General features: G+C 39.3%; 2 protein-coding genes across 6 annotated transcripts; both read left to right on the top strand.

The window, feature by feature from the left end:
* The first annotated feature begins 20,333 nt into the window (after positions 1-20,333).
* Positions 20,334-85,869, top strand: LOC134529106 (calcium uptake protein 1 homolog, mitochondrial). Of its 3 annotated transcripts, none has more exons than XM_063362841.1 (12): positions 20,334-20,471; positions 22,214-22,481; positions 25,494-25,656; positions 43,059-43,224; positions 50,472-50,509; positions 52,051-52,165; positions 58,153-58,313; positions 60,776-60,892; positions 62,888-63,012; positions 69,046-69,173; positions 73,391-73,480; positions 85,601-85,869. In XM_063362841.1, the coding sequence occupies exons 2-12, from the start codon at positions 22,222-22,224 to the stop codon at positions 85,753-85,755; spliced, it is 1,518 nt and encodes a 505-aa protein (XP_063218911.1). In that variant the 5' UTR covers positions 20,334-20,471; positions 22,214-22,221; the 3' UTR covers positions 85,756-85,869. The 3 variants fall into 3 exon arrangements, with proteins under 3 accessions (XP_063218911.1, XP_063218913.1, XP_063218912.1); XM_063362843.1 differs by having other exon boundaries at positions 20,334-20,485; XM_063362842.1 differs by lacking the exon at positions 43,059-43,224 and adding an exon at positions 35,667-35,826 and having other exon boundaries at positions 20,350-20,471.
* A 13,584-nt stretch (positions 85,870-99,453) lies between these two features.
* Positions 99,454-139,815, top strand: LOC134529105 (ankyrin-3). Of its 3 annotated transcripts, none has more exons than XM_063362838.1 (8): positions 99,454-101,859; positions 109,929-110,155; positions 110,830-110,990; positions 116,534-116,729; positions 121,022-121,242; positions 125,868-126,135; positions 132,834-133,073; positions 134,812-139,815. In XM_063362838.1, the coding sequence occupies exons 2-8, from the start codon at positions 109,979-109,981 to the stop codon at positions 135,568-135,570; spliced, it is 2,022 nt and encodes a 673-aa protein (XP_063218908.1). In that variant the 5' UTR covers positions 99,454-101,859; positions 109,929-109,978; the 3' UTR covers positions 135,571-139,815. The 3 variants fall into 3 exon arrangements, with proteins under 3 accessions (XP_063218908.1, XP_063218909.1, XP_063218907.1); XM_063362839.1 differs by lacking the exon at positions 99,454-101,859 and adding an exon at positions 101,866-102,066; XM_063362837.1 differs by lacking the exon at positions 99,454-101,859 and adding an exon at positions 102,084-102,689.
* The last annotated feature ends 2,154 nt before the right edge of the window (positions 139,816-141,969 follow it).

Genomic DNA, 141,969 nt, shown 5'->3' with positions numbered 1-141,969 from the left:
CTTGTAATTTCCGTTAACCATGAACTGTCGTCACATCTTGGAACCCATAGTTCTCTTAAACCTTTCGACAAATGAGGCTTTGCCATTACTAAATGTAGAGTAGTGTTTGATGCCATATTTCTTCATCAAAGCATTGAAGGTTGCAATGTAGAATTCTTTCCCGAGATCTGTTTGCAGGTGTGATGGTACACATCTATCACATAAAATATTGTCCATGGCCTTGGCTACTTCAGTTGCAGCCTTTGATTTTACAGGTCTAGCCCAAGCGAACTTGCTATAAACATCGATTACTGTCAACATGTACTTGAAACCTTTATTCAATCTGGAATATGGTATCATCTCAACAAGGTTACCCTGGAATAAATTATCAATTCCATGAACTATGACTTTACGACGAAGGTATTTTCGTCTAGCAGGAACCTGAAGTTCGTGAGCGATTCCGGTTTGAATCATTGTACGTAGCCAGCTTCCCTCAGTTTTTTCGAGTATGGAGACTATTTCGTTGATGTGCGAATAGTTTCCTACGCTAAGCGAAGCATGTAGAATTGTAAGGCGATCAACTAATTCATTAAGGTCGTCCTAATATACATAGTCAAATATCTGACCACTTTCTAGCTTTTTTAAACCTTCGCCATGTATTGTTAGTTCACTGAAGAGATTAGCGAGAATGTCGATTTTTTCATGATCTACGTCTTTATATACACCACTACCTGGATCGTTATCGCGAAAATTTGCATTGGTTAGCTTTAGCAGTTTTTTGTACTCTTGTAAGTCTTTGTGAGAATATCCTTTAGGCTCCCTGAAAAACAGCAATTCGTACAGACCCGGAGTCCCGCGTGTTTTGAACGCTTCTACGCGCACGATATTTCCTGGTAGAAAGTCTATTTCTTTAGCACCGAGGAACCACTTATTATGTTTTCTGTACACTCCGTAGGTCGTGTCATTATTCCGGCTCGTAAACGATATCAGGTATGGTCGGACCATTGCATTAACTTGATGTCCCTTTTTCGGTATTTTTTTCTTGTGCATGGACTCTGTACTTGTTAAGTCCTCTTCTTCTCGATCCGGTTCATACTTTCTCTTCTTTACAGTTGGCATTTCATCTTCAACTTCTGTCTTCACAATGATGGCTGGTTCTTCCTTGTTTTTAAGTTCGTCGAGGCGACTAGTGATTGGTTTAAATATCTCCTCATTTTCAATCTCACGTGCAAGTCTGGTTCGTCTAGCAAGTAAATATTTTTCACGAACAGACTGTATAGCTCGATGAAGGTCACTGGCCAGGTCCGACATTGTACTGGCTGAAAACTTATTGCAAGACCTCCTTTTATACTTTTTTATTCGTTCGCAGAAACTTCTTTCTTGTGTTTAGCCAAATCTGAATTTGTTGACAAGTGAGATAGTGATGCTTTCAGACTACTTTGAAAAGTTCTCAGATCGTCACGTCTTTGTGCATTCGATACTTCGATCATGTCGCGAATGCGAGAATCCGAGGCTTCCACACGCTGGTCGATGGCAACGAGATACTCAAGTAATTCCTTTTTCACACTGTCTACTTTTTGAGCCAGTAGCGAAATGTATTTGCGGATAACATCGTCATGAGACTTGAGAGCAGTACGTAAGTCTCGTCTGCTACGACCGAATTTCGAAATGCTATGACTCATGTTTGGCGATAAACTGATCGAAACCTCGTCTGTACCTGCCCTTATATAGAGGCCAGTCTTTGACTATAACTAGACATCCGTGTTCTTCTTTCCAACACAAGGAGCACATGTCTTTGAATTCCTGGAATGTCATGTCGGTGTTTACGTGATCATCATAAGCGTGGCGTAAATTAAGTTCGTCCATGCGAAAAAGTACTATGACATTCGCGTTGTCTCGTAGGAGATGTTTTGGAATACGACTGTACGTCTGACACAGGTAAACGCAGTCTACCTTGGCAAGTCTGCCCATGGAAAAGTACTCTTGTATTATGCCTTGTTTCTCGCACATTACATTGTCGAAAACAAACACGAAATTGGCTTTTGCTTCGCTTGGAGGTACAGCATCGGTATTATCGCTGAACGGAAAATACTCCAGACCATCCACCGAGCGTAGAACAGTTGCTAGGCGCTGGTACTTTGGCTGTTGCAACGACTTGGAATACAAGTAAACGTTCTCGAAACGAAGACCGTTTGGTTCCTCCCGTAAGCTCAGTAAAACACACGTCTTGCCACAGTTTGACGGACCCGCTATTATGCAACGTACGGCAGAAGGCAACAGTAAGCCATGTCGTGATTCACGCGCACTAAATACATTGTCTTGCATAATGCGTACGGGCAAACACATGTCTTGCTTGACGACCTGCATTGTACTAAAGTAATTGTATAAAATCAAACACATTTATACTTTCTGGTCAGTTGTGCATAATGACTCGAAGAGGTAAGAACAAAAAACACATCGGTTCAGGACTCGTGAACTCGCTGATAAACAGTCTACCATTCGAGCTACACATTCCCGGCTACAGATTCTGCGGCCCCGGCACTAAACTAGCGAAAAGGTTAGCTCGCGGTGACGTGGGTATTAATTCTCTCGACGAAAAGTGCAAGCAGCACGATATCGCATATTTATTAAGCAAGGATCTGGAATCCAGGCACAGAGCAGATCAGATATTGGCACAGGAAGCCGAGAAAATAAGCAAATCGTCGAACGTGGGACTCGGAGAGAAAATCGCAGCGTGGGGCGTATCTAAGATCATGAAGGCAAAGACGAAATTAGGACTGGGTGCTCGTCGAGCCAGCTCCATCAAGTCAAAGACTAACTCACGCAAGACCAAACGCAAGACTGGTGCAGGCGTGCAAAAAGCCAAGCAAAAATTACAGGCTCTCGACAAGAAGATTATAGGAGGATTTCTTCCTTTGCTTTTGCCAGCATTGGGTGCTCTCGGTGGCCTCATCGGTCCAACGAGCGGTATATTGCGGGCAGTCAACACTTCGAAGAACGAGTACAAGCAGTTAAAAGAAGCACAGCGACACAATGCCAGCATGGAAGCCATTGCCATAGGTAAAAAAAAAAACGGCGCAGGACTGTAATTGCAACCTCACAAGACAGGTCGTGGCATGAAAAAGAAACGTGTAAAGAGAAAATCCTAAGTTCCCTACCGAAACGACCGCTCACCAACGTAGATTTAATAAAGTACGCACGCAAACTTAAAATACCAAATTTCCGCGGTGTGTTTATGCGAGACACTTTGCCCAGCAAGCCAAACGCACGTGAGTGCGCCATAATTAATTTAGACACGTCGTCGGGTCGCGGCACGCACTGGGTGGCGTACATAAAGTCTGGAAAAAAAGCTACTTACTATGACAGTTTCGGTAATTTGAGACCTCCGCCCGAACTGCGACAGTATCTGGGCCGGTCCACTACGATGTTTTACAATTACGAAACAGAACAGACGCCTAATCAAACAAACTGCGGAAACTTGTGTCTCCGCTTTCTAACAAACAAAAATTAGCTGACAGATAAAAATTGCTACTTAAAGGTTGTGCAGTGACGATAATTTATTAGTCATGTCGATAACACTTACCTTGACAGGTCACGCATCTGAGCTGCGGGCGGTTCATTTCCCGCCTCTGGATTTAGACGGAGAATGGTGTATCGGTTCGTAGATTTTCAAACGTATAATGCCATACCGAATATCGACGAAGAATATTGCAAGATCTGCTTCCTGAAAAGCGATGGGACCGCTCATGAAATACGGTTACCTGTTGGCTCTTATGAAATTGACGACATTGCAAATTACATCAGGGATATGTTACCACAGGATGTAGACTTTCAACTGCGTGGAAATCCAAACACTCAAAAAAGCATTCTAACATGCAGTGAAAATGTCGACTTTACGAAACCTGGCACCATAGGTACGATGCTCGAATTCGAATCAAAGGTTTATGATACGGGAAGAACGTACGAATCTACGCACGCAGTAAACATTTTGCCTGTGAATGTCATAAGAATAAACTGTAATTTGGCAAGTGGAACGTATCTCAACGGAAGACTAAGCAACATGCTGCACGAGTTTTCGCCGATGGTCCCGCCAGGATATAAACTGGTCGAAGTACCGCAAAGTATCATTTACATTCCAGTCGTCGTGAAGTGCGCACACGAAGTCGTCGTCCGAATCGTTGACGAGCGAGGGCGATTGGTGAATTTTCAAGACGAAAAAATTACATTATATCTGCACTTAAAGCGATGGGAATAAAGTTTGTGACACCAAAGAGTTAAAAAATAAATCGCATTGGCATGAATAATATCAGTTCTCTACCAGACATCGGTGCATTAACACCTGACAGCATAAAGTATCTTCTTAGTATTGGACAAGTGCCGAATAAATATGGAAGACGAAATCCTCAACGTGGAAGATCCGGTCATTTTTGATGACAGCATTACGAAAATGGAATTGCACGAGTACCAGCCTTTCCTGCTCGGACCGTACGCACTGCCTTCAGAAGTACGCATTGCTGTACAGCACCAAGATATCTGTGCTTTAACTTCACAGTCATTTCTACATATAAAAGGCACGCTGACAAAAGCGGATGGTACGCATCCGTGCAACGACATCAATATCCTGCAATGGTATTCTTCACGTAATCGAGCACATTACATATGTACTCAATGGCATTGAGTTAGACCAGACGAGAGATGTAGGCATAACATCTGCTATGAAAAATTACCTTTCGCTCACGCTAAATGAACTGTCTGCTGCAAAGATGGCTGGTTGGGCTATCGAAGATGAATATAAGCTTCCGGTTTATGCCGAAGGAAAGTTCGAAGTTTGTGTTCCACTGTCCATGCTTCTTGGATTCGCTGAGGACTACAAGCATATAATCATTAATTCTAAACAAGAGCTCGTACTGCTTCTAGCCAACACACACGTTAATGGAATTGTCGCCGCTGCAGAAAACTCTTAAGATGTCTCGCTAACACTATAGTCTATCGAGTGGATGCTGCCTCACATCCAAGTGAGCACGGTTGAACGAGTCAAGATGTTAGAGAACATAGAAAATGGCAAGAAAATTCGATGTGCCATTCCGATCTTGGAGCCTGGAAACTTATCCTGGCTTGCCTCATAGTCAACGTATAATTGGATAGTAAAGTCTGTCGTCGCTCCGCTCGCCCTCCCTCGTCGCTCGACGCCCGGTTGCTCAGTTGTACTAGGTAGAGTGTGGTTCGGCCAGTGTGGCCCGGGAGGGACAAGCTAAGATGTAGAATTAATATCCACCAGTCCGCGACGAACACGCGATTTATTTTTACAAGGCCCTTTACATGGGGCTGTCCCCACACCGCCTGTGACAGTCTGGTTGGCGCGCGGCGACGCGAAGGTTTATCCCCTGACTGAATACTCGACGTGACGCTCTGGCTAACCTGCACCGTACTAAGTCCGGCAGTTCAGAGGCACCTGGAAAGGTGACGCGACACTAACACACTATGCCAAGAGCTACTGTATGAAAGCCTAATGTCCTGCGAGATATTATATGCACTATAGAAGCTACTACTCTCCGCCACATAAAAGAGCAAGCTATAATTAGGAAGCTGATGCCTAGCTGCCCCTATGCCTGCGTCGCGATGCACTTACTCCTCGTTGGCTTACAGCTCAGCGACCATCTCGAGGTGCGACTCTCTCGTGACACGACTGCTCCTCGCGCCTGCCTGGTAACGAATGACTGATGCCCACTGATCGTCTCGAGGCACCACTCCTCAATGACCGTCTCCAGGCACGACTCCTCACTGACTGTCTCGAGGCAGGACTCCTCACTCGCCGTCTCGAGGCACGACTCCTCAGCGACGCGACCGCTCCTCATGCCGGCCTGATCTCAACTACTTCCCCTCCGCGCTGTGGGCAGCCCGCGGCGGCTCATACCTTCCCCTCTCTCGCGTCCCGCGCCCCCCTGACGTGTCGCAGGCGGGTGGGACGTCGTCGCCCGGTGAACATGATAGGAAAACATAAGCACTTCAAATAATATAATAATATATTTACAATAAAAGAATGTTAATGAATATTTACAATAATTAGTCTTGCTGTAACACAGCAATCAGTCCTTATGTATTTACCAATGATTACCTTGGCGCGCGCGAATCTCTCATACCCCCTCCCCCCCTGCCCTAGCCGCACTGCACTATACGGCGCAACCACGACACAGGCAGGAGAAGGCGTTGGCGTGGCATAACGGGCTGTGAGAGCTGGGTCGACACTTGGGTCGACGTCAAGTCTAGCTTTGCTACGGAAAAACCAAGATACATCATCGTCGGACTTCAAACCGGGAGACAGCTCAATGCAGGAGTAATTCGCTCCATATTCGATAACCGTCAAATACGTAATGTAAAAATATTTTAAACAGCGAAAGTTATCCGTACGTCGACATGAACATGGACTTTGAAAATGGAAGATTTATTCTCGCATATCAAATGTATGCCAAGTTTCAGCAAGCTTACTATGGGCGTAGACAGTCACCGATACTGAGTTCCGACAGTTTCAATAACAAGGCTCCGTTAATGGTGTTTGACATTTCCAAACAGGATAATCGAATAAATTCAAACATCGTCGACTGTAGGATCGAGATATCGACTAGCGGAAATATTCCACCAAACACCTATGCTTTTCGTCTGATACTTCATGGTCGGCTTGCATCGTACAATTGTAGAGACAAACGTGTGAAACTTTTGACATAAATAATTATTCGTTTGCGATATTAATTTAGTTACGACCGAGCATTGCTAGCGACAAGATGTACTGCAACCTGCAAGGTTTCCAGAGCCAAAATAGATTCGTGCTCAAGGAAATTAGCATCACCTCCGGAATGTTTGTGTAAATACTACCATGGCCTGGAGTGGGACGAAGGTAAAATTCCATACCACCAAGTGAAAAACACTATTGAAGATTTATTATTTCAAAACGAAATAATTTACATTTCAGAAGAAATGGCTGAGCAAGTTGTGTGATGCGCCAGTTTAAATCGTAGACCTACAGATCAACTATGGCTGTCCTTCCCTGCGCATGCTTAGTGCAATTTATGATGTGCAGCCACGTGACAATTTTGAACGAGTATGTGACTGTACAAACTCACAGCTACTGCAGAAATGGCACACACAGTGTTAGTAGGAGCCTGCATATATAAAAGGCGAGCATCCATTTGTGCCTTCAGTTGTCGTTTGACCTGCAAGAAGATGTTTACATTTCGTCCTGCTAATGTGTATGTGAGCATAAGACCTAGCTTCAGCAATGGCGCGTACAGCTACTGGGATGCCGGGTATCTACATACATATACGGAAACATGTGATGGAGGAGCTCAGCATTGGAGGTTTGCGCACTTTCCTGTGTCCTACGAACTGACTCAGCAGCTATTAGATTGTTGCGAACCTGGAAACTGTGCCGTATATCACATGAGACCACACACAATCCTTCCTGCTAGCATCGCTGAGGTAGTCGCCTCGTCTGCACGTGCAACACCAAACATGGGTGTGTTGCAACCTTTTGCGACCTGTGATGCTTCTACGCAGACATCCAAACGACATGCGTCTTGTCGTTGAAGTTCAGGCAGTGAATCTGTTCCAACTAGCACTGATGCAAAGCCCAGGCGCAGACGTGGTCACGGACGCCATCGACCATGTCTCGCCGGAGTTGTCGACGGCGCAGAAGATGGCCAGCTGGAAACCTGTGTACATGATCCCGTGACCTGCGAACCAATTGGAACCGGAGTCGACGAGCCAGTTGGAACCGGAGTCGACGAGCCAGTTGGAACCGGAGTCGACGAGCCAGTTGGAACCGGAGTCGACGAGCCAGTTGGAACCAGAGTCGATGAACCAGTTGGAACCGGAGTCGACGAAGCAGTTCGTGCAGCATTAAAGACTTTGCTTGCGAAAATGCTTAATTCCTTAACCTAATATGCATTTGTGTAATTTTTATAAATAAATGTGTAAAACTTGAACTTGTGTGTTTTTATTTCTATAATTTTAAGGTACCTAATAAAAAATTAATTTTAAATACAGTCGTTATCTTGAATCATGTAGTATACCAGTAGATCGCGGGTATATAAACGAGGTTCAGATGACTGGACCCTCAGTTCACCTCTGGCCGCTGCGCAGTACGGACCAGCTCTCTTCAGTTAGTTTCGCGAGTTTAGTTACTGTTCCAAAATCAACCTGGATGGATGATCTACTATCAACATCGTGGACCCGGGTGGCACCAATGTCGACAAATGCGATGACAGCGACAGGGGAGAGCTCAATGGCTGCGGTGTCGACAGCTGCGGAGATCCCGATACCAACTGCAGAGGAGACATCGAAATGTGCTGTTCCATCATCAGCTGAAGTTCCGCCAGCAACATTGAATACTTCAATGAATGAAGAGTGTTCATCGCGTCAGTGCAAATACTGTGGTGCATCATTCACTAGAACTTCAAATCCTCGCAGACATGAAAGAAGCAGTTCTAATAATGCTCAAAGAATACTATTTCAGATCAACAAGTGTAATAAACCAATTTCACTTGCCGTCAACCGCGGTCTCGTGTTCGAGTCCGGGCGCGAGTTCTAGCGGGGTGGCTGGTCTGGTTAACGTTTTATGTTCCGGGAGGGAAGCCAGGCTAGCTCGGTGTCTAACCAATGAGGGTTCGTGGTTCGTTGCCCCAGCGTGGTCCGCTAGAACCGTCGGCGGTCTTGCCTGGGAATTTACGTTAAAGAAGAATGCGTGGGATTGCCGTAGTAGCGACGTGCCTTTATTCAAGGGATTGACGTCACACCATACAATTACTGAGCACAGACATGCCCCTGAGGGCTACTTGTCCGTTGCGGGGTGCAGGCCGGTACATGTTCAATGTTTCGTGGCACTGGTTTCTCGGGTAATAGTATGCAGGCCAAGTACACTTGATGCAAGAGAGGCGCGCACAGATGACGTGGCGCAAAGTTACATTAACAAAGTACACTTAATGAAAATTCGGCGCGCACAAATGACGTGGCGCAAAGTTACGTTAACAAAGTACACTTAATGAAAATTAGGCGCGCACAAATGACGTGGCGCAAAGTTACGTTAACAAAGTACACTTAATGAAAATTAGGCGCGCACAAATGACGTGGCGCAAAGTTACGTTAACAAAGTACACTTAATGAAAATTAGGCGCGCACAAATGATGTGGCGCAAAGTTATGTTAACAAAGTACACTTAATGAAAATTAGGTGCGCACAAATGACGTGGCACACAGAGTTTGTGGGTGACTGGAGTCGGCCAGTCCCGTAAGCGATTGTTTCTACGCGGGTGCCGTGCCCACTGGGGTGGTACACGCACCGCCACTAAACTTGGCGAAGTTTTCCTTGCGGGTTTGTGGTCAGCGCGAAGGCGCGTGGCCTTAAGAAAAGTTCTGTGGTTTGCGGGAGACGGCCCGTGCGGTATGCTGAAGAGCGACCCTGCGCACCAGGTGTGATGCGGGGCGTCTTTACGTTTACGCGGTCGGATTAGGTCCTGAACCGTAAAAAACGGACCGGGCACGCACGGAGAGGTGAATAGAAAAAGGTTTGGTTTATGCTAAATGACTATATTTACCGGACGTTACTTGCGATGAAGACAATGGATGTGTTCTCTCCGTGGGACGTAGGTCCGTCCCGGTCCGCGAGTCGAGCTGAACTGCGGAACTGGCATGGCGTCCGGTGGCGCGTCGGCCCCTGCCGCGCCAAGCTTGACCTCATTACGTTAAAAACTAAATGACTGCGTCTGGAAGAGACTTTAAGGTCGCAAAATTCGTAATTAATTGTTTGAGAGGGAATGGGTGTGGTTCGTCTCTAGTCCACTCGGATTTAGTGTGCTTTATAATAATAATGTCTGGTTTGGCCGTTCGGCTCGGTGGCTCGCTCGACTCGGGTGGGCCACGGCCAGGGGTGCGTTCCGTTAGCGGGAGAGTATACTGGCGGGTGCAGGTCGGGCTTAGGGATGGTCGTCGGTCGGACGACGTCACACTTCTCGATAACTTACATAATCATTATAAAAAATGCTCCGAGAAAGTTAAGTGCAAGCATAATGAACATGGTTGTTGTTTTGACTAATGTGTTGTACCAGCCAATGAGAGTATATAACTGAAGCCCAGACTGTGAGAACTGCCCTTTCAGCCAAACATAGTGCCTTGCGATAGGCAATACACAGCGCAAATTTACCGCAAATTGCGCGAAAAATTGCGCCAGCCCACTGTTTCTGAGCCACTATTAACTCAGGCACAGGAAATCAAGCGAGCGATTAGGAAAATGAAGCCGCGAAAAGCACCTGGGAATGACGGCATACAAGCTATCGTTCTCAAACAGCTCCCAGATGAAGCCCTGGAATATTTAGCTGAATGCATTAATGCAATGCTCAGGCTCAGTATTTTCCCCTCCCAGTGGAAGGAAGCTAATGTAATAGTTTTCCACAAACCAGGCAAAGATAAAAAAACTGCCCCAAAAGTACAGACCAATAAGCCTGCTTAGTACTGTGTCAAAAATAGCCGAAAGCATAATATTGCATCGACTAAATTGCCACATACACGAAAATAACTTGCTGCCAAATGAGCAATTCGGCTTTCGCGGTGCTCATTCGACCGTTCACCAGCTAGTGCGTCTCACTGAAGAGATTACTAGTGCATTTAACGTGCAAGACTATGTTGTCGGGACGTTCCTAGACGTAGAGAAAGCCTTTGACAGAGTGTTTCATGCAGGGCTTCTCTATAAATTATACCAAGCTGATTTCCCTGACTGCTATGTCAAGCTAATCACGTCATACCTAGCAGGCAGAACCTTCAGAGTATCAACTGAAGGAGCCACATCAGACCTAAAACAGATCAGAGCAGGAGTGCCACAGGGCAGCATCCTAGGCCCTGTTCTATTCAATGTATACGTGCGTGACATGCCACGCCCCGCACATAGACTCGTCAAGTTAGGCTGCTATGCGGACGATACTGTCCTATATAGCAGATCACATAACCTACAGCTGGCCACGACTAGGCTGCAAGTTGCGCTCAGTGAAATAGAACAGTGGTGCACAACGTGGCGCATTAAAGTGAACACAACGAAGTCAGAAGCTATTGTGTTCACTCGTAAACACCTCCCGCCAATAGACCGCAGGCCGCAACTGAGTCTGTTCAACGAACACATCCCGCATAAAGATGTGGTTAAATACTTAGGTGTACACATGGACAGGAAATTAACATGGCGCCATCACATAGACACTAAGCGAGCACAGGCTCAGACTAGACTGTGCTCCTTGTATCCAGTTATGAGTAGACGATGTGGCAGCAGAGTCAAAACCGGCCTACTGCTCTACAAAGCCCTCATACGACCAATAATCACGTATGCAGCCCCGGTATGGGCCACTGCAGCAAAGACACACCTAATAAAATTACAGCGAATTCAGAATAGATGCATTCGAATCGCCACAGACGCCCCAGTGTACTGCCCTGTCGAAGCATTGCATCGTGAAACCAGATCGGAAACTTTGCAAGACTTTTACATCCACACAACTCAGACTTTATACGATAAATGCGTAAATAGTCTGAATCCACATATTACTTCTCTAGGAAACTATGATCCGGACGTATATCAGAAGTATAAACGACCGAAATCACTCCTGGCGCACCGGCCGCCGCCGCCGTAGTGCCGCGTGATTGGCTGAGAGGACTGTCAACCAATCACAGCGCGCGGCGCGCGACCCCACTCCAACAAAACTAGTTCGCCTCCCGCGCGGAGCTCAGTCGCCCGCCAGCCCTGGGCGCGTGCACACGCGCTAGACCCACGCCAGTCAGCAATATAATAGTTACGGACTGGCGGAAACAAATCTGCCTGTGTTCCCTCACAAAGACAGGCAGTGTGCGCCCATTTTGTACCACAAAATGACACGCGCACCACACGCATGTATGCTGGCAGCTCATTTAGTTTAAGTTATATTCTTTTAAACCTAATTATAATTATTTAATTTAAGGCCCTCCCTCCCCCCCCCCCCCAGCGGCCCTAATATTTTCACACAACCGTAGCCACTATTGCGTAGATGCTGAGGCTAGGGCCTCGCAATGAAGGACTGGATAATTTCCCTAACCGACTTCGGTCAACCTGAGGCTATATCCACTCCTGAGTGTAGGTCTGATGCACCAGCTCGTGACAGTATACTATACACACTCCGCAGCCAACGAATGCGTAGATGCTGAGGCTAGGGCCTCGCAATGAGGGACTGGATAATTTCTCTAATCGACTTCTGTCAACCTGAGGCTATATCCACTCCTTAGTGTAGGCCCGATGCACCAGCTCGTGACAGTTTATTATACACACTCCGTAGCCTACGAATGCGTAGATGCTGAGGCTGGAGCCTCGCGATGAAGGACTGGATAATTTCCCTAACCGACTTCGGTCAATCTAAGGCTATATCCACTCCTGAGTGCTGGCTCAATGCATCAGCTCGCGAAAAAGCACGATTAAATTAAGCTACCGAATGAACATAATCTTTAATGTTTATTTTATGTTAATTTAATGTTACTTTACATTAGTTTAAATTCAACAGCGCACACGAATTTTTTCCCCTTCTTAACTTAGTCTAGGCTGGCTGGCAGCCTGGTGGGAAACGACTAAAGTCGCCCCCGAAACAACCAGTGCCACCAAACTAAATGCGGACGAAATGTCCAAGCTCCCGCCCATTTGCTTAGTATAGTCTTTCTACTCTGTCCAACTCTTCTTCCAGAACCATCCTTCTATTTCCTGTAACCAACCTGCTTGTAATTAATGCATGAAATTTTGCATCCCGCATGTCAGTGCCCAGGGTTTTCCCTGTGTCTATGCAGGTTTTACCTGGGCCCAACTTATCTAGTTTTAACTTAGAATAGTCAGTGAGGGGAGTTAGTCATGGCTAAAACGTTGCCATGGCTAGCCAATCCCCTCCTAGCACATGATGCATGCTTCCTCTCCTGCATGGTTCATAACCTGCATGCTTAGAGCGTATAGGCTTCGGCCTGAGACGCACTTAGAGTCTTCCCTACCCAGACCCCTCCCAAATACACTTAGTAATTAGTTAGGTTAGGAAAAAAAAAAAAAACGAGAACTTCAGTTCACCTCTGGTCGCGGTGCCGTCCAGATCGGATAGTTAGACTTGCATAACATAACAGACCAGTATCTTGCTATTATTGAGAACTCAATGGCATCATTACCATTATTAACATAGACCTGGATGGTAGGTCTACCATCAACAGTGCAGAGCCCGATGACAACATCGTCAACAGCTACACCTACCTACTCTCTCAGCACAGCAGAAGATTTCGACGCGCGCAACATTTTCCGCAGAGCAGACCTCGAAGGCTTCAGAAGTTAACATTTCAGCGAAGTTACAATGGTTGCCAACAGTGCCAGTGACATTGATAAAGGAAGCAGCATCCCACGGTGTACCGTCACCCAACTGTACGTACTGTGACAAAATCAAAAACTTGAAATAATGTGATTATGTAATACACAAATGTAATAATAACACCGAGCATATTAAATATCAATGCAACAGGTGTTGTAGCCAGTTTATACACAATGGAAGATTAAAACGACACATGTGGTTTTGCAAAGGATGGGTAGTACAATCATCAGAATCAAGCTGTATCTTCTGTGGCAAAACATTAGCAAATATTCCAAGTGCACTATCCTTTTAATGAAATCGATAATTCCTCTCTATGTGAAAAATGTGGTGTACCAATGAATCGATCATATAAACTAAAAAGTCATTTAAAGATATATCAAGGACTTACTTCGTACTCTACAAAGAATGTTTAAATCGAGAATTGCTCAAGACTTTAGTAAATTGACTGTGTTTTTTTGTACTTGTAGTAGTGTAGAATTTATATAATAAAATTTATGTTTGTAAAGGAACTTGTGGTGTTTTGTTTCTCAAACCTATCACTTTTGTGGTATGTTAAATTAAATTACTTCATTTTTTGCATTGCCCAACCATCGATTTAATCACTTAATTAATGAGTGATTTTTTCGATGAATATTAGAATTTTTTCCAAATGTATGGGTCAACAAATACAAATTTCCAAGATGGTGGTCATAACAGCTTACTGAATTCTGGTAGTAGAGGATTTTAAGTCTCTTTAAGAATTTTGAACATGATTTATAGAAATTAATATTTTTTACATAAAATTAAACATTATTGCATCGATCAAATATCGATACAATAACAGGAACTGATCGAATCAATTTGTAAATTGATTGTAAATTTTTTTGGTGAATTTTGGAATTTTCCCCGAATTTCTAGCTTAATAATTACACAATTCCAAGATGGGGCCCAAATGACAAGATGGCAGGTGTCACAGTAATAATAAATTATTAATGCACTCTAACAGGTAAGAATTAAACTAACATGGCATCAGTGCACTCTAGCAGACGAAAACAATATGGTGGCCTCCAGCAGACGAAGACATGATGGCGGATGTGATGTCATACTAGCTGGTGGCATATATACCTTGGTATTAGTGGTGGGAAGTTAGTCTGCCGATGGTTACCGTGGAGGAAGGATCTGTCGACGAATTTTTTTATTTTGGCTCTTACGGGGTTCGAACTGAGGACTTCAAGGCATAAGTGCGTTTTTAAATATTATTTTATTATATTTTAATAAATAATTTTTTTATTATATTTTTAAAAAAAATTCCAAATTTCTAAAATAAAAATTAGTTTTTTCAAGATGGTGGGCATAACGAAAAGTGAAACATTCTAGATTCCAGTATGGCAGATGTAGGTAATGTAAAATGTAACGATGACATCATAGTCATTCAAGTTGGCGGGCATAACAAGACATGATTTTTTTTAGCATTTTGATGTTGGACGTAACAATATGAGCAACTGTGTTTTTTAGATTTTTTTATTAAAAATTAATTAATTAATTTTTTTAGTTAAGATATTTTTATTAAAATCGGTTAATAATTAAAGATTTGTATGATGGCAGACATGACATCATACTAGCTGACAATATATATACCTTAACATAAGTGGTGGGAGGTCAGTCTGCCATTGGCTTCCGTGGGGGAAGGTCCTGTCGCCATCTTTTATTTTGAACCTCACCGGTTTCGAACCGAGGACTCCGAGCTTCATGACGTAAGTGTACATTTTTTATAATGTTTTTAAATATTTTTTTATTAAATTTTATTATTCAATTCAATTGATTAATTTTTTTATGAATTTTAAAAATTTTCCCGATTTTCTAACATACAAATTCGGGTTTTCAAGATGGCGGCCATAACGGAAAGTTCAATGTTGACATCATCATTAAAAATGGCGGAAAACAAAATGGCAGAATGTTCGAAAAACAAAATGGTGGCGATGACATTATCCAATATGGCAGATTCAAGATGGCCACCAAGGTCAAGGTAAAAGGTCAAGGTCATCCAAGATGGCTGCTATGACATCAGAATCCAAGATGGTGGTCGGAACCATGGCACCATACCCTGAAGCCTATGCCAGTAGCCCCCAAAACATACTAATGTGTTGGTGCCTGGAAACTGCAATATCACCAATAACCCTGAAAACTTGTCATCAAAATATTTTGATTTATAAATCACTCAGCTCTTCCATTTCTGGTTTCAAACAGAGCAGGAACATATTGAGTCCCTGCAGCTGTTCACCTGTTTTGCCTAAATTCCTCTTGGACAACAAACATTTTGGATGTGTTTAGTCACTTGTTTTGATAGAGAGTTCGGTCAGTAGTGTTGGAGATATTGTGGGTGTTTGCTGTGTGATGGGTAATAAGTTGTATTGAACCTTGGATCCGGGGTCGCAGTTGCATTGCAAACTTCAGTTTAACGAAACCACGAGGTTTATTTATTTCAGAAGTGCTTATTACTTACTTATTTTAAAAACAACATGAATTAGATTTTAATTTAAAATTCGTAGGAGAGATGAAGAAATTTGAAGTACTTTACAACTACAGATTTCCAGGAGATTCAAGAAAATAAATTATGGAGAAAGTGTGGCAAGAGGTGGCTGCCCAATTAAATATGTCAGGTGAGCATATATTTATCAGGTTAGTAAATGTTTATGTTTAGGCCTATCGATAAAGTTGCCGTCGTCCGGGGTCTCGGGCTCAAGTCCCGGTGTGGCTCCTAGTGGGAAAAGGCGGTTCTTGATCTGTGTTGTCCGGGTGGGCGCCAGACTAGCTCGTTTCTAGTCGTGAATTTGGGGTCGTGGATGTATGTGCCCCTGCGTGGCCCACTAGGGCCGGCGGCGGTGTTGCGTGAGATGATTTTAAATAAGAGACGTGGAGTTGAGGTGGCGGTGTCGTACCTTTTATTCAGAGGAGCGAGTCGTACACAATACAACACTCTACAGAGGTCCCCGGGGGGTTTTTTGTTGTTATTCGGTGGCGCCGTATTGTTTGTGTTCCGCGTTACGTGGCCTCGGATGCTGTTATGTCTCAGACGTCTCACTGGGTACGCAGGTAACGTAATTTCGTAACACTGAATTAAGTTACGTGGCACTCGTTACTCGGGTAACGTAAGTTTGCAGTACAAAATACGGGATACAAAAATACACTGAATTAAGGGGGCGGGCGATTGGAGACGGCCAATCCCGTATGCAAATGTTTCGGCGCGGGTGTTGTGCCCACTGTGGTGAAACACGCACCGCAATTAAGTTTGTCCAAGTTCCCTTGCGGGTTTGTGGTCAGCGCCGTGCGCGTGACCTTAAATAAAGTTCTGTACGTTGCGGGAGACGGCCCGTGCCGTATGCTGAAGAGCAGCCCCGTTGACCAAGTGTGGTGCGGGGTGTCCTTAAGTTGATGCGGCCGGATTAGGTCCTGGACCGAAAAAAGGGACCGGGTACTCACGGAGAGGTTAATTAATAAAAGGGGTTTGGTTAATTAGTGACTATATTTACCGGACGTTACTTTCAATGTAGACAAAGGATCAGTGGCGTAGCCAGGATTTGCGTATGGGGGGTGTTAAGAAGCATGCCCCCCCCCCCCCCCCGTATTAAAGCGGGGGTCCGGGGGTCCTCCCCCGGGAAAATTTGGATTTTAAGGTGTAAAATAGTGTTTTTTTTTAACAGTTTTCGGTACTTAAATTTAAATATTGTAATGGTAAAATTTTTATTAATTTTAATATGAAATTTGTTTGAGTGATGAATAAGAAATTAATTAAAGATTTGGTGCTAAGGGGGGGGTTCGAACCCCTAAAACCCCCCCCTGGCTACGCCCCTGCAAAGGATGTTGCCTCTCCGTGGGACGTAGGTCCGCCCCGGTCCATGAGCTGCGCTGAACTGCCGAACTGGCATGGCGTCCGAGGGAGGCTCGGCCTCTCTCGCGCCAGGCGTGACCTCATTACGCTAGACTCCAAACGGGTGTGTCTGGAAGAGATTTTATTGTCGCTAAAATCCTAATTTAATGTTTCAGGAGGAATGGGTATGGTTCTTCTCTTGTCTACTCAGGTTTCCGCGGTTTTGCCTTTAATTGCTGTTCGGCTCGCCTGACTCGGGTGGGCCATGGCCAGGGGTGTGTTCCGTTAGCGGGAGCGTATACTGGCGGGTGCAGGTCGGGCTCTGGGGTGGTCGTCGGCCAGACGACGTCAAAGTTACAAATATTGAATTGACTGATTGAACTATCAAAATGTTTAGGCACTTCCAAATTAGCTAGAGGAGTGAAATGTGCCACACTTATAAATTATTAACAAACCATTGCCAACAGCAGGGGTCTCATGCTCGATTCCCGCGGCGAGTCTAAGGGGCTGGTTGTGGATTATGGTTTGATTTTCCGGTATGGTGCCAGGCTAACTCGTGCGTCTAACCATTTGTGTGGGTCGATCGGCCCCAGCGTGCTTCCCTAGACTCGGTGGCTTGGATTTAATAATGTAATCTAGCTGCTAATGAAACATGATGGCACTCCCTATTCAGCATGGATGGCTGGTGCCTAACTATGCAACAGAAACTCTCAATTGCACCCGTGAACGTGGGTTACATGTATTTATTGACGAACATAGATAGTACACGGCACTAGACTTGATTATTTCTTTGGACAGAAATGGATAAACGAGAATTACACGACACTATAATGACATGTCTCGGCAACAGCATCCAGTGCTGGGGTGGCTTAAGGTGGGGTGTGACTTCCTCAGTCGGCCGTTCACCATGCAGAGAGGAGCTGCGGCTGGTCCTCTTGCTGGGCAGGGATAAAGGAAGAGGGAGGGGAAGGCCATAGAGCAAATTCCTCAATAGACTTCTCCAGGAGGAAAAGCTGTTCCAGGGGAAGAGGGATGCTAGAACGAAACCCCGAAGACAACTCCAGAGAGAGGAGAGAGGAGAGAGGAGAGAGGAGAGAGGAGAGAGGAGAGAGGAGAGAGGAGAGAGGAGAGAGGAGAGAGGAGAGAGGAGAGATATTTATGCCAGATTGAAGTTCCCCACTGCATTTCCCCTGATTCCTCTAGGGGTAAGGATTCCTGACTGGAACAGGACAAGCCAAGTTTATATACAAGTCGGTTACATGATCATTACTGTCAATATTTACAGATTTAGCCTTTGCAGCATGTTCTATTAGATGTCACTGACTGTCCCGATCATATGCTAATTTCTGACTCTCGGGATGCTCCCAACATGAGCGGAAGCCCGCTCCTTCCCTGAGTAATGATACAATGAATCCCACTTATTTTCATTCTGCAGCAGGCACCATCTATTGGCGTCGGGTGCATCACCATCTTACAGGATAACTAGCTTAGGCATAGAGATTAGGTAAAAAATACCCTGTGGTGTCGGGGAAGCCATGTTTGTTTCAGGGATGAGCATGTAGCACTCGCACAAGGGTGCCGAGGCCAAATGCAGGACACGACAATACTCTTGATTGTGTTACTAATATCTCTCCCTAGGGCAGTTCGTCGTAGGGGAGGTTTAGTGGTCACTTGGAGTCGGCCACGTGTATATATTAAAGATAACAGGCGGTAAGCCTAATTCGCTTGTGCGAATTATTCACATTAAATTAATCTCGAGAGGATGTGCTTGAGGCCGGTAGACGTTTCCTCGGCTGCGTTAACTAAAGCTCTGTCTCCTGGAGCCGGCCAGGTCCGGATAATGGCTGTCCTTAAGGCGGCCCTGTGGCCTGTGGCCTTAAGACAGAAAATTACATCGACCGGGTTAATCCCTGCACCGTAAAAACCGACCCGGGGTCTCGTGGGGAGTTGACATTAAAGAAGGTTTGAGACATGACTATAATTACCAGTGTGAAGAATCAGAGAATTGCAAGTTTAAGGCTCCCCACGGAACGAACACTTTTGCCCTGGGCTGCGAGCTGATCAGAACTGCCAGAGGGATCTTTCGTGCTGTGTTCAGGGGGGGGGGGGGGCATGAAACAGTTCCGCCACGCGCCAAGTCACGATTCAAGAAAGTGATTACCGTTATTCGTTTTAATATTTGACAACTTACTCACTAAATGTACATTGACCCTTGTGTGATTAATTATTCAGGTGATAATTGTTAAAGTTTTAATTGTTAACATTGAAACTTTATTATTTGAAAAAAATGAGTCAAAAGAAAGACTCGCAATTAAATGTTAAAAACCACTGGTTCTGTTTATGTTTGTGGTTTGTTCTGGATGTTGCTTCAGCACTTTACCTTACACTTAATTTAAGCCCTTGGGCCATGATGAAACATAAGGACGTTCGTTAATTAGTGTGCCCTGAGGGGGCTTACACTCGTGTGCTACGACACACTTTTCGAATTAATTGTTTTACAAGTGCGTTCAACGATTAATTGATGGTTGTTCATGCTAGGTGGAGTTCTGTGGCAAAATTATAACACTGGGAGTACTTGCGTCACAGCTCCGCGCTTGACCTGGGTTGGGTTTGCTAGGGGTGTTTTCCACCAGCGGGAGCCAATACTGGCGGGCCTAGATCGGGCTCGGATGGCCTCCGGCGGTACGACGTCAGTACTTGTAATGTTTAACTCTCTTTCGGTGGTCGGCTTCGTCTATTTTTGAAGTGAGGGGGCCTCCTTGTTTTGACCTCAAATAACATGTGGCAAAAATTACTCACACCTTCTCCCTATCTTTTTAAGTACTTGGAATAAACTAATATTAACTTTCGACCAAAATTTTTAAATTTAGACAAAAGATAACCAGGTTTCGCAATCTTTATACAACGTTTGTACTGCTTCTGTATTTTTGCCTTAAAAAAGGAATATTTGCAGTTATAATATTATTATTAATATAATTTTATAATTCCTTTAAATAATGTTTCTTTATTTCCCTATGGATTATTAGTGTAATTTTCCAAATTGCCCTGAAATTTGCGCTTTAAATAACTCTTACTTGGAGCGTTAATCTCAGTGGTTTCAAACATTTCTACAGGTTGTTCGATTTTGAGCTTGATAGTGTTATCCGTGATCACCACAATTTAAAAATAGTAAATTAAGTTCAGGAATTTAAAATATATAACCAAATATTATATAACCCGTTGCAATTTCCAATGGAAAATACTTATTAGATTTGTGTAAGTTTCGTGTGGTAAGAAAAGTGTTAATTTTTATGGAGTATGTTTTTATCTAAAAAAAATATTTGAAATTCTGAAAAATTCTATTTTTGGGTTCATCTCATATTTGATTATTTTTTAATACTGCATTGCGATATTTTTGGTAGTTGAATCAGAATATATTAGTTCGTACGCTTACGTTTGGGCTCCTGCCCCCTCTACCTTATTCTTCCAATTCCTGAAGGCGCCTGAAATCCTTCCCCCCCGCTTACATCTAATATACTCCCCTCAAGCTTATTCCATTCGCGTCCCGTCATTACCAGAAATACCTGCGGTAATTCTCTCGCGTGGCGGTTTTTCCTTAAATTAAATAATAAAATTTGGAATATCCCTTTTTCGAACACTAATGACATTCCTCTATTTAACTTGTAAACACTGTTTCTTAGTTCATACTAGTTTCTGAGAAATAATCGTGTAGGTCACATTAAATAGCCTATGCAGTGAAGCGACTATTGTAATTATGTGCTTCATTTGCTTTGTCGATCCTGTGGTTTTCCATACGTAAATACGTATATTTTTGATTAGAATATTGTAACTCAGTTTAACGTAAATAAAAACTTTAAAAAAAAATTATGTGAGTCCCTACTGTGCATCCAAACCCAAGTGTTAACCTTTGATGGATTTTTTTACCAGTATGGAGGTGCGAAGTGCCGACTTCTTACGTACGATAGCATGTAATCTGTATTATAAAAGGAATTGTCATTGCGTGTATCAAACATTCTGGAAAATCAAGTCCTAAACTAGGCACTTAACCACTGAGCTAAACAGTCCCAATTTTACTGTGCGGAAAATATTAGGTTATCGAACTTGTCCTAATTCCAAGATTATAACATTTTTTTTTAAATATGAGGATTTTTGTTTTTGTAACTATTAAAGTTTATAAAATGTATTCCAGAATAGTTTTGCTATCACAAGATTTTTTTTTTGCATACCAATACATTTAATATGTTTACTGAAGTTCACGAAGTGAATCAATACAGGTTAGTGCCGCTACACGGTTAGCTGTCTTGACAACTTTGGCATGTGGGTGTATCAGAAACATGCATGCGTTTAAAATTTCATTGTGTGAAACTTCTGTCCATAGTGTGCGCGCACTTCATTCCATTTCCATTTTGCTTACAACAATTTCACCCTCAAGGAGCCTAAAGAAGTAGAACTTCGGTCATTCCATGTCAAGTGGTCTAAATTTGAGAAAAAAAAATTTGTGACCATCTTCAATCTTGATGAAATTTGGGGTAAGTCAATACCATTACTTAGGAGGATCTTAAACAAAATTTCAGTTTGATTGGCAGTATAGTCTGGGTCCTAGAGGCTCCTGCACAAAGATGGTCGTCGTAACACCAGCGCGCGCCTGAATAAAATGGCAAGTTTGAAATGCTATTATGGCACAACTACAGCAGTTAGCATCCTGAAAATTGGTAACCTAGGAGAACTTCTTGTGCTCTACACAATGGTAAGAGTATCACCTATTCAAAAGGCTTACCTTTATTGCTAGCACCTCCCAAAGTTGGCATAAATATTCATTACCTTAAATTTACAATTCAAGCAGAATAAATGTGTATTTTTTAAGTCTTGTCATTTTTTCTGGGTTTTTAATGACACACAGAGCTGGAACTTATTTATTTAGTGGGTTTATGTCGGCTGTATCCTCTTTGTGATGGTGTTTGTTGTTAGGTGGTATGTATATTTTTTTTTAATTTCAGGAGGCCCCATGTTGTGGAATATACCAAGTGCCAGGATCATCAGCACTCTTTTGAGAGTGGGGAGTTTCCACAGCTATGGACGTGCAATCCCAAGTCAGTATGCTGTAGCAAGCAGTTTCCACACAGATGCAGACAGTTCAAACTTCTGTGCATACACTTCCAAGAAATACCACCACCACAAAAGCCCTAAAAATGCACAATTTTTATCAAAATCATGGTACTGCATCATGGTGATAGGCTTGCTGGGAGTAATATTTAACTGGAAAAGGTAAGAAATAACTGTTTAATTTGAAGCTGTAATTCATTTTGTCATTTTACAGCTGAAAAACTTCTTGTTAACAGGGTCCTTTCCCTAGTACGAACAAGCTAAACCACACAGAGCATGCTTGCATTGCAGTTTCCTACGTCACCCTTCCCTTAGGTGAAAGGCAACAGGTGTTGCCAGACTGCACAGCTACAGTAAGGAGTATCTATTTAGGTAAATATGTAGTTGGGTGGTATTTGCGAAAAAAATGTTAAAAATTCTTAAAATACTTTTATTCTATGCTCTTTAACTTCCTCTTTTCATTAAAAGTGGCGGAGGTAAGAAATTCCAAATACTTTAGGAGATATTGAATTTTTAAATTTCATCATATGTAGTTGAGCGGTATTTGCGGAAAAATAGTGTTAAAAATCCAAAAATACCTTTAGTAGATGCTCTTCAACTTCCTCTTTTCATTAAAAGCGGCGGAGATAAGAAATTCCAAATACTTTAGGAGATATCGAATTTTTAAATTTCATCACAATTATACCAGTGCATTCATGTGGCATTCTGCATTGTTTCTTGTTTACGAGTATCTATTTTTTTATTGGATAATGATGTCACGTGATTGATCGTGATAGGCTAGAATTCAAATGAACCAATACGTGATTATTTAGTTCATTTATTGTTTAAAAAACCGTCTCCAACTTAGGCGAGTTTTTAACGTTTCTAATTTTAAAGTCTTATTTTTTATTGTTGCGCAAGTAATAAGTAAAAAAAAATTTACGTGAGTTGTTACTGTTCATCGTTTGTCCCGGTTTGTTAGGTCAGGTCAGTTACATTATAAATACTTTAAAACTAAAGAACCATTGAAATAATTTCATATTATTTTTAATGTACGCTTAGTTTCAAAGTATTTATAATGTAAATGACCTGACCTAATCGACCATTTTCATTAATTAGGCATTCACAAACACACGGCAAAATAAAAAAATGGTGGCGGTCGAATGATAAACACAGGTCTTGTATGCAAAATAAGAACGGTGATATCTCCTAAAGTATTTGGAATTTCTTATCTCCACCGCTTTGAATGAAAAGAGGAAGTTTAAGAGCAGCTAATAAATGTATTTTCGGACTTTTAAAATTTTTTTTTGCAAATATCGCTCAACCGCATATGATGAAATTTAAAAATTTGATATCTCCTAAAGTATTTGGAATTTCTTACCTCCGCCGCTTTTAATGAAAAGAGGAAGTTGAAGAGCGTCTAATAAAGGTATTTTCGGATTTTTAACATTTTTTTTCGCAATTACCGCTCAACTACATATTTACCTCTATTTATAATGCGCACCTACATGTGAACACTGTCGTTCCTTGTCGTCGTACAAATGAGCTCATTCTTCTCACCTATCCATTGTCACACTCCGGTATAATCCTCTTGAAATAAAGCAAGTAGAACCTGCCATAAACCCAGTTAAGTATTAAGCTTTCCTGAAAGGTAAAGTGGTTGGTTATGTAAAAAAAAAAGTTTCCTTAAACCTTCTCTTGCATTTGGTTTAATTCTTGTAATTTTAATGAAATGCATTCTATCATATGAGCTTAAACAGTAAAATTATTTTAACTGCACATGTAGGAATATTTTTATTTGCAATGATATTAATATATGCTACAAATGTTTATATGTAGCCAGTAATTGGCTAGGAATGTTATGGTTATTAAATATACTTGTTGGATAAATGTGTACTAATACTGTTATCTTTTAATTCAGTAGTAGGACAGTAATGTCCTTGTCTAATGATAAAGCAATCTGTATAGCAGCTAATTTAAGACCATGTTTTTTACGAGGAGTTGGGTATGATCACGGCCCAATCATCCCGATCACTGTTGGAAATGAAGGGGGCCGAGGTGTCAGATCATTCTAAACACTAGTTGGCTTCACATTTCACAAAATGTTTAAAAAATATATGTATAATATGTATACTGTTGAAGCATTAGACAAACATTGAAAATTATTTGAACAATTCTGTTGTTGTCGTTCGCTTCAGCAATGCTGCTTCCTTTCTTATTACTTTACAGATTTTTCGCAGTATCAACTTGTTTGTTAAGTGTGTGTCCTTGTGTTTCAAACAATGCAGCTGATTTTCTATCCATTTTAGGATAGATATATGGGAAATGCACTTTTTTGAACTAATGGATCAGTTTCATCTTTACTTTCATCCACTTCCTATTTCATTTCCTCACATTTTACAATCTCATAACGGGGTTCTCCCACAGTCAGCTGTAATTGCTTCACTGTCAGTATTTTCGCAACCTGCTGAGATTTTCAAAATCATTGAGACGTTTGTTGGAGAAAATTCTTCGAAACCAACATACTATTTGACCTCAATATCTGGAAAGATTTTTTTCCCTCGATTTGCTAAGCATTGTTGGCTTTATCATATTCCATACCTTAGACACTTCATAAATAGCATTCCGTACTGTCAGCTTCTTGCAGAAAGTGGACATACAATATATGTGAAATGTCAGTAATTTTGAGGATTCAAACACAGTCGCTCAATTATAATATCTATGTTAAGTAAAAAAAAATTAAGTTTTGTTTTGGAAAATCACTATGATAACTGAACGTTAAGTATTTTTAAGTAGTCGTAAAATAGCCTACCATAGCAAATACCACACGCTAGACCCAATGAACGTTTAGGAGTCAGATTTTTAGCCTAAGTGGTAGACATGAAAAGGCATTATAATCAACATTTAGGTGTGAGATCATAAGTAATGAGAGTTGAAAAAATAAACATGTTATTGAAAATATGAATGATCTCATTGATTTGTGCATCTGGCAGAGGTTATGTTGTTTTGCCATATGATGAACTTAAGGTATGTCCCAGAAACTCTATCTAGTTTCTATTTATTCCTTTGCAACATTAAAAAAAATTTTTAAATACAAGAATTACTTTCATTTATTCAAGACACTCTTCCTTTAATTTGGATTATCTAGTATCAGTTCTAATATTATTCTTTAGATTACCTTTATTATGTTTGCAGAACCAGCAATAGCTTGCTTCCATTGGTAAGTGCTACTTCTTATCTAGTGGAAAGTGATGAAGCCGATGAGAATGAGTCAATCAAGAATGACGATGTGGCCGAATTGGATGATAAAAAAGCAGCAAAACGTAAAAAAGAAAATGTTGGATTTCGCGAAAGAAAAGTAAGTTACATGTAGTTGTGTATAGTTTTACTGTACAACATTGTAACCTGATAAAAGTGCGTATGGCTTTATAGTATATTTAAATGTATTGAATTTCTGCTGAGCATAACTTTAAGTTGTTTATTTATTGAATAAAATATATACCTCGCACCTCAGGTTTCAGAGGTAGCCATAACATATACCATCTGTGGGGGAAAATTTGTAACTTCATTCGAGGTAGTGATTCTATAGGCTACTGAAAATGCCAAAATTGCCCATAAAAATGATTGAATGCAGCTGGGGTTACCTTGACCTAGGTACAGGCACTACCGTATTTTCTTAAAAAAAAAAAAGCCAAGATAAATGTGACATAATAAACAGAAGCTGATTTAAAATACCACCTTGATTCCAATACAGAAAATGTCCATTAACATTTTACAACCATTTATTGTGCCACTGCAAAATAATTCCACCATAAAAATACTTTGTATATTTGTTGAACTCATCCAAAGAAAGTAATATATATTGACCAATATTATTCAATTCATAAGTCTGAATGTATTTCACTGCAATACAATACTAAATTTCGTATATTTACTCATTTTATCTGAACTGACATTTATAATAAATTGCAGTTATTCCTAGTTGAAGCATAAGCCAAGAATTATAGTTTATAGAATACAAATTGTAAACTGTAAAAGTCAGAAAGAAGTAATTGCAACCTTAAAAGTACGTTAGAAATTTGGTATTACTCTATTAATTACCAACAATCTCTTTCCAACTTGCGTTGTATTTTGATAGCGCATTGACAATGTATGTGCCTCCGAATCAGCGGAGGTTCTTTTAGATTGGGTTAAAATCCAGTCACCGAAAAAAACTTTTTTATTAATTTGAATATTATACTACACAAATTTTATTTAAACAAAAATGATTTGTTAATGTTTTTTCTGTACCTAATTGCTGTAATAACTTGTAATACATAGCTAAGAAAGTTAAGTATAATACACTAGAACCTCGATAATCCGAGCTGGATGGCACCGGGGCCAACTCGGATTATCAGAACCTCAGATTATTGGAAATACGAATAAAAACACGCAAAATCAATTTCTAATACATATGTCGATGTTTTAATAAAAAGAAAATACAAACATATTGAAAGGCAGAATAGATATATATATATATAATTATTGTTTTTTAAAATAATCTATTATTGTTTTTTGTTTTTTTAATGCTCCTCGCTTCTCAGCTGCTCGTGTGCTCCACTTCTTAAAAAACATTACGTCATTTGGCGTGACGTCATCTTGCTGCTCCATGTATTCGAGTGCCTTTTCTAAGCGTAGAAACCCATCTGCATGGCTAATTTTTTTGTTGGTTTCTTCTTCCTCTTGTTCGTCTTTTTCGGTGTCCTCATCCCGGTTGTTGACCATTTCAATAATTTTCTCATCCGTCAATTCTTCAATTTCATCACTGTCTAACCACTTCTTAACCTCTTCAGCACTGGATTCAATTTCGCAGCCAGGGATTGCTACCATTAAATTCAATAGAGTCATATTATCACAGTCATCTTCAACTGTTTCTTCTTCTTCACTTTGTGAAACTCTCGGTTTTATAAGTTTTGACCAGGATTTCTGTATAGTTTCCTGTTTAATTTCTGACCACGCATCAACTAACCAATAGATAACGTCTTTTATATTAACTGTTTTTAGCATATCTACTAATGAAATTTCTTCTTCTTGCAAAATATATGTCAGAAGCATGCGTCTGTACTTTTTCTTTATTGTCGCAATGACGCCTTGGTCCATAGGTTGAATGAGGCTAGTCACATTTGGGGGCAGGAAAACAGTTTTAATTTCATCACTTGAAAGCTCTTCTACGTTTGGCTGGGATGGAGCGTTGTCAATAACCAACAGTGCTTTTCTCGGTAATTGTCGTTCTTTTAAAAAAGTTTCTACTGAAGGAACAAATTCCTCGAAGAACCAATTTTTAAAAATGGTCGTATTCATCCACGAGTTCTTTTGATTTTTGTATGCGACGGGTAGTGCGTTCATATTTACATTTTTAAAAGCTCTAGGTTTTTTTGACTTTCCTATCACCAAGGGACGAAGCTTGTGTGTCCCAGAGGCATTGGAACATGGCAGAACAGTAATTCGTTCCTTGCTCTTTTTATTCCCAGGAGCGGAAATTTCGTCTTTGGATGCTAGACTCTTGTCAGGTAGCATTTTAAAATTTAACCCAGTCTCGTCACAGTTATATAATTGATCATGTGTGTAGCCCCCTTCTTCAATCATGCTTTGAAATTTTTGAACGTAGTTTTCAGCACCAGCAGCATCAGCTGAAAGCTTTTCTCCTGTGATATGCAATTGCCGCACACCGTATCTTCTTTTCCATTTATCCAGCCATCCTTTACTGGCATTAAATTGCTTTCACCTTCTTGTAATTTATTACGAAAATACTGCGCTTTTTCTTGTAATATAGGCCCAGAAAGAGGGACACCTTTTTGCCGCTGTGCTAAAAACCATGAAAACAAAGCTTCACTTGTTTTTTCGTACTCACTTTTTTTCATACGAGATCTGGATGTTGTAGCCTGAGAAAGATTTTTTTGAGTTTGCCATAACTCCAATTTCTGTCTGTTGCGCCTCCAGTCACCCACAGTAACAGCACTCACTCCTGAATCATGCGCAATTGTTTTTAGCGGCTCACCTTTATCAACCCGTGTCAGCGCTTCTAATTTATCACTTAATGATATTTCGGTATGTTTTCTTTTACTCATACTGGTTCGTAATAGAACTGGGACGTAACTACATAGATGTGCTCACGGCGAAGAACTTATGGGAACTAAAAATTGCCCTCTGGAGGGAACGCAGGGAAATGACGAGGGGGCGGAGGATCTAGGCCGACGGAGAAAAGGGGTTTCCCCCAATGTTCTAAAAATAGATTCTTGCGACTTCTGACAGGGGTGGGCCGCTACCTGCTATGTACAGTCACTTACCCAACTCACCTCATCGGGCCTTCCTCCTCAACGTAGCCCTGGCCGTCCCTACGTGTATGTGTGTTTGCAAAATTTGTATTTTTTTCTTTCTCATAACCCCCCCAAACTGACTCGGATTATTGGGAACTCGGATTATCGGAGCTCGGATTATCGGAGCTCGGATTATCGAGACCCTAGTGTATAACACACCTACGTTTGTTAGTAAGTAAGTTTCCATATATTATTCAAGGATAAACAAATTATTTATTGGTACTGCATCCTGTTAAATGGAAAAAACGAGCTGGTTTCATTTTACTAAGAATTTAAGAATGATAGGCATTAATATTATGTTATAATGTGCTTATTCCTTTGTCTCAGCTGGTAAGTTAATAAATTTTTTATAATTTTCAAACTAGTTAGTAAGTAAGTAATTAATCAAATTTTAAAAAAATTAATAAATTTTGTAGCATTTTAAACTTATAAAGTTAAATGAGCAAATTATTGCTTTGAGTTAACTCAATGAAATGACTAATTGCATGTACTGTTACAGTTATATCATAAAAAAACCTACATTAAATCAGACCCCATTTCCTTTATATTCTTTTTTACTTAATATAATTGGATTTTCACAATAGCATAGCAGGGAAATTCAATTTTTATTAAGTTAAAAATTGCACAGAATATTTTTTATATACAGTATATTAAGACACCAATGTTGCATTTTAGGCAAATGAGGTATAGAGGAAAGAATAAAAAATATCCATTCCCCAGGTTGCATAATTTTAATTCCACTACTGAAATGTTCGTGCCCTTTCAGTATTTGGTCAGATTATAGAAATGTGTTTATTTCTACTTATGTATGTGGCTGCTTTGGTCGACAACTATGGAGGCTGTTTTTCTGTTGGCACATTATGTATCGTGTGTGTGAAGAACTGAATTCAGTGATCTCTACTGATATACAAACTGTCATGCTCACTTTTATACCTATGGGGATGACAGACAATATGGCAGAAATTAAACATCGTGTAAGGTGGGCTCAATAGCAAATTAAAGTGTCTGCTGGTCGATATGTCACAAAATCTATTTAAATACTACTAATATTATTCTGTAAATTGTGCTTATGGAATATCATAGGTAATTCCTATTATTAGATTTATTATATGTGTAATAAATTTTTTCATGGGTGGTATAACACAGAATAATTAATTTGTTAAATAAAAAATCTAGTTAATTTAAATTTTAAAATGTTTTATTTAGTAGGTTTTCTTTAAGCTTCCGTGTTCTTGAAACCATGAAGACGTCTTTGCTGAAGTGTGCACTGCAACATTTCTATCATTGATGTTGTACCGTTGATAGAGCTTCACAAAAGATATAGCTTGCTAAAACATTTTTTTTTTTTTTTACATAAAACTACAGTTTTATTTTACTCATATAAGGAAGTTATTATGTAACCCAACTAAAGTGAGAAAACATATTGTTTAATGTTTATATAAATTTATTTTTTCATTGGTAAATTTGATGTGTAGTGGCTTATGTCTGGGTAGAAATTGCCGTAAATTTAACTAAATACTGAAAATACACAAAAAGTGTAAACCATTGATTATTAAAGAATTTTATGCATGGATTTGTTTTGTTTTTTTGTTTTATGTATATATTTTTATGTATATATTTTTTCTTCTGCACGTCGCTTAAAAAAAATGTAACTTATATATCATCATTGAAAAAAATTATATCCAGCTCTGGACTAAATGACATGGATTTTTCCTTCTTGATGGGCGAATTTAGAAATGTATTCTTAATATTATTTTAAGATGTATACAAGAGAATTTGCATTTAATTTATAGGGATAGTCCATGTCCACAGTAATTAATGTGTTCATCTTATTAGTTCAAATTGAAAACTAGTTCTACTTGCCAATACATTATTTTGTGTTAGTTAAATACTGTGTTCTATAATTTATTAAGCTTTTTGAGTAATTGCAAATAACCATTATTTTTTGAAGTAATACCTTAAAACAAGTAGAGTTAAAGATAAGTGAAGTCCTCATAAACTAAAATCCTATGTGAAAGAAAACCTCCTCGCATTCCTATCAATTGTTCGTTTAAATATGAATAATATACAGACATTCACTTCCTTGTAAGTTTCTTTAAGTTACAAAGTAAATATGAATTTATAAATTTTTAAAATCATGTTTTTATTATTAATTTTAAAATCAAATTTTATAAATTTCCATGGACCAAACTAGTATGAAATAACAGAACAAACAGGCAGAAATATTTATAAAAATTTATTACAGTTCAGTTAAAAGAAATGAATACATTTAGCAATAACATATTTGCCTAAAGTAAAATATGTGTAATAAAGTATATAAAATTTAAAATATAAAATGCAATGACAGGGTTTGAAAGACTTTTGTTGGCCTTCATGTTTCGTTTATTGGCACCATGCACTTTACTGTTGTGTTACAGACACACGTACCCTGAAATTTTGAGATGTTACCTCATAAATGTAATAAAGCTAGTGTAATCACGAATTTTTAAAGTTGCGTTTATTTCATATTAAAATTATTTAAGTTTACAAAATATATTCCAAGGTAGTTTCACTATGACAAGTTTTAATTTGACACACCAATACTTTTGGTACGTTTCCTGATGTCCAGAAACGCAAGCACATACAGGTTAATACTACCACACGCACGAGTCCGCCATCTTACCAACTTCGGCTCGTGGATATACAACGAAAGGCAACGCAATTTCCCAGCATTCAACACTATGGTACCAGCTACTAGTCCGCTGTGCTCGGAGGCCATGACAAGTAGGCGGGTGTTTTAATGTAGCCTACCCGTGTTCTTGGCATTTGAGAATACAGGTATTGTCGGAAGGCAAGTAGTCATGAGTGGAAGTCACGACAAGGCTAAGTTAGCACATTTGGAGCAATGAGTAGGCGGGAGTCTTGATGTCGCCTACCTGTTTTTTTTACATTTGAGAATGCCGATACTGGCGGAAGACGGGTAAACCTGAGCGGTAGTCACGACATTATGAGGCTAATGCATTTCATAATCGAGCCCCTGATCCCCTGGGCATATTCAGTCTTTCCTGACCTTGGACATGTTCGGTCCTTTCTGATCCCCTGGGCATACTCATTCTGTCCTGACCCTTGAGCATATTAATCCCTCCTGACTCCTGGGCATATTAAATCCCACCTGACCACTGCACATATAAAGACCATTCTGATCCCAGTATATATTCAGTCAGTTCTGAACCTGGGACATATTTAGATCTACATGAACCCTGGACTCTCCTGATTACTGGACATATTTTGAGCCTCCTGAGCCCTGGGCATATTTAGTCCTGACTGAACCATGGACTCCTTTAGTTCCGACTAATGGATGGACATATGAAGACTTTTTCTGAGCACTGAACATACAAGACACCCCATATCCCTTGATATAATAAAGCTCTCCCTTAGACTTCATCATATTCATCCCTACCTGAGCCCCAGATATAATCATACCCTCTTGAACTCTGGACATATTCTGTCCCTTTTGAAACCTGGATGTATACAGACTCTTCTGATGTATATATTCTGTACCTTATGAGTCTGGATATATAAAGACCATCATAACTATATAGTATTCAGGCCATTCCAAGCTCTGGATATATTCTACCTTTCTGAGGCAAGAGGTTAATATTCCCTTCTGAACCCTGTCCTTTTTTAAACTCTCCTGATCCTTAGGTATAGTCAGTTTCTCTTGGGGCTGGACACTGAGGGCCGAATTCAGAGAGCTCTTTCGACGGTTATCCACACACCGAAAGGCTTTTCCATTGAAGCTGCTCGGCAGAGACGTTTTTCAGTGGTTGGTTGACTGCTGTATAAGGAGAGCCAACCACTTGAAAGTGAATGTGGTCTGAAGCTCATTCGAATGCCTGTTCAGTTGAAAATCGGCGGAGCAGTTGATGGTTTTAATATATAATTCCCACATAAAAACGTGTTCATGTATGTTTGTAATTGTTTAAAACATTTTTGTCATATGGCAGATATGTAAAATATGTTTTGGAATTAAATATGCGTTTTTAAAGAAATCGTTTCGCCCGCAAAGTGTGCATCAGACACATGTTTTGTAGCGATGGCAGAAGATTTGGATGAATTTCCAAATCACATTGACGAGGTTTTTGAATTTTTTGATGATCTTAAAAATGAAAATCCAGTTCCGCGAAGGTATATAAGAAATTTAGCAGACCCGTTTGATTTTTGTCGGGATCAAGAGTTCAAAACACAATTTTTTTTCTCTGTAAGAAACTGCATCTGTTTTTTTTTTTCTCTTTCGATTACGGTTTTGTGCTTTCTCACGAGATCAAAAATAATCACTTTTTCATCTGGAGAAAACACTATAATTTTAGGCAACGTATCCATCTTAAGAAAATTTCTCAACCTCGTGTAGTGTTACCAGACGTCCGGCAAAAGGAGGACATGTCCTCCTTTTTATGTATTTTTTTGCGTCCGGCCGGATTTTCCTTAATGCTCCAAAATGTCCGGCTTTTTTATAAAGTGAGATAATTCCTGCAGTTACACTCTGGGCAAAGCGCGCGCTGTCCGCAGAGTCATCCCACTAGTATGTAGTACTATGACAGCTTGACAGGTAGCAGCACATGCAGAAGCACGTGTTTTTAATATGCTGTATATGCGTAGTTTGTTTGATTCTTTATACTGAAACTGTATTAAATGCCAAAACATTGTAAAATATCGTACTCCATTGTAATTAATTCATGGCTTTTTTAAAAAATATATATATTGTCCTCCTTTTTAGTGAAATGTCCTCCTTTTGCGAGATGAATGTCGTCCTTTTTTATTATCAGTGTCTGGTAACCCTAACCTCGTCTCCAATCCAAACAAAATATTATTTTCAGCGGGAGAGCAAACAAAAGACAATCGAAATGAAATAGGGCGCTTTTCCACACACACTCCAAGTACTTGATCTAAGAAAATTTTTGTGCCATGTTGCCAGATCTTCACTGAAAGTGGATGGGAACAAGCTTTCAGCTGGCAGTCATTCGAAAGGCGTTTTTGAAGTATGAGAGGTGGAGAGTCTGCCAGATGAATGAGAGTTGGATGCGCTTTCGAAGGTCAACTCTGAATTCGGGCCTGAAACCCTTCTAATTCCTGGACATAAATAGACCTGCCTTAGCTCAGGAGGTATTCAGTCTCTTTGGAACTCTGGACATTTTCCATTCCTCCTGATCCCTGGACATATTTAGATTATATTGATCCCTGCACATATTCAGTCCTTCCTGTGCACTAGACATGTTCAGTCCTTTCTGAACCTTGGACATATTGGGTCTCTCCTGATCCTTGTGAGGCAGTAGATACATATGGAAGGGTTTTAAACTAAGGCCAACTGAATATTCTTTTCTTTACGGGGCTCTCAGTACCTTCTGCTCTTCTGCCACAGGGCACCTATTTGAATGAAAAACATAAATGGACAAACAACATCTGTTTTAAAATATTTTGTAAATAGTCTTAGAGTTATATTTGCTTTTATTGTTTTTCTTCTTTATTTATGTTGTCATTAAATGTCTGGCATGCCACAAGCTGTTAGATGTTATAGTATTGTCTACCTTCTCTCCTTATTCCTTTACCTTGATTGAGCTCTGTTCTGTGCCGCATATCTAAATCAATGACCAGTCCTTTTTCATTTGTGTTCTATTCAGTTGTCGAAAAGTTAACTGAGTTTTGGTTTGTTTTGAGGTGGACTTGTGTGTCAAGCTGTGTTGACTATTTTTTTTTGGCAGCCATAATAAATAAAATAGTTTCATTTACTGATGATGAAAGTTCACCACCATTTAATTTGAGTTGTAGGAAACCGGTCGTTGTTCCCTGGATACTGAGAAAGTTTCAGAAGTGGTGAATACTTAGTGAAGATGATTTTTTTTAGGGTAGGAACACACATAAATTATTCCTCTTTGGATGTGTTCTGTCTGCAGCATTGGAGAAAACCATTCATGTGTGCAATTTTATTTGTTGAGTTGGGAGTATGTCACCACAATGAAACAGACAATTCTGGGTGTCTGTAAAATTTCTAAGGAAAAAACTGTTAAATAGTTGGGTTGATGAGCTGAAGTGTGTTTGCTCAGTTTGTATAAAGACTGCAAGGTGCACTCTCTCTTGGAGTCCCACCTTTTCTGGTCTTATTTTATTCTTCTTTGTTTAAAGACAGAAGATATTTGACATTTCGTTTGATTTTTACTTGAAGTTGATCTTATTTTAATTAATTTTACTTTTTAGATATCTGGTTAGTTTTTTTTCTTTCCAGCCAAGCTGTTTCTCTTCTAGTTAAAATTAAAATAATCATGAAAGATGGGCAGATTTATTTTTAATGTTTTTTTGCTGTGTACTGTTTAAATGCTTGTTTTACAGAAAAACAAATTTTCACACATAAAGTTCATAATATTTTTATTCTTTAGTACCTTTTTTTCCTGATCAAGTGAAAATTGTACCATTTTAAAGTTTTTAGATTTGTTGTAATTAAATACTTTTTCTAGTTATGAATATATGTGATTCTGGTCTGTAGCTAACATATTTTTATTTTTGCATCAACAGTAAAATATTGGTTGTCTGTGGCTTACACTCCCAAGTCTGGTATAAAGAATCTAGTGTATTATTTTAAAGAAATATTAGTTTCTCAGGGGTATTGTTTTTAAACTAAAGAAGTATTTAGTGTGCAAAATTTCTTCTTGAGCCATGTGGCACAATTTTTTGTTGAAACTTTTAATTGTACTATTTTAAAGTGGCTGTATGAAATTATTACCCCTTGAAATAGTTTTTTTAACAATATAAAGTTTATTGAAATTAAGTTGTGAATACATAATTTCTAAATTAGTAATTAATCAGATAAAGAATGTAATATATACACATTGACTTCTTTAGCTAAGCTCATAAATAATCATTAAATGTGAATTTAACCATCGTACATCGTGGGGTCAAAAAAAAATTTTTTCAAGAGTAGTTACATTGTGGTTTTTTATGACACTTTTTATTGAATGGTGGTCATAAAACATGTTTTCAGATTATTGAGTATGAAAATCGAATAAGATCTTTTTCAACACCTGATAAAATTTTTCGGTACTTCGCAACAGTTCAGATAACTACCCAGAGTGGAACAGAAATATATATGAAACCAGACGACTTTCTGCGCTCTCTCACGCCAGGCATGAAGCAGCCAGATGGTAAGGCGCTCCATGTTACCCGAAGTATTTGCGGGTTTGTAACATTTCCAGGCATCGCATTACTAATGCGTTAACACAGCATGTTAATCGCCTGCAGCTCAGGAAAAAGGCCAAATACAAAAATATATTTTTATTTTTCGCTATCTTGTAAGCAGAGTAAACATTTCTGTAATAAAGTAATGTGTTCTGCTTCTATGAAACAAAAGATGACATTCTGAAATATATCTCAGTAGGGGAGGAAAATGTCACTATGTGCATGTTTGTATTTGTGAGTGATGTTTGTATGAGTGTTTTGTGCATTTTTGCTACCTATTACTACCTTGAACATCAATGATCAATAAACATTTTAAAAACTTAATTGGTATTTGCAGTGTTGGAGTGCGATTCAAAGAAAAAAAAGATTTAACATGTTTTTGGTTTGTGTTCTTGTATTTGCATGTGTGTGCAGATCTGAATATTTCAAACCACGTATACATATCTATGTTCGGTATTTTTTTTTAGCTTATCACTAGCTTCTCATTATCTTGCAAGCTTATTTATGGTTAAAAGTGGCCTGTTCCTTTGTTAAATAAGTTTTTCTTCTGTTTTACCAATGAAGCAGGTGACGAGCCGGGTGAATACTTCGTAGTTAGCCTTGTCACAAGCAACCAGCATTTTGGTGTGCATCACCCTTAGTGGTACTAAACTCCTAGTTTCAGGTGGCCACTGTGTCGCTTCCTAAGACTCCAAGTCCTAGCAAACTGCAAACTTGCACCCAAAACAAACAAGCGCAGCTCTGTTCTGATATGGGGAGGCAGATGGGTAGTTGGCCAGTCTGGATTAAACAGTAAAACAATGTGGAGCATAAACAAATGAACAGTAACATCCATGGGTGGATAGTTAGGCCCTTAGGCGGACAGAGTCGAAACTTAGTTTGAGTACAGTAGGCGTGAAATATATAACCTGATCAGTAGATTTAACAAGTGCGACAATATCATTACAAAAGAAATGGCAAAGCTGCCTAACAGCTCAGTACTAGGGCACACTCCATCATATTCCACAGCAATTTTAAGATGTTCATGAATAAGATGCTCCAGAAAAAAAATTGTAATAGACAATATCTCATAAATATTAAGCTAATCACAAGTCATAAAATTATTATGTTAATTAACTGTGTCCGTGTCACAGATACCAAAATATGACGTTAAAGTTATTAGGAAATGAGAGTAAAATACATAAGCATTCACACATGCATAACGGATATACCATTTACACAAGTCAATATGTCTAGACGTGAGGAAAGAAAAGATTAAACATAGTAAGTGAAAGCTTACACAAAAGGGAACAAGAGCAATACAAGTACAGCATTATACCTTACAACCCTAAAATTATCATGGGGTTTAAGCATAGGACCTTGTAGAAGAGGTTCTGATCTCACATAAGGCATCCCCTAAATATATTCTAAACCAATATAGTATAAATAATACACAGAGTACATGACCAAGCGGCACCAGGGTAAAGATTTAAAGGCAAAAATCCACAAAGACGAAGCCATAAAAGTTAAGGTAATGATGTAGGAGTGCCACTCAACAAATGCGTCAAACAGGGTAACACAGGAGGGAGTTCTCTCTAAATGTCAAATGTAAATGTAAGAAATGTAAGACAATGTAAACCCGCGAAAAATTAGACAGAAATCAATCATACGGGCAAGGGAGAACAAAGCCAATGGGAGCCTTGGCATGGCAAACCAAGAAGGAGCTATCATAAAAATTCATTGGAAAACATCGCATAATCAGGACACGTTCACACTCGGCATGGCTACACCAATATTCGTCAGACCAAGTAAAATAAATTTTAAAAAGGAAGTTAAACTTGCTCCAGCACAACTCATTAATGTGAAACATTGAGGGTTGCAGTCAGAACAGGAATTTAGAATAATAAAGAAACAATATACAAAGTTTACATGTTATGTTATGAACGTACAGCCACCTTGCATGTTTGACATAACTGACAAATAAACTTACATTTTAGCCATTCCAAGTAATTGCTCCCGCTGCCTAGGGTCATGCTAATGGAAAGGCCTTATGACGAGACATGCCAGAACTATCAGAACTCTGTGGCCCAGAGCCGCTCAACACTATACCCTAAGCAAATGCCACTGCGCAAGCGTGGAGGACAAGTTTCTGTTTGTCAAATCTGTCACTGTCACTGTCCCGCTGGGTGTCTCTGTCCCGTTGGGCGTCACTGTCCCGCCGGGCGTCACTGTCCCGCCGGGTGTCACTGTCCCGCTGGGTGTCACTGTCCCGCCGGGCGTCACTGTCCCGCCGGGCGTCACTGTCCCGCGGGGTGTCACTGTCCCGCTGGGTGTCACTGTCCCGCCGGGCGTCACTGTCCCGCTGGGTGTCACTGTCCCGCCGGGCGTCACTGTCCCGCTGGGCGTCACTGTCCCGCTGGGCGTCACTGTCCCGCCGGGTGTCACTGTCCCGCCGGGTGTCACTGTCCCGCCGGGTGTCACTGTCCCGCCGGGTGTCACTGTCCCGCCGGGCGTCACTGTCCTGCTGGGTGTCACTGTCCCGCTGGGTGTCACTGTCCCGCTGGGCGTCACTGTCCCGCCGGGTATCACTGTCCCTCTGGGTGTCACTGTCCCGCCGGGCGTCACTGCCCGCCGGGCGTCACTGTCCCGCCGGGCGTCACTGTCCCGCCGGGCGTCACTGTCCCGCCGGGCGTCACTGTCCCGCCGGGCGTCACTGTCCCGCCGGGCGTCACTGTCCCGCCGGGCGTCACTGTCCCGCCGGGCGTCACTGTCCCGCCGGGCGTCACTGTCCTGGAGAGCACCACAGGTGCTCGTCGTGGAACGAGAAGACGAACCTGAGAAGTTTCCTCGCCGTGGTTGCGTCCCGCGTCGGCCGAGGTGTCCGTCCGCAAGTAGAGTCCTTTGGTACAGACAGCAGGATTGCATCGTTTTGCTAGAATTTTGTCCGGACAGTTATGAATGTAACGACTAAACAGAAACATGTCACACCATTAACTCCTGCAACAGAATGTAACCATTTATGTTCGGTATACCATTTTGTTCAAGAAAAGACTGAACTACAGGGGCTTATGTCACACTAGTGATTTGAGGGATTTGCATATGGAGACTGAGCAGCAGGTGACAGGAAAGGCAGATTTCCTCTGAACTGGCCTCAGACAAATTACCGCTGCAGCGACCCACAGCCACAGCCACAGCCACAGCCACACTCACTCACACTCACTCTGCTGCTCCTGTGGCCGCTGCGCGACTTGCGATCTGTCGTCTTTGGCGATCCGCGCTATACTGGCGCTACACGATAATCCGGCTCGCAAGATTATCTCTGCCCACACTCCCCTCACTCCCCGCACACGCATTGGTGATGCCATCGGGGCAAAGAGGTGGCAATGTGCAACAACTGTCTAAGCGAATGGGAGGAGCACTTGGGGCGACGTCACCCTATGTACTGTTTACTATCTTTAATAGGTCTGAGGTTTTCTTGCCTCTTGTGAAATGATTCTTGATTCTTAAACATTATAAAGATAGTTAAATAATTAAAATATACAAATTCCTTACTTCTGACACTCAGACTTCTGTTGATAAAGTTTTCCTCGTGCTTTTGATTCCAAGTGCGATGGACATGTCTGGGCCTTCTCTAGAAGCCAGTTTAAAATAGTGAGCAATCGCACTTATTGAGAGCGTTTGTGCCCGGTGCTGCTCAAACACAAACACAAGCCACCTGTACAGTCGGACCACCCAAAATGTTGTGCAGCGAGCCAAGAGTACTTTTGGACAGGTGGCCAGAAGCCTGATAATGTAGCTGTTTACAGGTTTTTTTTTTTACTAGGTGTGCAATATAATGTTACCAGTATGAAACTCCACTCACTCTCGCAATTTACATCTTCTGTTGTTCGCATAGAATTTAATGTTTTATATTTACTTCTACCCAGTTCCTTACAGTTTACACCATTTTATTTAATGTGTATTATTTAATTTATTTAATAATGGTATGGTGAATTGTCAAGGACAATCATACATTTTCCCAGTAGATTAGGAATAACTTTCCCTGTATACTATGTGATGAAAATGTCTCTTCATTTTACTTTGGCATCCTCAGATTATGTTTTGGTCTTTAAAACTAGCAGCACTCCATCAATAAAACCTTACTTTCAGAATCTTGTTATAATCAATATTTGTCATAAAGTGGCTTTTGTGTTAATGCGAGGAACCCATTAATGTTGCCATTGATATTTACTTAGAGCATAAATTAGTATGAATACTTATTTCATTAAAATGTCCTAAAGGTAAATTTTCACTCCACAGATTTAATTTCCCCTTCCCCCTTCGGTTCATACCCAAGTACCATGCACAGTGGTTGAGTGATCAGATCTTTTGCCGCCCAGGAAGGATATCTGGGTTTGATTCCTGGCTGGATCAAACCCATATTTTCGCAAGTGATAAACTTGGTGAACGATGCCATGGGCCGGTAGGTTTCCCAAGGGTACTCCCCTTAGAGTTTTACACACAGGCATCATGCAATGGGACCTCTAAGGTGACAGTGTGCTCCAAACCACTTGGGAGTGAACTCGGTGCTCATCGAGTTGAGTGAAGTCAAGTCTCTTACTTCCGTGTTTTGCAATCATGGCCACTGAGAACCCTGCCATGTAGCAATAAGAGGAAGGGAGACCAGTATTGAATAGAGAGGCAGGAGAGTAAGAGGATAAAGTATGTACGAGTAGGGATAAATAGGGAGGTGAACAAGCAGGAAGTTGTGCATGGGTATTCTTGTTTGACAGTCCTGAAGGAGCAAAGTGGGAGGAGAAGGATGGGGTGGAAAAGGAGAAGAAAGTGAAAGGGGAAGGATAGGTTGAGAAGAAAGTGGGAGTGGAAGGAGTGGTGGAGGAGGAAAGGGAATTGGGTGGGGAAGGATGTTTGGAGGAGGAGAGGATATTGGGAAGTAGGAGGGGCATAGTAGAAGAAAGTAGGAGTGGAAAGAGGAAGAAGAGAGGAATGACTAGTGGAGTAGATAGGAACGTGGAAGTGAAAGGCAAATAAATGGTTTTTAAAGTGAAATATTCTTAATTATTCTCATGTGGATATGTAGTTTTTGAAGAAGAAAAATTATTTACATATATATTATCTTACATTTTTTTAATACTTATTTATAGTGGCTAATAGTAATGGTATGCTTCACGTTCCGATATATTGTGATTTTTACAAACGTTTGCAGGTTTATTTTATTATAAATCATGAAATCAATGTTTTGTTCATAAATAATAATTTTCTAATAATGTGTTTTAGTAAATAGCTACACTTAGGTTGAAAGTAATTTGCTTTGTTTATTTCTTTCCTAATCAGGTAATTAATAATATATTTTAATAATATTGATATAAATTTATTATGTATTCAAGTATCCGAGATAATGAACATGAGTATTAACAATAGGTATATTTATCATAATCTTGGATTACATATAAACTCTCATAAAATATTTGTATTTCTGTGACATGTGTATGTTTCTTAAATTTGAGTGTTAACAGTAGGGATGATTCCTAGAAATTTTAATTTTTCCTAGAATATGTCATTTAAATAATTATGTTCTATAATACATTCACATAAAATATTATTTCTGTATGTACATTAGTTTTCAATATATTATATAAATGTTAAAATATTTCAAATTTTTGAACGCTGCTATAAACATTCAAAATGACGCGCTGTTGTTGTTTAGTGTGTGATGTCATGGCACTTGCTGGTTAAACTCTCATAGTTGTTTTAGTGTTGGCTGTGGGAGTAAGCAGACGTATAGTTTGCAGTTAGTGATATTAAGCTGTAAAAATTTTATTGTCAGTAAATGTTAAACTAAAATAGTGTTTTCATAAAATACTTCATATAATTACACATTGAGTAGTGAGTTAATTTGTGAATAAGAAAACATACATAGGTTCTAATCTTAAAGGAAAGTTAGATCTTTGATTAAAATCACACTTTTTTGTATATTTTGAGTGCAGTCGTTTAATGTGAGACATTAAAAAAATTTTAATAGCAGTAGTTTGCTTGTTGATTTTTAAGGTCTCAATATTCTCTTGTTGATTTGGAGGTTGAGTTTGAAATGTGTTTCGACTTTTTTGATAGTATTTTTAGTATTTTGAAAATTTCATTCATGTCATCGTTAAATGAATTTAAAACACTGAGATACGTACTTTAAATATTTTAAGGAACTTGTAGTATGTCCACAGCATCAGCTTAATATTGAAAAACAATACATTAAACTACCAATTTTTGTGCTGCTATCTACAATAAAATTTTAAAACTAGCAGCACATGTGTTGCTGCCAAGTCACCAACTACCAAAGCTCACTTGTCACCAGGCCTAAACGGTTGCGGTTTCTGTGATATTCTTTTTTGTGTTGTGTTGTAAGAAACCGTATACACATTATTTTTCTCAATAAATAGAATGAATTTTATTACATTGATTTATGGAAAATCATCTTATTAACTTGTATGAATGCCTAGCATGTGCACATTACTAACCTATATGATTATAATACTGTGTAATAAATACTCTTAAATTATTACTTTTGGCTTGAATTAAAAATATTTCATGTTGGTATTCACATCAATCTGTTGTATTTTCACCACATATTGTTTTATGGAACTTAACCATGCTATACGTTGTGATTCATTTTTTGGTGGTCGTGTTGAAATGACTTTCTTTTGGTTTCCACAATTTTTTACAATGGTCATTCAACTTACTACTTATGCATACACTTAGACCAAGCTAGAGCACCTCTGAAATTACAGAGGGAAATGGATTCAGAGGGCAAACAACAGTAACTTCGGTTAAACCTATATGTAAGGGTGTTCATTTTTCTCAGGTTATATCTTCATCTATACGAAACAGTTTGTGCCTTGATGCTTACCAAAGTGTTACTATTTTGTTATGGAAAAAAAAATGAAAAAAAAAATCAGGAATCATCTCTATTGCTGTGTAATTAATCCCTGTCTTCGTAAATAACTGGTTTCTTTTTGTTTATGTCTCTGCTAAAGTACTAAATTGGTGTTTAACAAACTCAGTTTGTTTGAATAATTTCAATGTGCTGTATAATAATCATGGTACTAAATAATAAACTAAATAACCTTGTTCAATTTTTTTGCTAATTTATTTTTATTAATCTCAAATAATTGCTTCCTTAAATTTGATATCAGCTCATATGTTTTTTGTGATTTTGATTGAAAACCAGATAATGGAATACGAAAATCGTATCCGGCAATATTCGACTCCCGACAAAGTGTTTCGCTACTTTGCCACATTGCAAGTGGTCCACCCTAATGGAGACAGTCACGAGATTTATATGACTCCTGACGACTTCTTGCGCTCTATGACTCCGGGATTGAGGCAGCCAGATGGTAATCATCATTTTGTTCAACCTGAGCTGTATTTGGACACTTGAGTGCTTTTGAAGGGTACTGCAGCACTGGCTTTAGGTTTTAGTTGATGCTGTATATAGCTTAGTGCCACTCCTATGACACGATATGGTAAATAGTGCCCGTCATAGTTACGTAGTTGGTTAATTTAAAGCCAGTTTAGCTGTTACCTATGAATAACTTCTTGCTGCTGGATTAGCAAATTCAAAATCATGTGCACACTTCTTTGGTTACATTTTTCAATTGAGATTTGCTTAGCTGACATTGTTACGCTGTTGAGGAAAATGATCTTTTTACTATCAGTTTTGTACCGTGAGTTCGTGTGTAGCTTGGCAGCTAGGAGTGCTTAGGTGGGGGGGGGGGGGGGGGTGGGAGTAATGCTACGGTGTTGTAATGTTGTAGGAGTGGAATAGGCATGGCCAGCACATAGGCATTGCTCTGCACCTAGGTGGGTGCAGTAGGCATTGGTCCGGTGGTCATACATTCATACATTCATACATTCTGCTGTGTCTGTCACACTTGATGCTTCTGGAGGTGGTTTGAAACACTAACGTTACTATAGTTTAAAAAAAAAAAAAAACCATTGCCTGCTGCACTTGCATTCATGTACGCCTGGTCTCACTAGCCTGTCTGATGATTTCATTACTTTGCCTTGCATGTGTTGTTTTCTCACATGTTCTCAACAGTAATATCTGTCGATGACTCCAGTGACAGAACAACAAATCAATAGAGCTATCTCGTTGCATTTACAGAAATAACCCTTAACTTAAAGTAATAACAAGAAAATGAAAAAAATCGACATGGCATGTAAGACTGAGCCATAAGCTTATGCAAATTGTTTATTCTGTAACATTAATTGCTTTCCACTCATTGGCTGTAATTACTGAAGAACATACATGATCCTCGTATACTTTTGAGTTGCTCCAATTAAGTTTATTGTAAAGTTGATTGAACAATAAAACATAGACTTTAAGATAGTGCATGTAAAATTTTACTTCAACAATTTATCATATAGTTAATCATTAAATATTGAAAATTAAATATGTTAACTATAACAAGGTGTCCACAGACACAAAAAAAATTGTAAAATATTGTTTAGTTAGGATACAATCATGAAATTTTAAGCAAGGTCAGAGACTATATTGCACGATGAGTAAGAATGATTTTTTGCTTTTAAGGAAGTTGTGAAATTTTACAAAATCTTCTGTTTATTATTTGAAATCAAAAACTAAAACAATTTGTTACAGAAATCGCAAAATAAATGGCACAAATTAATAAATGTCACAAATTGGTACAAAGAATAAAAACATCCCGTTTAAGAGATTGATGATAATGAATCAATTTTTAATAATTCTGGTGCACTTACATTAAGCAACATTCTAGAATATTGAATGATATTTTAAAACATTATGTGTATAATTTTTCAATTCCTATTTTCCTTTTGCTTTACTTGATTTTTCTTAATGATTGTATTAATTATATATTGATATAGAATTTTGTTACAAAAAATTTGTTGTTTTCTGATTACAATTAATTAATATAAATTACAAATATTGAAATTTAAGGACAGAGTGTTGGATAAAACACTCAATTGTGAATTATGTAATTTACATGAGTGCTTGTTAGGGACTGAAAAGTTACAATGCTTCTGACATATGCTCATTGAAACACAAGCATTGCAGGGTTAGTGGTGATGGTTATACAAGTAATCATAGCTCTGATTTTTCACAATCACCGGCATGCTTCTTGCATGCTTTTAATTTCTCATAGTCACACACTTTCTTGAATTCTCTACTGGTTGGTTGGGTATATAATAGAAGACCTCATTCTTTTTGTATCAGTAATTTTTTAAAAATCTGATTTTGTGTGTACATGGTACTTGTAGTAAAATTTACAAGGACCCTGTATATTTATGCTTGTGAACCAAGCAATGTTAATTTTAACTTAGGTTGTCTTGTAATTCAATAGGTTTTCCCAGTATGTATATACTTCTAACTTTTATAAAATAACTGTGAAGTTCATCTACATAGATTGCCTGGAACTCAGTAATTTTGGATATGGCTGGCATGTGATCTATAGTTTTAATGTGCTCTACCCAAGGAAACTTGCTAAAATAAATGTATAATATATATATACATACTTTTTTATTCTTGTCTAGGTGTGCAAATTTAGAACAATTTTTTTATATATATATTGATGAGTGTTAATTTCTTATTATTTTTGTCTAGAAGTAAAAATTTTAAGTTTTTGTTAATAAGTATGAACTAAACAGTAATATTGTAAATAAAATAGTTATAAATCATGTAAGTGATGTTGCTGCTACGTTAAGGGTGCATTTCTCTCGGCAGGGAAACAAAAGCTCCAAGCAAGAGGAAGAGGAAGCATGGTGCTTTTTCAGCTTTGTTCGTGAAAGAAATTTCTATTTGGCACAATGGTCACCTAAATGACAAACAGCCAGTGTTAGACAAAAAAAACTATGCTTTAAAAAAATAGGTTTTTTGTTTTAAACTATGTTTTTTTAGGTTTAGACCAGCTTTATTTATTACGTTAGTTATTTCAGTTCTCGGCATGTTCAAATGAAAGCCATACAACATCCCGCTTTCTGCCAATCATGTTGAAACAGAAAAGTTATAACAGAGAACTGAAGTCCAGCAAATCTGCACATATAACAGGGACTTAACCACAGAAAGGGTATTTCCACACAGGAACAGGATTCTCCATAGAATGAGTGTTTCCCACAGAAAGGGGATTTACGGTACTTTCAGGGGTTTCCCACAGAATTGGGATCAAAAATTTAATATTCTTAGTTTTCGGGGAGTATTTAGCTGGATATGATGTACAACCTATTCACTTAATTTAAATGATAAGATCATTAGTATATAATTTTTTGTTCCTGTAAATCACAAGAAACATTAATGACCAAACTATTGTTTTATTAGAGTGGAATAAGATCTTTCATTAAAATAAAATTAAGATATTCTTTTAAAAAATTAGTTATTTTAAAAATAGTTTTTTTTTATAATAACCACTTGTTTTAAACAATGGCTTAAACCATGGTTTGAACCATTTTGGTTTAAATCAGCCAACTTGTGCATATGGCATAACACATAAACAAATTTATGTACTGTAGAAGTAAAGATTTATTTAATAATTATAACAATTATAAAATTAAAATTAAACCAAATTAATTTCATTAAATTACTTCTCACACACTTAAAAAAAAAGTAAAATATTTTCAATGTCGAAAAATGTCTTGCTAATGTTTAGGCAAAGTGTATCATGCCATTCCTCAGTTATGCCTTTGATTTCTTTGAAGTATGTTGTTCTTGTCACCTGATAGCTTATCTTCTTGGATAAATACTTGGTATCGTTGTGTATAAACAGCAATGCTGAAAATTTCAGTTTTATTCTTTGGTTTAGTTGTTTTAAACTGTGAGACAAGCTACCATTTTGGGGATGGATTTTATGTTCACCAATACAGTTTTACTGATAGTGGTATGTACTAGTATACTATGCCACTTTTTAGGTACTTTGTGGCTCACTTAATTTTTTTTTCATGGAGTTAAATTTATTGAGTTGTAATTTTAAATTGTAATTTTAATATATATTTAGGTTTAAATTATTTCCTAGAAGCCTTTCACCCTGAAGAGTTTAGCTCGGTTGCCTGTTAGCAGCCAGATTTCTGTCGCTAACATATTTTTTGCATTATGCCAGTGCTGTTCTTCACACTTTCGATGTCCTTTCAACCCTGTTGTTGCGCCAGTATTGCCATTTCAGCTTTGTTCCCAGTTAAATTTTCCCTTCGTACCTCGCGCCTAAGTTTTCCATACGGGCCCAGCAGAGACTCTGTAGCAGGGCCGTGATGTCGCTCGTGTGTGGTCGAGACTCGATCACCGGACTACTCCCTCCACAAACCTTATCGACCCGGTCCACTCTGAGCGTCGGACACGCCTTTAAGATGTTATATGCTAGTGTTAAGTGGGCTCTCAAGGCGTCTCACATGTCTGGGTCCCTGTAGAGGCACTCAAGTGGTCGCACGAACAGAATACTCACGGGTGATGGTATTCACACAAGTCTCTACACTCGAATACACTTACGTCTCCCGCAGTGATACTAATAAAAATGCTGACTGCGATACAGCGGGCCAAGACCCAGCGTTACCTGGCCTGGAAGTTAAGTCTCGTAGGTAGTTTCAGATGTTCGACAAGGAACTCAAATTATTAGGTTAAGTAGTCAACTGCCAGGAGTAGGTTTCGGAAGATGAAAGGTTAAGGGTTTAATTAAAGATCATGAATGACGGAAATGACTAGATCAGTTTTACCAACAGTGATATCCTCGAGATGTTGTGGCTGTGTCCTACTCTGGGCAGCGGAAGAGAGAGACTGGGTGTTGGTCAGGGTGTCATGGCAGCAGGAAGGCTCGGAATCACCGTCAGGTCATAAATCGGTATGTGAGAGGACTAACAACAATACAAATACTCTTCCCGCTGTTAATACCAAGTTACAATTAATTATCACACATTATAAACTTTCACTTGTTAATTTAGTTATTGTTTAAGTCAAGTCTCCACCGCTCGCACGAGGGTACATTCCCAAGGGGTTGCACGTGGTGTCGCTCCATCCTGACATCCAACAGGAAACACACACAACTTTGGAGTTACAATCAAAATAAATTGGTTGTCTGTAAAGTCGGTTTACGGACGATAGTTTAATGTGACGTCATAACAAAACTTTGATGAAATGATTGCATACTTTTATGAATAAAATTAAATCATTTTTATTGAATTATCACTATTTTGTATGGATACAAAGAAGGAGTGAAATGAAATCTACAATTTAATTGATAAATTTACCTTTATGTGCACTCATTAATTCAAATATGTTTATTACCTTAACGAAGAGATTATTTTAACTATAACTTTTATACATGTTTGCTATTTAACTTCTTCCAATCTGTTCAGGATAGGACGATGATAGGAAAAGTAGGAAACGAATGGGAGTGTTTCAAGTTGAATGTGCCTCGAAAAAGTCAAATTGATGGTTGTTCCAATCGAGTGGAAGAGAGATAGATGCGGCGCAAGCGTACAATGAGTGTAACGGGACACAGTGTAATGGGACACAGCATAACAGGACAATGTGCATAATGGGACACTTTCGTGCGTGCAGCCGGCGTTCATTGATTTATTAGACGTTGTCACGTCAAAAAAGTAGAATGACAATTATATTTATTACTGACTTAGTTATTAAGGTTACATGGCACAGATGCTAAGTGACAGCTAACACACGCACTCATACGCACACATGGATGGCGGGGAGTTACGTGATAAGGAGGGGGGTGGTGGTACATCGGGCTCAGGTGGGCTCAGCCCTGGACGATGACAACCTTATCATTTGTAAAATTTTCTCTATGCTTCTTACTATGTGTCAACATTTTTATATTTCAATACTATTTTATGAACAAAGGACTTTCTTGTGTAATATGTACTCAAAAGCATTTTTAAAGTGAAAATTCTGTATCAAGTACACTGAAGTTATTTTTATTTGTGCCAGTACTATTTTGTATCGAGACTTGTTTGAAGCAGACTAACTTTAAGCGAAAAAATTTTATTTTGCATATATGTATATATGTATTTTTTTTATTATATTTCATGAAACAGGTGTAATATTTGTTTCAATCATAATTTTTTAAAGCGTTGTTTAGGTCGGTACTTTCTGCTTTATCAATTTTTTACGTTTGAATGTATCACAGTACTCTGAGCTACATTTAGGTAATTTTATGGCACTTTTAAATTTATAATTTTTCATTGAATTTGATTTTATTGATTTATAATTTTACTAAGGATTTATAATGTGTGTGTATTTTTCTTCCTGCAATCTTTTCGGCCCTAAAGGTTTAGCCAATTTTTTATCTTAAACATGTTCACTGTTGGTAGCTCATGTTCTTGTTTCGCCAGCTGGTCCAAACACATCCTGTTGTTTTCTCTAGCCTGGTATCCTGCCAATTTAGCACCATTTAGCACCATTTTTTGCCTCCGCAGAATGTTTTCTATAAGCCTGCAGCATCCTGGTAGTGTGGTCTGTGTCTTGAACACAGGTTTTTCAATGCCAGTCTCCCACCTTCTGGCCCAAAGAACTATCTTCAAACTCTAATAACCTAAATTTGTTACAACACTTCAGCAGAAAGCAGGCTCGCTTTTTAGCTGCTATTTGGCTGCAAGTGATTTGACTAGTGAGTAGTTCACGGCCCAGTGTGATAACAGTTGAACTTGTTTGAAAACTCTATACTGCACGTAAAATGAGTTGTACAATATTTACTAGGTTTATATGTTCTCGGGAAATTGTAGTATTTTTATCCACAAGTTGGCTATTTCTGAGTTTTGTGCTGTGTAAACACAGCAAAACTACAGTTATGTTTTGAAAAACTGCTTTTGAAAGTTGAAACTCACATTTTCAAAGCACCTACTATCGAAACAAAAGTTTTACTTGATTATATCAACCAGTCTTTGGAACAGCAGCAATTTGCTTTAACGAAGAATAAGTTTTTTTCTTAGTTGCAAATTTGTTTTAAAAATCAAATTTGGTACATATTTTTGCTTTTTCTATGTAATCATTTATGTAGAAATTTAGTGTGGCTGGATGTGTCAGAAAAGAAATGTATGCATAACAGGTGTCTAAATTGAGCATCAATCAGCCAATAAAAAATAAATTACAAAAATAAGGTTTTTTTTTTTTTTTTTTAATTTTCAACATCTTGGCAATTGACATGGTTATGGATTTGTGATATAACATTTTTATTAGGCTATAAATGTCAGTTGCACAATAATATCATTGCTGTATATCAGATCATCCTTTATGTACTTTGTATTTTTAAAAAATAGACGAAGTCAGGGTTTTTTGAGACGAATGGAGTGGTGGGAAGTCTTTACACCTGTTTCCACCCCTCTGAATCCACACGGTCACCATTGTACATTATTTCATTAGTCTAATACCCATTGTACTATAATCCCTAATGATTTTTATAGACATTAAATTATTTTAATTTAATTTTTAAAAAAAAAACAGCTAAATTCTTTTAGATTACTAGTGTACTGAAATTGTTTCAGTCACTCGTCTTAGGTATTACCCAAACATGAATTGGGGACAAAAAATACTTTTTTTTAATTTATAAATATACTATTTTGTGTGTGGTGAAATGGAAATTACAATTACATCATTTAATTTCTGTTTAAGGTCTGGGCCTGGACCAGTACAAAAGGTATGATCCAAAGGTATGTTTGCATCTATACATAATTTTTTTTTTATGCAAATTTTTTATTTTTTATTTTTGACAAAGGAAATATCAGGGGGTCTACTACAGCTTCTTTATTAATGGAATAAATCACAAACATTTGTTGTAATGTAATATTGAGAATTTTCACTACACCATTTTTATGTTTCTTGATTTTCAAACCTTAAAACATTAAGTCATTGTGTAAATGTTCCTATGTAAATTTTTAATGCAATAATACATTTTACTTTGAAAATCCTCCGAGGGAATATCAATGATCTGTATTTAATTTCCATTAAAAAAATCCTCTGAGGGTACATCAATAATCTATATTGAATTTCAATTAAATTAACAATAACAAATAAAAAATTGTGACTTTGATAATGGGGGTGATGTTTCCACTTAAGTATTATTTGTATTTTTTTTTGTGTTGTGCCTAGTTGTGTATATATATTTAATTTATGTATGTATATGTGTTCGATATATAAGTGTGTGTATATATAATCTACTTTAACCATTAAGTAAGTAGAAAGAGTTTATATAACAAAATTATTACTTTAGTGCTTTTTATAGTGTGTACTTTAAAGTGTTTTCTATCATTTTTGTTATTGAGATACCCTTCCATTTAGATTCTCCTCCATGATCAATAGTTGAGTAATTATAGGAAAAACATACCAAAAAGTCATTTAAAATCTAAATCTTGCCTAGCAGTCGAGTTACAAGGACTCAGAAAACTTAATACTCACAATTAACTCTGGAAAGATGCCATGGCCTTACAATCGTTGTGTTATAATCCATAATAATCAAACATGCAACAAGTATATATACTGATATTATAGACCCAAATTTTATAGACAGATCGGTAATAGCTCCAGTAATCTCTCGTCTAGTGAGAATTACTCCACAAAGCTTGGCCACAAAGCTTCACCTGAATGAAGACCTGCACAGCAAGCGGTGAGCAACCAGCTACAGCGATTGGATGATGATTGTGCCTAGCGCAGGGGTGGACAGATGTTTCTGCACATGGCAAATGGATACGGATGTTTCTCCACATTGTCACCGTGTGTGTTTCAGAGAGAAGCTGATTTGGCGTGTGTGCAGGACAATAACTTTGTAAAATTGCCAACAAGATAAAAATACAAAGACGACTATTATATATATATATATATATATATATATATATATATATATATATATATATATATATACACACACACACACACACATATATATACACACACACATATATATACACACACACATATATACACACATACACACTACAGTATACATGAAGAGATTTTGGCTGACAGTTATTTCAAGTGGTTTTTAATGAAAAACTCAAGAATGTTTTTATAGCATAGTGTCATCCTTAGTAAATAATTATAATGAATTTTTTGAGTTATCATTATGATTTACTTTTTTTCCTTGTAAATCTGTATCCATGGGTGTGCGTATCATTTTATATGTATTTAATAAAATTAGATTAATTTTTATGTTTTTTAGGGAAGATATAATTGACCTTGTATTGGTTGTTTACAGAGTGCACACACTAAACTAGAACTAGCACTTGATGAAGACAGCATTTTCTACAAGTTGGGTAGTTCTGGCCTAATAACATTCTCAGATTACATTTTCTTGCTCACCGTTTTGTCAAGTAAGTCACTCATTCGTTACATTATCTTTAATCAGTTCTAAAGAATGTAACTATTGTTTTATTGTAACCGTTTCACAATAATGGCCAAATTAATCATCCAATATGACATTGATATGTTTTCTCCATTCAAGGATATAATAAAACACAATGCTTCATATATTAAACTCATATCTTGACAATATATAATTATTAATGAGCATATGTTGTAGATGTGTAAAGGCCTGTGTATAATAAATGCATTTAGTGTTGTGTTAGTGGAAGGAAACTGTTTTTGTGAAGTTTGGTTTTCATAAAGTCTCTTTCAATCCATTTCATTACCGCAAAAGCACATGAATCAACCAGATATTTTATTCTTTTCCATATTTATCGAACAATGTGTTTTCACCATTTGATAGCTGGGGTTGACTTTTTTCCAAAAATACTGCTTAAACAAATAACTGACTGTCAATACGGTGTTAGTTTTTTTTCTTTCTTTGATAGCTAGAAAAGGATCTTCCTAAAACATTTTAACTAGTAGGCTTAAACTATAAATGTGAAGGATAAATTCCATCTCCAGGATATATTCCATAGTTTTGTACAAGAATAAAACTTTGGAATTGACTTGACTGTCGTGAAAGCAAACTTTGTAAGTTAATGCATACGTTGGCTGCAGTTTTCCTGGTTAAATATGTTATCCTATATAGTTTGCCTGAAAGAGTGAAAGTGGACATACTTTCTCACAAGTAAGTAGTCATTTATCTGTTGTGTACAGCATCATTATTGCCATTCTTTCTGCACCATACTTAAGCATTATACTGCTTACAGACATGAGGACCGAGTTGATATACATGTGGTTTGAAGCCCACTATTCTTTGATTTCCCAAGTCGCGTTACGTCTCTGTGGATAACCATGGAGTGTAAAATTTTACATTCACTAGAAGTAATGTTGAACTGTAAGGGTCAGTTTCATTACGTTTTTGTTAAACTTAGTGTAGCTTAAACCCAAGTAAAATTTCAACTTTGAAATTAACTTGGTTTAACTATGAAGCGTTTCACGAAATGTACTTGGCAGATATTTAAATTCTGTTTAGTTTAGCTGAGTTTATTTTCCTGTAGCAAGTTTCAAGGAGGCTGTGACTATAATTTTGTCATGGAATCTAAGAATTTTCACGGTTTGTATGTAAACAAATTATTGGGCAAAAACGGTAAACATACAGACTGTGTCACATTTCTAGAGGATTATTTTTCCACATATGAATGCTTGGGATGTGTACAATATAGTATGATATATTGTACAACAAATAAATACACAAAATCATGCTAAAAGTGTGGCTCTGCTCAGCAAAATATAATGGTACGAACTACAAGTATTTATTCCCATTTATTTTTATCAGACAAAAATATTCAAAAGGAAGGAAGCTAGCTATAAATGGGAAAGAAATAATTGAAACAGGTATGTGTTGTTACAGCGGTCAACGACCGTAACTGTGTTGATAAGGGGGGAAGTGGGAAAGATAAAGGTGATAATGGCATGAATATTAGTGGGGAAGGGGAATGAATGTGAATTTACCGGGATCGTTTGCTTGTTATTCGTTCCTAATATCTCTACCATTCGCATTCTCACATGGCTGCATGTGGGTGTGGAGTGACGAGTCCCTTTTCAATGATGCATGAAGAGTTCATACTTAAAATAAAATAATTGGTTGTCTGTAAAGTCGGTTTACGGATGATAGTTTAACGTGACGTCATAACAAAACGGTAATGAAATTATTGCATACTTTTATAAATAAAATTGAATCATTTTTATTGAATTATCACTATTTTGTATGGATACAAAGGAGGAGTGAAATGAAATCTACAATTTAATTGATAAATTTACTTTTATTTTCACTCATTTATTCAAATATGGTTATTACTTTAACGAAGAGATTATTTTAACTCTAACTTTTATACATGTTTGCTATTTAAATTTTTCCAATGTGTGTTATTCTGTTAAGGATAGGATGATGATAGGAAAAGTAGGAAACGAATGGGAGTGTTTCAAGTTTTTAACGTGCCTCGAAAAAGTCAAATTGATGGTTGTTCCAATCGAGTGGAAGAGAGATAGATGCGGCGCAAGCGTACAATGAGCGTAACGGGACGAGTCATCCTTTTTAGTGCGTGCAGCCGGCGTTCATCGATGTATTAGACGTCACGTCAATAAAAGAATAACTGGATTAAAAATTCAATGAGCAGCTTTTATTACAACAATAATAACAAAAATCAAATAAATCTGAACAATACGATAAACTTAAACCAAAAAAAACTATGAGTGAACCATATCTGACTTTTTCAGGGTAATTACATCAAATAAACGTCTCACTTCATCGGCCTCTTTCCTTGTGTTAATTCCTAGCCTCTGTACAAACACTTTGGTTGTCAATTTTTAGTGTCCTGTGATTTTACAATGTTGAAACTTCTGTTAACATTTACTTTAATAAATTTTGTCGGTCTTTTAACTGAAATTTTTATGAGCAAAAGTTAAATATTTGGAAATTTGGAGTTCAAAATGGAGAAAAGTCCCTTCTGAGTTTTTTAAGTGCTACATCGGTGTACAGCTGAGACTTGAAGTTATTCACAGAATCATTATGCACTGGTCGTATGTTGAGTGGCTTCCCATGCACTGACTGTCTGACTGACTTGTTACTCTGGCTTATGAAGTTTGCGCCTGACCACGTTTTGTTTGCTCATCGCTGATTGGCTGCCAGTTTTCTCCCTCATTTTTCTGGCTGTCTGTTCTCGCTTCCTCCGTCACTATCCCTACTCCCTCTCGGCTCTGCTGACCTACTAACTCGTACTCTTCAGCTGGTCCGAAGGTAACGGTTACTTGCTGTGCGTGGCACACACTTGTTGTCAGGCTGGGCGTGTCGTGCAGTCGTTAGTAAACATTCGTTGGGCAACTGTGTGCTGTCCCGTCTCGAATCACGCGTTTGCGTCCTTGTAAACTGTTTACAACTGACTACCTGTTTTCCCATTGGGTGTATCGCTGGCCACGTCGTTCCCTAACGCATAGATAACTAATCTCTACCAAACTGTATCTACCAGGTCTTCAATTGTATTAAGTTCTTAATTTGTGATTTTTAGGACCATGTCAGTATTTTATTTAAGATTAAAATTTTCGACTGATATGACTAAGATGTTTCAAAATAATCTTGTTTTTGAACTTGGTAATATACAGCTACATATTTTGGCTATGTTTATGTGATTAACATCTTTAGTCAATTTGTCAGAAAGCAGAATTCATTCATAATAAATAAATAATTTTGGTGAGGAAATATCTAGGTCTGTAAATTCCAAAGAAATCTGTTTTCAAACACTTGCATTTTCTAACTTTTCTTAGGCTTGCATATGTATCAGTTACCTATGTGCTGAAGTTGTATTCAATGACTATAATAAGTTCATATATTGCAGTCTTATAAAAAGTTTTAAATGGACCTCATCACTGTGTTTGAATGTTTTGGGTGCACAAGGACTGAAAAGCAGCAGAGCCTGTAAACGACTGCTCTGACTATGCTTCTCTTCAGTCTACAGTGGGTGTTTGCACGATTAATGTATCAAGTGTTTTGAAAATAATTTTACTGTTGCTTGATTCTTAAAAGAAAAAAAAACACAAATACTATCAAGCTGCTTAAGTTCTTAAGTTGCTCTAGTAAGCTATCCAGAATAATTTTTATGTTTGTGATTATGGAAAAACAAATGAAAAATATTGGTCAATAAACTCAGTGACATTAGTAACTTGTCTTTTATTACATATTATTTAAGTATGCACTGTGTATGTATCTATAATTAAAAAAAAATTATTCAACAAAATAAATACGTTTAAAGTAATTTTACAAATAAATGATATGCTTTTCAATCTTGATAGCAAGAGATTCTAATGTCATGTTAATTTAAAAAAAAATTTTGTCACTCAAACTGATTTTCATAGTTTACTACAGTTTTCAAATTTGTATTAGATGTTATTAACTTTTTACAAAGTACTGTATAATGTTGTTATAGTTATGTTAAACCTTTAAATGGGAAGTTTGAAAGTATTCCATGATAAAAATTTATGAAAAATAGCCAGTGTGATGCTGAAACTCAATGCATGATTTGATACCATTTTAGCATAGCATTCACAGACTGGAGACTGGACATCTTATTAAACACACAATGTTCTACTAACTTTCTTTAACATGCCTGAATTGTGCACAAATTCCCTTGTGGGTGCAAACACAGGCGACACAAGTTCCCAAGAGCCTCAGGGAAATGGGTACGCCATATCATCGCAATTTGGAAGCAGTTACAGGCCAAGGCTACACTGAGAGGACAAGGCAACCTTGAGACTGGCCAGCGTGAAATTTGTGATTTGAGACCTTAGCGAATAAATGCAGAGCCTAGAAATTTCTTAAATCAACTGATCTTAATATAATATTTAGCACATGCTGCGAAGAAATAAACTGTCAATAATTTATCTGTGTGTGGTAAACTTAGATTTTTTTTATGCACCGCTTTTTATACATCATGGTTACTCGTAATAAATCATACAAGCATATATCAATTTTAACTGAATCTTGTGATCACAGTACAGGCACCTAGGTTTACCTGCTGAAATGCTATGACTCAGGCATAGAACAAGCATAGTGTGCTACAATGCAGTCAGGGGATAAGGTGCTGGAGGCAGAGCGAGGCAGTCGTGTAATACAACACAGTTGTCATTGGATAAGGTGCTGCAGGCAGGGCGAGGCAGTCGTGCGGTACAATGCAGTTGTCATTGGATAAGGTGCTGCAGGCAGAGCGAGGCAGTCGTGCGGTACAATGCAGTTGTCATGGGATAAGATACTGCAGGCAGGGCGAGGCACTCGTGTAGTTTAACACAGTTGTCATTGGATAAGGCGCTGCATGCAGGGCGAGGCAGTCGTGCGGTACAATGCAGTCAGGAGATAAGGCGTTGCAGGCAGGGTAAAGCAGTCTTGTGGTACAATGCAGTCAAGGGATAAGACACTGCAGGCAGGGCGAGGCAGTCGTTCAGTACAACACAGTTGTCATTGGATAAGGTGCTGCAGGCAGAGCGAGGCAGTCGTGCGGTACAATGCAGTTGTCATGGGATAAGGTGCTGCAGGCAGAGCGAGGCAGTCGTGCGGTACAATGCAGTTGTCATGGGATAAGATACTGCAGGCAGGGCGAGGCACTCGTGTAGTTTAACACAGTTGTCATTGGATAAGGCGGGCGCTGCATGCAGGGCGAGGCAGTCGTGCGGTACAATGCAGTCCGGAGATAAGGCGTTGCAGGCAGGGTAAAGCAGTCTTGTGGTACAATGCAGTTGTCATTGGATAAGGCGCTGCATGCAGGGCGAGGCAGTCGTGCGGTACAATGCAGTCAGGAGATAAGGCGTTGCAGGCAGGGTAAAGCAGTCTTGTGGTACAATGCAGTCAAGGGATAAGACACTGCAGGCAGGGCGAGGCAGTCGTTCAGTACAACACAGTTGTCATTGGATAAGGTGCTGCAGGCAGAGCGAGGCAGTCGTGCGGTACAATGCAGTTGTCATGGAATAAGGTGCTGCAGGCAGAGCGAGGCAGTCGTGCGGTACAATGCAGTTGTCATGGGATAAGGTGCTGCGGCAGGTCGAGGTAGGCAGTCGTGTGATAAAACACAGTTGTCAAGGGATATATGGCCACAGCTACTGGCTTGGAAAATATAATTTGACTTACGGGCTATTGGAATATAAGGATGGAATTTCACAAAACAGGTAACCCTTTACAGTAAAAATTTAAAAAAAAAAATAATTTAACTGTTGTTAGTTTTAATGCATTTTGCTCATTTTCATTCTGCATGGTCCAGATCAACCTAGTTTATTAGTACACTTCATTCATGTTGTTTTTAAAATGCCAGACACTTGGTTTTTAGTGTAGGAGTTCACACCACACATGAATCTGAATTGTATTTGTATGCTTTTAGCCATATTTTAAAATGGTTATCTAATATTTCAGCATCACGCCGTCACTTTGAGATAGCGTTCAGGATGTTTGATCTGAATGGGGATGGTGATGTTGACTCTGAGGAGTTTGAGAAGGTTGCCACGCTTATCCGACAACAGACCAGTATTGGCAGTCGCCACAGAGACCATGCCAACACTGGAAACACCTTTAAGGTAAGGTATTTATAAGGTAACTGGTTTTTACTTTGAAATTTATGCAGGTGTAAAATTTATCAGTGCACTCCAGATCATCTGAAAACTTTTGAATTAATACCAAGTGTTAGTTTCAGTAAAAGCATTAAAGTTGAAATGAAAATACTTATTCTTTTACAGTGTTAGTTAACACAGCTTTAGGGGAGATAGGGTAAATGTTATATTGTTAAGAACAGACTGATCCTAACTACTCTTAATCATCATTAATGTATCTAAAACCCCATACAATGAATTGTCACACAGTTATTTACGTTACTCAGGCTAAAAAATTTTAAAAAATAATTTTTTACTTTATGTGCAAATATGCAAGAAGATATTTCTGCATGCCATCTCCCGTCCTGTTGTGATTGTTGCACATGTAGTAGGGGAATTTTGCACATTTTATTTTGAGTTTATAGTCTCGTGTCTTTAACGTAATTTGCATCAAGTATTTAGATTTCTTAAGTACTCTGTTAAAAACACTTACAAAAATATATTTTACCTTAGAATAAATTATGGAACTCAGTGACTACCTAGGATCAGCACTTTCATGCCTGTAGGGACTACACTGTCCTTTGTACTGTTTTGTATGTCGTACTCACCTAAAAATTTCCCAAACTGTTGTTGGGCATGTTACGAATTAAAATAAATAAATAAGTCAGTGATTGATGGCAAAATAAATATCATTATCGTCACAAATGTCACTGCTTCCTGAATCACTAGAATATTTAGGAATAGGCCAGACAACACGGGGCGATCGTGGACCGCGCAGTATCACAGGACGTGCCCAGAGCGCGTCTCACCAGAGACAGGCTGTGAGCTACCGTGCCCAAAGAATGAGTGGTGTTGTTAAGGGGGTTTGCTGCTAATACAGCATCTGGGCATAAGGTATGTGAGCCAGTGGCCTCTCTGGACCAAATGGCCTGTAGAAAAATCAAATTTAAAAAAAACTGCTCTAGTTAAAATTAAATTAATAATGAAAAGTAAAGTAGGCTGTTGAGAAAACTTTTTTGAAAACCTTGAATTTTATATTTATATATATATATATATATATATATATATATATATATATAAATTCTGCTTAAACAATTATTAATTATTGGTGCAACATCATGTCTTGAAAATGTCTGGTGCCAAGACTTCGTGCCTGCTAATACACCAAGTTGCATCTATGTAAGCATTCAGACTACAAATATCAACCCAACAATAGAAACCTACATTATGTGCAACATAAGTCTGAATGCTGTAAACTTGTCTGATGCACTAAAGCTGCAGAACATATTTACTGTGTGTGCATCAGGAAATATTTCAATTAAATTAATGAGCAAACCTTTATTTTCAAGGGTTCATTTCAAAAGTGTATAGAACCATAGTCAATGCATTATAGCTGGTCTACGTTTCATGAATGTTGAATCCATCCTCCATGTCACACAGTACACCATCTGGACAACCAACACTTTTGCTCTGCCAGATGGCTGTGAGATGGCTGCAACCACCACATTTTCCGATTCATGGGTTTAATTTTTTCTTTAATGTTGTATTGGAACATTTAAATTGTTTTTATTTAACCTGCAAACTTACCCGTATTCTTATTCTACCCTACCACGATATGCAAGGAACTAAATAAACTCTAGTTGTATGATCAAGGGCGTCGCCAGGGGGGTAAGGGGGCAGTTGCCCCCCCCCCCTTATGGCCCTAGAGATTCAAAAAAATGTAGCCAAATGCAAAAAAAAATACATACTTTTCCCAAAACTAGCGCCCCCCCCCCCCCCCCCCCCCCCCCCCCCCCCCCACCAGGACATCGGCTGGGGACGCCCTTGAGTATGATAAATGCAATGCTTGTTTCCAGCTAGTATACACAGGGAGTTATATAGCATTAGCAATATTCTGCAGACTTGAGTTTGAATTATGTTGGTCCAGGGTTGCTTACATCACTAAGTATGATTCATTTTGCTGAGCATGTTCATTTTACGAATTACAACAACTCTTGTACAAACAACAACAGTATTTGCCAGAGTTTTATGGGAATAACTAAAGGCCATTAGTGTAGTTATTTCATTATGTTAGTTTTGCACGCTTCCGGTTTCATGCCACAAGTGACGTTGTTGGGTCTGCACTGCATACTTCAATTCATTGAAGGCTGGCCTTCATATAAATAACCTTACATCACTTAATATACAAAAAATATTTGAATATTTAAAAAATATATATATTAACATTTAATATTACTAAAAAAAATTGTTAATTTTAGTTTAGCGTATGGTTTTTATCTTCAAGATTTAGAATCAAGAAGTTTTGTGAATGTTTATATATATATATATATATATATATATATATATATATATATATATATATATATATATATATATATATAAACAGTTTGAAAAGATTTAAATATGTTGGCTTTTTGAAAATTGAATATAATCCATATGTAATTTTCCAGGGAGTGAACTCTGCTCTAACTACGTATTTTTTTGGACCTCAAATGAACCAGAAGTTAACCATTGAAAAGTTTCTGGAATTTCAACATCAATTGCAAAGAGAAATATTAAGTTTGGAGGTAAGAATCAGTATTATTTTTTGGGCTATGCTACATTCATAATTTCAACTGAAAACATATACAGTCTGCCATTTTATAGCTTTGCATGATGCTTACCTATAAATGTGTTTTTCTGAGAGTTTTTCAAAGAAGATTGTAAGTAGGTATTGCACGCATGTCCATCCATGAGTATAGGTAATGTCTATTCACATTTAGTTGGCCATGTTAAGAAAAGCTACACGATAGGGCATCATTTGGCAAATTGCTTGTATCCATAAGAATTAAAATGTAGGTTTTCTTCTGTAAAATCATTATAAAATGCTTTATCATTACATCATTTGCATTTTTTTTTTTTTCAGAGCACTTATATAACTGACTGTGGCTGCAAAAATTATATTTCTCAGTCTGAAATAAATAGTATATATTTAAAAATATTTATAATTAAAATTAACTATAAAAATTTTTCTGATCCTGTTAAATCACACTTGAGAGTCTTCAAAAGCATGGTAAATATTTTTAAAATATTTTTCTGAAAGGAAAAGGGCATATCTGCTTAAAATATCACCTGAAAAATTTCCATTTTGATTGCACTTAGATTAACCATAAACATTTGTGAAGGTTTTTTAATCATTTACCTTTTTTAAATAATTTGGTGCTTAAATTTTTATATGGATCTAAGATGAATGACATACTCAAAGGTAATATTTTGTAAATAAACACATGCACTTTACTTAAGCACTAAACTAGATCATTTGTAATATTTCGATATGCAAGACATCAAAATATTTTCTATCTTTAATGCATTTTAATGATAATGTACAATAACTTTTTTTTAAAGATTCTATGTTTCACTTTTTTAAATTACAATTTACAATTTTTAATAAAATTTCATATTTAGTCAGATGAGTCAATATTTTGTCGGTAACAACAAATTGCAAGACTATGTTACTATGTGCCTTGGGATCAGAAAACATCATGGGAATTTTTTAGGTAGTGAAAGAATTTGGTTTATCATTTTTTTTCATAGAGGTAACCCTAAAAGTATAGTGATAGCAGAGACATATTTTTAATTGTACCGGTTCCACGTAGGGAAAGGTGGGGTAATTGCACATTAAAGAGCCCTCAACAGATAATGATTGGTTGGAAGTAAACAGTTATATCTGACAGTTGGGAATCTTAGTTTGCACCACTAATAATTCAAGATCTTAGAAATTTAGTCTTATGGATGTAATTACAATGTAATTATGATCCTGCAAATCGCGGTCTTACCTCACTACTCTGTTTAATTCTACCTCATTTTTTATATATTTATATTGAATATAAAGAAGGCATATTTTTAATTAAAACAGTGTAGGTCTTATGATATAACTTACATTTTCATTTAGAAGGATACACTAGGAAAATGAATTAAATTAATATACAACGTTTGGTTGGTCCATAGCCACCCATTATGGTATAATAGGGAAATTAACAAAAGTCACATATATAGTCTTTAGCAGATTCATAGTCACTGCATTATGAATGGGGAATAAACAGTATGGCGGAACCATAATTCATTCTTTTTTTCCAAATTTGTTGCACATTACGCACATATTGAAATCATCAACAAACTGTACTGGGTCAATATCATCATCCTTATTGTCATCACACAATTAATTTTTTTTCATCTGTCTCTTTGAAGATGATGATGATTCCAACATAACATTTCTTCTGCGTGTCTTCATGGTCTACATTCCCAATTGTTTGCTGGATGACTTCCTCTTGTTCCTCTCAGTGGACCTACTTTTAACCAATTTCTTCTTACTGAGTTCTTCAAAGTAGGTCAAAAATGTTTGCGAAACGATTAAGTAAAGATATATGGTCTCTATGCTTCTATGTAGTTTCAGCAATAAATAGTATATGTGTTTCAATGCTATATATGATTTATAGTTGGTATGTTTGAATTATATTGTTATTGATAAAATTATTGGAATCAACAGAATATTATTATTACTATCCAGTATTTCTTGTGTTTAGTTTCAGCGAAAAGGTCCAGATGAGAATGGAAATATTTCAGAAGCCGATTTCACGGAATTGCTTCTTGCTTATGCAGGCTACCCACAGAAGAAAAAGGCACGAATGTTGAAAAGAGTGAAGAAAATGTATGGCAATCTAATTAATTTTTTTAAATATATTTCTTAGTCATGTAATTTTATTTGGTAAAAACATATTTGTTATTTATGATTGAGTATAACCCAAGGACTAACTTATCAATATACATGATATTTTACAAAAATTGACAGACACAATTTTTTTTTATGAAAATATATTGAATCTTCTCATAAAACAACACATGATAAACCAAAAAATTACTTTATTGAGAAGTATATCTTATTAGGAACTATATGTGAATTGAATTTTAAATAATTAACCCTAAATAGCAAAAAAATAAAAAATTGTCCAGAAGGGTTACCATGAAACAGTCTACTTTTTTGGTTCAGAAACCTTTTTCCTTGTAGTATAATCTAAAAGGCATTTAATTTTTGAACAAAAGTTATGAATAGGTTTGCCTATTTCACCAAAGACTTCACGAACCTAGTGGTGGATCTGTAGCAAGTAAATGTTGCTACAAGGAAGGTGTGTGTGTTAGTTAATTTTCATTTTTGCTCTAAATTTTAATTAGTTGGTGCAATTTATCAAAGTGTTAAGTTTATATTTTTACATCTTGTAAGGTATTCTGAGGAATAATTTATAATTTTTTATATTTTCAGATGTTGAATCGTATTTATATGTCACTGTTAGTAACCTCTGGAGCTTTATTCAAAATTTTATAACAATAAATTGAGCTAATCTTATCCTTAAATTAAGTTTTAGGGGTTCTTGTGAGTTTTTTAATTGAAATTTTTTGTTATAGGTGAGCCATCTATTTTTTTAAACTAATTATTTAAAATACACCAATCTCTCCTCTCGCATAGCATGTCTACAGATTGTGTGAATTCATTTAGCGCAATGTTAATTTTACTGCCCCAGTCTTGAATAATAGCACATCTGTAAATTTCAGTTAGCGAGAAATCTCCGCAGGCAAAAAAAAAGTTGGTCATGACGCCACAAAGTCTGTTTCAACTAACTTCTGTAAACAACAGATGTGCCGTGGCATACAGTTAGACATACAAGGGGGGAAGAGATGTGCGCACTCGTCTGACTACGCTATCGGCTGTTGTACAAACATCAGCTATGGCAAATTAAGTTGCGGCTATGGAGTGTAAAGGACCAAATGTTTTTATGTCCGCGCGTATGCCGCCATGCCATACCGTTACCTGGCCACAGACCGGGCCGTGAACTCAGTGTAGCCAGTGGCAGGGAATTCACACAAACAAAATGCAATGTCTGCCCTTTCATCAACCGGTACTGTATGTGCGTAATTTACCTGCAGTTGGAATCATAGTGAAATCATGGCTTCCAAGTGAGAGCATAATGCATCGTGTTCAAGTATTTGAGATAAAACTAGAAGTATTACGGTGACATCGTCCGGGCCTGCGGCCCCTTTGAGCCCGATATGCCACCGCCCAACCACCGTCTCAGTTCAAACCTCCCGCGCGTGCGTGTGTGCGTGTGTTTCTAGCCCGGCAAGAGGGCGCTTAGCTGCAGTGCGCCGCACCCCTAAATATGTTAATTAATATTGTAATCCTTTTTCTTTCCGCCCCCAAACAGTGTAACGATGGCTATGCATGTATGTGTTTTTAATTAATAACTTCATGATCGTTTGTTATTTTTATAAGTCCAAGCACAAATAAGGACGCTCCCTAGCGGGCGACGGAGGAACTAGCAGGAAACTAATTTGAACCCTGTTTTATGTTTATAAGCAATTATTACAGACGGTCTGGACATGGAAGTAATCTAATAATTATTGTAAAAGGATTTATGTATTTTATAATAGTAACCCGGGGCACGTTTTGCAAAGTGTAACGGTAATTGTGTTCGGCGCGAAGGGGCGCCATGTTGCCACCTGCAAGCGATGAGCTCACCCCAGTCTTTTCTCTCCCGCCGGCCAAGGGCGGTCGTGTCACTGCCTTGAGGCGACCACGTGCGTGGTTCGCCTCCTCACCTAAGCTGATTCGTGCCTCGGGCGTTTTACAGTTTTATCAGTGGAGGATCGTGTAAGGACGTGTACCATGAGTAGAATAAAAGCCAATTAACTGTGTTACGTGTTTTGTGTTCAGGGGGCCACGTGGGTCCCTAACCTGGTCAGCGGCGTGTGGGACGCCCTGAGAGCCCACTGCGGGAATTAGAAGCGTGCCCGACGCTGAGAGCGGGCTTAGGTAGGGACAGGAGCTGCGTATAACATCTGGAGGGCTAATATCTCGCCGCACACGGGCCACGTAACGCCCTGAGTAGAGTCTTTCAGCTGGGTCCACGTGCCCACTCACGTGGTGGCGCCCATTAATTTCCACCGATAATTTCACCACAACACCGGTACGCCCTCAACGGGGAGGCATATAAAGATAAATGGTGTAACATATTTATCGTTGAGTGTTATTCTACGCATTTATATTATGTAAAGTATATTTTTCTACACAATTTTGGAGCACAAAATAAATTACCCTTGCTATTTATGGAAACTATTTCGAAAAACGTGAACATTTTTAGGAGCACATCTTTTGTGCTAAGTGAGGGATTGGTGTAGCTTGACAAAAAAATAAAGCACAGTAATTCTTCAAATTTAGATGTCCCAGAAAACTAAAATCAACCAAGAAGTTTTAATTCAATAATAATGAGCCAGGAGAGAGTTCACTATTGTAGTTAATTAAGAGTGTTGCTCGGCCATTGATGTCTGTAGTGAAAGGGTAATTGGCTTAAGAACCAATAGATTCAAAGGATAAAGCTGCAGGTATGCAACAAGACAGCGTATAGTATTTATATCCCCATTTATTAAACATTCTTTTACGCAAGTGATATTAACTTCTAACCAAGACTGATGCTGTACTTGCTCAATGCTTAACTCCATAGCCAACCTACAACCTAAACAAAAAATAATTTCTGTTATCATAACATTCTCATTACTTACCAAATAACTTCCACTGCACCAGGTCACCATATTACATAATTTCATGTACACTCTATGAAATGCTTGCCAATGAAATTTACTACGGACAGCATAAGAAGAAACTAATTTCTCGGAAATGTTCACTTGCAGTTACTTTATTACTGTCCTAACTCAAGAGAATTTCTGCCTAATCTTACTGTTATTGAAACATAATTTATTTGAGCTATCCCCCGTAATGTGGGCAGAAATCAAGCATACAAACTTAATTGTGAAAGTTAACTTGCGAATAAACTCCCCTCCTATAGAGTCTGCAGTCGGAATTGAAGACTGTACTCTCCTGAACTAGTCTTCTCGCTTCTCACGGGCAGCTCACGTCCCATGGTGGGTGGGCGAGTTCCACTCACTAGTGATCTGGTTGAGGCATACTCTGCCCGCTCGCTTGGTGGAATGTAGACTCGGCAGCGAATGCCCAACTCACCCGTAGTCTAGTTTCAGGGATGCTCCGTTAGATGTAAGTCCCCACTTGTCCCCTGTGCACTCATCGGCACTCCATTATGCATGGATCTGACTGGTAGCTGGTTCTCAGAGCTGGTACTTGTTCTCCATTCAGGATACAGCTGAGGCGATTCCTACCTTGCTCCATGCTGTCCTGGGCACTTGTTACCGACTAAGTCCAGTAGAGCTGCCTCACGACTGCTAGTTTGTAGTGTGTGTGTGTGTGTGTGTCTCTCTCTGGACTTACTTTTATGTATACTCAGTGCCGGGACTGGTGTCACACTTGTTTGTCTGCTGTGCAGTCTAGGCTCCGACGCTCTGAACAAATAATCTGGGGGAAAAAAACAGACATTACAGCGACTCACATGCAAAATGCAGGGATGTTATTAAACACAACGATGACAGCACAAACGAACATAGTAGGCTTTCCAAGGCGAAACGGTTGCGGCATTTCGGGAACCGAGATCTGTTCCTGTCACCAGGTACAAACAGACTGTGCGCTTTCATACTGTAAGAATCGTTGGAGAACATGTTAAATTATTGTCATTCCCCAGTTGGATGACACAAACTCACGTGGTAATGCCTGGAGTTTATGAACATAAATTGGCCGAGTTCTGTCACCCCAAGTCATGTAACAGTGTGGAAGTCAGCAACCAGAATGATTCTGTGGTGTTTCACTATTGCCTTCCACAGTAAAGTGAAATGCCAACATAAATTGCAGTTCTGCACCTGGGATGAAAATTTTTAATAAGTAAAATCTGTGATCCAGCCTAGAATCTAACCGGGGGTTTAGGCAACTAACCACAGCTAAACTGCTTGATAACTAACCCTTATTGAAATAAGAAAAAATGTGATATTTGTGAACCATCAAATTATTTTAGCATTAAAAATTATATGACAGTTTATACTCTGATCGCACTGGTTTTCAATATTTTAATTAAATTGTGGTATTTAGATGGTCCCAAGTTTTAAAATTTAATGAGACGTGAGATAGTGTTAAGTAACAAACATTAATTAATTCAACAGCCAGGCTTGAGGCAATTATAGTTTGTAGCAAATTTTGGAATATAAAACTGACTTGAGTCAAAACTGTCTAAATAATGGAGCTCTGCACTGCGCTTCCCCCCCCCCCCCCCCCCCCCACACACACACACACACACACAAACACAGAGAGAGAGAGAGAGAGAGAGAGATATGCGCACGCATCAGTATCTATGGTGTTTCTCCAATCTTGCAGCTAGACATCAACAATGGCAGGCACTGTTGTACGCATGCTTATCTTTTAATAAAGTACCAGAATATACGGCACCAATAAGGAACTTATAGCGGCAGGAAGAGCTGTACTACATCTGTAAGGCTGTTTGTAATTTAAAAATATTCAGCCCAATTTTCCCTTTTAATTTTTTCTGCAAACCATAATTTTTTTTTTCCTTTATACTTGTAACAGTTTTTGTTTTATTTTCATTATGAAGTTCACAGAACTTTTTGTATTTTTTTGACAGCTCTTAAACTCTTCCTATTTTCATGTTATTTTTTATGAAGTTTATTATGGGTTTCAAATATTCACTGTATCTTAAAATAGACGATAACTTAAATTATTTTAAAACTGTGTATTTAAGGGCCTCAATAAATGTTGTAGTTATTGAAAATATATTTATATATTTTCAACTAAAATTTCATATTAATTATTTATTATGCATTTGTGACTAGTAACCTACCTACACAAGAGTAAAATACAGTTTTAATTTCATGAAAAATTAAACATCTTGCACTGGCAATATTTTTGTTTTTTCTGAAACAGTATTGGTAGGTATTTATCTGTAATATTATAACTGAGTCAAAAACCAAATTAACTCAACATTACTCATAAGAAATACTTGAGGAATGATAAATGGAGAAAAATCACAATTTTACATGGATGTGTATGTGTATTTAAAACTGTGTACATGTAAAACTGTATGTATATGTATAACTGTAAATATGTAAATGACATGTTCCATAGCCTTATGGTTTCTACCAAAAGAAGGCTCAACGGAATACAAATAAATAAAAAATAAAAAAATGCCCATTTGCGACATTATGAAGGCTATATGTAATTCCTTGAGGGGCTTATGGGTAGTGACTAGTAAACGTAGCAGCCTGAGCGCAAGTTAAGGATTAAAAGAATATATTTGAAACATAACTAACATGAAGGTGCAAAGAAATTGAGTTCATCTCATGTTTAGGTCTGCAGGTTGACTGGATTTGGTAATAAACTCATGGGCTAGTTTGTAGTACTTTCATTCTGAGCTCTTGTGTTGATTGTGATAATTTCTCTCCACTTTATTATTTTAGCTCAAGTTAACATTTGTATAGTAGGATGCTGCATTTGTTATTTGTGTTCTGTGGACATTCGTTCTCTACCTAAGGGTGTTGCAAGGTCATTTAGCTGTAACCAGCCTAAATAAAGTATGTTTTGTTGGTCTGTTAGCATTTAAACTACAACACAGTTTACTATCACCCATAAGCTTCAAACTCATTAACCATTGGCAAGATGGTTCATCTAGTGAATCTATAAAGAAATGTATTTTCTTTCTGACTGTATCGTTCAAGTACCAGCATGTAAGCATTTGGTACTTTGCATTTATAGTTTAATTTTATTTTTATTTATTTTCAGGTTTAAGGAAAATTCACTTGGAATAAGTCGTGATGATTACCTGAAATTTTTCCACTTTTTGAATAATATAAATGATGTGGACACTGCCCTTACATTTTATCACATTGCCGGTGCTTCCATTGATCAAGGTAATTGTTTTTGTGTCTCTCATATGTATTGCAATGCTAATTTCAGTGAATGTAACTATGAGTCAGATTTTTTATTGTGTTTACAATTAAGTGTTCTGATATTTTTAATTATATTTATAAATGCTAATTGTGATTTTTAAAACTGGAAATTACTGACCAATTAAATGAATTTTTTTTCACTGCTTTTATCATAATGTTTTGTCATTTTAGATATTATTTAATCGAACACTGAAATTTTTAATCAAATTTCAAAAAATAAATTTTTGAATTCGTTGCCTTGGAGTACCTAATTGATGCCACCACTTGAGAGGGCATGATATCCCATCTGAGGCAAGGCTCTAGGAAGGTCCTTAGTCCCGCCTGCCTCGTCCTGACTACGTCCTTGCTACGGTAGTGAGCTGGGGTTATTGAGACTTTGACCTTGTATGTATAGATGCCACCACTTGAGAGGGCATGAGATCCCATCTGAGGCAAGGCTCTAGGAAGGTGCCATAGCTCCGCCTGCTACTCCCAATATAATTTCTTATGGTTAATTTAATTTGGAGATGTAATTATTCTTAAAAACTTACCTTGCCCTTTTTTCACACCTTTTTGTTTGAATTTCAGAGATTTAAAAATTTGTTATTAGAATTTTTATGTATTTATTATTGTTACCCAATATAATTTACTACCCTTAATTAAATTCTGAGATATAAATATTTATCCTAAAATGATACTCACCCCTTTTTCACCCCTTAAGGGTTGAATTTCGCAAAATATAATATTGTAGTTTTTAGTTTTGGCTCTTTATCTTTAAGAGGAGAAATATTAGAGTCAATATTTGTAACATAACAAATAACTACCTACTATTAAAATAGACATTTTAATTATCTTCTTGATGCCACTGGATTTAAAGTACCTTCATTAAATTTGTGTCAACAACTTCTATTATGTACACTAACCAAGAATTATGATATTTTATACAGAAACAGCACATATTTCTACAAGTATGAAAGTAGTTTTGTTTATCAGTTAATAAAATATTTTTTTTTGAAATTACTATCCATTATTTAAATTTAAAATTATAACAGTGTCAAATAAATTTTTATGTTTTTTATTATGTTGTGTAATCTATGTTATCTAGTACGTATTGTCAAGTTATCATGTCCTTGGTATTGTTTATGTTGACGTTAATTGCTATATGTCTAGTTGGTAATTTTAGCATATAAATTGACTTCGACCGGGGCTACGCCCCCCCCTAAGCCCGATGTGCCTCACGCCGTCGACACCCCTCTCCTCCCATCATACCCTCTATTTCAAAACTCCCGCCCTGTGTGTGTGTGTGTGTGTGCGTGTGAGGCTGCCGACAAGAGGCGGGAGTAAAGTCTGTGCCACGACCCCTTTTATTTTATTATTCAATTTTTAGGTTTACCTAACTGTCTTTTCTTTAAATAATATTCCCTAAGTGTTTATGTTTTAAGTGCTAGTTGTAAGGACGGCGCAGCGCCCCACACGGCAGGCAATGGAACTACCCGCAACTAGTTTGAACCATAATCATAATTAAAATAATCAATACTCAACTTAAATAATTAAGGAAACTTTCTTATAATTTTATTATAGAATTTTTAGTGTAATTGTTTTAGTTAAATATGTATTAATAAATAACAGGAGAGACTAACGGTAAATCCAGCGCTTTTCTGGCCGCCATGCTGCCCTGGCCTCTTCAGTCGCTTCCGTTCGTCACCCGGGGTAGGATGCTTGATGAGCACCGCGCAACTTCACATTTTTCTTAATCAACTGATCTTTTAACATCCGCCGGACTTTTTATCATTCTTAAACTTTTTTTGTATCTGCGAGGCCTACTCCGGGTGGCAGACTCGTTTTAATAAATATTTAAGTTCAATTCGAACATTTAATCACGAACCGCGTCCTAAACTAACGAGACCAGGCCACGAGGTGACCTGGTCAGCCTGTAAACTTATTCCCTCCTGCCGTTGGCATTATTAACAGTTTCATAGTGTATGTAGGTGTAGCGCGATTGGAGACGTGTTGTAACGTTGCTGAAATAAAAGGAGTATGTCGAACGTGTGATTTTTAGTGGAGTGACCACGTGTCCCTGCTCCTGAACCTCGAGGCGTGTGGGACGCCTGAAGAGCCCACTGTAACGATATCGCGTGCTAAGGGAACCGGGCCTAGCCCTACACGGGTCACGTCACGCCCTGAAGGGAGTCTCCGCCGGGTCCACGTGCCCACATCACGTGGTGGCGCCCACTCCGACATTTAATTTGTTCGTTCCCTTACCTCCCTAGTACGACAATGTAAATGTTTTTTTTTTCCCCCTCTTGTGTTTTGTTTCATGTATAAGTGTTTTTACATTGTGTCTACCATTTAAGGTTACCAGCTGTTGGTGGGTATGTAACAAATCATAAGTAAATTAAAAACCCTAACGAATACATAAAAAAAACCAAACACACTAAAAAAAAAACCTGGCAACACACGTACACAGCTACTACCAACGCCCAGAGTTTTGGCTAACTGTTGGAAAATACTTGCACATAAATGCACATGCCCACACACGCACATGCACATGTGCATGTGCATGCAAGCACACACTCGCACACTTTGCTGTACCAGAGATGTGACAAGGCGCTTCATGCTAGAGAGCGTGCGGACAGTGTTACTACGCCTCCTTAGCGGTGAAATTTTGGAATAGGGTATGGAAAAGTATGAAGTTTAAAAATGTTGATTTTTCATACCCCATATTTTAATGTCTTTTTGATTGGCTTGAGATAATTTTCTGTTATAAAACCGAACTACTCTAGTTTTGCTTCATTGACATAAAATTCCCCAAAAAAATATAAGAAGCATAGTACGTAAATTACTATGTTTTTCATGCAGAGTTTCTTTCCTCCCACTTGAGTTGATTCTGAGTTATGGATTTTTCTCATAAAACCAACCCCAAAGGGTGAAATTTCGTATGATAATAAAAGGAGTTGGTAATTTTTGTTTGTTTTACCTAAAATCTTACTTCTCCATTGATAAGGTTTAGATATTTTTTTAACTATAAAACCAAACACAACTATTTTTCCTCCTCCTCAGCAGTCAAATTTTTAATAACAAAAAAATTGTACACACACTAATCAATTATTTATGTATGTTTTCATGATTGAACACTTTCCTTTCCCTTTTAGTCGATTTGGTGATATGAATTTTTCTTTCTAAAACAAATTTTACCCCCGATACAACCCTTACAGAAATAAAATTTTGGAAACTGGTGTGAATAAGGCTAGTTGTAATATGTTAATTATTCATATGCGATATCTTAATTTCAACTCAATTTGCTTAGGATATTATTTTTTTTTAATAAAACAATATACTTACTTTTTGTTCCTAATTTGGTAGAATTTCGGAAATAAATAAATAAATAAATATAAGTTGGTGGATTTTATGTATATTATTTATGGAGGATAATTTAACTCCAGCTTTTTATTGATACAGCTTTTTATTGATAACCAAACTTTTTGATCAAATTTTGGGGAAAACATTGTTTTTCGGGGAGGGGGGGGGGGGGGCATTTTACCTTTTTCATACCCTTTTTCTGACGTCTCACTTTATTTGCTTTGAAGATGCAATTTTTAATTATAATATCAAATTTACGGCCGTACAGTCCCCACCATGCCTTTCCTGCAGCACAGTGCATTGCTAGCTCTGTCTCTCTCTCTCTCTCTCTCTCTCTCTCTCTCTCTCTCTCTCTCTCTCTCTCTCTCTCTCTCTCTCTCTCTCTCTCTCTCTCTCTCTCTCTTCCCCCCTTTCCCCTCCCTCTCCCCTACCCTTAACTAGACAGCGGGCGGCTGACCAGGCTACAGCCAGCCAGACCAAATGCTTGCCTGGACCACGTGATGCTTAAAAACGACAGCCTGCTCTTGAGTCGTCTCAAGCCTAAACTGATTCTATAGTAAAGAAATATCTAAGGAAACCAAAAAAACAGTTTACCTCAAAAACAAATGCAATTCAATGATATCTATTACTCTTTGTATACCATTTCAATGTTTAGAGAATATGTTCTTTTAAATATGGCTTAAGGTTTAAAGTCAGTAAACCATTTGTTTTAACTTTTTTATTATTCTCAAATAGGGATTGCAAATTTTATAGGTATATGTTGTGGAAATTTATAAGTGTGTTAAGTTTATTGGAAAAGTTTAATTAGTAGTGTCCTATTGTGTTTCTGTTGGTTGCAGCTACGTTGAAACATGTGGCGAAGACTGTGGCCCATGTTGATCTGAGTGACCATGTCATCAGTGTAGTTTTCACCATTTTTGATGAAAACTGTAAGTGTTATAGCTATTAAGTCAGTAAAATAAATGTTTGTGTTATGTTCATATTATTTCAGCTTTTCTAAAATTGTTTTAAACGTAAAATTATTTTTAAGACATTTGTATGATTAGTTATTAGCATTAATTAGTAGCAGCTTATCATCTCCTCGTGAGATCTGGTTAAGTACCAATTATTCCCAACAGTCATGTACACGGTTGAACCAATTACTTCAATGTGAGGAAGAAGCTACAAAATAAAAACCAATTCATTTTACATTTCTTAGTACTTTCAGAAAAGTTGCAAGTAATTATTTCCTTTTAATTTATTCAGTGCAGAACGTTTTACTGTCCCATTATGTTTCAGAGTTAACAATGCAAATAAAAATGATGCCAACCCATGCCACTGCCAAGGATCATGCATTACGCGATGATAGCCTACCTGCTTCTTCACCTTTCCTCTTAAACGTAATATTAAATAATCTCTTTTCTCCCTTCTTTGTTATGAGCTTGCAGTACTGTTCTTGGCCACTATATTGTATTTCCATTTACTCCAGCAACACATAATGGCTGATCATGATAACCATTTTCCTTGTTAAACTTCCATCCTGCAAAAGGTATTATAAATGTACAAACCTCAGAGAAAAAAATGTAGACACTAGGATAGCCATGACATAATTTTCTCTCAAAGCTCTACCGATGGTGGAACCTGTCCCAGACGTCTAGTCTACAGTTTCCACAAATGAGACTGGCGTAACTTCTAACCTGAACTTGCTTTGATTACAAGTGATTGAAGTTAGGAAAGATGTTAACTACAGTTGTTTTTGTCGTGTTGAGGGGGGGGGGGGGGAGTGATTGGGGTTGTATATCCCCCCTCCCCATATCTGAAACCTTAAACAATCAAACATTCTTACCAACAAAAGAATATCAATTGAAAGCAAACAGCAGGCAAACTGGTGTAGCAGCGTTGCAAATGAGTGCTTTGTGTTGTGTAGCAGTGTATGTTCTGCTTTCATAGTTTATTTATATCCAGTGATCAGTATTTGAGTTGACAGTGACTATGAAGAAGTTATAAAACTATTTTAGTCAAGTTAATAAAAAAACAAAAAAAAACTACTGACATGGAGGAAAGGGATAAACAACAACATACTGAACTTAAGGAAGTCTCATCTCACAACTGGTGCCCCTAGGCCTCAAATGGGTGTATGTAAAAAAACTTCTTGATTTTTAACGTAAGGTTTAAATTGATAATGGTGAAAATGTTGTGATAGATCTAGGCCAGGCAGGCCCAAGCCAACAATATTATTCTGCCTTCCCATTCTCAGACCAGGAAGAATATAAATTCTAACAGATACGTGATTATGTAGTGAAAGGTAACACTTTTCTACCAAGTGAGAGTAATTTGAAATTGCAAAGAAGCTGGTTGTTTGAATTTTGTTGGTTGGCATACTTTCAGACAAGAAAATTGCTTTTTGCTAATTCTGTGCAGTTTTTGCAGCAGATTAATAACAAGGTAAAAGGATGCATATTGAGTTAGGTTCCTTGTTTAAGAACGCTCTTTTAAGAGGAAAAAAGCCAAGGCTGAGTTAAGATATCATGAGGCAAGGGAATACACAAAAAGGCTCGCACTGTGGCTCAAAATTTTTTTCTTTGTGCATGAAAATAAAACAGATAACATCCAGTTACAACTAAGCAAGCCTGTCAACAATAAATTAGCCAAAAACAGGAAAAAACTAACTCCCATAGTAAAAAAAAAAATGTATGCGTGGAGTCCACGCATGACAGAAGTGAGACTTCTTGCTGATTATATTATTAGGTATAGGGAACATAATTCTCTTTGACTGAGGTCACATTTAAAAAAAAAAATATCTGCAAGTATGCGAGCACTAAATTACGCTATTGTGCAATTAGGATGCAGCGTGGGGGTATCCAGTTAAGCATACCACCAGGGTGCATCCATGCGCCACCAAACACTCCTACTGATTATCCTACTCATGCAAGCGAAGTGTATGGGGGCACAAGAAAATCGTGTGTGGGGTCTTTGCTAGAAAAGACAGTTAAGCAGAAAGTGATAAATCATAAATACAAATAAAGAACATGAGTCGCACTCAACAACGTTATAATTTCGCAAACTTAACACATATACATACACTGTCAACGGATTCGATGCCAGCTAGAGGCATGTGCGTAGCAAATACAAATTAGCATACATTTAATGAAGTTTATTCCCTTCACAATGATTTTCACTCCTTATGTCTTTACTGAGTCCTTACTTATGGAAAAAACTAGGGTGAACCTTGTGCCCAATGTACTCTGATTCAACAAACAAACTACAACTGCGTATCTCTTACAATCGTACGAAACAACAAGCAACAAATTAATATTCTTTCTCTCTCTCCGTTACAAGTTGAATTTCCTAGGCATGCCCTGGATCATGCAGTATAAAACAGTCGCCTCTGACAATGGGGATAGACATTTTCTCAATTTCTGTGCGAAATTATTACTCAGTTACCACACACTATAAGAGAGGAGAGAAACCAATATTCAAGTATACGTGCGTACGCATTACGTTACGGCCCGGAGGCGAGCGAAGACCAAAATCATAGTGAACATTATGTCATTACACACGTGATTCACAAGACGTACGTTGCTGTTAACAACTTTAGGAACTGACTCAATATACATACAGACTATACGAGCGGTCCAAACACATGTAGGGGCAAGGAATTATGTACTACATAATAAACCAACACCTAATATAACGTTAATTGTGCACTCCTCGAAAAAAAAACATATTAAATATCTATTACTCATAGAGAGCGTAGTCCCGCGGACAGAAATGCAAGCCCAAGAGAGAAGCGAGGGATCGGTTACATGGTTTGTTACAGCTACAATTTTCAGTGGGTCTCGTCATGATGACATTCACTGCCAAGGCCAGGTAAGCGTAATACAGAGAAGTGCTCAAACAACATATGCTAGATCACGGGGGGTATGCCTTAACCAAATGGCTCCGGTCGGGGGTACAGCTGGGAGGAAAAGAAAGAGGGCAAAATCGAGGCAAAACGATGCGTAAAATTACGTCATACGGAGCTGAAAGCTCTTATGAAAAAAAAAATACAAAGGCGGCATCGGGCACTTAACGTGCTTACTTCTAAACCAAAAGCAATCAAAGCGTGGTCTGGATGCCGTTGAAATAAGTTAAGAGTCCACTGTCGACAATGCAAGTCGCGCAGCAACTAAAATCAAAACCACATGCAGGAGGGAGTAAGCAAATGCTTCCAGCAGAAAGAAGAAACAAAGAAAATATTACACAGAAAATAAATTAAGTGAAGGTCAAAGTCAAAAGGGATGGCTACCTGAAAATCAAGGCTGGCAAGCATATTTAATATTTACGTTACTCGCACGGCCATCGTGTGCACACACTAACTCCGTCTCCTGAAGAATTTTACCTAGACGAGCTGCCCCTCGACCGGGCCAGAGACGACCTGCTTCCACCAAGAGAGACCCACGAAATAGACAATTAAAAGTTATACGCGCTCATTTATACTATTCGCTAGATGGCGTTGCAGTCGCTACAATTGAGGAGAGGCTAGGGGGAAAGAAAGGGAAGGGGAAATTGGCACCTTGAGGCGGAGAGGGGTTAAGAGGGGAGAAGGAAAGGAAGGCTGCGGCACGGAGATGACGTCACAGAAGCGCGGCGGGCGCTTCAACCCCCACCCCTTACGAAGTCTTCTGCCCTGTGAGCCCGAGCTTAAAGTCGTGTTGAAGTTCAGTGTTTGTGACATGAGCCAACTTCTTGTATCTTGCGAACGCCTTGATTCAGACGATGTAGAAATGACTTGAAACTAGCCGGATCGTGCCGCTGGAGGGGGCAGCAACGTGTTCGTTTCAGCGGTGCGACGGGTGGCAGCTCCAACAGGGGACCGCGATCTCCTTGGTGCTGCACAAGTAGAATACAGGCGACTCGCGTCCGACGTGTCGCTGACAGGTCCCCCTCCATTTTTTCTGAAGTGAAAGAGAGAAACGATAAGCGCCGTATCAGGTGACCTATTCTGGCGGTACAAGGTTGCAAGGGGTTCAGGCAGCGCTCGGCGCTTTTCCTCGTCTCAGCCACTCAGCGCTAAGTGGCGGACATCGGAACTCTGCAGCATCCTTCCCGCAGACGTCTTCTGGCGGGCCGAGAATACCTCTAGAGCTGAACCGCGGCGGCGGTGGCGTCCGAACAGCGGAGAGTCTGTCACCAGATCTCCACGCCGTCCAACAGTCTCCTCACCCCGCAGCAGTCAAGGGCTGGCGGCGTAGGGGGCGGAGGGGCAGCGGCAAAGCAGAGACGTAGCAGGCTTCTCGTAGAGTTGTCCGCGCACAGCCCAAGGGAGGGGTAGAAAGGAGGCGCGCGCGCTTGAAGGAAACTGTAATCATCAACTGAACTGCGACTGAACACTGTATCCTGTTACTAACAATTCTACAATCTAATTAGAAAACATACCTAAAGAAGTAACACACACACCAAAAAAAAAAAAAAAAAAAAAAAAAACTTAAGTATCTTAAGGTTTCCACTAGCCGCCAAAACGTTGCATTAAATCACTGAATGAAACGCTTTAGCTGTGTTACGTGTGCCTTACGCCACTTACGTTTATTGCTCATTAGCTGTAACTGAACAGTGTTAGTTGCTAAAAACTTAGTAATCAAAAACGGCCCGTCATAGGGCGGCAAAAGTTTGACGTTTAGGCTAGCCGCTAATGAGGGCAAAACGTAAGAGCGGCAGAGCACAACGTCGCCAACAGCGAATGAATGGGCTGCCCTTTTTGCATCATAATTTCGTGCCACGTTTTCCCTAGCCTTAGCTAAATTCTTAGTAACGTCTTCCAAGACACGATCTAACTCTACACTTGACAAACTAGAGTCGACAGGTGGCAACCCCCACTGGTTGAGCAAGGGTAAGGTAAGTTCCCTCCCCAGGAAAGGCACGGAGGGGGGATGCCCTGTAGAACTGTGATGAGCTGCATTCAAACCAATATTTAAAAGTTCAAGATCGGCGTCCCAGAGAGTCTGGTCGGCGCGGTAGAACGAAGTGAAAATTCCCTTGAGAACCTTGTTGGTTCTCTCACTCATATTTCCCTGTGGAAAATACGGTGAACTGTACACCGGCTTTACAGAAAATTCAAACAAGAAATTTTTGTATAAGTTCGACTGAAAGTATTTAGCGTTGTCTGATACTACAATACACGGCGGGCCTAAGATTTTAAACACCTGTTCCTTAAGAACTTTTACTATGGACGACGCCTTCATGTTTTTAAGGGGGGTTAAAACAACAAATTTAGTAAAAATATCTAGAATTACTAATAAGCATACGTTGCCCTTTTTTGATCGCGTCAGCGGTCCGAAAATATCAATATGCAGAACCTGCCAAGGGGCGACGGGAGCGTCGGCACAGTAAAGCCCTACTTTAGCATTGTGTGGGGGCTTTGATAGCTGACAGTCAATACAGGCGCGTACAAAATCGCGCACGTCTTGACGCATTTCTGGCCAGAAAAAATGTTGGGCAATTTTACGATACGTTTTATCTATTCCCATGTGCCCACCCACAAGTGAGGCATGGAAATATGTGATAATCATACCCTTAAGTTTTTCAGGAACGACAACTTTCTGAGCTCGTCCTGACGGGCCAGCATACACTAACAACCCATCCTTCTCGGCAAAGGGTAAGGCCATTCCACATTGCAAATCGTTCCGGATTCGAATACATGCAGGATCATCCTGCTGGCAGGCTTTCAGGTTTATGAAGGATTCGGGGAAGATTTTGCACACCGAAATAAACTCAACCGCATCCGGGGGGGAAGGGTTATCAATTTCAAAATCATCCGGGTTGAACATTCTAGATAAACTGTCGGCCACAACGTTCTCCGCACCTCTTAGGTGATGGATTACAAATCGGAATTTTGACAACCGCAGTATCCAACGCCCAAGCTTCCCGAGCTGCGAGGGATGATTGCACAGCCAACTTAAGGCCTGGTTGTCTGTATACAGGTCGAACTCTCTACAATCCAAGTAACACTCGAATTTTTCGAGTCCGAAAAGGCACGCAAGGGCCTCCTTCTCATAGGTGCCCAAGCGGCGCTCTGACTCTGAGAGGGTTCGACTTGCGAAAGCAATTGGTCTCAATTTTCCGTTCTCCATGTGTCCGAGGACGGCTCCAAGGGCTACTGAGGAAGCATCAACCTGCAGGGCAAAACGTTTATTGAAGTCGGGGAGAATTAACACGGGGGCGGAACACAAACATTTTCTTAGAGATTGAAAGGCCGTTTCCTGTTCCTCACCCCAAACAAAAGCAGCGTTTTTCTTTCGCAACCGATTCAACGGCGCGCAAATCGTGGCAAAATCTGGGATAAAACGCGCATAATACCCCAGCATGCCGAGAAATTTTTGAATTCCCTTCAAAGTCTTTGGACGCGGAAAAGTAGCCACGGGGGCGACCTTATCCGGATCCATGTGAAGTTTCCCTTCTGAAATTACATAGCCTAAAAATTTTACTGAGTCTTGTGCCAAGGAAATTTTATGTGGATTAACAGTAAGATGCGCGTTTCTCAGACGTGCCAAGACTTGCTTAAGGTGATCAAGATGTTCTGAAAGTGAATTACTATATACAATTATGTCGTCGATATAGTTAAAAACAAATTTGTATTTAAGGTCGCTTAGCACATGGTCCAGAACACGGCTCATGGCTTCGCTCCCGAAACTTACACCCATCGGAATTCTGTTGAATTCGTAGTGGCCAAAAGGGGTTGAAAAGGCAGTGTATTTTCTACAGGCGGGATCAAGCAAGCATTGATGGTAACTGTCGTTGAGGTCGATGATGGAAAATATTTTGGCTTTACCCAAGTGTTGTAAGGCGCTCTCTACCGTCGGTATTGGCCAAACTGGATGAATTACCTTCTTGTTGAGAGGTTTAAAGTTATGCACAAGGCGCCACTCAGAGCCCCCCTTCTTAGCAACCAAAAAAGTAGGGGTGCAAAACTCGGATGTCGAAGGGGTAACGACGCCGGCAGCGAGTAATCTGTCGATAATGGCGCGCATGGCCTGCAGCTTAGGGGGAGAAACCTTCAAATATTTGGCAAAAACGGGCACTTCGTCGGTAACATGAAAACGAAAAGGCAAGATGTCACATCTGCCGATCTTACGTGTTATCACGTCAGGAAACTCCCGCACGAGAGCGGCGATGGCTTGATCGCGCATCGCGTTATCGGAATCATTGCAACTCATAACTATGGGTTCGCGGACCTCATGACGCAAACGAATTTTTACAGCAGGAGCGAAATCAAATTGCAATTCATGGTTGGCGGGACTGAGTCGACAGCGTGATTTGCCCAAAAAATCTAAGCCAAGGATTAGATTCGGCAAAATCCCGGGGACAACGACAAACGGCCAACTCCAGGAAAATCCATGGATTTTAAAATGAATTATAATAGATTTACATGTGCGTATGCCTTGCCCGTTAGCGACAACGATATTCCTTACAGAATCATCCGATACAACTCGTTGTGAAAGTTGAGGGTACAACTGCACTAATGTGATGAAACATTTTTCACTAATAACAGACCGGGTAGCACCGGTATCGACTAAGGCTGGAAATAAATGTTTCTGAATTTTAATTGGGAGGAAATGTAAATGAGTGGGTTCAGAGGATTTTTTGAGTAGCCGACGGATACGACCTCTTTTCCGTCCCGTCCAGATTAGTTTTCCGCACGAGGCTGTCTCTCAGTTCCCGTGCAGTCGCTCCTATAATGTCCCACTGCCTTACACCGAAAACATCTACGTTGATTTATTTCCACCCGCGGAACAGTACACTCATACGTGACGTGTCCAAAGGCGCTACAATTGGCACACCTGCCGGCTCCGCGGCGGGTGTCCAAGGTCACTAGCTGCCGTGACTGGGTCAAGGTCGCGGACCGCGAGCCCACGGGCGCGGTTACCTCAGGCGGTAAACTTATGGCCGCGCGAGCTGCGGCCCGCGCCTCGGGCCCAGGCGTGAAATGGGCAGAACGCTCGCCGCGAGGCAGGCTGTCAAACACACGAGGCGTGGAGGTGTCTGCCACGTCACGGAGTTTCGGGCTACGGGGAGTGAGAACGGGGGGGGCGGACTGCGACGTAAAAATACGTCCGTCAAAACGAGAGTCACTTTTCACCGAGCTGGGGCGCTTTGCCGGGAACTCAGCTTGATACTTAGCAAGAGAAACAAGGCGACTTTCCACTTCGCCCGCCCAAGTCCGTAGGCTTGCGAGCGAGGTGGGAGGAGCGAGCATCGAGCAGTTCTGCCACACCACGGGGGCCAAATTACCCAAAATAAGTTGGACAAACTCCTCTTCCGGGGTACCCAGCTCTAAGGCTCCCGCGTACGCGGTAACCGACGTGACATATTCCATAATGGTTTCATCTGGGTTTTGGAAGCGCCACACTAGCTCCCTCTTACAGGCATCTAGAACCCTAGGCGGACACACTGAACATACCAGTGATTTTTTAAACTTATCAAAGCTCGTACCCTGAGCAATGGCCTCATTTAACAGAGGTACATGGATGTCCGTAACTTTACTTAAGAGTGCTTTCAGAAAAGCCTCAAGTGGAACTAAATTTAATTTATGCAGGCTCTCAGCCTTAATCACAAAATCTAAGATCTGCCTGGGATCACTTCCACCCAGGAACGGGATGGTTTTAAGGGCGGCAAAAAAAAGTTTTACGTTAAATGAGGACGAGGAAGGACTCACATCAGCTGGGGGCTGCCTGGTCGTGACTTCAGATGCGGCTCCTGCGGATTTACGCAGGTAGTCAACCAAACGCGCCCTCATCTCGGCGACGGTATCGGTGTCCGCCAAGGGCAGACCATTTTCCTCGAGATGCAGCGCCAAATCGGTCTTGTGCAACTGGTAAACCCAGCTCACGGAGACGGCCATGGTGCACCGAAACAAACAATACAAACGGATTTATCACTATAATCTGCCTAAACAAGCAGAGTAGCGCAGGTTTGCAGCGTGGGGGTATCCAGTTAAGCATACCACCAGGGTGCATCCATGCGCCACCAAACACTCCTACTGATTATCCTACTCATGCAAGCGAAGTGTATGGGGGCACAAGAAAATCGTGTGTGGGGTCTTTGCTAGAAAAGACAGTTAAGCAGAAAGTGATAAATCATAAATACAAATAAAGAACATGAGTCGCACTCAACAACGTTATAATTTCGCAAACTTAACACATATACATACACTGTCAACGGATTCGATGCCAGCTAGAGGCATGTGCGTAGCAAATACAAATTAGCATACATTTAATGAAGTTTATTCCCTTCACAATGATTTTCACTCCTTATGTCTTTACTGAGTCCTTACTTATGGAAAAAACTAGGGTGAACCTTGTGCCCAATGTACTCTGATTCAACAAACAAACTACAACTGCGTATCTCTTACAATCGTACGAAACAACAAGCAACAAATTAATATTCTTTCTCTCTCTCCGTTACAAGTTGAATTTCCTAGGCATGCCCTGGATCATGCAGTATAAAACAGTCGCCTCTGACAATGGGGATAGACATTTTCTCAATTTCTGTGCGAAATTATTACTCAGTTACCACACACTATAAGAGAGGAGAGAAACCAATATTCAAGTATACGTGCGTACGCATTACGTTACGGCCCGGAGGCGAGCGAAGACCAAAATCATAGTGAACATTATGTCATTACACACGTGATTCACAAGACGTACGTTGCTGTTAACAACTTTAGGAACTGACTCAATATACATACAGACTATACGAGCGGTCCAAACACATGTAGGGGCAAGGAATTATGTACTACATAATAAACCAACACCTAATATAACGTTAATTGTGCACTCCTCGAAAAAAAAACATATTAAATATCTATTACTCATAGAGAGCGTAGTCCCGCGGACAGAAATGCAAGCCCAAGAGAGAAGCGAGGGATCGGTTACATGGTTTGTTACAGCTACAATTTTCAGTGGGTCTCGTCATGATGACATTCACTGCCAAGGCCAGGTAAGCGTAATACAGAGAAGTGCTCAAACAACATATGCTAGATCACGGGGGGTATGCCTTAACCAAATGGCTCCGGTCGGGGGTACAGCTGGGAGGAAAAGAAAGAGGGCAAAATCGAGGCAAAACGATGCGTAAAATTACGTCATACGGAGCTGAAAGCTCTTATGAAAAAAAAAATACAAAGGCGGCATCGGGCACTTAACGTGCTTACTTCTAAACCAAAAGCAATCAAAGCGTGGTCTGGATGCCGTTGAAATAAGTTAAGAGTCCACTGTCGACAATGCAAGTCGCGCAGCAACTAAAATCAAAACCACATGCAGGAGGGAGTAAGCAAATGCTTCCAGCAGAAAGAAGAAACAAAGAAAATATTACACAGAAAATAAATTAAGTGAAGGTCAAAGTCAAAAGGGATGGCTACCTGAAAATCAAGGCTGGCAAGCATATTTAATATTTACGTTACTCGCACGGCCATCGTGTGCACACACTAACTCCGTCTCCTGAAGAATTTTACCTAGACGAGCTGCCCCTCGACCGGGCCAGAGACGACCTGCTTCCACCAAGAGAGACCCACGAAATAGACAATTAAAAGTTATACGCGCTCATTTATACTATTCGCTAGATGGCGTTGCAGTCGCTACAATTGAGGAGAGGCTAGGGGGAAAGAAAGGGAAGGGGAAATTGGCACCTTGAGGCGGAGAGGGGTTAAGAGGGGAGAAGGAAAGGAAGGCTGCGGCACGGAGATGACGTCACAGAAGCGCGGCGGGCGCTTCAAGGAAAGTGTGAAAGTATGCGATGTGAAAGTATGCAAGTGTGCAGCATCATTTCTACCTCTCCCCGGCCATCGTCTCTACCGGTTCCCCCACCATGTATATAACTATTCCCTTTCTCTACCGGATACCCCACCACGTAACTATTCCCCTCGTGCGATCAGAATTTTCATAACGCTCGAAAATTGTAGCCCCCTTAGCAGAGACGTTTCACTTCAAAAACTGTATTATTCTGTGAGAAATAGGGCCTTCCACCGAGAGCATATGAGAGAATAGATTTTTGATAGAAGCAAGTTAATGTAAAATTTAAACACTACTACATTTTAGGGTTAAAGCAGGAGATGAAACTCTTGAAGCACATCTTGAAATGTAAATTCTCCCTACCTTAACACTCATACACAGAATGAATTTGTTGGAACTTGTGTTAGTATATCGTCATATGAGACGGACATGTTTGTGCTTGCTGGGTTCAGAAGTTTCGTTAACTGTAATATTGGCAAGTATTTTTTGTAATTAACTGTGCACATTAAAAGTTGTCATTGTGAATAAATAATTATTTAAATTGCAGCATACAACATTCATATTTTCCCCGATATTAAAATAATTAATTTTGAGTTGGAAATGTTCCACCTATGTTAGTTGATTTTTTTTGTAAAATAGTTTGTAGATTACATTTTCATCCTCATGAGGGTTTTATGTTTAGCTATAAAAAAAACTTTAAATGTCATTTTGCAATTTGAAATCCAAATATTTACCCAGGGAGGACTCCGAGCTTTGTTAGATTTGTGTTCCTCAGTAATGAAGCTAAATACTTTATGATGTAGATTACTTAATTTTAAATTCTCCTCCCTCTCTCTCTCTTTTTCTCTCTCTCTTTCTCTCTTTCTTTCTCTTTCTCACTTTCTCTCACTTTCTCTCTTTCTCTTTCTCACTTTCTCTCTTTCTCTCTCTCTTTCTCTCTCTCTTTCTCTCTCTTTCTCTCTCTTCCCCCCACTTCCTCCCTTTCTCATCAGCACCTCTCTGAAAAGAACTTTTATGTACACCTCTAGTATACCATGTTGTCAACTGTCATGAATTACAGTATCCAGTGCAAACACATTTTACATGTGTGTTCTTACTGATGACTGTAATTTATTTATACATAACAAATTTACATTTATTATTTGTAATTAAGTATTTGTTTTTTTTATGATCTTGTATTTATATCTTACCTATAATTTATACTATTTTTACCATTAAGAGATAATTACAAAATGAAATAATATAATTATAAATGTTATTAAAAAAATCAATTCTGTCGTTAATTCACTGATATTGTTATGTTTGCAGTGGACGGTCAGCTGAGCAACCGTGAGTTTGTTGCAGTAATGAAAAATCGTTTGCTGCGTGGTTTGGAGAAACCTAAAGATACAGGCTTTGTGAAACTCATCCAGTCAGTTATAAAATGTGCCAAAGAAACCAAACCAACATTGCTGGACATTTAAAACAACAATGTTTTCAGTCATAATTTATGAATATTTATCTATGATATTTGCTGTAAATATACTTAATTTATATAATGTTTAGGAATAATGTTTTTATTGAATAAATGTTACCAAAAAAATGTGTTTTACGCTGATTATTATCTTACAATTTTAGAGCTCATTTGTTACAAATTATTCAATCAATGAGGACAACTATGACAGTATAAATGTTCTTTGAAATTGAGGCATATAAAACAGTTTTCTTATCTATTTGTAAAATAACACCACTAACTACATCACAGCACTCATGAGATACTGAAATGTATGTGATTAATTTCTTTGTTTTCCAACTTAATTAGTTTTAAAACACCTTACAAAGATTTTTTTTTACATACCAACATTAAAAAATTTGTTTTGCACCCATCATTATTTTCTGTTTAAAATTATATTTTGTGGCCTGAAGAGCTAACTGTTTCAAGTTTACTGAATATTTTTTGTATGGCAGGGAATGCTGACCAACAAGTGTAAGAAATTATCTTTTACAATCATGTTCCATTAGACTACCATGTATAACCAAATTTAAAGGTAAAATCCCAACTGAAAATATATCTGGCTAAAAAAAAAAGCAAGTTTTTTGATTTTTTAATATAAAAAATTCTTATTTATTGTTTTCTCATAAACGCAGATTTTAATGCCGGTTTGTCTAGGGTTGGAGGTTATCATTCTGCAGATTGTTTTGGAATAGAAAGGCAATGCTTAAACAGAGAGTTATGAATGCAACCTTTGTTTAATAGGTTGCTTTCCAATCCTTCAGAAAGACTGGGGCTGATTGTAACTTAGAATAAAAAGAAAAATATAAAAGGTGAATTTAATAATGACAACATTACACCAGTGTGAAATTTTGAACATTCTTACTTTGTTTTAGAGTTTGCCTTCGGGTTGGAGAAATTTAGGGAAGCTAAATTTAAGATATGTAAACTGTTTAAGTTTGTCTCTGACATTTAATAACTAAGGTTCAAAATGCAGGCCAAATGTTAAAAACTTTAGGTTACAAAGTCATGTTGAAGTTTTATTTTTGAGACAATATAAAAGTACATAACCATAAAACAAAAATAATTGGAGTGTACTTATGTATGTGTGTTAAATATTACACTTCTTTTTTATGTATAAAACACTAATTTATTATCACATTAATAATTATAAAAAATTATTAAATTTTGTTTACTTAACTTTTGTAACAGAAAAAAATAATTTACAGCACAATGGATATAGATATAATTGTATGTACATATGTCTTTAAGCTTGTAACTCCTCTCTTTACTAGAGACGCATAGCAAACTCACTATCACACTGCTGGGAGTGGGAAAGACAAAACTCCAAATATCCCGCAAAGGTTTCTGCTCAAAACGGCCCCCAGAGAGATCCCAACCTATCGCAGTCAGTAAGTTTACAGTTTAACACATGAAGTGCAAAAGCAAAATTTTAGTGGACAAAGTGTCAACTAGCAGAGTATTCTTTATGAAATGTCAAAATCACACAGGAAACAAATTTCATTTATCTTATGACCTGAAGCAAAAATGTACGTAACCTGGTGCACACCTTTCACACAATGCAATTTTACATAATGGCCAATCGGGCTCAACAACCATGTCAGGATGATCGCCGCTACAATCTACTGGTCACACACGAGGGATGCCTATCCTGCTGTCAATACTGCCAGATGCCGGAACATCATTGGCATAGTGTCCACCTGACAAGGGAGGCTATGGTGAATATCGAGAGGGAAGCTCGCGTCGCCGGGAAACATCAATTAGAGTGTGGCGATGCAGCTTGCCATCACCACCATCACCCCAGTCCGATCACTCACCCAGCTCAGTTATTTGCACCACCGCACCCACCTTAGACTAGTGGGACCAGCCCAGAGTACCCGATAACGAGCCACCCCAGGTCGTCTGTGACCCTGCTTACAGCTGTGGGGCCCAAACATGTGGGGCTGGCCCGCAGCACCCGACGACGAGTCACCCTGGGTCATCGGTGAGCGACGCTGTCCATCTGGCATCGTCGGTGAGCCCGCCTGCGTCGGCTCACCATTTACACCATGAAAGTATCACTAAATTGCATTCCAATGGTACCACACGACCCCCTGTCGCCAAACCAGTAAAGTTTGACACCCACGAGCTCGTAGCCATCAGGGAGCAGATCATGGAGATGCTAGGGGATGGAGTGATTGAGCTAATTAAGTCACCCTAAAACTGCCACACAGTCTTTGCCAACAATAAAGATGGGTCATGCCCCTTTAAGTGAACTTAAAGCACATTAATGACATCATCCCAACACCCCCACAGCTCATTAACATAATGGAGGCACTCACTAGCATGGGCGATGCACGAGGGTTCATAACATTATACCTGAAGTCCGGCTATTGGCAGGTGGCAGTATGCCTTAAGGACTGCCTACACTGTGCCATATGAGCGATGGTTCAAATTTTTCACGATGACATTCGGGGTGATAGACACCCCTCGTGACCTTCCAGGCCATTATTGTCTGCATCTTGGATGGCTACATTGGCAATTTTGCCACTGCCTACCTTGAACACGTGATCATCTGGTTACAGATGTGGGAGTACCATGCACATCACCTCGCATTGGTCTTCGAATGGCTCGTCAAGCACATGCTGACGTGAGTAGAGCAAGTTCCATGCTGGTGAGGAGAAGCTTAAGTTATTTGAGTACCTCGTGAGCATGTAAGGATGTTTGACCAGAGATGGCATTGGGCAGCTGATTTTCCACGCCTGAGACATGCATTACAGTGAAATCAAATGACTGAAGGAACAGTGCCTACCTAACCAGATTGTTTTGCGCCCCTGAATTGTCCGCAGCCATGCCAGGCACAGACTGTCTGTCATTAGCACAGAATGTGTCTGCCTTCCAGGTGTAAGCAGTTCCTTTTTAAGGTCCAAACTACTGTGGTAATTTTTATCTGCCTGTGTTACTTCGTGCTGATGTAATCGATGCTTAAGCCACCTTCTTAGTTCTTTACCTGGTAAAACACCAATTCCCCCTCTCTGGCGGTCACATCTGGTTGAACATAGAGCATTTACTCAGGATCAATGCGTGACAAGGAGTGACAGTGGGCGAAAGGCATACTCTTTGCTGGAGTCTACAGGTATCGCTAATATGGTGACAGGAAGTCCACTAGGGAATCTGCAATGGTTGGAAAGTACAGGATATGATTTTAAGCCAGTTGACCAGACCTAAAAATGTCTTTTTTTTTTTATTGTTCCGCAGCTACGATTTTCGCTAGGTGAGTAGGATGAGGCTGATTTCCATCCGAGTCCACCTTTTGTCCCGAGAATTCGACTTCGCCCAGTCCTGTGTAACATTTACAGGTGGCACTGTCAGATGGTCTCTCTCCAACCTTTTTGGGACCAGTGACAAGTGCTAAACTTGATCCTCCCATTTCACACAATCATGTAATCTAGTTAGGCTGTCACAAAATCACAAAGGTACCCTTCAAGCACATGGACAATACTTGTTTGAAGAGTGTCTGGTGTGCACTTAAGCCCAAAGGGCATAGCACAGAACTGTATGTGTCCCTAGTCGGGGGCTGTAAATGCGACCTTCTCCCGATCTGGGTGGATCGGCACTTTCAGTAGCCAAAACATATTCCAGGTTAGTAAAAATGCAGGTGTTACTCAGGCCAGTCAACAACACCTCAACACTCATCTGTGGGGGTGGCAAGCTCACAGTTATGCTGTTCAGCAGATGGAAATCCACACAAAAGCATATTGTTCCATCTTTTTTATGAGGTAACATTATCCGAGCATGATGTCTGCCAGCGACACTAGGCATTGTGCCATGAACACCTGTCAGCGGCCCATGCTGACAAGAGCAGCAATAAGCCGGCCATTCGGGTGAACAGGGATCTGCACCACTATGAGACAAGTGATTGCTGCTGCTCTAAAGGTGGGGCTTCGAGGACCTGGCCTACGGTTCATAGCAGTTGGTCATGCTGTGGATCTGGTGCGAGTAGTGCCCATCTCCTTAACAGGGACTGCAGGTTCTCCTCTGTAGTGACTGTCTGCCCTGCACTGTTTCGCCATGCCCATGGAGTAGGGTCTGAGAACTGGCTGCAATTATTTCCGCATCAGTGCTTTAAGGTCTGGTAGTGCATGTTAAATAGATTCCCTTGGTGTGATGCGCCAGTACAGAAGTAGCTTGTCCACGACGAACTTCTCCACTACTTCGTTGTCCTGTTGTCTCTCACTGTAGAGGCTGGCCTTGCAGCTCAAGATATCTGGGCCATCGGCAAAACGAACTCAAGCCCCTGCAAATTGTATCTAACCCATAACGTCCACCACTTGTGTGCCCTCCCGCGCAGCAGTTCAGTTATGTGCTGCACCTATTCTTCTGCTAGCATGCCATACTGGATCAGACACATCTCATACTGCTGCAAAATCTCATGTGGGTCCTCGTGTGCAAGTCCACTGAAATCCAGCAGCACCAGGTGGCATGTCTCGGCAGTCATACATTCTGCATACGCTGGCTGAAGCCCAGATGTTTGGGATGGCATGTCCCAGATCACAATGTCTAGTCACGATGGTTTACGATTTGGCAATACGGTCCGGATGCGATCGCCAGAACAATTCATGCACACATTTTTCTTGAGTTCACATTGCTTGTCATAGTTAGGTTGTTGCTTACATTAGGTCCAGAATAATTTTGCATTTTCATCCACTTGGCCTCATCCATAGCTGCTCCAAATTCTTTAACCAACACTCCTTAAATCGCATCCGGCTTCACTCCACCCTACTACAATGGTGCGCACTCACATATTTCACCACGATGCCACGTTATTGCTTGTTGGAACAGGAACACTGTCAGAGCAATGACGAGATATATGTCATTTGGTTATCTGTGTAGATATATCGCAGGTCGTAACAGGTTGAAACAAGTCTTGAACCATAAAGTTTAGTTTTGCACATGCAGACGAAGCGACTACTTCTTTAATGCAGGCCAGAGGGATCATGTGTGGTATAATGTGATAAGTGGCACAGTTTCCAGGATCGCAAAATTTATCAGCTGCTTAGTCATTTCGTAGGACTGAGGTAAGTGCGAAAACCGACAGTGCTGAGCACCTCCATTGCAGGTTACCTTTTATGTGTGTGGATAGCTGGCATCCCATGACGTCGACCCAAGTGCCACCCTGGCTTCCTACAGGCTGTTATGATGCGCCGACGCCCCTCCTGCCAGTTACGTGTGTGCAAGGCAGTGTAGCCATGGTGGGTTGGGGGGGGGGGGGGGGCAGGCAAGGAGCGGGCGCGCATCGCAGCAGTCGGCCGCGAGGGAGCGGAGCGAGTGGCTGTGGGAGTGTGTGAGGCGGAGTTGGGAGGACACGGCCACGTGGCTCGAACCCCTCTACCCTAGAGCAGCCGGAGCACCTAGTACGCCACAGGGGCTCAGCCTGGACGATGACAAGTGGCACCCAAATAGTGTGGCCACAATATTTACCCAGTGCAATGGACAAAAGTGCATAATTGCAGTGGCGTACAGAGTCGTAGGACGGGCCGTTAACCACACAGGAAACAGGGTGGCGTGGTGCGGAAGCGAGTACTACAGGGCGGCGCGACAACGGGTGATAACGCGTCGCATCCCATGCCGGGATCGGATCACGCGGCGAGATAGCGAACCACGGGAGGAGTGTCATACAACAGTGTCGAGTGCCACCGCGTCTTCGCGTACGAGCTTATCGCGCGGGGGATGATATTCGATCTCGCCAACGGGCTCTGCGGTATCGGGTGAAGAGTGTCACCATGGACTCCGATGTGAAAGGGCCCGAAGGGGAAGGCAGGTGCGAGTGGTGCGGACTGTTTTTTACCGCGAAACCGGAAGGTGCGAAAACCGAGGACAGTGAAGTGTTCACCTGTCCGTGGAACATGACAGCAAAGCAGACAGGGACACAGGAAAGTCACGGATAATGCCACAGTCTTTCACCAATAGTGATGCGAGTGACGGAATTTTCGGGGGAAGTGCACGAGTGTCCGCAGTCATTCCTAGCTGCGTGTCGGTACAGATTGATGAGGGCGCCGCGGGACAGTTGGGTGTCCAGAGTGAGTGGACAACTGCGGGGTCGCGCACGGACTTGGTGGACGGACACCGGAGATTACCTCACGGACTGGTATTAATTTGTGCGGACATTTGAGAGGCATTTCGACGGGCCACAGGCGCGGGCCAGCTGTCATCAGCAGCTGTACTACACATCACAGGCAGACGGTGAAAGCGTCGAAGTCTTTATTCACAGTAAACTGCGTCTCTATCGCCGTTTGGACACTGGGAGGCCGTCGAGCGAGATACTGTCACTCATCTGCGAGCAGCTGTCACCGGACTTAAGACCATTCCTGCAGGGCACAACCGAATTGGAGCTTTCCGAATTTGTCGAGCGGGCAAGGGAGATTGAAGGCGACTTGCATGCTGTACGGGAAGTGAGGATGCCGTCACTCCCGAGACACGAGGCGCGTGTTCAGTGGAAGGTGGCACCAGAGGATGCCTTGGCGGTGGTGCCCTACGTGCCTCAGCCTCCCCCATGTCACTCAAGGCCACAACTCGAGGCCAGACCGGACCAAGCAGCACGGCGGGACGAGCGCCGCGCGGACAGAAGCACGAGTGACAGCAGGCCACCGCGGTATCACTATTGCCCCTCTGAGCAACACCACTGGCATGCGGACTGTCCGACACGGGAGCAGGTATGGAGGAAGATGGAGGTCGAAGGATGCCTGCCGGGAAACTTCTGGTAGGGGGCAGTGATCTAGCCGGCCACTGTCCCCAACACACCCGCCCGACTGACCAGCACCAGACACCACCGGTGAACTAAGGGAAAGGCTGCCGACTAGCAACTCCATCCAGACTCATAGCGGATAGGAAAGACCAGCCAGCGGACGTCAGCAGCGTGCCAGCACTGGCGGCCGCCTGCGTCACATCACCGGCAGGCATGGCCAGACCCACCAGGTCGCCCGATGCCCCAACAGCCCCTGCGACGAGTGGAGGTGCATCTGCTCGCCTTGGTTGGCTGGGTGACGACGAGGCCACGCTGCTCCGAGTCCCGGTGCTCCTGAATGGGGACCCTGTACATGCCCTGGTGGACACAGCAGTGACTCACTCGTACATCTCCGCCCATCTGGTGCCAGAGGGGGACCTGGAGCCATACAAGGGGACTGTCCTACTAGCCACCGAGGGGACCAGCGCACCCACCGCTGGGTGCGCCCAGGTAACCATCGATGTACGTGACCAGTCTAGTCAGATGAGTGCCCTGGTCGTCCAAGGAATCCGAGATGAACTGATCCTGGGCCTACCATGGTTGGTCCAGGAAAATGCCACCATCGACATCCTGCAAGGTAGGCTGCACATGGGTCGCCAGGGCCATCGCACGGTGTATGGCGTGGGACAAGCGGTTTCCGCCCTTCCCTCCAATCCGGTCCGACTGGAAGACATCGCCAATGACGTGCCCCCTGAGTACATTACCCTGTTCGAGGACGTGCTGTCGCATCATCCCCAAGTCTTCGCCACCATGGACATGCTGAGATGAATGATGATGGCAGAGCACTCTATCCCGACCTGGCCCAATCAACCCGTCTTCGTGAAGCCCCATACTTTTGGACTTGTTGAGCAGAAAGCCATACAGGAGCAGATTGCGTAGGTGCTCAGGGATGGCCGGCTTACAACGCCTAGTGAATCCCCCTATAATAGCCGAGTGGTTATGGCCACCAAGAAAGATGGTTCTCTCCACTTCTGTGTGAATATTAAGCCCATAAACTCGGTAACTATCCCTGCACCCCCACCCCTCATAAACATTGCAGATGCCCTTGCGGGGCTGGGAAACGCCACCATTTTCACATCATTGGACCTAAAGAGCGGCTACTGGCAGGTCCGAGTCAAACCCGAGGACCGCCCCAAAACAGCCTTCACCGCCGCGGATGGCCGCAGATTCCAGTTCTGCGCCATGCCGTTCGGGCTGATGGACGCTCCCATGACGTTTCAGACCATGATGGTCCACGTCCTGGACGGGTTCGTGGGCGATTCTTCACGGCCTACCTGGACGACATGATCGTCTGGTCCAAGTCGTGGGAGGACAATGCGCGACACCTCGCCATGGTCCTCGAGCGGGTGGCCAGGCATGACCTAACATTTGCGCCCTGTAAGTGCCTCATCGGGGCGGCGGAGCTCCGATACTTGGGACATATCGTCAATGTGGAGGGCTGCCGGCCGCTGCCAGAGAACTTGGACCTGATAGAGACTAGACCCACCTCATGCACGAGGAAGGAATTGCTGCTCCTCATGGGCCTCTTAAATTGGCTGCGCTCCTTCATCCCGAACTTCGCGATGGTGGCTGCCCCTATCATAGACATACTCTCCCCCAAGACGAAGTACAGGTGGACCGCCGAGGCCGACCGCGCCCTGGCTGCCGTCAAGCACCTTTTCTGGAAGAGTCACGTCCTCTCATGTATAGCACCAGGGGAGCCCTTGTACCTGCAGACGGTCGCCAGCAAGGTGGGAATGGGGGCGGTGCTATACCAGGTCGGCCCCGACGGGGAGCGGAGAGTGTTGGAGTACGCCAGCTCCAAATTCGGGCCGGCTGCGAGGAATTATGATGTAAATGAGCAGGAATGCTTGGCGGTAGTGTGGGAAGTCAGCCGCTACAGGCACTACCTCGAAGGCAAGGAGTTCACCCTGAGGATGGACAACCAATGCCTCAGATGGCTGAATACCATGCAGGGGCGTAAGTCCAAATTTACTAGGTGGGCCATGACCCTCCAGAACTACGCCTTTCAAGTTGAGCATGTGCAAGGAAGGCGAACCAGCTCGCTGATGAGCTTTCCCGTAACCCTGACCGGACCAATGTGTACGAGGATGAAGTGTCTTGGGAGGACCTGGCTCCCCCTCAGGGCCATTTCTCCTCCATAGAGGAGTCGTCCGGGTGAACGGCCATGTATACGGTGACACACAAGCCCAAGAACCCCAGTCCCAAACAAGTAGACACCCTAGCCGACCTCATCAGTGCGGTTCAGCAGGTGCAGCGGGGAGACGCTGCCACCAAGGATGCTGTGGAGGTGTGTGGCACCCAGATGTTGCCGTACGAGAGTGGTCGACAGAGTCCTGCAGAGTAGGGCACCTGCAGACATGGAGTCGTGGCGAATCTATGCCCCAGAGGGGGGTCGAGCTGCCATTCTCGCGTACTTCCACGACCACCAGCTCGCGGGGCACCCCGGCGCGGGTCAGACAGCAGAGGCGCTGCGCACCAAATTCCACTGACCGGGGGTGACCCGGGACGTCAGGGAGTACGTGGGGAGGTGTCTTCACTGTCAGCACTGCAAGGCGAGGAGGTCGGATGGCGAGGAGCAGCAGCATCCCAGACGACCCCAGTACCCCTACCACACCATAGCACTAGACATTAAGGGCCCTTACCCCTGGAGCAGCAAGGGGAAAAGGTTCCTCGTGGTTGTCACAGACCTGTTCACCAGGTGGGTGGAGGCCTACCCTGTCGCCAATGTCTGTTCAGACATGCTGATATCCCTGTTGGAAGGGGAGGTTTGCCTCTGGTTTGGTTACCCGGCGGTGGTCTTAAGTGACAATGGCTGCCAGTTCACAGGAGCCAGGTGGAAGCAGGCATGTCGAAGGTGGGGGTAGTGTGGTGGTCTACCCCCACCTTCGACATGCCTGCCCAACCGAGAGACAGAACCAGGAGATCAAGACGCAGCTCCGTCTCCGGTTGGGTGAGGACCACAGCAAGTGGGACACGCATATTCCAGCCCTCCTGTACTGCTTGAGATGTAGGACGAGTACGGTCACGGGGTACACGCCGGCAGAACTAGTCCAAGGGCAGACTTGGCACTACCGGGCGAGTGCCACGTGGTGGCAGTTGCTACGGCAGGCGGGTGGGGCGAGTCGCTGCGGGCGGAGCGGGCAGGGAAGCGGGAGCAGGTCAGGCTGTGGCAGGAGACCTACATCCACCAGCACGCACCACAGACGGGCAAGCCACCGCCCACGCTGATGCTCGGCGAGCAGGTGTATGTGCGCCAACATCCCCTGTCATCAGGCACCAAGAAGTTCTGCGCGGAAATGGGCGGGACCCCGACTGGTTCTGCGTCAGGCTAGACCTACATCCTACCTTGTACAGACGCCAAGCGGTAGACCGGCAAATATACACAGGGATGACCTGCGATGCGTGACGGACACAGAGATGGACACAGGGCTGTCCAGAGGGGAGGACAAGCCACCAACTGTACCAACAACATCTCATTCTGCAGAAACCAGGGCTCCAAAATCGCTTAGGGGGAGATGTCCACAGGCCCCTAGGGAGGCAGGGGACTCCAAAACGGACCCGTCTCCCACTGGCACAGACATTGAGGAACACATGGACTTGTCGGACTCGGCTCCAGTTGACACCACACCGGATTTGACACCACCTGATGGAACAACAGACTCGATGCCCACGACTGTGGGAGTGGGAGTGCCCAGTAGGGCCAGAGGGGAGGGGCATGTCAGGGGCCTCATGCCCAGGACTTTTGGCAGGGCCTGGAAGCGACCCTGGACTACCTGGAGACGAGATGGTGAGGAGGGGCCGCCAGTGATGGGGGGGTGGAGGGAGTATAGGAGGCCATCAGTGGCAGAGCCCAGGGACAGTGAGTGTGAGGGGCGGGTAGCTGAGGCGCCTCTTCGCCTTCAGAGCCCCTGGACGGGAACGAATGAGTCCTGGGTGACTGTCATGGAGCCAGACTCGGAGGACAAAGGGGAGGAGTCCGAGGAAGGACAGAGCCTTTCGCGTACAATCTCTGAGAATGGCGTCGACATCTCCGAGTGCCACCTGTCGGATGGCGAGATGAATCTAAGGGTCGAGGAGGGGTACTACCCGAAGCCAGAGAGGCAGCAGGCCGTAAGCGAGTGCATCGCTGACGACCCGACCCCCACACTGTTTGACTTGTATCCGCAGGCGACGCCCACCCCTAGGGCTCGGTCGCCGTCTATGGTCATCAACTCGCAGGCAGCACCCACAAGGTCAGCGGGGAGCGAACTCTACCCTTCAGGACATCCCTTAAGGTCATGTAGGATCCCCTACTACCTGAGCGATTATTTGTGTTCCACCCTTACCATGCCAGTATGCCACGACAAGCCAAGACCCAGGTGCAGTGTTATGAACTTGCTACCCTCCTGGGAGCAGTGTGAAGTAGGCCCCTCAGATCCGACTCCCACAGTGTTCGACGAGTACCCATGTGTGGCGTGTTGTGCCTAACTAGGAGATGTCGGTGCGCATAGGGGCCTCGCGGGAGGGTGGCATTTGACGTTGACCAAGTGCCGCCCTGGTTTCCTACAGACCCCGTTATGAAGCGCCGATGCCCCTCCTGCCAGTTACGCGTGTGCAAGGCAGTGTAGCCATGGAGGGGGGGGGGCAGGCAAGGAGTGGGCGCGCGTCGCAGCAGTTGGCCGCGAGCGAGCAGAGCGAGTGGTTGTGCGAGTGTGCAAGGTGGAGTTGGGAGGACATGGCCACATGGCTCGAACCCCTCTACCCCAGAGCAGCCGGAGCACCTAGTACGCCACAGGGGCTCAGCCTGGACGATGGCACCCAGTAGTTGTACTCGATACTGCTACAGCTAAGACTTATGCTTACATATACCTTGGCAGGATGGAATAAAAACATGTTCTTACAGTTCGGACACAAATGGAGGCATGTAATTTGCGCACATTTATATATGCAGGCTCAAACTTGTCTATTCGCACTCGGAGAACCATTTCTGCACTAGCTGCTAGTTACACAGGCACATGTCCATTTGCATTCAATCTTGTCACGAATGTGAGGCTGTTCGTCATACATTACACCAAATCTTCGCATGAAAGGACAGCTGCCGTAGGTCTGCATGTCTAAAATTTTAGCAGCTTTATCGTAAAATTTTGCTCAGCCATTTCTTCTGCTTGGGTCCGACGACGTCAATGATACCACACTGATTCTGCAGTAGCAAATCTTCAAGGGTGTTTTTCACTTGGTAGTAAGGAATTTTGCATATGTCCCACACTGACCATGGTAATATTTGTAAAGTCATTTGTTGGACTGGTAGTTTTTAATCGTTAGTAGATTCCAAAAATACGTAGGCTGGGAGGTGCGAGTTCAAGTCCTGCCAACACAAAGAAGAAAGAAACGCGAAATTGTCAAGCTAAAGTTGGGAACATTTTGCAGATCTCCAAGCAGAAAGGCTTCTTCGAGAAATGTTTTACTGCGAATTGGAGTCCCCAACATTTCCATGTGACCCACGTTAGCGAATTGGATTCTAGGACCTACTACCTCAAAGATTTTACCACATGTCTATTAGAAGTGGCTCTTTGCCAAAAAAGATTCAGCGTACAATGTGTCCCGACACGTAATTATTGGAAAAGATTCTTAAACAAATAAATGGATGATCCTATGTCAAGTGATGGGGTTTCCCATCTGACTTTAATTCGTGGGTTTATCAGATGCAGGACTCGAGATCTGCCAAAGACTTTAGTAATATACCTGTTTGATTTTGTTGTAGTGTAGAATTTACATATTTTTTTGTCTAAAAGCCTTCAATTTTTTTTAAACCTGGCACTTTTGAAGTAAAATTTAAAATCGAGGTGATGTTTAACCATACCAATATTTTTAACCTAAAATTATCTCTTTTTGCAGCAACCAAGGATCGAACCAAGGAAATAAATTAATCGAATTAATCAATACATTAAAAGGTATTTTTAATTTTTTTTGGGATTTTTTCCTAATTTTAATGGGTTAATAATTATATTTTCAATATGGCAACTACGATGACCAGCAACATGGTAGATGCCACGACGTTCTGGTAATAAGTACCACTTCACACTAGTGGGGAAAAATTAAACGAATATGGCCGAAGTGTTCTCTAGCCGAAGATGTGTGCATTACATGACACAAGCACTCCTCGCAGCAAGTATTAAAAACCAAGATGTGGCAGTGCCCTCTAGCAGAGGATTTGTGCATGATGTAACACACATGTGCTCCCAATTAAAAGTATTCAAATCAAAGATGGCTGTTTGGCCTTAAACATAATTTTATTAAAATTGTAATTAATTAACTATATAAATTTGAAATATGTTTCTGACTTTTTTGTATAATAATTACAGAATTTCAAGATAGCTTTCTGTTTTCAATATGGTGGGACTTTTTATTATAACTAAATTAATCTTTTATTATTTTTAACTTTTTTTCATTAAAATCGGATAAGAATTGCGGATTTTTATGATGGCAGTCATAACGAAAATTGCACCATTGGATATTTTACTTTAAAAATGGCGGTTTAGAGTAGCTTGCTTTTACGACCCTAGCTTATATCACCTAAACAAAGTACATTGTATTATGTAGAACTATAATTACTCATTTCACACAGAAATATTAACTTACCTGCATCAGAAAAAATATTATAACCTCCTGTGTCGACGTATCCCGAAACAGTTTAAATTTAACCCGCGCTTTTCGCGCTACCGAAGTTACTCGAGCGGACCTTAAAGTTCGGAACGGTTCGGGTGTTTCTAACCCAAGTTATCCCGAAAAGAGAGCCGCGTTCGAATGAACGTGTTATGAGTTGGAAATTTGGTAGTATTTTACGTTGTTTACTAAACGGTTAAAAACCAAAGGCTATCAGAAATGGATTGATTTGTAGATTTAAGTTTGGACGGCTTTTATATAAAAAGAACCAAGCGCCATTTTTTATATTTTTGAGATATACCCATAACTGAATGCATGAAACACACTAAATTCTTTAAAAAAATAGACCTAAGTGATATATAGGCTGTGCTCCTATCTGTGAGCACTTGAACCAACAACCATTTTACATAGAGGTTTTCTACTTTTATTTAAACCGAACCAAGTGACATTTGGCGGTTGGTTCTGTTTAAAGAAAATTTAATGTGTATTTTCTTTCTTGATTTAAAAAGAACCAAGTGATATTATGTTGATTGTACAGTAATAATATTGTTAAATCAAACACTGTTGGATTCAATTTGTTTTTAATTCAATGTAGATTTTGAAATACTGAGGGTACAAAATTCTATAAGTTAATATTAGATTTGTTATTGTGTTTTTTTTAACATGATCATGATGTATAGGCCTATTGTCAAAAGGATCATACAAATTATGATGAAGACTGGGATGATAGTGTTCAAGATCCAGACTACACTCCACATTTAGATTCAGGCAATCAAGGTGAATATAGAGAGACCAAAGACATAAAGGAAGAGAATGAATATAATAGTAATGTACCTGAAAAGTAAGATGGACAAACGACTCAAAATAAGAAAGGAGGTAGACCTAAAAAGGGGAGAAAACGAAAGCATGTCAGTCAAACATGTCAGTCATGGAAAAAACTAAGACAGCAACAAACCTCATTTCGTAGTTAAAGGTACTTACTGTAGTCCCAAGGAATTCAATGATTTTAATTGCAACTGCTCCAAACGATGCAAAGACAATGTTAATATTGATTTCAGGAAAAAAATGTTTGAGAAATTTTGGGATTTAGGATCTTATGATTGCCAGACTGCTTTCATTGCTGCACATATTCAAGAGGTATATGTTAAAAGAAAGAGGTCATCATCTAACAAACGACAATACACTAGAAAATACGAACTGGATAAAGTGAATGTCTGCAGAGAAATGTTTAGTAGGTACTCATACCTTTGGAGTATCAACAAAACGAGTCAACACATCACTGAACAAAATTCGCTCCGATTGTGTAACTGACTAGAGAGGAACTCAAGAAAAGGTGTACCTCGAATTTCTCCAGTTGAAATTAAAAAAATTAAGGACCACATCAACAAGTTTCCTAGGTATAAATCACACTACTGTCGGCGGGTGAGTGGTGATACAGAATACCTATCTACAGAACTTACAGATTTAAAAATGTATGAATTATACAAAGAGGAAAATGAAGGAAATGGAGCAGTAAGTTTTAGTTGCTACAGAATTATACTTCACAGATATTTTAATATCAAACGAAAAAAAGCTCAAAAAAGATACATGCAATGCATGTGACAGATTTTATGCAGCAATGCAAAACTGCAACATCATTGAAAAGGAAACAATTATGAATGAGTTAAATGTGCATCAGTCAGTAGCTGAAGAAGCAAGAGATGCAATGAATCGTGAACTTAAGACTGCAAAGGAATGTGAAAATGTGGAAACGTTAAGTTATGGCATGGAGAAAACATTGCCTCTGCCTAGAATCCCAAAAAATATAATTTATTACAAGAGGCAAATATGGGTTTATAATACTGGGATAGACTCTGGGAAAGAATCCAATAGTTAATTTTATGTTTGGGTAGAAGGCACTGCCGGAAGAGGTGCCCAAGAAGTGGGTTCCAGCTTGCGAAAGCATGTTGTTACTCATGTCGGAAAAAAATTTCACAGACATCATTTTGTGGTCTGACTCGTGTGGGGGCCAGGATAGGAATATCAAAATGGAACTAATGATGAACACATTGTTTGGTGATCTAAACCCACTGAATTCTGTCACACTTACCTCCCGAATGATTCTGATTTTGGCGATGTGGAATCTGCCCTAAAACAACAGCGACTATATACTTTGGAGGACTACATAAATGTAATGGAAGGATGCCGTAAAAAGAGAAAATTTGTTGTGACATAAATGCAGAATTATGACTTTAAAGGGACCAGTGAAATAGAGAAAGAGATCACCAACAGGAAGATTTACACAGAAGGAAATAAAATTAACTGGCTCACAGTTCGTCAAATTAAATTGGAGAGATGTAAACCACAAGTTCTTCAGATGAAGACCAGCCATTCTCAAGAAACTTTCATTGATGTTAACATTAACAAAAACAAGCGACGAGGGAGACTCATATGGATTTCAATCATCTAAATTAATTTCGCTGTGGCCTGAAGGAAAGCCTATAAGTAAGGAAAAGCTTAAGGATATTAAATCTATTCGTCATCTTATACCTTAAGGAGTCTGGCATTTTTATCAGAAATTTCAGTCGAGTACAGAGGTTGAAGATGACATAGATGGCTTTGGGAATAACGCAGAATTCACAATGGAAGATGAATAATAAATTGCTTATGTATTTTATGCTGAAATGTGTAAGTAATAGTTTCTCGTAACCAACTGACTTTTAAGAACATTTTTGTAATTTATTTGTCATCTCATATGGTATAAGTTATGCTTTCAATGTATCTGGCATTTTTAACACAAAGCTTATATCCGACAGATGAAGAACACTTGCCAGATTGTTTTAAGACCGATTATGTAGATTTACAATGGACAATTACTGAACAATGGATATTGAGGTAATTAAAATGGTGTATTATTTGTTTGTTTGACAACGTGACCATGGCATTCATGTTCCATTATACTTGGTTCTTTTTAAAGAAACTCTACTTTATTTTATTCAAAGAGAACCAACAGACATTTTTACTGATTAAACTATGATAGGAAGATAATTCACAATGTTATGCATAATAATAAAGCAGCTTATTATACATGTTAAAATATTTTACAGTGATTTTTTTATGTAGATGTTTCATTATTTTTTTGACATATCAATACTTTGAACAGTCTTTTCTCAGTTGTGACTGAATGGCGCTTGGTTCCATTTATATAAAAGCCGTCCGTTTGTTAGTGTCTATTTTTTTTTTAAGGAGCCGTGGGTTTTATTTATTGTTATTAAACATACGAAATTCAGGTTAGAATTATATGTCACATTTGAATTATTGGATGTGCAGATTTTTATAATGTAGTGGGAAGTGTTTTACGACACAACTATTGTTTTTGTAAGATAGCGGGTATAAATCAATGCACTGAGGTTATGCGACGCAATAATTGATGTCGTCTTGTAGTTTTAAACGCATCCCGGGTTGTGATGAGAAGCCATCTGAAGATTCATGTTTTGGATTTTATCAATAATGTCGAGGTAAGATTTGATGAATACTTTATGGTATATCTGGGTTATAACTTATTTTCCAACAGTGCGCTCTCAGAAATGTTTTTGGGTCTAAATAATGCTTTCTTCTCAAAATTTTAAATGTTTTTTATATCCTAAGTATTTTGAAAAATGTTCAATAATTCTGAAGGGGAACCCCTTTTTTGTAAAAAAAATTTAAAAAGTAAAACCGAAGTAAATATTGATTACAGGGGTTTGTAGAAACAAAGGCAATTAAAAAATGAAAAAACATTCTTTTATATCTTTACCTTCTTCCTAATCGCTGTGTAAATCGGCATTGCGATACTTCAAGTAATTAAGCAGAAGTTGATGGTTACTTGGAGTGATAAAATTTAATCTCATCAGTTTACGGTTGATACATATTAATTGTAAACATTACCTGTAATGTAAATATGATGTAAATTTGTGTTGTGCTTTTCACACGACAGCCTTGAGCCGGTTGTCGCCACCCTACCGTTTACGTGATACTAGAATGTAACTTGACCCGTTGGTTGAACAATACTCACTTTAAATGGAAAACCAATTACTGTGGAGAACAGTCCTGGCCCTGGCTGTAACAAACTGACATTAAAAATCGTGGTCTTTATGAAGACAGCCTTTGCTACGTTATATTCCAAAGTATCTCTAGAGAACCACAGTATCAAGTTGCAGCTAGTATCAAGAAAAAACATTAGGGTGTTGACAATAGGATCAGGAATATTTCTTGTGAACATGGTGTAGGCTATGCTAGTGAAGCACAAAACAAATTCACATCACTATATTTACATTCTTAAAAGGTATAATACTACAGGCAGATAATGGAACAGTTAGAAATGTAGTTGAAGTATCTCACTCAGTGATAACTTTGTTTTCACACTAACACAGTGTCGTGTAAAATAAAACATTTAATATAATATATGAAAAAAATAGGTTTTCATAATAAAGGTTAGTAATGCTTTTCAGATATCTCATATTACCCTGTCCCACAAATACTACAGTTTGCATAATTGTTTCCAACTAGTAAACAACAGTACAATAATTAGTTTAAGGTGATTGGTGCAGGACAAAACACAGGCATTTGTCAGAATATGTTGGGAATTGGCTGAAGTGTTTCATAAATGCTTGTTTATTACTCCTATAAGATCAGCAATCACGTTTATAAGCTAGCTGGCTGGATTTCGAAAGTTAGTGACGATAGAGATCTGTGAGGGGAGGTTGTTGAAAGTTGCAGCTAAGAGGCCTGCCATCTAGCAGGGATCTTCGGAAAGTATTACAAAATATCTCCTCGCTCTCTCTAACACGGACACCGTACAGTTTTTCTTGGAAGGAAAGAAAACAGCGATAACCAACTCTTCTCCCCTCCCCCTCCAATAGATTTGATACTGTATCTAGGTACTAAACAATTTATTAGTTTTTTATATATTTCAATGCCCCATTTTTTCCAACCACAGTAATGGTTGGTAGAGGTAATATTAAAAACTGTTTCCGTCAAAAGTTTTAGATGGTATCTATAATGGTTAAAATCACTCAAATGGATTTGATACTATGCCTACTAAGGGAGTTATTCATTTTTGTCCCTAAAACTGTGTTGATTTAATTGTTGGTAGTATTAAAAATAGTTTCAGACAAAAGTGTGGGGTGTGACTCGTATACAATAGTAAATTAAAACAAATTAAATAGATTTTGTATTAAGTGAGTTACAGTGATGTATCTGTTTTTCAAAAAAACCATCCCCAACACTCCCCCCATGGTCCAACTTGCTCTTTAACAAACTTGACATTTTCCACCTTTTGATTTTGTCAGTTTGGAAATAATTGGTGCAAATTACGGCAGTTATCGCTTCCATGATAAATTTATGTGTGTAGCTATGTATGTATGTATAAAACAATGCTTACATCTCCTGTAAGTTACATCGTGGTAACAACTTCAATAGGTAGTCTTTCTTCAAAATATATTTATAAGTACTTACTACCTATTATTTGTTAACTAAAATCTGTAATTAGGTTTTCAAAACTACCTGTTAATCAAAGAGCTATTTTAATTTTTAAACAAATGTAATAGGTGTGTTTATTAGATTTATTTATTAAATGCAGTTGGACTAAAATATACAATTCCCATTCTTTAATTAAATCAAACAAATTCTTTACCAGTAGCATCAAAAATGTAAAATAAAGTTGTTTGTTGAAGTTTGCTAGTTAAGAGATCCAAGACAACATATTAAAAATATAACCTATCAATTTATGTCAACAATGAAATACTTTCATAAACACTGTAGCATCAAAATAAGGATCAGTGTTTACATTTCTCTACATTTCACCACAAAAAAATACATGGCAAGTGTTGAGTTCTACATTCTACATATATTAAAACAAAATAACATAGTACTTAATAATTTGTAAATCACTAAAAATTAGAGGTGAAATAAAAATGTGGTCATTTATAGATTGCCATTTATAATACTGAAAACATTTTTCTTATAATAAAGACATGGGAAAAGGAGCAAAGAGATTAAAGTTCTTTTGCATGTCAGCAAAAGCTGAGCACATTACTCCATATCTAGTTGCTGTGGACTCACATTTTTAGACCAATAATCACTCCTACCGCCCAATTTCACACCCTGTAAGAATATGTGTATCGTATGTACTAGTTTTTCAGCTAGAAGTAGAAGGCATCTTTACATAATGTTTTATATTGCATTCAGTAACCTAAAAGGTTTTATAAAAATATGTCATAAACATATGTCTTCAACAGTTTTACAAATAATGTAACCTTTCGTAGAAATAAAGACGTTTCACACAATGAAGAATTTATAGTACAATTCAATCAATTTAAATAAATAATATATTTAATTCAAGGGAACATATGAAAACACATTTAATATTGGACTCACTGAAAATTAAAAAAATATTTATTGGAATGCATTTTACACTCTATTACATCATTAGAATACTTCAGCTAACACATAAAACAGAATTTGCAATATGTCATCGCGTCCGTCCGTCAATCATCTGGCCGTCACTAGTCCAACGTCTGTGTTTATCCGTGAACGTAATAGTAATTTTCAAAATCATTGCTGTCATAAGATGTGCAGGCTTGAATTTTGTGATTGTGCCTTGTTCATGTATTATATATTATAAATTTTTATAATAAATATATATATTATACATCATTTTAATGCTGACAGGTGTGAAATTCATCTCTACTCCATAAAAATGTTAAATTTAGTGAGCCATCACTCAACGTGGCAACTGTCGCAGTGTCTAAGTAACAACTAACATAACGGCCTATGAATTTAACCTATTGCCTACTGGAAGGAGTTGAAATCATGAGCTAGCCTCAGAACATTTTACAAAAATACCCAATGACACAACATTTGTCTATCGAGAAAACAGACCATCATTCCTTGTAATCTCGTCCACAAGACACATCACGTGAATTATTTTCCCACAAACCAAGTAGGCTATACCTGTCTCTCTCTAATGCTTGCATAGCTGGCAAACTATTGCATCAGCCAAATTGTTCTGGAACCTTCTAGAACAATTCCTCTATCCACTAATTTATGAATCAAAGAATTGCAAGATTCAAGGCCTAGAAAATAGGTGAAAGCACGTTAAAAATTTAATAAGCAAGCAAAAAAAGGTTCAAATAACTTTAAACAGTTCATTCACAGTAAAGTGTACAACTTATCTGAAATATTAAAAAAATGTAAATTATGCTCATGAAACACGTGGCAAATGCACATAAACAGCCATTGTTTACATGAATTTAGAAAACCTAACCAAGTATCATCTCTAATTATTAGAGACCTGCAAAATTCGCAGATTCGTTGACCTCTAGGATAGACTCCACAGTCCTTTAAATACTCACGGAAATGACACCTGTTCATTGGCTACTGACGCGTGAGACGTCTCAACTAGGCTGTCCGTAATTCAGCACTTTCTTGGTTTAGTGTTTCCCATTGGCTCACAGTTCCCTGGATAAAAAGTGGGCCAATCGCAGAAGCGGTACGAAGGTATAGCTGTTTTGATGCTAGCCTATCACGAAATGAATCTGCGAATTTTGCATGTCTCTACTGATTATAATACAATAATATATTTTTAATAAACTTATTTAGAAAGTGAGAATGGCAGCGGCCTGGGTGCTACAAATATAGCATAAAAGAATGTAAAAATCACATTACTGTGCGAGGGTCATGTATTCAATCCCAACACTGAGCACCAAGTCGGTACCCAAGTGCTTCTAATGCCATTATATTCTTAGAGCTCCTGTCGCCTTATGCCTGTGTGCATGACCATGTGGCACTATCACTTAGAGGCAAGATTGTGTGGTGAATGGTGATAAAATGGAAATAACAGTGAAATTGAAGCCACTACACCACCAAACACCGAATTGGAAATCAATAAACTACACAATACCGAAATACTGCAAAATTCACCTCTATTACCTCCTTTAGTCCTATTGAATTATATTGGTTTAAGCTTGTATTTTAAAACCTAAAATAGTATGTACTAAGCAAACAAATTTATTTAGTTTCTATGTATTGTGTTATTTTTAAAGTGAAATAAATTAACCAGTCCATAGCTGATGGCCATACAGACATGGCTAAAGGCCTACAGGAAACATTACAAGTAAATGTTGTTACGGGGGCATTCGTTGCGGGGGCCGTAGTCTCTGATATTTACTGATTGAATTGTAATGCGTGCTCGGGTTTTATGGGCGCCACCGTGCCACGTGCACGGACCGATGTGAGACTCTTTCCCAGGGTCGTGACGTTGCCCATGTGAGGCGTGATTTTAATTTCCCCCTGAATACACCTAGCACGAATCCCTGCCCGCTCTCAGCGTCGGGCACGCTATTACCTACGCAGTGGGCTCTCAGGCGTCCCACACGCCGTCACACTCCACGTGGTCGAACAGATATAAATAATAAAATAATACATTATATTTACACACCTGATTTATTCGGCTAATGCAACTTATACACGTACACGACTGAAACTGTTTAAAACGCCCGCGGCACGAATCGGTTTAGGTGTGAGGACCTCCATGTGGTCACATCTCACATTACGTAGTACAAAAGAGAAAAGACTTGCTGGTCGTAAGACAATTATTTATGCAGTCCCCCGACCGAGAGGAGCTCCGAGGACAAAAAGAGAACCATTTATACGGAATTAAATTGAAACAGAATTACTTGGCGGTGAAACAAGCGGTGAGGTCCCCGGAGTGCTGAAGCGTCTACTCTCGGTCGTCGATGGCGGCGGACTGGGATGAGATTATGGCTCGCTCGGCTAACATGGCGTCCTCCCGCCGAAACAATTGCCGTTAAAAGATATTTGTGAATTCGTGCCACGGGAAACTAAATTAACATGACAAGAATGAATTAAAAATTACGTGACATTTTATGAAAATAGAGAAAAGATTGTACATATTATAATTATTAAGATTTAAATTTAATTATTGTCTGGCTTCGGGTTTCCTCTGGAATGTCCGGAAACGCTATTCTATTTTGTTATCCTATTTCAATTAAAAGTACATAAAACCCTCCCGGCCGATCTGCCGTCACTTTGCACTTAAGGAATATCAAAACAAATATCATAATTATATTTACTTATGTTTTAGGGGTGCGGCGCACTGACTCGACAGCGCCCTCTTGCCGGGCGAACACACACGCACGCACACGTACGCACGGGTAGGCGGGAGGTTTGAATGGAGGGTGGGTGCTGTTTGGGCGGTGGCATATCGGACTTAAAAAGGGGCCGCAGGCCCGGACGATGTCAATGTATAAGTATAATGATTTTGGGCATTTAACATTGCATTTTGATTTTTATCATATAAATAGTATTAAAATAATAAAGCAATTATAATAAGCAAATTTTATATTTGAAAATATGTTAGCACCAGAAATAAACTTGAACCACACAATCAAATTTTTTTTTTTCCCACTGCTTAAAACGTTACATAGGTGTAATCGTTCTATAACACATTTGTTTAATATTTGAGTAAATATATATGTCAGTGCACTATATTTTAAAAATAAATACAATAACAAAAAAGCTTTTCAAAATATAAATATAAAATCTATGCTTTGAAATTGCATTTAAAAAACCTTTTAGCAGAATGTTTTGTTTAAATATTTACAACTTTCTCATGAACTAAGGAACATTACTGAAGAATACTCATTAATATATATAGTATTGTCTTATGTACACGTTTTAAGTGTCTTACCATGACTTGTTGAAGTAGTTGATCAATTTTATTGTGCGTTATAATTACTTATTCTTACCTACTTGTGTTTTAAATTTTAATAATGCTAAAATGAAATCAATTTTTTAATGACTAATTTTGATCTTTTTTAAACCTCAAATTTTGGCTCTGTTTATCAGTCTTATCAAACAAGCCATATTACAAAGTCGAAAAAAAAATTCTAGTTGGGTTGCATTTGTTTTAAGTACAACAGTTACTCTTTCAACAAAAACACACACTTTTCACTATGGGCAGTTGCTTTGATAAGCTTAAAACAGCATTTAATTATATTATTGCATATTCTCTTCGACTGCATTTCTGCATGGTTTGAATTGTGTTGCCATGAGCAATTACGTGGTTTGACAGTACTGCCAACTTATTTTTTATCTCCACTTGCCCGCGCAGTTAGCTGATACAGTATTTGTAAATAGAACAGAAGTTTAGTCCTTTTTCTTTTGAACTTTCACACTCACTGGCTGTCATAAAAGTGCACTCGTTTGTGTTAATAATCCACATGAGGGTAATTGATTTGATCTTGTGTGTTAACGTATTTTCAATTTTTGAGTTTTTTTTTCCCAAGAAAACCGGCCTGAACCTGCAATAGGGCAACACCAGGGCATGTCCAGGTGGGAGCAAGCTGCCTCCCCCCCCCCCCCCCCCCCACCCTCCCACAAAGTGAGAAAAAAATTAAAACCAGGAGCAAGGAGCTGTAAATAGAGAACATTTGTAACTAATCCTCACAGTTACCGTTCAAAAATTAAATAACAACGGAAGTTCTTCATTTTGTCTTATATATTTAATATATACACCATGAACCATCTCCCTTTTCTGACGTATTCCTTAAAATTAACCCCCCCCCCCCCCCCCCCTCATTTTCTGATTAGAACTGGCTGTATAAGTGGGATTTATTTTTAACCCATTCCCTTGGTATATTTTCTTTGAATGCAAAAATAATTAAATTTTTGCTATGTATATATATTTTTTTCAGATTGATGGAAGCCGGGGTAATATTCCTCAGCTGTGACCAGTAACTGCACCATGGGTGGTGCGCTCAGCAATGTCTTTCAGTCTGGGAGTGCCTTGTTGTCAGCAGGCAATCACCGCGGGGTGTCGGAACAAACCCGCCTGCACGTCGTCACTATTTTTGATGCCCTGAGAGCAAATCCCAGGATATCAGTTCAAAGGCTGGAGGGTATATTCTCAAAGATACCGAAAGTGAGTGTGATTGGAACCGTGTGAAAAAATGCATGTGTGAAACTATAATTCACTTATTTTCCATGTTGATTTGTGTGGGTTTTTTTTAGTTTTTAGCTAATGATTATGATATCACACTAATTTTTTTTTGGCTAAAATTGATGGATTATTAAGATTTGAAATGCTGTTTAAACAATATGAATGACCAAGGTAGACTGACACTGAACATGAAGTGAGGACATTGGGAAAACTGGGAAGATTTTGTTACCGATACAATTTTTTTTATGGAAGTTTTCATTTCATCCAGAAAGTTGTAATCTGTAGAAAATCATGCATAAGTTTTATACAAAAATTATATATATATATATATATATATATATATATATATATATAAAAGTTATTTTGCAAGTATTAAAACTTAATGGCTGTTCTTGATTACGTTAGCATTCCTAATGGCTACTCCACTTAGTGGAAACATTTATGGAAAATAGTGTGTGTTCATATTTGTTTAACAACCTGAAATATAAGTATTAGTGTTTGCTCTGAAGACTTAACTTTGGAGTCTGTTCAACTTGTAATGTTTCAACATTATTAACATGAGAAATATTGTAAAATACAAATATTTGGTTTTAAAATTTATGTCAAAAGACTGTATGCAAAGTATGCTGAAGTTATTTTCTGTTGGTATGTTGAAGAATGAAAACATTTTGTTGGTCCATAACGAAGAGGGGTACAATCTGCTGCAGAAGTGTGTAGGCATCAACAATGTGGACATGGTTCGGTGGATCCTGTCGAGGAATACAGATGTGAACAGAGGGGCTTGCTCTCTCCCGTTGCACATCGCCTGTCTGAAAGGGTGAGCAGTGTGCTACTGTTAATATACTATACGCTTGCTAGGTAGGTTAGTTCATTTTGATGTCATTAGTTTTATTTGAGGGCTTTTAGTGAAAATTTATTATGATGGCTCTCTTGTTTTTTTATGTTACATCAAAAATTTTGTTACCAGATATTTACTAAACGTTGCTTGCTAGCTGTGAAACATGACAATTAATAAACATGAACTCTTTTCTTATATGAGCATCATTGCTTAGCAACTATGCTTGCTCCTGTGACATAATTATCATTATGATCTACAGTTCAGTTTTCATTTGAAAGATCTATTACAATAACTAATTTATTATTGAACATTTTTCTTTATACTTTTTCTATATCAGCTTTCAGTTTGTGAAGCTATAAACTTTGTTCGTAAAATATTTATCTTGATTCTCTTAAAACTTGAGCATTATGTAATTGTTGGGCGGACAGTTACGTTTTGTTGCAAAAAGTATTAAATGGGCACCACCGTATGTGTTAAGGGCACACGGACCCAGTGAAGACTACTCTCAGGGCGTGACGTCGGCTGTGTGGAGAGCGAGATTTGAACCCTCCTTAATCAACCAAAAATTACCATGATCTGGCCCGCTCTCAGCATCGGGCATGCTGTAAGCATAGGATGTTACGGTGGACTCTTAACACGTAAAGGCGTTCCACACGCCTAATACCTACAGCTGATCAGCACGTGGCCAGAAGTAACACGGTGTCTCAGACACGCTTTTATTCCCATTGGGAAGTTACAACGCGCCCTCGTACACATCTCAAAAACTATTTCAAAGCTCTGTGGCATGAATCAGTTTAAGTGAGGTGCGAGCCTCCCCCGTGGTCGCACTGAAGTTTCACATAGGCCGATTTCAAAGTCTCGGGTACGAGTTAAAATTAATTATTTAAGTAGTTCGCTGCCCGAGGCAAGCCTCGAGAACATTAAGAAAGAAATTTAGTTAAATTGTATTGTTGTGTGATAGCGGTGTGACTGATGCCCCTGACAACATCGAAGAAAAGTAAGGCAAGATGGCTAAATGCACAATTTATTAGGAAACATTTCATTTCCAAAAATATACAATCTGGAATGAACCCCCCCCCTTCCCAACAATTGAATTGGTTGTTTGTGCGTGCTACCAGCCCTCCTCGAAGCCATACTAGAGCTGTAGACTGTGTCTTACGAGGCTGTTAACACAAGCGTAACTGGAATAAAAGGAAATGACTTGTAACAAATTTGACTTTTAACACTAAACAGCCTGGTATAAAGATCCCTTGGCGCTTATGCCATAAACTTCAAGATTTCTTGCAATTGTATCACCAAATAAAAAATATGAATAATTTACTTTATTTTACGAGCAAGTTTAAAAAAAAAGTAACAAGCATTTATCTTTCTAAAATTAATGAATGCTCAATCTGAATGTTACTTAACTACAATCCTCTTTGAAAATTACAAATGCAAACAGACACAAATGTAATTTTCATACATTTAATGATAACTAGGGATATTTCCTTTACGTAAGATTGTAAGAGCCGATGATAAAATATATTACTGAAAATGACCTTTACAGCTCAGTGTTTGTTTATCAAGACTCGATAGTAACACTGGAAGTTACTGTCCATAAGTTATGTCCCCTCTAGTAGTAACTCCGGCGACCATGCGGTTGTGAAAAATACCGTAACTTGCCTCTAGGCTTAGCTGGTGTCTTGGGAGCAACTGAAGGTTCTCTTTGATAGCACGAGTTGTCTCAGCTATGCTCACTACGACCTGCGGAGTTTGTCCAGCCGGCTGACGTCCATGCTGCGGTTGGGCGGCTCCTACTCGTTCGCTGTCCCTTCTTGCTGGCTGCAAGTGTCACGTGTCCTGAGACCGACATGCTGTTAGCGAGGCTGGCGGTCGCCCACTCGCTCTCCTGCTCCCTCTTCGGAGCAAGCTGGTACCTCATTCCTTGCGACAGCGGCTAGAGAGGTTGCCCGCAACTGGTAGCAACTTTTCACTGCCAGTTTCACAACTTGCCCGGTACTCGTGCTCTCGGTCTTCTCCGGTGGTGTTACGTCCGCAGTGGTTGACGTTCAAGTCCGGTAAAGTCTATTGTCACCACAAGACCGACACCATCGTCACTGCTGGCTGCACCAACTGCTGCTTGTTCGCTTGGCCCAATCACCTAACTTCTCATCGTTTCTTCAGTGACTATTACTAGAGACCGGAAAAATTCGCGAATTCATTTCGCGATAGGCTAAAATACAAATCGTTATACCTTAGTGCTGCCTCTGCTATTGGCTCGCAACTCACCTGGATGACTCTGGGCCAATGAGAAACACCCAACCAAAGCTTCATCGAATCACAGGCTGCTACGCTGGAACGTCTCACAAGACAGCAGCCAATCAGTGGGTGACATTTGACCGAGCGTACGTAGAACTATGGAGTTCATCCTGCAGGTCATTGAACCTGCAAATTTTTCCGGTCCCTAACTATTACTCACTTGTTGTGTCATGGGAAATGTCTTATCACCCTTACATACTCCTCTGTACTCACAAGTCATACGTTCACACTCATTGACATACTGCTGGGTGACCATGTCTACTACTGACTTGGATCAGGCACAAGCATACTTACGACAGTGTTCAACAGGCGTGGGCAGCTCTGTGACATCGGGCAGCGGACGGAGTGTGAGGTGGCGAGGTGTGTTGTCTTCACCTGTGTGAACCGGAATGGTTGCTCGTTCAGTTAAAACTTGGATTTTTTATACCTGCCAGCAGTGGTGGTTACGGCAGTTGACAAGAACTTGATCCATCTGGAACGGGCTAGCCAAATGTTCATTGGTCGGAGGTTCCGGTCACGTGTCATTGATTTAAACTCCCATGCCCCCCCCCCCCCGCATAGTTTTTTTCAGCTCTTTTTCCATCTGTGGCGTGTGGGTCACCTATATCTAAGGGATATGGCTTGCACCCGGTGCTCACTGTCTTGCGCGCTGCTTGCGCTGTTGTTAAAGTTACGTCTCTCAACACAGGATTAGCTAGGGGAGACGAACCGCACTGTAACAAAATCAAAATATAAAACAGAATTACTATCTCATTGATGGCAACGGATGAAGTCCCCAGGCTGCAGGCACATCCTACCTCGGCCGGTGGTGTTGTCAGACTGGGCGAGAGAGCAGACACTCTGAGGCGTCATTGCGTCTTCTCGCAGAGCAAGAAATCCGTTAAGCTTATTCAAATTAGTGCCATGGGTGATTAAACAATAAACATATAAAACACATAAATGAGGCACGTCCCTTCATGCCCTCGTTATTAATTAACATACAATAGTTTAGTAATTAATATCTAAAATGTGGTCTACTTTGGCCAATTTTGAGTCAGTTCGGGATTGTTCGGCTCCGTGTTTGTGAAATATCCTTAATTAATTAAAATACGTTTCTAGGGCACTTTAAGCCGGTCTCCTGAAAACACATACCCTTAGGGACCAAAATAAAAGAGTTACAACTCCATTACTGGTTAACTTAATAGGGGTACACAGCACTACATGTCTTCCGCAGTCGTGGCACACTGTTCAAATACACATACTTACATACTGCAGTGATAAAAATGCTAGGAAAGGTTGGGGAAGGAGGGGAGTCTTGCCAAGCTGATGTGGGCGCAGCCCCATTTGATGTCAAGTGTATTTTTAAAAAATGTGTAGTATATATATATATTTTTTAATTGCACCAAAACTTGCAAGTGGAAAGTTCTGAAGCTTGAGTTACAGTCATGTGAAAGTTATTACATTTCATTTGCAGATCCAATAACCAATAGCAAACTGATTCTATAGTTTATACTTAAAACATTATGATACACCTCTCAAGGACTACTAATACTTGTCAAAATGAATTAAGTAAATGTGTTGTGTTTAAGATTTTCATAGTTTTTCCAATTGGGAATTGGCATGCAGAGAGTACATGGTACAGCGGCAATAGTTCCACTGGTGACAAATTATTTATTACAGAAATGTATATATGATTTAATGCATGACTCCAAGTACTGTTGATGTTAACTCTGGTTAGATAATCGGCAGGATTCATGCTTCTATATAATACTTGAAAATACCCAATGAGCTCCTCATATATATTCATCATGTAATCCCAAATGTAACGTTGAATTTCAAGAGGCCTTTACCAAAACTGCGTACAGCTAAATTACTGTCCTGTATTAATTGCAAACAAACTAATCATAACACGTACCACTAAAAATAACTGGATGACAAACTAGATTATGGACTCGCTGCTTCTTTCCTCAGGCTAAACACTGTAGCAAAGTTAACTGTCTTAGTTATCAACTGGCTACGGTGTCAAAGATAAGCTACGGTTCAAATTCATATTCGTAAGATGAGCCTTGCCTGCCCACCGACTCTGTGGGCTGAAACACAGCTAGCTGCTCGCCTTATTGCTCGTTGGTAGGTGTGGTCCCTGGGAAAGCAACTCTCTGCCTCCGGCCGACTCGATGCTGTGCTGTTTCCCGGTCAATACAGGAATCCATTCGCTGCTCACTCGCTGCTCAGGTGTGGTCATCTCTGGTGATGCGGGTCCCCGCTGCATCTCTCTTGGGGACATGGGATGATTCCGGCTGCTCGGCTCCTCACTCGCTGTCGATGGGAAGGGAGTAGCCAACATGGCCCTATCCGGGGTCAACAGTTGACTAAATTTCAGATTTAGTTTTTACTTTTTGTCCTGTTTTTGTTGACTAAATTCCATATTTTTTGACGTGACAATGTCTAATAAATCGATGAACACCGGCTGCACGCACGAAAGATTGTCCCGTTATGCACATTGTCCCGTTACACTCATTGTACGCTTCCGCCGCATCTATCTCTCTTCCACTCGATTGGAACAACCATGGATTTGACTTTTTCAAGGCACATTAAACTTGAAACACTCCCATTCGTTTCCTACTTTTCCTATCATCGTCCTATCCTTAACAGAATAACACAGATTGGAAGAAGTTAAATAGCAAACATGTATAAAAGTTATAGTTAAAATAATCTTCTCTTTAAAGTAATAAACATATTTGAATTAATGAGTGCAAATAAAAGTAAATTTATCAATAAAATTATAGATTTCATTTCACTCCTTCTTTGTATCCATACAAAATAGTGATAATTCAATAAAAATGATTCAATTTTTATTCATAAAAGTATGCAATCATTTCATCAATGTTTTGTTATGACGTTGTCACGTTAAACTATCGTCCGTAAACCGACTTTACAGACAACCAACTTTTTTTTGTCATAACAAATGAAGAGGTAAAGTTTTTGCTCACAGTTAATAATGGTAATACTGGTTTTAATACCAATAGGTAATGTTTTATTGCTGTAAAAAAAGTAGTATTTTTATGTTTACACAGATAAAGAATTGTTGCTATTTTCGTGCAGCTATTTAATATAACATTTTTAATACTTTACTGTTAAAAAATATTTGTTTGTTGCCTGCATATTCGAAGTGCTATGAGAATGTTGAGCAACGGTGTTTGGGATTTCCCGCTGGCAATGCTGTGTGGCACATACATGCCCCGCAGGTACGAAGACATCGTGGACATGTTGTTGAAGCATGGGGCCAGGATCGACGTGGAAGCTCGCATGTGCTGGCCCGGCCCACACAACCAGAACTGCGAGGAGCGGGGCAAGTACTCTGCGCAAGGGGACGAGAGGACGGGTGACCGCTCCAGCGACAAGCTGCAGAGCTCCATTTTCTACGCCATCGACGGAGATCAGGTGAGAGCTCTTACTGTGAGCTGTCACCAGAAACACTTTGGCAGCTGATTGGTCTTGAACTGATTATTAGAGACCTGCGAAATTCGCGGATTCATTCGGTGATATGCTAGAATTCAAACACGTATACCTCTTGGATAATTTTGCTATTGGCTTACTGTTCATCTGGACGAATCTCAACCAGTTATAAACCCTCAACCGAAGAAGGATCGAATCGCAGACAAACCAGCTGAGACGACTTACAAGTCGGCAGCCGATGAACTTGCGTTATTTGCCCGAGTGTACAGGGGTATGTGCAGTCTATCCTGAAGGCCATCGAAACAGCGAATTTGGAAGGTCTCTACTGATTATTTTCAAGTCTGGTGTGCCAAACATGCAGTCTAGTTGTTTATTCGTTAGAAAAGGGATATTGCCATACAGTGCAGTGCAATGATACACGCATAGACGTAAACTGATACCAGGTGGGAGCATGAGCCAAGGTTCCGCCCCAGTTGGGCAGATTGTGCGTGCTAGGTCCATGCTGGCTTTTCCCCTTGCAACCCGTGTTCCAGACAAGACAGTTCTTGTGCGCTCTGGCTTAGCATTCACAGAGTATTTTATTCATTAATGTAGTAGTAACAGTGATACGTGTTGTAGAAGTAATCCTGTTGATAGTGTCATATATAAATATATCAAACATACCCTACCACTATTAATGTGAAACTCGATAGAAAATAATTAGAAGTTTAACTCTAAAACTATCATAAAAACTTGTGTTTTTTTTTTTAATTTCGTTGATTTCGCTTTTCTTGGCATTCTTTGCCTCTTTTTGGCTGTTTCTAATTTCATCCTTGACAACATTCTTTGTCTCCTCTTGGCTGTTACTTATTTCACTGTTCATTTCTTCCTGGCTACTCTTCATATCATTTTGCATCTCAGCCAAGAAAGCCATTATGTTTCTAAGTTCATCAGCAGCCATCTTCTTGAGCACATGCACTATTAGTCTAACAGTAACTTAGTTCTATGAACTATACTCGAATGCAAAATTAGCTACTTCTCAAAACTAACACTAACTTTACTACAATCAAAACTAACTACTCTTCTTAACATTAGTTTTACTCTCTGAAATTTAATTTGTAATTTTTTCACAATTTTTATTTTTATTTATTTATTTATTTTTTAATTCGCTATTAATTATTCTTAAGTCCTTTAATTAGGTCTATCCCTACCTACTTCTGACACCAAATGTTATTGGTAGGAAAACAAGTTCGAAAATTATAGCCTAATTAATTATAGTTTTTTTATGACTAATATTTACACTGTTAATTAGATCACTGCACTTAAAGCGTGTGTTCACAAATATATCACTCCTTCGTTCAGTCCACAGTTTACTCTCCCGACAGGAGTTCGGCTTGACAGTAGCTCTCTCTACTGCTCGTCTCTTACAACGCTCCTCTGTCCCAACACACTGCTTCGCACTACTCACTCGCCTGTCGCACACAGCACAGTCCCGCTGCACCAGTCTCCGCACACGAGGCCCGTTTCTTGTCGTCTGCGCTCCTCACGTCACTGCCTCAGCGGTTGGCATCACCATTTCCATGGCCCTCAGCCCCGCTCCAGAGGGACTGAGGGTTCAGTGACAACGTGCCGTCGAAGAGTGGTTCCTGGGTGGTAGGGGGGGGGGGGGAGGGCAAAGACAGCCGCTGATCCGACGAGGAAGGTGACCCCACCCGGGGGCCAACGGATCAGCTGACTGACTAGCAGTCCCACCGGCCTGCCTTGCGCTCCCGCTGACAGTATGTTCAGCTCTATAGGTTGCACAGCAATGTTTTCACATCAACTTTCATAACGCAAGTTTTAAGTAACATAGAAATTAATTCAACTTAAATATAAAGTTTACGTAATGTAATGACAGACAATAGAGGTATCAAAGTTTTTTTTTTGCCACCTATATTTATTTTTATTTTTACCAATGTCCGCTGGGACTTGTGGCAGTGGCGATTAAATGTTAAATTTTGTTTCGTTGCGAGAATGAGTGTTTTTATGACAATGTATAAATATTTCAAAATACTAACATAACTAAAATTTATGATTCTGAATAGGCACAAAATTAGTTTGAAATGGGTGAAATGAGAATGTGTAGGTAGAATCTATGCTGTAAATATTACAGTGTTTGTATGTACCCTCAAGGCCTAAACTTTCTTTTAACTTTTTAATGCCTTTTCCAGAACTAAAAAAATTTTAAGTAGTTCTCAAGTACAACACACGTGATGTAACATTCTGACTTTAATGTGAATTGAACTATAATTTTTATACAGTACACTCCCTATTTAACGCGGTTGTCGGGGGACATAACTTTTACCCGCGTTGTTGCATAACCGCGATGTTTCGATGTGACCAAGGTCAAAAGGCATAAAACACCGCCTGTGTTCTAATAGGTCGGCAATCACGCACAGTATAGACGGCCCGCCTTTGTGCGGACTTTGCATCCGCAGTTTTCACTAAACGCGGGTGAAAAATAAAAATAATAAATTTTAAAGATAAATATGAAATGTTGAATTTTATTTTTTATTTTTCCGCATGCCGCGCACAGTTTGTCGCACGGCCTACGAGCGCGCCACACGCCGCCATACACACGTGCGGCACACAAGCTGCTGCCAGTCTCGTGGTGTCAGCCACAGTATCTGCTTCGTCTGAGTGTCCGTAACAAAGTAAGTGCAGTGTGTGCGGTTACACACGATTCTGTGGTCAAAGTCTTCTAAATAGAAAGGCCATAGTAATACTTCAAACCGAATATGAATCGCAAAGTACCGAATTTATGTGTGCAAGTTCAGCACGATCTTATCTTTCTCTCTTCGGCTGTTGTAAATGACCGTGAACTAATGGCTAGGCAGTGCCGTATTTTTTTAAACCGAGACTAATTCGAAGACGGCCCTTACCATCTGCTGCCAAGGCGCAGTAAGACTCGGTAGATGTTACGTCACATGACCTTGGCCTACCCAGCTGCACGCCGGTGTCTGAGAAGCTTGACAAGACCTTCCGGGCTTTTAATCGCTAGTCCGTGAAATTCGGTAATCCGTGATTATCTCGGTCCCGACCATCACGAATTAACGAGGTTCTACTGTGTTATTATTATTATTCATTTCTGATTGGGGGACATGGTTTGACCCGCGATATACCCAATTCCGCGATCTATCGGGGCGCGGTATACCGGGAGTTTACTGTACTAACATAACATAAACTTGTTGCAATTTACAAATGTGGATCTTCTTTGAAGTTCTTTTGCATGATCAATTTTGGTTTCAAATTACTTTGAAATTTTTTTTATTTCAATCTTTTGAATAGCACATGACATAACTGAAATGTCATAGTTATGGCCATATATTCATTTAATAAATTGAAAGCTTTTGTAATCTTCAAAGATTTTTTGTTTTTGACTTGTTATAAATTTTCTTCAGTGTTATTTTTTAGTTTTCCTTTTAATGGATTTGGTGCTTTTGCGGCAATCGTGTATCGGGCAAGTCATGTAATAAATCTAAGAAAATGGTTTAAGCTTAATTTGGTAAAGTGAATAAAAATAGTGAAATAAAATTTGTAATTTTAAAAATAGTTCTGTACATCTAAACGTTATCTAAAAGTGGCTTTAATTTGGTTTAATCTTCAGAAATTAAAAATAATAGCCAAATTTCTGTAAGGAAATAAATATTTATCTAATAAAACTGTAACTGCTTAAGTTCTTTGAAAAGTGTAAAATCCCTTTAAATAAACATTTTTAATTATCATTTTTCTTTGGGGTGTATATTTGGAGGCAGTGGTGGCTTTGAGTGACTCATGTGGCTTTGCCTTTCCTTTCAGTTCATCCAGTAGAGGAATGCAAATTTGTATGGATTATATCAGAGCTCTCTGTATGTTTCAACGCCCTAAATATGAATGCTAACAAACTAATCTATTCACTTAATAATTGGGTAGTACACATGTACCGTTACCAGCGTAATCTTGCTAAACTAATGTTCCGTTCCTCATAACTCATTTTGTATGAAGAGGTGTGCTCCCTTTTGCCACATCTATTTAAATAACATATTTGAGTTTTGTTTCACATGTATAAAACCATACAAAAATTGTCAAATATTAATACCTATGCAGAAGCACAGTTAAAAATAACTGTTTGGGCTTCCAGGTAACTTACTAATATATGAAATTTGCATCTTTTTATTAGTGTGTGCATGTTATGTGTTGCTCATTGTAGTTATTAAGAATATTGACTTTATTTGTATAACTATTTACTCAGTGTATTTTTGTTGAAAAATATGTTGTAGGTTGAAATTCTGGAGTTACTGACACAACAAGGGGAAGATCACTGGTTGCCATGGCAACAGAAAAGACCATTGTTGCACATTGCATGTGAAAGAGGTGCTTGGAATTGCGTGAGGTATTTGGTGTCTGAAAGGTCGGACGAAATAAACCAGTGTTATGACGAATACTACCCAATCCACCAAGCAGCACTTCATCACATCAAGTTCCTAGATTTGTTAATAACGTATGTAAACTTAAATGAATATCTTATAACTCGTTAAGTATTCTAATTGTTTTTATAGGGTGACGTAGACCGTGAGAGTCCAGACCATGCCCAGCTATTGACAGTGATTCAGAACGGCCGCACGTGTGTAAAAACTTGAAATTTTGCAGAGCACCGAAAATATTGGTCAAGTTCCATTAAAGGTTACTCTTGAAAATCTGCCAAGGAACTGACATGATTCTCTTGCGAAAATAAAATAACTTGCCAATATAGTTTGCTGATTTTGTACATATATTTTTTTTCCTTTTCATTAAATGATGAACATGACCACCATTCCACGACAAAGAAACATTCGCGTGAAGACAAAACTCATAATACAAACACCTTCCCTTTCTCAAAGTAGTTCCATCTTTCAGAAACAATATTCAGTGACTGCCCAATGTTACTCATGACGATACTGAAATCCTGAGGTCACTTATAAACTCACAGTACGAATGGCAGAGAGACTTTTTTTTCTCGGCTTAGCCACAAATTTCAAAACCGGCTCCACTAAGGCCTACGCTGCTGCCTGTAGTCAAATTTTATAATTAAAAACCAAGTCTGAAAAGAATGTTTGACAACACGGACTGAACCATAGGTGTTAAATTCTCTGTACTCACATTAAAATGTAGATTCATGAACCACCACCCAAAATGTGATCGTCTTTGTCAACTTCCAAGGGGTGACTGAAAATGGGCGACTTATTCTCCACCCATTGAACATACCCAACTAATAATCATATACAATCTTTAAAAACTCTTCAAAACATCGGCCAATACCAAAAATCTTCAAGTTTCTTTGCTATTTGTGTCCATGGTCCCCATCACAATTCCTGGTTCTCACATTATTATTATTAGTATTAGTATTATTAGCATACTGCTGGTGTAATTTACAAACATATTGTATCAGCCTGCTTCCAGACAAAGAACCATGGCAAATTGTACCTAAAAATCCTTCAACGCACATTAAAACTTAATCACCTGACAAAAAAAATAGGAAAAATCAACCTTTAGCTGTTTCACCAAATTTGTCAAAAACACTCAAAAACATAAAATAAAAAAATACAGTCACAAATACACAAATACCTCTGAAATAGACAAACAGCTGTTCTTTACATTATAACAAGAAACCTAACCAAGTACAGTCAAACCTCTATCTATCGTTTTTCAGGGGACCAACAAAAAAATTCAGTAGATGCGGACATTCAATAGATGTGGACTTCACTCTAAGGTTTAAGAATTTTTAAAAAATAATATTTCAACCTCAAAATTAGTGTCAGAAATATATCAGTTACTTGTCATTAAAGTTAAATCGGTTGAAAAATAAATAAAAATGGAAGTATTTTACTTAATTCAATTTACACTTGCAAAAAAAAAAACATACGCACAATAAATCTACATGGAAATTAAAGTCTTTTTCAATATCCTGAAACCTAAAATATGTTTACTCATGTCATCAAATGTAGAGCTGTACTGAAGAAGCCGATTTTGCCAATATTTAGTTGAATCTGCATTTCTGCCGACTTCCGATACGCTTGTTAATTTTCGGCCGATATTACTGAAAAACGAGAGAGACTGCCATAACCTAAAAATCCACAAGTACCCTTTTCACTTTTCGTAGTAGTACTGCATTCTTTCAGATCGCATTATTTCTTCGCAACATGTGCCAAACGTACATATAAAAATTTAACATCCTTTTTTCAATAATGTTCTTTAATTTTAATATGTCATAAATAAATACATTACCGTCACGCTAAATATACATCTCGGTTGTTACGGTAACTGTAGTGCAAATGTGGTAGCTATCGTGCTTCTGTAGTAATTATGGTATGGACAAAGAATTAGATTTAGAATTTAGATTTAGAATTAGATAACAATTGGGTTTGTACTGTAGTTATGGTACATCATCCATATTTCTTCGTAAGTTGTTGTTCATATGTCTTTTCTTCCTATTTACGTGCTCCATTACTTGGCTGCAGATTTAAGGGGATTTTTACTACTGTATACTATCGTTACTGTTTTTATGACGGTTTCTTTCTAAGAAATGGTTATTTCTGCAAAATCTTTATCGTTAAACGATCATCTATTATAATTTATAGTGACGGGACCACATATTTTGTACGATCAATGCGGACAAAACGATAATTCGAACATCGGTACAAGCAGACTTTTTTAACCTTAGTTGTATGGCAATTTTGCCGGGACCGTAGAAAGTATACGATAAACACGAACAATCAATACATGCGAGTTCGATAGATAGAGGTTTGACTGTATGGAATCTGATCATAAAGCTTGATTAATATTTAACATAATTGTTTTATAATCAGCAGAGTAAGGGCCAGCATCGCTACATTAGACAGTTTGCAATTTGCTACCAAGTAGTTCCTATACTTGCCTCATAAAAAAATTTATGTTTGCCTATTTTTCAAAGAAAGCTTTCTTTTCTTTAAAATTATCCTATTTAGCTGGAATTAAATCTCAGTACCACACATAATTTGAGAATATTGTAATAAAAAAATCTCAATGCAGGAGTGCTACTAGAATAAGCTCATGTAACTGATGGTGGAAATTTTTACTCAGAATTGAATTATACCTTAAGGTCGAATGAGAAATCAACCACAACATGGAAATGTATTTGAAGGTAATGCTGAGAATGGAACTGACTTTAATGCAGAATCATGACTGTCGTCAATCTGCGGGATGAAACTCTGCATGATGCATGTAAGTTATTTTCTGGAATCAATGTGGATGATGAGTTTGCATTTTGCTAATATTGTTTTATATTTTGATTTAGAAATTATAATTTAAAAAACTATTTACAGCTGTCATAACATGTTAATTTTTAAGCCTTAGAGGTAGTATAATGTGAAGTTGAGCATGTGTTTTCTAAATAGGAAAATAAATTAATATATATATTATTTTTAAATACAAATAAAAATAAAATTGAATCAGCTTGCATGTTTTTTCATACTGCTGGTCTATCATTCCAAAGTGGTGTCGATTTTTAGTGTTTTGAGATGTAAGTAGCAGTATATAAGTTTTACGGATATTGTAATTTAGTGAAATACATCATGCTCTAATTAAACTGTGCAAATTGCAAGAAACTGTAAATGTAGAAAAAATGTAAATACAAAATTTCACTGTAAAGTGTTTGCATAATTGTGGTATGTGATTTTTTGTTCATTGCACATGTCTAATAAATACGTATGGTGTTTAAGAAAAATATTGCAGTCTCATGTCAGGTCGAGAACAATGAACTCGATTTTCAAGACAAGTGGAGCTGAAGCTACTTGCTCTAATCAGCTTGAGTTTGAGTTTAGACCATCTCTACTAAAAGTACAAAGTTAACTGAATCTTACAATGCCAAAGTCAGGTTTGCTGACGCCTGTACCACAGAGATGGCAGAATATTAAAAATGCAGCATATTAATGCTGATTAGATAGGCAACCATTTTTCCATCCTTACTTTATTCAACATTTTGTTGCAGCTTGGGACTAAGAGTAAACATTTTAATTTATTACAGTTCATAAGTGAGATATTTTATTGTGTGGTAGGTACATCACATTTATCCTGCCCTTCTGTGGTGAGGTCAGTTTGCAGCCTTGCATTGTGATTTTAGCTGTTATTGTTATCTTCAGCATTGTGGTTGATGTTAATTGTGTTGATAGTTCATAAGAATATGGTAAGGAAACCAGTACTGTTTTGTTGGCCAAAGTGCTACATGATCTTGGTTATAATAGTGAAATAACCACACACAATAAGAGAAAGAGAGAGGGTGAGAGATAAAGAGCTAGAGAGATGCATCTTAGGTTGGGAGGAAAAGTTCTGTTTGTTTATTGGAACCGGTATAATCATTTGGCAGCAATTCATTTTCATTTGTTCTTTTCTTCAAGTAGCAAAAACATAAAACGATAAAACTGATTCTTGTAGGTAATTATATGACAAAAAAAAAGAGAAGAGAATAAAGCAATATATCATGAAAGTGCAGTATTTTTGAATAAAAAAAGAGGAAGTGTTTGGTAAAAATGTACACTGAGGCTATTAACTCTAATTTAAAATGATATTAATCTAGAAGATTCACACTTGTTTGTTTGCTTGATACTTTCATCCGGTGAAGATAAAAACTCATTTACATAAGGTTCTATTCAACATTTATGAGTATTTTTATTAACTCTCTGACCCTCGCCATCTCCTCGACCCTCGCCAACTCCCCGAGCCTCGCCAACATCTCTGCCCTTGCCGGGCTTCCTTGATAAGTAGCACATTGCCTCCCAGCTCCCATGCCTAGGGTCAAACCCCCTATTTTCTACTACTTTTTCTAGGAATAATATTTTACGATTGGAGTCCCACAGTGACATAGTTGTCAAAACCTGTATGCTATTTAATATTGCACTGGAACTTAGAACAGGAACTTAGAGGAATGGAATGCTGTTCACTGCCCTACCTGCTCAAATTTTTGATTTTTACATACCAGCACAACATGTGGCCAGACTGAGAATGTTTAGCCAGCTTCTCATGATTGTAGTTGTAGTAGTTCTTGAGTCATGTCTTCACAGCTCATCTGTATGGAGATACAATTGTGTTGATGTTTTTACGTGCATATTTTAGGTGTGGTGCGGAGACTAAAGTACGCACTGCCACTCAACAAATGACTGTTCTCCACATTGTTTTCCTGATTGGTCGCAAGTCAGCTGAGGACACATTACAGACGTGTAAACTGTTGTTGGATCATGGGCTGAGAGATTTGATCAATGAACCTGACTCGCTTGGAAATACCCCTTTGCATGGTCTGATTGTGCGCTACGCTTTAGAAGAAGCTCGGTATGGCTACGATCATGATAATCAACCTTGGAACAAGTGGGATGTTCTACATCTGGTGAGTGTGGAGCGTCAGCAAACTTGGAAGCTTTGTTATAGTTGCACAATAACAATTGAAGCATGGACCATAAAAATTTGTAAGTCACATTTATCAAAGTTTATGCAGTGCAAAAAAAAACTTGGAGGTAAAATATATATCATTTCATTCAGTAAGTAGCTAAGTGTGGCAAAAAATGTCATTATATTTTAGTTTTTGTCATATGAAGGCGGTTATGATTTACAGCAATATTGACATAATTAATCATATAACAAAATTATATTTGCAGTGATATTTGTTTATTTTTATTTGTATCATGCCTACCAACATTTTTGCAATTTTTGAGATAGGCACAACACAAAAACAAATGTGCAACAGACAAACCCAAACCCAAATTTACAGGACAGTGGACAGACAATTGAACAACACAAACAAGAATATCTAATACAACACTAAAAAAGAAAAATATGAAAATCAATAAACAACTGAGAACAAACCAAAAGAAAAATATACCAAAATAAAGGTAATAATTTTAAAATGATTTTAAGAAATTAGGTAGATTACGAACAAATTAAGTTTAAATAAGTGGTGCCTGAGATTAATTGGTTTAATAAAGAAAGGTCCTTTTTTTTTATACAAAGTTAAAAATCATAATATTCCCTGTTGTGAAGAGTAGTAATAGACTGTTAATGACTATTAAACTGCAGGAATGTATTTTAAAGAAATTATATGCAGTTAAGTTTAGTTACAAACAAAAAGGGAATCTATATAATCTCTAATTTCAAAAAGTAAATTAATTTTTTTATATTGTTTTTGACTTATAATTATTATCAATTTAAAAAAAAAATCACTATCAGATTATTAAGGTTTTTCCAGGTCACAGATACATTCTCTAATTTTGATCTTACTAAAGTTATTTACAGTGTAAGCATGGAATCAATATTTGAAGCATAGACTAGGGTTCTGTGAGCATAATTAAACTAAAATTTTAAATCTTGACGGCAATGCAATTTAAAGTCTAATATGATACTAAGATCTTTTGATAAGTGGAGTGTTGGAAATTTGTGTGTTGTCTAAATTATAATCATACCTGATAGGGTTAAGTTTTATAGTGAATGTTGGTATCTTTTTTTCTTTTTCTTTTTGTTGAATGGTAAGAGTTCACAGAGTACTGCCTTGAGGAACTCCAGAACTTGCCTAGTGTAAGGAAGTATTACAGTTATTTTTTGAAACAAGAAAAACTTATTTTATTAAGATAACTATAAATGTCCCCATTCATATTTAAAGATAATTGTTGGTAGTAACAGTCTTTCACAACTTTGAAATTGCACCAGAAATGTTTGGGTTCTCTCCGCAACCTGATCTAGATAAGGCAACATAATTGTCTGTGGGAAAAACAGCATTCTCTCAAATCTATTCCGACATACTTAAAAGTTTGTCTCTGCGTTTTATTTATAGTGACTGCAAACGATACCATCACAGGAAATTGTAACCTTTTAATACTAAAATGGTAAATCTGTGGGTATCATCAGAATGTGAGGTATTAGTAGAGACCTGCAAAATTCGCGGATTCATTCAGTGATAGGCTAGAATTCAAACACATATACCTCTTAGATAATTTTGCTATTGGCTTACTGTTCATCTGGACGAATCTCAACCAGTTATAAACCCTAAACCAAAGAAGGATCGAATCACAGACAAAACAGCTGAGACGACTTACAAGTCGGCAGCCAATGAACTTGCGTTATTTGCTCGAGTGTACAGGGGTATGTGCAGTCTATCCTGAAGGCCATCGAAACTGCGAATTTTGCAGGTCTCTAGGTATTAGTACTTTTTTCCCAACAGCTGGCCCAGTCAAAACTACAACTTCTGTGACATTGTTTCTAAGAAATTTCACTTGATGTCTGGTTCCATTACATAAATTTGGTGGTCTAAGGTTACACAATAAAATTGGAATGCCAATTTTTTATTTCAACAAATGGGGGGGGTAGCTCACATGGATTCAATTAACTTAAAACATCTTGAGGGTAATGTACTGCGTCTTCTTGATCCATGACCGTATCAATGGCAAGGTAGTATACGATGTCGCCTGGTAGTTTAGACATTATTTTGTCATTGATGGCACCAACACTTATATTCCTGGCAGCTAAAATTGACCTCTCACACATCCATTTGTATTTTTTTCATGGATATTGGTCACATCTGGATACACTTTAGAGATAAGTTCTTCAATGTTGGTCATGATCTCACCAAGGTCTTTATCAATGGCCATTTTTTTTGTCTGATTCAGGTACTTTCCCGTCACCAATCAAAATGAGCTCTATTGGGAAATCTATGCTTCCTCCACCTAAGTGACTCTTCATGTTGGTATTCAGCTTCAAGGAGTCAAAAGAATTCCACAATGGGGAAGATTTTAAGCAAGATTTCATAATATCTGCTCTAGTTACCCTAACTATTACTGGCAATGTTTGTCTGAAATCTTCAGAAAACATCAAATTCCACCCATAACTTTATTTGAGCTTATTATGTCTCTGAGAGTTGTATCTAAGGCCTTCACATGAGCTCTATGAGTCATAGTGCACTCATCCCATATTATTAGACTTGCATCTTGCAAGACCTTTGCCCAGTGAGCCATTTTTACGGATAGAGCACACACTGTCTCTTTCAAGTGATACTCTAAGGAGTAGTTTAAAAGTGGAATGAGCCGTCCTTCCTCCTGTCAATAGTGTGGCAGCAATACCTGACGATGCAACTGCTATGGCTATTTTTCCCTGTGACCTAACTTGCGCTAATATTAAATTAGTCATAAAAGTCTTACCAGTACAATTTGGAGCATCTAAAAAAAAAAAAATGTTTTGCTTTCTTCAGCGAAATGTGTCAACACTTTTATTTTACAGTTCCCTTAGAACTCAGCACTAATCTATACTAATATTATAAAGCTGAAGATTTTGTTTGTTTGTTTGTTTGTTTAAACGCGCTAATCTCAGGAACCACTGGTCCTTGCAAAGATAAAGATAACCGAACATTTTGAGCTGAAGCCTAGCAAGATAGTTGAAATAACCAAGTGTTTGTACAGAGACCAACAGGAAGGGGAGATGATCGCTGTTTACATTGCAGAGCTTACAAGGTTGAACACACATTGCAATTTCCCTAATTTGGGATGCATATTGCGGGACTGGTTCGTGTTTGGAGTGAGGGATATAGTGGGTCAACATGTTCTCCTTTCTAAAGGCAAGTTGATATTGAAAGATACAGTAGAATTTACGATGACAGCAGAGGCAACTGGAAAGAATATGGCAGATTTAAGAAGTGCTAAGAACAAGGATCAAGGTGAAGAGATTTATAGAATATACACAGGAAGAAGCCTGACTATAAAGAACTATCCACAGGAACTGTGAGAATAAAAACGGAGGAATTAGTCGCCAAACCGGACAATGCAGCTCGTGTTACCCAGAAATGTTATAGATGCAATGGAAGTCATCTGCAGATAAGTGTTACCATGTAGAACAGTTTGTTGGTTTTGTAGGGAGCATATTGAGTGTGCCTGCATCACAAAAAAGAAACATCTACCTGCTATGAATGCAACAAGCAGAGATAGTTGCCCAAAAAGTTCCAGGAAGTGCACAATGTACAAGTGGACACAATAACAGACGATGTTGTTGCATATACTTTGTACAGAATGCAAGAAACAAACCAGTGGAAGGCTTTGTGCATTGAAATATGCTTGTATGGGAGATTCGTACCATGGCAGATGTTTAAATGTTTGTAGCCTCATGAGCCACCTTTGAAAAAGATAAGGATTTTTCTGCGCACATAGTCTCAGGAGCACTTAGAAGTATTAAGTGTGTAGAAGGTAGGATTGAAAACTAAAGATGATGACCGAAGGGTATCACTTGAGCTATAGGTGGTGCAAGGAAATGGGCCTAGCTTAATGGGTTATGATTGGTTATAGTCATTAGTAATTGAACTGTTAGGGCTCATCAACTTTAAAATGCTCATTTATGTGAGTATATTGATAACCCAGCATCCTTCCATATTCCAGCAGAATAATTGGGTAAATATATAGGTTTAGATGTGACCATTATCATCCATTCGGAAAGCAATCCTGTTTTTTTTTTGGAAGGGTAGACATGGAGCTTTTGCACTGAGGGAAAAGGAAAGTGCAGAAATAGACCATCTAGTACAGCGAGGTGTGCGTTAACCATTGAGTTTTTCGAAAAATGTGCCACGTCGTTGATGCCAATTGTGAAAATTGGTGGTTCGGTCAGGTTACTTGGTGACTACAAGAGCATGCTGAACAGTGTGTCAGTGACAGAGGTATACCCTTTGCCCACAGTCATGGAGGCCTTTGCGGGGCTTCAGGGATGTCAGATTTACACAAAACTATACAATGAATACATGAAGGGACTCTAAGGTAAGGAGACTGCCCTTTGGCATAGGTAGCGGCCAGCAATTTTTCAATGCCTGATGGCCGCACTGCTAGCAGGAGTCCTGGGAACTGTAGAATTGTTGGATGGCAATTTAATAACAGGGAGAAATGCACAGGAAAATTGGTACAGTGTTTACAAAGTTCTGAACCAATTGGAAAAGACAGGACTCAAACTGAAAAAAATTTGAAGTGTCAGTTTGCAGTGAAATCTGTAAAATTTCTTGGAAATAAGAGTTGATCAGAGGGGCATTCATCCATTGTATAGTTAAATAGAATCTATACATAGTGCACCAGAGCCATGAAATAAGAAGGAACTGCAGCTATTACTTGGGCTTTTAAATTTCTACAAAAAAATCTTAAAAAACAGATATGAAGAACTGGAACCATTACATAGACTACTTGATGCAGAGACTCCGTGGCAATTTAATGAAAAACACAGCCAGGCCTTTGAGAAAGCAAAACAACTGTTGCAGTCTGATGAAGTCACACTTACTATGACCTTGACAAGTCCTTGATTCTCACTTGTAATGCTGTGGAGTATGGGGGTGGAGCGGTACTAGCTCACTAGCTGTGAAATGTGTTAGAGGCTCCTGTGGCATTTGGTTACAGAATGTTGCAACAATATGAGCGCAACTACTCTCAATTGGAGAGGGAAGCTTTTGCAGTGATTTTTTGGTTAACCAAGTTCAGGCAGTATCTTGTTGGCAGACATTTTAAAATTGTGACAAACCACCAGTTGCTTCTAAGACTACGGCATCCTGTGAAACTTATTCCAGAGATCTGTAATTTTGTATCTGAGGAATGAATGACATGTAGGCTACCGTGTGGGCTGGCCTTCTTCAAGCAGTATTCATGATAAGGCAACCTTTTGTGTACGCTTGGGCGGATTAAGACAATGGACAAACCTTTATCTTGAATAGGTGGTTGTGGCAGTGATTAGAACTTAGTTATGGATAGTACAGAAGAAATACATTGGCTGTGGGCTACTTATTTGAAACACTTAATTGCCTTTTCTTAAGTCCAGCACTTCTCGAAAGAAGTATTTTAATTAATGCCCAAATCATGTAAGAGACTTTCATCACCATTATTAAGGTATAGTAATTACTTCTTAGCTCGTTTCAAATGTCTATTATTAGACTTAAATTGTTAGGTAAAGCAGTTTACCACCCAGAGTAAGCCTCGAAAATAAAGAAAAGGTTTAAGAAATAATTATAAGCAGTGGATGCTAATAAGATCAGTAATACAAACATTGATGTCCTCAAGTTGTGATGGTTGCTTCCTACTCCGGGTGGTGGTCGAGAGAGACTGGGCAGGGGTCAAGGTGTCATGGCCGCAGGAAGCTTCCAAATTACCGTTAAGTCAAGAACAATTAAGTGAGGATAATAGGTACATAGTAAAACCCTTCAAACTCATACCATTAAATCACAAATATTTGTCATGTATTAATACTGTTTTTATATATACGTGTTTAAAACTTAGTTTCATCATTTAAATTACAATTATGTAACATGTATTAATACTGTTTTTATATTTATGTGTTTAATACTTAGGTTCAAGTCTAAACTGCTCTAATGTGGGTCAAGGTCATTGAAAGGGATACGCATGGCACTGCTTCGTCCGTATTAATACAGCCTGGAAAAACATACACTGGGGAGTTGAAATAAAAAGTAAAAATACCAATTAAAGGATTTTGGTAACTAAACATTAGTGGTACGTGGTACATATTCTACGTACGTCTCATGTGGGGACAGGCTAGCACACGCACACACATGCACATACAGATAGAGCCGGGGGTGTAGGAGTAAGGAGGGAGGTAGCTGGCGGTGCATCGGGCTCAGGTGGGGGCAGCCCTGGATGATGTCATGTGTTGTATCTAGATTTTGAGTGTTAGCAGATGTGTTAGTTTAATTACTGCAATACTGAAGCAGTAGTACTTTATGATTTACTGTGAATTGAACCACTATCAAAAAAAATGTAATTAATATTTGTTGCCAATCTTTTGGCTGGATTGAAAGATAATCCACTCTTCTTTTTTTTTTTTGTGAAAATAATAGGAAACCACAACTGTAAACTAGTTTTTGCTCCATATCCAAAGAAATCTTTTCATCGTTGTATGCCTTTCTTGTGTGTCCAAGTACATAATGTATCAGTTTGTTGAATATTAAAATTACATTTATAAGGAATAACTAAAACTTTCATTTTTGGATTTATATTGAAGTTTATTACTGTATAATTACGTCTGGCTATACTGATGTGCTCATGAAAAAAAATTGTTGCGACTTTATTGCAGGTACGCTTTCTTTTACAAAACGGTGCCCGTCCTTCTATAAATCAGCATGGCAACAGTGCACTGGCGTGTGTTCTGAGACATGTCAGAGACTGGGAGTTTCGATACGAACTGCTCAACATGTTTCTACAAGAAGGGGGAGACCCGAATGTGGTCGGCAGAGATGGCTCTGTGCCACTGATGGTGTGTCTGGTGCCACTCATCAACAAAGATCCCCTGCACCATTTTACCCACACAATGAAAGTAAGCTATTTGTTTTCATTTCTTCTGTTTCCTAATTTTACTATGTGTTAAATGTGTGTACTGTCAATCTGTTAAATGCCGCACCCATTTATCATTAAAAGTTTAATTTTGTACTTGGCAACCAAACAAAGCATTTTCAGATGCACGTGTGTAGCGTCTTTTTTTCTTTGTTTCAGAACTCATCTTTGGCTCTAATGAAAGATTATTTATGATTTCCTGTTTCATTTTTGAAACTTTTATGATCTTAAGTTGTCACATGAAGCATTTCTAGGCCTTCAGCATATATTTTCATTTATTGTAATAAACTTGCTTGCAAAACTTACCCGTACTTTTTTTGGAAATTAGCTGAATTGAGGAAATAATGTTGATGCAATATGGAATAGAGATACAGTACATTTAATATGTAACTTGAACTTTACATTTAACATCCCTCTGTTAAATTAACTACAATTTAATGGATTAAATATCAAAAATAATTTTGTCACTTTAATTTCCGTGTCCAAGGGTTCGGTAGACCTTGAGTGATAACCTCCTTTCGTGGTACACTCAAGACCACATTTACTGCCAAAAATTAGTAGTTTTCCTCTTAGTTTTAAGCTACTCAGCTGATAAAAAGTGTATTAATTATATTTGCAGCTGCATGGAAAGATGTAAGTATGGTTAAACTTGTCGACATTTTGAAGGGCAGAACTTTCACAAAATAAATATCTCTCTCTCTCTTTCCCCTCCCTCCTTCCATCCGTCCGTCCCATAACCTGATAAAGTTAATATATTTTAGTCTGGAACAACACCTGATGTAACGAGCCAAACTAATGGTAGACTGTTTACAATGTGTCTTGACAGGGCATTCCATTACTGCTACATTGCACCTTATTCACTGCTGTGACATTCAGTTGCTGCTACCTATCTCTCATTGCTCTTAATGCACTGTTTGGACATTCCATTGCTGCTGCATATCCTCTTATTGCACCTTATTCACTGCTTGGACATGTGATTGCTGCTACATACCTTCTCATCATACCATATTCACTGCTTAGACATTCCATTGCTGCTACCTACTCATCTTATTTCACCTTATCCACTGCCTTATCCATCTGTGTTGTCATCGTTGTGTTGTCCATAATACCTGTTTATCTTTATCGTTGTGTTTGTATATATGCTGCGTTGTACAGGTTTCGTTGTCTATATGCATTTACTGTTGTTGTTGAAACCGTCTCTTCATTGTTAGTTCACTGTATTTGTCTGTGCTGTTTTTATTTTTTCCTTGACTAAATTCCTTCCACAGAATTATTGTGCTGTCTGATATTTAACTTTGAATGTGTTCATCTGTGCTGTCATCGTTCTGTTGTCCATAATACCTGTTTAGGTTCATCGTTGGGTTTATCTGTTTGACTTCAGCTGATTTAGGCTTGTTTTCTGTGGGTTTATGTTTTTATTTTTATTTCTTATATTGCATTTATGACATTTTTCCCATGATAAACATTGCAAAACTGCAATGGCATATGTCCAAGAAATTGTCTCAAATCAGAATCATTTTTAACTAAAAGATACAACAGCATCTTTATTTAGTGCTTAATGTTTTGTTTATATATAGGTTACATTTTAGTTACATACAAGATATATTGATAAATGTAAATGTAGTTAGTGCTTGTGCTTTCTTAAAATATGGATGTGAAGTATGGTGTTGAATTTCACTACGTTAATGGAATTATTGGATAATGTTTGGTTTTGTCCTCAGGTGTGTTACTTAAACTGTGTGAGAATCTTGTGCAAGCATGGGGCAAGCCCCAACTGCTCCTCGCGAAGCAACCTGACACCCCTGCACGTGTTGGTGTTCACCGCAAGCGAGAACATCGCACTCAACCGCGAAGAGGAGAAGGCCCAGAACTTTGAGTTCATCCGCAACCTGCTGGTGCTGCTGTTGCAATACGGCCTGGAGCCCAACGGCAGGTTCTCGCAGCGGACGCAGCACATCCTGCAGTCGCTGATGGACATGGTGCAGAACGCCCGGTGCCCGCGCGACCTTGACCACGTCTACGACCTGGCGCTGACGCTGATCCAGTACGGAGCCGACCCCAACATCAGGATCTCGACCGACTGTTTCCCCGTGTCGCACGCCCAGCCGCCTTCCTTCCTCAAGAAGTCCGCGTCCCAAGTGCTGTACTACTACGTGTTCCTCATCTGTCGCAAGGAGAACCTGCTGACGGACCCCCAGCAGCACTTTGCCCGGATCATCATGCTGTACTACCTGTGCATGAACCACCAGGAACTGTTCTCCTGCCTCCGGATCCTGTACACCCAGCAGACGGGCTTGGTGCCGGTTCGGGGCAGTGCTCTGTGCAACTTGGTGCGCGAGCTGCTCTCCAGACCCAGGTCTCTCAAGCAGATCTGCAGAGTTTCCGTCTACCAAGCACTGGGGAGGAAGCCCGGTCTGCATATTAATAAATTACCTTTACCCGCCTCTCTTAGGGATTATGTTCTCAATTTCGAACCATGAATCGTAGTTACCCTGTTAGATCTCAGCATTCTAATCATTAAGTATAGCGAATAAATTCATGACCTGATGCTCATGTTTAAGACACATGGGAAACATATGTTATTAATGTGCACATTGTTTAAAGTAAGGAGTATGTAAACTTGTTTGAGTACAGTGAATGATAACAAAAAAAAAAAAAAAAAAGGAAAAGCCATCCAGTGAGAGGATATACAATAGTTAATATCTGTTCATAATGTTTAGCTGGTTGTTATATCATTCTCAGTGTATTTTTGAATATCAAAAGGTACTTTTTTTTTGTATTTTTTCTGGTGAGATTTTTCAGAGTTATTGAGAATAATGCAGATTTTAAAAAAATATAACTGTAGAGAGTTAAAATTTGATTCTTCAAACATAACAAAAGAAGTAAAAACATTAGCCACTATGTTTCTTATTTTTGAGAGGCTGCAGCTAGACTCGAAGAGACTGCCACTAGTTGTGGAAGAGGTGAGGGAGGGGTTGTTTTGCCAAAACTAAGATATCGGTCATACCGTGTGGGTCATATGTATATACTGTTAAATGGGTTGTATTTTGTAAAATATGTTTAATTTAGTATACAAATATGTTTTTTATCAGCACTAAGCCAGAAAATTCTTGTATCTGAACTCTTCACGTAAATGTGTGACATTTGTATTATATTTTCTTTATGCACAAAAAAAGTACTTTGATTTTTGATTTAGTAAAAGTGTAGTTGTAGTTAGTGTGAGACTTTTTAACACTATAAATGATTTCCAAAACATACTACGTACATAGGTATATTATCAAAAACTCTCTATCATAATCTTTACAATGTCATGATATCTCTGAACAAAAGTTTGTCAGTGCTGACTTTGCTTGGACAAATAGCGTGCAGAGCTCCGGGTGTTTACGTGTGATTTGCAATCTGCTCAAGATTTATTAGGTGTCTAATTATGTAGTGCATTTTAGAGCCATTGCACTTTCCTATGTGGTTTCGTTTCATTGTTTTTTTCTAACTTTTAGTTTTTGGGCAGCGAAAAAGGCTGAAGCACGAGCATTTTCAGGTATAGAAAATTGGGTACACGGTTTGTAAGTAGTATAAGCATTTGGGGAGATCATTTATTTTTTAAATAAAAGGGTCACTAGGTCACTACTAAAAGACCCACAAAGACAAGTTACCAATGTGAATGCTGCACTTTATTTGGGTGCCTAGCATGAAGGGGCATGAAGTGCATAAGCCTTGTTATCTTAGAGCTCATGTGCCTTGCCAAACACCTTAAACAGATGTAAATAATATAATCATAGATGTGTTTGTCATTGGCCAAAGGTGAAAAAAAGTTTAAAGGAAAAAATATCGTAAGGGAGAATAGACTGAATGAAACACGAGTTGCTGGAAACAAATAAAAAATGTTGCATAACATTTTTTTGCTTGAATTCTGCAGGATGAATAGAACAATACACAGAAATGTTCATTAGTTTATTATTGATTTTATTTAATGGTTTATTAATTATGTACCAAACTATGAACAAATAGCGTTAATTATCTGCTAATGTAAAATAATGGTTTGGTTATCAAAAACTTTTATTCATTTTATAATATTTACTTGCACCCAATGATTTTTTTTAAATTTCTTTTTATCTAGAAATGTACTTGAATGTTTGGTGGTAACTCGCCACCACTCTGAAATACTTGCAGACTTCATTTACTCATGTTATTTCACAGCTAAAGTGTTATAATTATGTTCATATTATATTTATAGTATATTTTCCTAGAATTTTGTAAACATATCTGAAGAGAATATAAACTTATTGAACATTATCATTAACAGGTTATAGAATTTTTAATAGTGCAATTTATTGCATTATGTTTATATGTTTTAAAGTTTTTAATCTTCAGTTCTGGAGTAAACACTTTCTTTTCAGGATTTCTACTTGAAGCTGCTGTTGACAGATGATTATGTTTCTGAAAAAAAAAGTTTATATGACATGATTGCTTTCCATGTAAGTTTTGGTTATGTACATAGCTTGCTGTTACCGTCAATATAAAAATAAGAGTCTTGGGCAGATCACGGCCTGTAACTGCAGTGTTGCCACAAATTTATTTTAACTATTGCATAGCTAAATACTTAATGCTGATTTAAATCTGGTAAAAGCAATTTGAGAAACAGTCAATTACTAATCACGGGCTAGATATTCTGTTTAAATGTATCATTTGATAAGAAAACAGAAACTTTAATCACATATCATGAAACTGGGCATATAAGTAGATGGCTGGCCCTCAGGCATCAGTTTTATGGAGTAGCGTGATATTTTGAAATAGGAATGCTTCATAGTGCAGTTCATAATATTGTTAATGAAATTAAGACCTGAAAATCTTTCTGGTTAAGTATGTTGGAATATTATTACGTCTATACCAAGGCAGAACAAGCATTTTACAAATGATTAATTATTGGTCTGTTTATGAGAGACTTTTACATCTTCTTTTCACTGTTCTAGAACTTAACTATATTTAGTGAATCTTCCCAAAGCCCACCTAACTGGAAACCAGTTTATGCTAAAAACCATTCTAATTTATCTTAATGTGCCACTGCAAGACCACTTCATCTGTTAGCATTTCTTCACTGTGTCTGAAATAATCATCTCATTTAAACTATGTATGTATATTTAGAGGATCATTTGACAAGAGCTTCTATTTGTGAAAATGAAGAAAAAAAGAAATTAGGCTGTGTGCATGCTTAACATGGCTTGCTAGGATAGAATGATAGAGCCTAGATGCACACTCTCAATGCAGATACATAATCCATAGTATATTTAATCTGGTCGGAAGCTGGACCTTGGCAATACGAGCGAGATGGGAAAGCTATTTTTGACCACCATAATTCAAATCTTTGTTTTTGTTGACTTTGTTGACAAAAAGTACATATGAAGTTCTTAATTTTTGTACATATCTGTAAATAGCTATTTACATCATGATGTATTCTGTGTTTTTTTCTTGGAAAATCTGAACCTCTTTAAAGTTCACGTGAACATCCTGCCAAATTGGGCCCACGACACTTGACATTCAAAGTTGGGGAATTTTTACACTTGGCTTAAGAATGCATTGGGTGGATTGTCTGCCCAGTAATGAGTCTGCAGCTCTCTCTCTCAGCATTTATATCATCAGTCTAGGCCTACATGTGAATAATTTGTACATTTGGGCAAGCCTCTCACAATATTTGCAGCCACAAGTTCTTGTCTTGCGCTTCACTCGGAATCCGCTCGGAACTCCCGCAAAGACAGCGTCGCTGCTTAAGTACTCGTGGGGTCTTCTTTCAAGAACCGACGAGAGAGGCTGTGACGAGTTGCATCATCCCGGGCCAACCCGACGCCCGAACAGCCCAGAAGGGCGGCATCCATTCTTGCTACTCCGCGCGGCAGCCCGCGGAATTCCCAAGGCCGCTCAGCGATAGATAACAGCATCGAGGCAGGACAATGCTTGGGGAGCAGAGGGGGGAGGGGGTAGCAACGACCCTTGTAATCTGGCCAGGCACGCGTGGCATGCCTTACATCAGTGGATGGCACGTGACGCCAGTGGCTGTGCAGGGCCGCCAGCCAGCTCTGAATCTAGCATCGGTCTGGTCTCTCGCGTTCGTAACAGTATGCAGAATATAAGCACTACTACATATTACAACGGCTTATTTTCGTACATCTTGTTTATTGGCTTTGTTCCCTATCTATATTGAATGAGATTAATGCATAAATGGAGACCTACTACCCACCCACCAGCCCCAGAAGAGACCATCCAATAAGGAACTGTCACCAACATGGGAGTGGTTGTCTCTCTTTACTTACTCTGTGGTTTCAAAATGCTGTGATTTAAGCAATGGATGCTGTGTTCCCACTATACATAGTGTTCATTTCAGTTAACAAAGTACATTCAACTTTAATGTGTTGTTTTATTTCTTTTTCAATTTTATTAAATGCTTGTATAGTAGGTTTGCGATAGTCCTACAGCTAGCGGTCTGCAATGTTCAATGGTCTAGCAACAGCAATATATAAACAGATTCAAGCTAAGTAAGTGAACTTAAGCTAAAAATGATAGATTTTTAGCTTATGTCGAGAATGCTTTTACAGTACGCACATAGGTAGTAGACAGAAGCGTTCGGCGCGACTTGGGATTAGTAGGGGTCGTTGGACATGGTTTGGGATTGTTTGTAATTGTACATATGATCCCCTTATAAATGTACAATAAAAATTTTGTTTTGGACTGTATTTATATTCTCGCTAAACAATGTTTGCTTTCCATACACCATCTTGTAGATAGAGGTATTTGCTCTACAACTTAGGGTTTAGCGATCGCAGGAGATGCCAACACCCCCCCCCCCCTCCTTACCCCCCTTCAATTAATCCAGCTTTTCCGGTAATCCGGCACCTGCAAAGTTACGAACGTGCCAGATTATCTGAAATATTACTGTATTTGGAAATTTTTCTACTTCACAAGTTACAATTTATTGTGAAGGCCTTTTCACGCTATCAAATATTTATTCAATTCAATCTATTGATACAAGCTAATACAATAAAATTTGATTCAGTGAAAATTAAAAGCATTCCACACACTATTCCATTACCTACTTAAACTTTGTTTATATATTTAATTTTCAAGGAAGAAATTTTTTAAAATGGCTTTACCATTAAAATGTAATAATTTTTTTTATAGTTTTTTTTTAGGTAGCCATTTCCTTTTATAATACTCAATTATGGCTTAAATAATTTTTCTCACAAACTAGATCATTTTTGGGACTCAAACAATTGTGAAAGCTCTAAATAAATTATGAATTATTTCTGAAAAATCACATTCAAGAAAATTTAGAACATGTCCGAAACAGGAATCTTTAATGGAATAATCATTCAATCCCATAGCGATAGGATGGCAATAAAAATGGAATGTGATTTGAAGCAAAATTTGATTGTCAGATGCCCTTAACATATTAATGTGTTGGATAAAACAAAAAATGTTTGTCGTAACAAAAACTGATGATCTGTTCTACAGAATGTCGTTCCTTCATGGGGGCAGTTATTTGTTTTGACTGGTTGTGTGCTTTGAAATATTTCCAGTGGGGACTGGCTGGGGAAATGACACCCGTGCTGTAGTGAGAGTGCAAGCCAGAGGCAGGTTTCTCCAAGGAAACTTTAGGTCTTGTTTGTGAGAATGTCATGATTCCAAGAAAAATAATCCTGCTCATAAAATTACCATACAGCTAAATTTCTCAATGGACAGCCATGGGAAAAGAAAAAGTATCCTTTGTTTAGAAACAAATGGTTATATTTAACCTTAACTAAAATTGTATTGATCAACACATGTTAGAAGTCACTGACATTCCACTTGTTTTGAGGGTCAAGTGTGCAAAATCATCAAGCTCCGAATAAATCTGTGAATTTGTTTTAAAAAAAACAAGCATGCGAAGAAACATAAACTCTCTGTGTGTGAGAGAGTGTGTGTATGTGTGACAGAGAGAATTGGGAGGGTGGTTTCATTACGGAAGGATGTTCAGTGGGCGTCACCAAAGTTAAGGGCACACCGACCCGCGGAGACTGCTCTCAGGACATGTGGTCCGCTCTCAGCGCCAGGCACGCTATAAGCACAAGATGTGACGGTGGACTTTTAAGGCATCCCACATGCCTGATACCTGCAGCTGATATTGTCCTGCTAAAAATGGGTTAGTTATCCAGTTTGTGTAGGGCTAATACCAATGAGGAACCGCAAGTCACCGATTATCATGTGATCACTCCTTACTGTTTTAGTAAAACCTGTATGGAATTTCAGACAACACATGTACTGTGAGGAAGAAAAGAACCAGTGGTCAGTGACTAACTGGCTGCACGCACATCTGCCGAGGCAGAACTGTGCCACGCAACATATTTGCATCACGAGCACAGCGGAAGATAGCGGTGGGGTGGTGCCTCCCCCTTGCAGTCAGGGGCAGACACAATACCAAGCCACTGGCTGGATACCTACCAAAGATAAATTTTCACTAAAGGAAAAAATTCTCAAAAACACACAGTTACTCCCTATCGCCAGATTCTCAAAAAAAGTAAACAAGGGAATAAATGGCAGCACTAAAAGGACTTGAGTCAAAAATATATAAATAAATTGCTTTGCTATCCTAACCAAATTTAGTCCAGAGAAACATACATGATAACAGTTAACTACTTGGATAAATATTTCCTATTATACAAGTAGGTACAGTAATTTGTACGAAAATGCCAGTGTGAAAATACTTCCAGAACCCAACATAACCATTGAACCTAGTCTTTAAAATCAGTACAACTAAATTTATAATTCCTAATAATAAAGCAAAAATTGTATAGTTCATCAAAGGTTTGCTAACAAAGGTTCTTTGTATGGCTATCAGTGGCGTAGCCAGG

The sequence above is a fragment of the Bacillus rossius genome, chromosome 2, assembly GCF_032445375.1.
Source record: "Bacillus rossius redtenbacheri isolate Brsri chromosome 2, Brsri_v3, whole genome shotgun sequence".
NCBI classification, from domain to species: domain Eukaryota; kingdom Metazoa; phylum Arthropoda; class Insecta; order Phasmatodea; family Bacillidae; genus Bacillus; species Bacillus rossius.
This window is presented reverse-complemented; position numbering and strand designations above follow the sequence as displayed.

Coding starts and splice junctions, on each gene's coding strand:
- LOC134529106 (XM_063362841.1), top strand. CDS start 22,222: ATGTTGTGGAATATACCAAGTGCCAGGATCATCAGCACTCTTTTGAGA. Junction 58,314..60,775: donor ACACTGGAAACACCTTTAAG/GTAAGGTATTTA, acceptor GTAATTTTCCAG/GGAGTGAACTCTGCTCTAAC. Junction 69,174..73,390: donor CGGTGCTTCCATTGATCAAG/GTAATTGTTTTT, acceptor TGTTGGTTGCAG/CTACGTTGAAACATGTGGCG.
- LOC134529105 (XM_063362838.1), top strand. CDS start 109,979: ATGGGTGGTGCGCTCAGCAATGTCTTTCAGTCTGGGAGTGCCTTGTTG. Junction 110,156..110,829: donor TATTCTCAAAGATACCGAAA/GTGAGTGTGATT, acceptor GGTATGTTGAAG/AATGAAAACATTTTGTTGGT. Junction 116,730..121,021: donor ACGCCATCGACGGAGATCAG/GTGAGAGCTCTT, acceptor AATATGTTGTAG/GTTGAAATTCTGGAGTTACT.